The following is a 144,179-nucleotide window of genomic DNA, read 5'->3' on the forward strand; positions in this document are numbered from 1 at the left end:
TGTGATGGAATCTTCCTTGGGAAGGAGGAGGCTAAGTCTGCCTTCCTTGCCCTTCCGTGCCTGTGTGTTCCACGTAAGTGCACATGGCACTGTGTACGCATACATCGGTAGCCACATTCTGAGAGGTTTGTGCACCACAGACTCAGTCTCAAATGCATACAGTCACGTGAGTCTGTGTGTACATGGACCTGTGCATCTGGGCATGCCTTGTTGTATACAAAACATGAGTGGGATTGCACGTGCCCTTTGCCCCGAAAGGCAAAAATGCAAGTCTCTGTCTTTGCTCTTGGCCCAGTAGACATGGATCTGTGCGGCCAGGTGGATCCATCTGTGTAAGTGTCTGGCTTCACAGATACAGATGAGTCTGTACATGCACTTGCCATGTGTCTCAGTAGTCCCTAGGAATCTGAGACGGGGCAGACGGTGGGGCTGCCCATAAGATGTCTGTGGAGCTGGCTCTGAGAGACACTGGGTGAATGCCCCAAAGCTAGGAAGAGGCAATTTTAGAAGAGAGAAGCTGAGGTCACAGCTGGAGGGGTCAAGGAAGTGGGGATACCAAGTGGGAGGAGATGCAGAACCTGGACTGTGGGGAGGAGAGAACGGGAAAGAACACAGTGCAGAAATAGGGAAGCAGAGCATCTGGCTAAGAGATCCACAGCCGCTGGCAGGCACAGACAGGAGAGCTGGTTTTCGTTTTTTCAAACAGAGTTGTTTCCTTAAAGGTGTCACGCCAGCTGTACCATGTGTATGCAGAGAAGGCATGTTTTGAGTGCTGTCTTACACACACGGAGTCTGTATTTGCACAGGGCTTTTCCAGAGTTTGACATATAGAATTGCATCTTAAGCACACTGGCTTTTACTCAGACTGCATTTAGAAAGCACCTAATGTGTACATGAGGTGTTTGGGAGGGACTACAATGAAGTGGGATCATGGCCCCCTGTGCTTGAGGTTCTTATATTCTAAATGGAAGAATGAAACACGCAATGCAGAGAGAAATATAAGCAACAGAAAGAAAGCATAGGAATTCTACTTTCTAGATTTCTGTTCAAGTCTGAACTCTGCCTTTTTCTAGCTGTGTGGTCTTGGGAAAGTTATTTAACCTCTCTTGAGTTTTATTTCTCATTTATAAGATGAGGTAATAACACCACCATCACTAAATTATTGTGGGAATTACAGGAAGTAATGTATATAAAGTCACCTAACAAACTATATAGTATGAAGCAAATGTGGTAGATGTGGGCTTGGTCAGGCAGGCTCCCCGGAAGAGGAAGGAGCTGAACAGTGGGATGAGCAAGGCTCACCGTTGTCCAGGAGAGGACACGTTACCTGGATACAGAGCCCCATGGTGGACAATTGAGACCACAAAGACTTCTGGCTGAGCCTGGCTCTGCTAGTTAGCAGTTGGATGGTTCTGGCAGTTCTTGACTTTGCTGAGCCTCAGTTTCTTTATCTGTAAAAAAGGGTGATAATGCCCAGCTCTCCAAGTGGGGTGATAAATGCCCAACTCTCCAAGTGGGGAAGATTGGAAATGAAACACATGAAGCCCTTAATAAGTTGGCTGGAGTACAGTAGTAGGAACTCAAATACATCAGACCCTCCAACCTGGCCCCTCGCATACCTCACTACAGACCTGACTCCCACATGCAGTGGTGCCCAAAGGCAGAAGCCTTCCTACCTATGTTGAAAAAATTAGTTATTTATGCTCTGCCTTCTGCTCTACCTGCCTTCTGTCTTCACAATCCCCAGTTTCTCATCTTCTGATTATTATTTTTTTTTATTTTTTTAATGTTAATTTTTGAGACAGAGACAGACAGAGCATGAAGGGGGAGGGTCAGAGAGAGAGGGAGACAGAATCCGAAGCAGGCTCCAGGCTCCGAGCTGTTGGCACAGAGCCCAACGTGAGGCTCGAATTCACAGACCATGAGATCATGACCTGAGCCGAAGTTGGAGGCTCAACTGACTGAGCCACCGAGGCGCCCCAATCATCTTCTGATTATTAAAGTCATAATATACACATATTGCTCTCCTGCTACTGTCATAGCCACTGGGGATTCAGAAACAAATTGTTGAGAGTTGTCTTTCTTAGAGCTCATGGTCCAGTAAGGGTCTGGGAGAAGGAGAGAGTAAAAACAAGGACCAAAGTAAGTAATTGCTACTCAGGGCAGGAATAGCCACAATAGACTAAGGCCCAGCTGCTGGCATGTGACAACACAGATCCAAGATTTTCCACTGAACCCAATTCCAAATCAATTTAATATTTTTTTTCAAAAGAGGCAATTTGTTGGGTATGATTTTATATGTATTTTTAATGGAATACTTCAGGCATATAAAAAGCATAAGTACAATGCACAACCATGTACCAACTATCCAGCTTAAAATAAAAACCTGACTGCATTCTCCTTCCTTTCCATCCCCAGTGGTAACCTCTCTTCTGAATTTGGTGCTTATCATTCCCTGGTATGTTTTTATACTTTTATTACATATGTATGCATGTACAAATGATGCATCCCCCCCCCCCTTTTTTGCCCTCCAGGTATTCATTTCCACACGTTTGCCTTTTTTCAAATGAGGTTGCCCTTAGGGGCCATTTATTTTATACATTTGAAAACTTTATATAAACAGTACATACTCTATGTATCACTCTGCACCTTTTTTGCTTTTGCTCAACATTATATTTTGAGATGTCTCCATGTTGATACCTGTATCTCTAATTCATCCATTTGTCACTGCTTTATCATATTCTATTCCATGACAATATCACCATATTGATCTGCTTTCTTGGCAGTAGACACTGGGTTTGGAAAATAGAATCACTAAGTCCGTCCCTCAGAGTTCTCCAAGAAGCAGACACCAAGATAGGATTAGATGTGCAAGAGAGTTATTGGAGAAGCTCGTGAATGATAAGGGGTGTGGCGGGCAGGAATAGGCAGGGAGAGTCTGCAGACCATGATACAGGTCTCACACATGTGCAAGGGGAGTGGGGAGAAAGAGGATTGAATCAGAAGAATTTCTTTTTTTAATTTAAATTTTAGTTAACATACAGTGCAGTATTGGTTTCAGGAGTAGAATTCAGGGGTTCATCACATACGTACAAAGTCCAGGGCTCATCACAAGTGCCCTCCTTAATAGCCATCACCCATCTAGCCCATCTCTCACCCTCCTCCCTCTGTCAACCCATACTTTGTTCTCTATCATTAAGAGTCTTTTGTGGTTTATTTCTCTCTTCTTTTACTACCCTTTCCCATATGTTCATGTGTTTTGCTTCTTAAATTCCAGATATGAGCGAAATCATATGGTGTTTTTATTTCTCTGATTGACTTGTTTTGCTTAGCATAATACATTCTAGCTCCATCCACATCATTGCAAATGGCAAGATTTCATTCTTTTTGATCACCGAGTAATATTCCATTGTGTGCGTGTTTGTGTGTGTGTGTGTGTGTGTGTGTGTGTGTGTACCACATGTTTTTTATCCATTCATCAGTCAGTGGACATTTGGGTTCTCTCCATAGTTTCACTATTGTTGATAATGCTGCTATAAACATTAGAGTGCATGTACCCCTTCAAATCTGTATTTTTGTATCCTTTGGGTAAATACCTAACACTGCAACTGCTGGATTGTAGGGTAGTTCTATTATTAGTTTCCTGAGGAACCTCCATACTGTTCACCAGTTTTCATTCCCACCACCAATGCAAGAGTGTTCCCCTTTCTCTGCATCCTTGCCAATAACTGTTGTTGCTTGTATTGTTAATTTTAGCCATTCTGACAGGTGTGAGGTGGTATCTCATTGTGGTTTTGATTTGTATTTCCCTGACGATGAGTCATGTTGAGCATCTTTTCATGTGCCTGTTAGCCATCTGGATGTCTTCTTTGGAAAAGTGTCTATTCATGTCTTTTGCCCATTTCTTGATTGGGTTATTTGTTTTTTGGGTGTTGAGTTTGAGAAGTTATTTATAGATTTTGGATACAAACCCTTTATCAGATATGTTGTTTGAAATATCTTTTCTCATTCTTTAGGCTACATTTTAGTTTTGTTGACTGTTTCCTTTGTTGTGCAGAAGATTTTTATCTTGATGAAGTATCAATAGTTCATGTTTGCTTTTGTTTCCCTTGCCTTCAGTGACATGTCTAATAAGAAGTTGCTGTGGCCAAGGTCAAAGAAGTTGCTGCCTGTATTCTCCTCTAGGATTTTGATGTTTCCTGTCTTACATTTAGGTGTTTCATCCATTTTGAATTTATTTTTGTGTATGGTGTAAGAAAGTGGTCCAGTTTCATTCTTCTGCATGTCACTGTCTAGTTTTCCCAACACCATTAGTTTAAGAGACTGTCTTTTTTCCATTGGATATTCTTTTCTGTTTTGTCGAAGATTAAAGGCCATATAGTTGTGGGTCCATTTCTGGGTTTTCTATTCTGTTCCACTGATCTATGTGTCTGTCTTTGTGCCAGTATCACACTGTCGTGATGACTACAGCTTTGTAATATAGTTTGAAATCTGGAATCATGATGCCTCCAGTTTTTTTCTTCCTCAGGATTGCTTTGGCTATGTGGGATCCCTTCTGGTCCCATAAAATTTTTAGAATTATTTGCTCCAGCTCTGTGAAAAATGCTAGTGGTATTTTGATAGGGATTGCACTAAATATGTACATTGCTTTGAGTAGTAAAGACATTTCAACAATGTTTGTTCTTCCAATCCATGAGCATGGAATACTTTTCCATTTCTTTGTGTCATCTTCAATTTATTTCATAAGTGTTCTATAGTTTTCAGAGTATACATCTTTTACCTCTTTAGTTAGGCTTATTCCTAGGTTTCTTACTGGTTTTGGTGCAATTGCAAATGGAATCAATTCCATGATTTCTTTTTCTGTTGCTTCATTATTGGTGTATAGAAATGCAATAGACTTCTGCATGTTGATTTTATATCCTGTGACTTTACTAAAATTCATGTATTAGTTTTAGCCATTTTTTGGTGGAGTCTTTTGGGTTTTCTACTTAGAATATCATGTCATCTGCAAATAGTGAAAGTAGAGTCAGAAGAGCTTCTGACTGTAGTACAGTTCTAAGAGTCTCAGTAAGGCCAACAGGAAGTCCCTAAGCAAAAATTATCCATTATAAGTCCCTCATGTGAGGCATGAATGGCCCAACCCAATCCTGGTACTCCTGCTGTGCTCAGTCACAGGCTGGGGGCAGTCTGAGTTACGCATCACAGTGGATATGGAGATGTGGAGGATTGGTCACCCATGTTCCCCACAGCAGGTTCTCTTCAAGAAGGTGGTCTGAGTGGTGCCAAACCCTCCGTGACCATCATACTGTGATCAAAGTATGTAGTCATGGGCAAAGAGGAGGTGGATTATTACCCTGCCTGGCAGACTTTCATTCATTCATTCGTCCTCTACCTTTGAAAACAAAGTGAGATGTTTGAGAAGGTCATCATAGAAAGTGTCATTAAAGATGGGTCCTAAAGTATTCTTTCAAGCATTGCTGTTGGAGCCAGCAGTCTTGGTATGTCACTTCCACTCATTTCTTGGTGACTCTATGGAGCTCAGCTGTGAGGGATCTACAGTCAAGTCTCCAAGAGGCTCTGTGTTATGGTTCGAGAGTCAACCAGAACTGCATTTTCTTCTCCTCTCTACCACCTGGTCATTTATACAAGTCATTTCACAGTGATAGGTCTCACTTTTCTCATCCTTAGAGTGAGGATAACCAGACCCATCTCACAGAATTGTTATGGAGACTAAAAGAGATGATATGGGCACAATGTTTGATACACATAGTCAGTGTTTTGAAAACCATGAGTTTGTTCCTCTGTTCCACTAGGTTATTGTTAGGGGTATAGAAATCTGTTTTTGGATGCAGTTATTTTTTTCCCAAACTGAGAAACATTTAAAAACTTAGAGCCCTAGTTTGCAAACTCCAGCTATCTATGGCAATCAAGGTGAATCAAAATGATGTCCACTGGACCTTCTTATTCATACCCATCACTCTTTCTAAAGCAGCATTTGTGATTAATCTCACTCTAGGGCTAAATCGGTCCCAAGCGTTTCCCAGGCACTTGATAAAGAAGCTCTCTGATTTATAGCAAACACCATTATTGAGCGGTGGCAGAGAGAGGCCATTGGGGGATTTGTCTCGCTGGAAACTCTGTCTGTTGGAGCCATTTCTTCTATTTTCCTGGATGAGAGCTCAATTTATTTCAAAACAGATGAATGAGGTCCTTTTTTGCTCCCTTGCTGGGGTAGGAAGGAGACAGAAGTTGTATAATTTTTAAAAATAAAGAATACTACTTAATATTTTAAATTTGGAAAGTTCTTCACAGCTTACACAGACATCAGGATTCAACAGAAGGCTAGGCACAAAGTAGGTCCTCAGAAAATGTTTGTGGAAGTGTACAATAATCTCCTTTAATCCTCACAGTGGCCCTGTGAGGTACACCAAGTCCATTTTTCCCATTGGACAAAGGAGGAAGATGAGGTTCACAGCTAAGAAATGTCAGAGTTAGGACTCTGATATAGACCCAGACCTGAGCTTTATCAGTCACCACACCGTGGGCCTCAGTACTCCAGGAGCCGAATCACCATGCTCATTCCTTGAGCATTCCTTGAGAAAATGCCTGAGACACTTTCCGAGATTGAAAAGCTAATCAGCCAAGGCTGCAACTTCTTTTTCACCTGGTCTTTGGGTCCCTTTGGTTCTGTTCCAGAATACATTTATGGAGCAACTGCCTCTTATTTGGCGTTCATCTTCCTCACTTTGTCTGCTCAGAACCTGACCCTCTTCCCCAACAACCCTTACAGTCATCTTTGCTTGAACATTTCTAGTGACAGAGAGATCCCTACCCAGTGGAGAGTTCTTCTTATTTGACGGGGCCAATGTATTGCCCTGGAGTGTAATTACCTGGACCTCAGACTTGGCTCCAGGCAGAATAGTAGCAGTGAAAAGCTTAGGCTCAGGCAGACCTGGCTTAAAGCACAGCTGTTTCACTTACTAGCTCTGTGACACTGTTATTTAACCCATAAAATGTATTCTTTAGCTCATAAAATGGAAAATAGAATATTTTATCAGCAGGGATTCTTTTGGGTGCAAGGAAGACAATACTCAATTAATAGAAGCATAAACAATAAAGACATTTAATAATCTCACTTCACAAAGAAGTTTCAAGGGAAGCAATGCCAGTGTTGGCTCAATGACAAGGTGATATGAGAGTTCTTGGTTCGTATCTTCATGATTCTCAGGTTCATTAGAAGGCCACAGCAGAAGCAAGCGTCATGTCTTAACACAGTACTTGCAAAGCAGAAATAGAAGACACCTAACACCTCCAGGTGGCACGAATCTGGGGCCCAAAAGCTTGGAAGGCCTACATAGTCCAAATCGTGATGTCTGCATCAGGTCACTGAGGCTCCCTGGGCTCTGATTTCTTCATTCATATGGACAGTGGGACAGTTACATCCCCCTCAAAGAATAGTTGCAGGAATCAAATACATCAAGGGCTTGTGGGTCCTGATTTGTCAGAGGTCTCAGTAGTGAATGGTACTCTTATTATTGCTGTAGTTACTGATCTTACTGTCAGAACCTTCATCTTGCTGAGCCCTGATGACCACGTCTCCTGAACAGTCCGACCTGAATGTCCTCTGCAGATTAAGTTCGAGTGCTGGTGAGCAGGCCTCCCCAAGACGGGCTTGTCCTCCCAGGCTGTGTTTCCTTCCCATTTGGACTCCTGACAGATTTCCGTGTTCTGGACCAGGCCATTGAGCGGTAACTCTGCAATCTGTTCCGGCTGTTAAATAAACTTCTCCTGCTCCCAGACGAGCTGTCACTTGTGTGTAAATACCCCTTTATGCCTGGACTATGATTTCCAAGTCAAAATTCCCATTGCATGGGTGGCTATTAGGGTCACTCCAGATTCGAAGCCCATGAATCACAGATAATAGGTTCAAACGGAGAGGTTGCTGGGGGAATTGACTGTGTGGCCTGAAGGAGGGATGATTAGCTATTGTAACTTGGGCATGTTTTTATGGCTATTCTGGGCATCTGAGGATCACTCTCCATGTCACCATCATTAGAAGAGGTAGCACTCTGAAGGGACAATAAGCAACTCACACCCAGTGCTACCGTTTACGAGGCCCATTTATGTCTGAGAGTTGACCTACGACTTCCTCCAAACAATCCTCAGATAAGGATTCTTAGAACTGTTTGCAGTGTAATCCTGGGCCAGTTACTTCACCCCTCGGAATGTGAGTGTCTTCATCTGTTACTGGGGGGTTGTTATGGAGATTCAATAATGACAAGTTTGACAGTGGACTTCACAGTTTTGTTTCCTCTCACAGCAGGCCCCGAGGCAGGTACTACGGTAGGGTAGGTGGGCACCGGGTCATTTATTTGGCAGTGATCTCAGGGAAGCACATGTGAAGAAGTGGATGAAGAGAGACGGAAGGGAGGGAAGCCTATAGAGTACGCATTAATGAGGGGGTTAAAGTTCTGGGCAGTGGGGACCCAGTCCCACAGGGGACCTGCTGACAAACTGTGGAACAAGCCCTATGTTAATTTACTCACGGATATTGATCCCCTGGATATGGGACACCAGGGGTGCCCTTCTGAGGTGCCCCTGCTTGTGGATGAGTGAAATCATGTGGTTCATGTGGTGCCAGAAAAACCGTTAGGCAGAAAAGGAGGCAGCAGGGTGAGAACAGGACTGGAAACTCTCCACCCTGGCTGCAGGTGAGTTCGGTGGGCCAAGGGGACAAAGGGACAGAGGGGTGGCCTCACAGGCATTCTTTTTTGTTCTGTGTTGTTTTTTGTTTTGGTGGGGGGGTTGAGAGAAAGAGAGAGCAGGGAAGGAGCAGAGGGGGGGGGCGGAGAGAGAATTGCAAGCAGGCTCCACACCGTCAGCACAGAGCCCAATGTGGGGCTCGAACCCACGAACTGCTGTCACACACTCTTGATGCACATACCTCCTCCATGCTGGCATCCTGAGCCCTGGGCATATATTTGGGCCTCATACCCATCACGAAGCCCTAACCGTTCCTATGTCCATTTTCCAGGGGAAGAAAATCGAGCTTTTACAGAGGACACTCACCTATGCAGAACGAGCTGGCATCAAATCCAGCTCGGACTGCAGCGCGTGGGCTCTTAAGGAAAAGCCTAACCAGAACGTTAGCCTGCTGGACAGAACTGGGAGACTCACACTGTGAGGAGCTTGCCCAGACAACGCTGAAAGGCGATGCTAGTCACTATTCTATTTTTTTTTTTCTACTATTCTATTCTCATACTGATTCCAGAGGCACCTCTCGGGGTGCCTGGGTGGCTCAGGTCATGATCTCACAGTTTGTGGGTTCGAGCCCCGCATCGGGCTCTGTGCTGACAGCTCAGAGCCTGGAGTCTGCTTCGGATTCTGTGTCTCCCTCACTCTCTGCCCCTCCCCTGCTTGTACTCTCTCTCTCTCTCAAAAATAAACATTAAAAAATTAAAAAAAAAAAAAAAAAGAACAGATCATCTTCAATTCTGTGTTGTACTTGATCAGGCAATGGCCATCCTTTTGGAAATGACCTCTTTTAACTAATAATCTTACAGCCCAGACTAAGACAATGCTAGAATATAAGAATCAGCAGGGGTATAGCTGTTTGGATGCTGTAAAAAGCATATACATGTTAACTGTATTCAAAACCCATAATAATCCTGGGAAGTAATCAGGGCAGATGTTACAATCCCATGTTGCTCCCCCCAAAATAAGACTAGTCATGTTGTCCTCGATCTCTCAAGGCTACTATAACATCAGAAGAACAGTTGTAGAAAAAAAATCAAATTCAACTTGTCTGTGTAGAAAAACAATAATTGCTTTTAAAAAATATCTTTAAATATAGAACAACACTTAAGCAGACCATCCATCATCCCTAACCTACAAAAATATACTGGTCAAAATTAATAATGTTAATTTTACTTTATATTCTGAAGAGAAGACGGCAAACTGACTTCAGACCCATGTGGCCCAGGATGAGGTCCCAGGCCCCTTATGGTCCACAAAGATGGTACTGGGAATCTTTTAGCTATGCTTAATATTTCAGAGAGCCTAACTAAAAATTTTATATTTTCTCTCACATAATTAGGCCACCCAGACTAATTAAAATCACAAATTTTTCGGGGCGCCTGGGTGGCGCAGTCGGTTAAGTGTCCGACTTCAGCCAGGTCACGATCTCGCGGTCCGTGAGTTCGAGCCCCGCGTCAGGCTCTGGGCTGGTGGCTCAGAGCCTGCAGCCTGTTTCCGATTCTGTGTCTTCCTCTCTCTGCCCCTCCCCCGTTCATGCTCTGTCTCTCTCTGTCCCAAAAATAAATAAACGTTGAAAAAAAAAATTAAAAAAAAAAAAATCACAAATTTTTCTCTTGGCTAGAATTTTGATAGTACCAGAAATCACATGATGATCAGAGGTCCTGATTGGTGTTTGATGATATCACAAAAATTCTGAGACGTGCAAGCAGGATCACACTGTGACTTGTGCCCCACACCCAACTAACTCAACTCCTAAACAGCCAGCATAGCAAGAAACCCTAGTCACGAGTCTATACCCTCCACTCCTTCAAGACAGAACTGTGTGCTGTAAAAGTCCATGCACACAGTTGGGTCATACAAAAGGGGTCCTTGATTAAAAGGCTGGGAGTCACTGGCCTACCTCTAAAGGCTATTGGTTCTTGGATAGAAGTTAGGGGTTGGTGTAAAGGGGTATATACTGACAGGGTTCCTTCCAGTAATGAGGTGAGAGATATTTCTCACCACAGATTAAGGAACTCTCTAGGTCCGAGTAAAAACAACGTAAGGAGCACCTGAGTGGCTCAGTCGGTCAAGCTTCTGACGCTTGATTTGGGCTCAGGTCATGATCTCATGGTTCATGAGTTCGAGCCCCGTGTCAGGCTCTGTGCTGGTGGTTCAGATCTTGCTTGGGTTCTCTCTCTCCCTTTCTGTCCCTCTCCCCTACTCTCTCTCTCGCTCTCTGAAAATAAATAAACAACAAAAAACCACATTATAAGATGATTAATAAGAATTTTAGCCCTCCCATATATGAATGTACTTAAATATTTTTACCACCTGTCATAGAGTATTAAAATGAATGCATTTAAGAGAAAGGAGGGTTCCCAAGGGAGGGGTGAAGGAAATGAACACTCTTCATCACCACTTCCTTTATGAGATTTGCCACCTGGAGTAGCAGTAACTAGCTGGAGAGCACAGACTTTGGAGTCAGCAGATGAGGGTTTGAATCTCAGTTCTGCCACTATGAGCGGAGTAGTGCTGGGCACACAGTTGCCTAGTATCTTTGAGCTTTGGTTTCCAGTTAAAAAATGTAGGTAACACCTCCCTCCACAAAGAGTGTGGTATTGCTCAGAGAGCACCGGATTACAAATCAAGAACCCTTTCCTTCTGATCCCAGTTCAGACGTTCACTTGAAGTGCATCCTCGGGTAACTTGACTCACTCCTCCAAGCTTTAGTCTTCTTCCTTATGAGTAAATAACACCACTTGTCCTTCCAATCACATGGGCTGGTTTTGAGGATAGGAGCAACGGAAAAAAAATATCTTACGGATGATAAAGCAAATACACTAATGCAAATTTACTATCAACAGAAACAAAACTTAGGCAATATTGTTTTTGCTCAGATTAAGTTATCATTTCTGAACCAAATCTGCAAAGAATTATCTTGTTTCTTTGCCTGCTGAAAGAGGAGAAACGTAACAGGTTTTTATTTCAGTTACTGAACAGGCGCTGTGGTTGTATGTGAGCCACTCTGTTTGTAGGGTGCCGACTGTAACCATCCTCAGCTCCAGCCTGTCGGGATCACCCGTCCCCTGTGGTGGTTACTGTTTCTGGGTTGCTCTTCAGAGATTGCAGTTAGTATTCAAGGTTTTGTTTCAATAGTTGCAAGGTAACCTTGGCAGCTGCTCGCAGCCATCTTGACATCAGCAGGGAAGAGTGAAACCAGAGCTGAGAAAAATCACAGAGAAAAAGCCACTGCTCTGACGATATCACAATACTCTGGACTAAATCATGTCCAAAGCTAGTGTGCTTCTGGGCTTTTTTGTTAGGTGAGGCAATAAATTTTGAGGTTTTTTTTTTTTTTCCTGTTCTTGCAAGTAAAATAATCTTAAGAAATACACCATATAACATCGAGCAAGTTTCATTAACCCTCTCAACTTCACTATCCTGATCTACAATGGGGGGTAAAATAATACCTATCACACACAGGGCTGCAGTGAAGTTCATCAGTGCTTGAAGCACGGTGTTTGGTACAAAGTAAGCCCTCAATAAATTGTGGCTATTTGTATTATGTTTGGCGCTCTACACATTATGCTAAATGCTTTCAGTACAACACCTTCCTTAAGCATCATGTCAACCTCACGACAATCTTTTTTCTTATATAATTTTTTTTAAGTGTTCCTTTATTTCTGAGAGAGAGAGAGGCAGAGTGTGAGCAGGCGAGGGGCAGAGAGAGGGAGACACAGAATCCGAAGCAGGCTCCAGGCTCTGAGCTGTCAGCACAAAGCTTGACGAAGGGCTTGACCCCACGAACCGTGGGATCATGACCTGAGCCAAAGTCGGATGCTTAACTGACTGAGCCACCCAGGCACCCCTACAAGGTAGGATTTCTTATCCCCATTTTACAAATGAAAAGAAAAATGAGGGTTAGAGACTTGAAGTGACTTGTCCAGGGTCCTATGGCTACAAAGAGGCAGAGATTTCATAACATATAACTGTTTCTCCTTTTTTATTTTTTTCATCATCCTTTGCCCCGGTGATGTGAAGTGTACATCATCAGTAAAATACCAATTGGATACCTATGTCAAAAATCATTATTTACCAGAGACATAGCAGTAAATACACATATTCTTTTTGAATTTAGTTTTAGAGGACACCCTTACAATGACCCGGGTTACAGGGGAGTTTAGATTGAATTTGTGCCTTGTATTTACTGGCATCATGCTCCTAACAACTGAGAAACTAACCAATGACACCTAAATCCTATAGGCACATGAACAGCCCTGTCAGTATGGTATGCAACTAAATGCAGAGCTTAGAGGTCTTTTCCATATAGAACTTAGAGCATATGTATACATATTACATCCAACTATTTAATTTCTCCTAAAACCCTGAACCGAAATGTACCATTTCTTTTGTATTTTGATCCCATGGGTTAAAAAAATGTCTTTTTCACAGGCACTATAAAGGGATTCTCTTGATACTTTCTCTGTTCCTTCCGACATGTCAACTTATATATGTTTCCTAGGAAATCCAAACAGTACAATTAGATGTGATAACGGGATGGAAGGAAATATCGACTAGGGCCTCCACGACACTATTTTCTCAGGAAATATACAGGGAAATCTGATGGCGTGTCTTACTGTTTACCTCTAGGTGACATTCTCCAAACGTCTTTACACGTTATGGAATGCCTCAGACAGGACTGCAATGACTACAACAGTTAATCTGAACCTCCTCCTTACAAATGTTATCTTGTGTGCAGATCAAGAAAATCCTTCCCACTCATCTGTAGTAAGCCCTGGAAAATATAAGCAGCAGCCCCTGAAATTCTCCTCATAACTAGGTACATATCTTGTCTAAGGAGAGGTGTCAGGACACATCCCAAATGCGAAGTCACGGGCTTTCAGAGGCAGCGGGGAGAGGCTCCACTGTCCTAAATTGCCTCACCCCCTGCCTCTTCGTGTACATTTTTTGATGGAAAGGTGTGAGAGGAGTGCCTAGAAAGTCATCCTGCAGGTAGGTGATCCTGATTTTATAATTAGGAGATTTTTACCTATACTGAAGCCCTATATGAGGATGCTAAGACACAACCGAGGATGGCATTTGTTCCCTCTGATAGCATAGTTTTAGATATCTGAGAGCTGTGGAGACAGACTGATCTGCAGCCAGACAGATGTAGCTCTGTTCTTTCTAGGTGAGAGTCCCTGGGTGTACCACATAACCTCCCCAAGCCTGCTTCTCACTGTAAAATGAGGCCACTACAACCTACCTCATGGGGTTTTGGAATAAATGGGTCCAGCTCATAGCAGACAGTCAATAAAAGATCGTTTATTTCCCCTGCAATTCTCTAAGAAACCATTTAATGTAATGTGTCTTTAGAAAAATGTCCCTACCAGGAAGAGAACCTCAACATCACTAGACTGCATCAGTTTGGGAGTAGAAATAATTTTATACACATAATAATACACTTTAGAACCCTATTTCCAGATTTCCAGAATATACAGTAATTTCCGAGTACCGCTCGGGCTGTGCCTAGTGCTTCTTCTCCCACCTCCTTCCAACCTTTTACTGATGTCTGCTGCCCAGGGAGGTCAATTTGTGGGTGGCACCTTCTCCCACATCCTTGGTGGTACCCTCGATGACAACAGGGTGGTTGCCTTCTCTGAGAACCCCCAAGACTCCCAAATTGTAATGTCGTGAAGGAGCCAAGATGACACAGCTTTGTTAGGACTTCACAACATTAGCAGCACACTGTGTCTGCAAGGAAATGACCCTACCTCCTTGTTGTGTTTCTCACTGTCACTTGGACCACAAAGAGCACTCCTTTTGCCTATGAAAACAGCTTCTTCAGCTTCTGCCTAGACAGTCCTTTTTCCCCTCAGAGTCCATAAGAGAAGACCAGTAAGTTCTCTATCCCAAGGTCCCCTGTTCCACATAATCCTATCCAAGTGCAAATCAACTTCTGTAAACAGTGCTTCAGACTGATGGTCAGTTTCCCAGTTCACCATAACCACCCAGACTTTGAGCTCCAGTTTAGGTTCAGGTGGAACTCTCTCTACAACAAGAATTACTGCACATCCTGACTTCTCATCCACTAGAGGTCTGCCTCCAAATCAAAACCAAGTATGAGACAGAGTAAAACATAATACAAATTTATTCTGTGACATTTTCTTCATTGAAGATATTTTAAAATAGATTAAAACACATCAATATTTCATGAAAATACCTAGGAGAAGAAGTTAGGTAATACCTGTAATATACATGATTTGACCCTGAATATACAATTTTTGTATTTCAAACATCATTTTTTTAAAAGGAACATAAAAATGGTAAGAACTGCTGCATTCTTCATATATCCCATGTCTCATAAATTTTAATTCAACTGCCAGTTCTTTTCTCAACTATATATGTTAAGGGTATTTGCTTCTGATTTTGAATGGTAGGAGTATCCATTTTCTGTTTCTTAGCAGTGATATTTAGGTCTTCTTTTTCCGATTCTTCAAGAAAATGCTTCATGCTGAGTTTGAACAGTAATCGAGGGTCTGGTCCAGAAAGTGGTGGGCAATTACATATCTCTCTAATTTTAAGGGCCTACAAATGAAGAATACAATACTCTGTGTATATATGTGTGTGTGTGTGTGTGTGTGTGTGTGTGTACATATATATATATATATATGTACACACACACACACTATATATATATATATACATATATATACACACATATATAAATTTATATATACATATAAATATATACATAAATTATTCCAGTAATTCCTACTATGCTGTATGCAAAACAGTGAAATATAAGAATACATTCTATATTTTTGGAATAAAAAGTATCTTAATTACAACATGTGAAAGAGGACCATAGAGACATTCCTGGTAAATAGTTACATTTTTATTATTTGTTTATACAATAATATATTTGAAAAAAATATCTGCAGTGACTGTCTGATGTCCTATTAGGGATAAATGAGAGGTATCGCTATGATTTCAGTCACACTAGAGCTGACTGTGAGAACACCATTCAGATTTAAAAAGATCTGAAGACTCTAAGACTTTCTCAAGGAAAGGAAAACAAGAGGATATAGAAATATGAACATACTGAAGAAAGATACATGTAACTAGGACAGTCTGAGGGAGAATTGATGCTAATAACCTACAAGATTAAGCAGATCAAAATCATGACAATTTTTAATTCCCGGAAAAACAAAATACTACAGGAAAAGTAATCACAGAATGATGACATGGTTCAGTTGTGACTGGTGTTTACAGTTTTAAAAATAATGAATCTTGATCTACCCCAAATCACAAACAAACAACTGGAAGAGGGAGAGCTGGATACATGTGGGTGCATGCACAGGTGTATCAGTGATAAAGGAGCCCTTCGTTCTCATCCTCTACAGGGAAAAGTAAATTGGAAATGCTTAAACTGGAAAGTTAGGAAGTAGCAATATGACTATGTGATGGTAGACATAGTGGGAAATACCAAAAGAATTATTTAAGAGCTGGAAATGGTTACCCTTAAAACTGAGGGCAGGTAGGGGGATTGGAGCTTTAAATAACTAGACTTGAAGATCTATGTGATTCTTTACAGTGGTTTCATAAAGGACTTTAAGACATAAAAACTAAAATAGTGAATTAAAAAAAAATTTTTTTTAATGTTTATTTTTTAAGAGAGAGAGAGAGAGAGAGAGAGAGAACACGAGCAGGGGAGGGGCAGAGAGAGAGGGAGACACAGAATCCGAAGCAGGCTCCAGGCTCTGAGCTGTCAGCACAGAGTCCGACACCAGGCTCAAACCCATGAACCGTGAGATAATGACCTGAACAGAAGTTGGGCGCTTAACCGACTAAGCCACCCAGGTGCCCCTAAAATAGTGAATTTTTAAAGCAAAAACATTTTATATCTAATGGGGGTTAAAAGAAAGATATTTAGGGGAGGGAGCTAGTTTAGTTTCTTATTACTTATAACTTTAATTTTTTTTCATGTTTATTTATTTTTGAGAAAAAGAGAGACACAGCGTGAGCAGGGGCTGGAGGTGCAGAGAGAAAGAGAAAGAGACACACACAGAATCCAAAGCAGGTTCCATGCTCTGAGCTGTCAGCACAGAGCCCGATGTGGGGCTCGAACCCAGGAACCAAGAGATCATGACCTGAGTTGAAGTCAGACACTTAACCAACTGAGCCACCCAGGCACCCCACTTTTAACTTTTTTATAGTGATGGATGTTAAGGGATGTAAGTAAAGCTGGGAAGGAAACAATCAATGTTTGTGGGGATAGTAAAATTTTAGAAAGATTAGCCTACCAAGGTCTCACTGTTAAATACTGATGGGGGCAGAGAGGAGGAGGGGTAGCTGGGGAGAAGACCTGAAGGCTGAAGGACAAGAGGGAAGAGGTACGTGGGTACCTGGAAAAAGAGCATTCCAAGTACCAGCAGCAGGGATGCAAGGACCAGAGATGGGAGTGTGCCTGGACTGTTCTAGAACAGTAAGGAAGCTAGCACAGCTGGAGCAGAGCAGGGCATGGGCAAGAGCAGATTATGTAGGCTCTCACAGGTCACAGGGTTTTAGGTTTTACTATGAGTGGGGCTGCCTCTGCTATTTGTGGGGTCCATGGCAAGAATATAAACACTCAGATACCATATGTTTAAATATCTAAAAGCAGTAAGTCAAGCTAATAAACTACTGTAGAAAACATTTTCTATTCTCCCACTTTGAAAAATACACATTCAAAATGACCCTGAAGGCAGGTACAAAACTAGAATTCTTGAATTTTGGAATGTGTAAGGTTGCAGGGAACCTACCCACTTCCTGTCACTGGCCTGCTGTCCACTCCCTTCTCCTATCCCTGGCTTCCTGGGCACTATGAGGAGCTTTGTGTGCATGTGTCCAAGGGAAGAGATCCACACAGGCCCAGAAGCAGGCTCAAAAGTGTTTGGGCAAGGAATTCCATTATCCCAAATACCCACAGTGCCACATGGTAGGGGCATAGGTTCTTAGATGGGAATATTCCTTTAAGTTCCAAAGGAGAGAAGGGCATGCAACCAGAGGAAAACCAGAAAAAGGTCTTCTAAATGGGTAATGCCAGGGCAGGAGCTTAGATCTAGGAACACTTCTGATTCTGAAGAAGGCTATGGTTTACCAAAATAAACAAAGAAGAAAAAGCATTGAAGTGAAATTCTGTGGTGACAGGGGTCTCGTCTGAATTTTCTTTCTATCTCACAATCATCTACTGAGCATTAAAAAAATGTTCATTAAACTTAACTGAAAAATCAAGAAAACGTTTCACAACTATAGCACTGAAATAAACAGAAAGTCAGACCCTCAGCAAAATGGTGACCTACTGCCCAAAGCAGAACACCTTTGAGAGTGTAAGATGCTATTAAAACTCAACTGAGACATCAGGCACAAAATGAGCCTGCCCTGGCAAAATGGGGACACGCAGTCCACTCTTGCTTTAACTCCTTTACAGCCATGCTGATGTCCTTTTCCAAGTGAGAAGCCGCTATGTTATGGTTGCTACATCACACGCCTGAGACCTTCACTGGTGTCAGTAAAGGGGCAAGTATGGAGCCTAGCAAGTAACAGCTGGTAAAGGTGAGTTTAGCAATGAGAGATGCAAAGCAGCAAAGGGAAAAGCAGAATGCCATCTAATCTTTTATATTCGGTAAAAGCTTTTCTCTTTCCCCTAAGTCCTTTTAATTTTTTTTTTTCAACGTTTATTTATTTTTGGGACAGAGAGAGACAGAGCATGAACGGGGGAGGGGCAGAGAGAGAGGGAGACACAGAATCGGAAATAGGCTCCAGGCTCTGAGCCATCAGCCCAGAGCCCGATGAGGGGCTCGAACTCACGGACAGCGAGATTGTGACCTGGCTGAAGTCGGATGCTTAACCGACTGCGCCACCCAGGCGCCCCTCCCCTAAGTCCTTTTATTCAGTATTTTTACATAGTTCTAAATGGCCAATATTTAGAACACCACACTGAATGATCTGCTAGGTATACATCAGTCAGGATACATAGTCATGATCCCTGCCCTCACACAATTTACTTTGCATTTCCCCATCACTGGGCATTTGAATTGTTTCCACAGTTTCATTTTGTTTTACTTGGCTTTAATAAATGACCCTATGAAAATCTTTGCTTAAAAAAAATGTTATAACTTCCATTTGGGTTTACTTGAAGTATACCTGCCAAAAGAATGATGTGAACAGAGTATACTTTTAGTTTATACAGGACCAGACTGCTTTCTATCAGAAAGGCTTTACCAACTTATAATGTCTTCAGCATACAGGCCTATTATCTAAGTTATTCATAATCAGTATAACATAAGATTTCATGATTTTTAACTAGATAATAACCATATAATTCCAAAATTAGAAACCTTAGAAATCATCAGTTGCAGTTTACAGATTGAGGAAATTTAAACCCCAAAGAGGTTAAGTGACTGGCAGGGAACAAAAAATTGCTTGGCAAATGTTTATAGCAGCTTTATTCATAATTGGCAAACCTTGGAGCAGCCAAATGCCCTTCAGTAGGTGAATGGATAAGTAATCTGTGTTACATCCAGACAGTGGAATATTATTAAGCACTAAGAAGAAATGATCTATCAAGCCATGAGAACACATGAAGGAACGTTAAATGCATATTAAGTGAAAAAAAAATCTATCTAAAAAGGCTACATAGCATATGATTCTGACTATATACATAACATTTTGGAAAAGGCAAACAATGAAGACACTAAAAAGATCCACGGTTGTTAGGGCTGAGCAAGGAGAGAAGGACAAATTGGCAGAATATTTGTGGGGCAACGAAACTACTCTATGTCATACTGTACTGGTGAATACAAGTCACTATACATTTGTCAAAACCCACAGAATGTACACTAAGAGTGAACCCTAATATAAACTATGGACTCTGGGTCATAAAGATGGGTCAGTGTATATTCACCTTCTGTAATAAATGTACCACTCTGGCACAGGACTTTGATAGTGGGGGAGACTGAGCAAAGGCAAGGGGTATATGGGGAATCTCTCCTGTACCTTCCATGAAATTTTGCTGTGAACCTAAAACTGCTCTTAAAAATAGTCTAATTTAAAAAAAAAATTTGGGAAGAGGCACAAAAGTAAGAAGACTTAGAAAAAAAAAAAAGGGATGAGAATCTACTTCTGTTGTTTTGTTTTTAATCCTCTTACACTACATGCTTTTGTACTACATTTTTTGCACCACATTGTTTCTTGAGTAAATCTTTTACTGAATAAACGTACTTTTGAGATGTCTGACCTACGTTTAATTGCTAGAAAAACTATATATTCTTCATAAAGGTATTCTATGAATCTTTCTACATGTGTGAATCCTCTCCTCCAACTATCGATCAAGCAAAATCCTATTAGACCATAGACATTTCTATCAAATCTTCATCTATTTTGCACAGCAAGATTTTATCACATATGTTGGTAAAATATTTTTATTTTCTACTGTCCTTTCCACATTTATTTTATTACATTTCAGGGTGTCAACATCTTTTATTTTTATAAATTCAAATCTATCTTATTAAATATAGCTTCATCTCCTTAAAAGTCAGCAATATTTTCCCACAATACAACAAGAATATGCCTTTCTGTTGCCTTTACTTCGTTTTCTGCATTTAACTGTATGTACTCTACATAACACGTACTTAATAAATACATGGTGGATTTTAAACAAACACCTATAAAACACAAGCTATGAATAAATCATTATAATAAATGTCATAGGGAAAACACTCTTTAAGAATCGAGAGTCTAAGAGAAAGCAGGAATGTATTCTAGTAACAAAAATATACACTTCTAAGAATCCCAAGGAAGATTTGGAGTTAAATATGGAATTAGCCAACCTAAGGATTCCCACTAGACATGAAAGAAACTAACATATACTGTTCATTTTCTATGTGCCTTGTCCTGTACCAGGTATTTTACTTATCTAAATTGGCGTTATGATATGAACCACTTTTAATATTTATTTTTGAGAGAGAGACACAGAGTGTGAGCAGGGGAGGAGCAGAGAGAGAGGGAGACACAGAATCTGAAGCAGGCTCCAGGCCCCGAGCTGTCAGCACAGAGCCCGACACAGGGCTCGAACTCACAAACCGTGAGATCATGACCTGAGCCGAAGTCGGACGCTCAACTGACTATGCCACCCAGGCGCCCCTGATATGAACCACTTTTAAAATCTTGGGCCTGATGTAGAGTATTTGTCATTGAAATGTCTTAAAAGAGAGAGAGGCAAGGAGAGAGGGGAAAAGGCAGGACCTTACGACACAAATACTTAAGTATGTACATAAAACAGGAGATATTATCACAATTTTACAGATGAAGAACCTGAAGGTTAGATTAGGTAACTTCTGCAAAGTTAGGTGGGTGGTAGATCCGAATTAAAACCCAAAGCTCCCAAGACCGCTGCTATTTTTATTGTACTTCCCTTAAGCATCCTTTTCCCATTATCAACTATTAGTTTGCTACATGCTAAATTTCCATGAGGGAATGTAACTGCTACTCAACTGTACTGCCCAATTTTTCTATTTTTAACCCAGTATTATTTAGCCTATCTTTCCTATTATGACCTAGCATGCTATCATTTAACAAATATTCATTAAGCATCTCAGGGACTGTCACAGGCTTTATGGATACAATAGCGAACAAGGGCCTTACATTGTAGGGGAGGAGACAAGACAATAAACAAGTGAACAAGATCACTTTCGTTGTGTACATGAAGAAACAAAACCGTGAACTTTCTTAGAGAGCAGCTGCATGGAAGAAGGGCTATTTGAGATGGGGGGAATCGAACAAAGCCTCCCAGGGGAAATGACGTTTGTGTAAAGAGCTGAGGGAAGAATATTTCAGGCAAGAAGATTGAGTAGAGAAGCTGTGAGGAGGAAACAAGCACAGTGTGTAATCACTGGAATCAAGGAAAACCTGGGGGAGAGGGACACATGAAAACACTGGAGAAGGAAGCAGTGGCCCAATCACCTGACTCAAAGACTAAGGAATTTGGATTTTCGTTCTAAATTCAAGAGATGTCATTGAAAGGTTTTATGCAGGGAAATGACATTGAAAAGACTGTTCTGGCTGCTATAATGAAAACAGGCTGTCGGGGTTGAGGTGAAAATGGAGCAGGAGGATTAAACATGAGCTGGCTGCAGTGAATTGGGGGAGCGGGGGATGCTGGTGACTTTACTAGGGCTGTAGCAGCAGGGATGGAAAAGGCGAAGTCACAGGATCTTCTTGTGGGAGGACACAGAAAGAGGAAAGAGAGGGATCAAAAAGGATTCCTGAATTCTCTCCTGTGTTAACAGCATTGCTTTCATATGCTACCCACGTATCTGAGGATAATTTGCTTGCTCTGAGGAAATAATTATTGTTACTTGGCACTGTATTGTTTGTTGGTTCATGCCCAGTCCATAAATTCTTTTAAAGGTATTTTTTTAAATCAATTTGTGAAAACAAAATGTTCATAAAATGAATAATTAACAATGTCCCTTTTTTGAAGCTAGAGTTAATTATTCGTTGAATAACGGTTCTTCAAACTTTCAAAAAATTCTTCAAAGTAAATCCCCACCAGGCCTAGCTAGGTGCTCTTTTCTTTGCTAATTTGTTATGACTATGGATTTCTAATACAGTCGTTTTTATTTATTTGATTTAATTATACCTTACCTCTTTCCCCGAGAATTAATTTGAGGGGGTACATTCTCGTTACAATTTCTACTTCTAGATGTACCCACATAGGCAGTTCTCTCTCTTACACATACACTTATGCATGCACACATTTTAATTACTTCTGATCTTGACCTGAGCCATTAATTAACACCATCTACCTAAAAATAACATGCTCTCAAGTATTTTGGTTTTCCTGCATTTTAATTATTGTAGCTTTTCTACTGATCCTATTTATATTTTACTCTTTGTCTGTCTGATTCAATAATTTCCACTTTGACACAATTTCTAAAACAATTAACTATTAAAATTTTGTTTATTTCTACTTAATTTTATTTTCCCTGTCTGGGGCACACTGTATTTCTCAATTTCCTTTCTCTTTTTCTCTATTACTAATACAGACATTTAAATTGATAATTTTTTGACATATATGTGTGACACTCAATCCATGAAAATATAACTACAACCACTACAAAATTTTTTTATTTTAAGGCATGTTCTCACTGTTTATGGATTTCTTTATTGTCCTATATATACAACAATTTTAATTTTCTTTTTTTTTTTTTAATTTTTTTTTTTTTCAACGTTTTATTTATTTTTGGGACAGAGAGACAGAGCATGAACGGGGGAGGGGCAGAGAGAGAGGGAGACACAGAATCGGAAACAGGCTCCAGGCTCTGAGCCATCAGCCCAGAGCCCGACGCGGGGCTCGAACTCCCGGACCGCGAGATCGTGACCTGGCTGAAGTCAGACGCCTAACTGACTGCGCCACCCAGGCGCCCCAACAATTTTAATTTTCATGTAGTTGCCCATATTTTAATTTTTGTTATATTAATTTTAATGTACTATGTTCTGATAATTTGAACCACAACATTTTTATATTAAGTATACACGTTTCTGCCCAAGTTAACGACTAATATTTTTATGAAAGTTTTGTATTTTATGTATTTGTATTTTATGAAAAAATACATCTTTTTCCTAGCATTTCGTTTTTTATGTCAGTTGAATCTTATTTTTCATATTTTCAACTCAATTCTTTGTTAATTCCTTACTTGATCTGTAGTTTTCTAAGAATAGTAGGGTGGAAGCTATAATCACAGTCATATATAAACAAACTAAACTACATACTCTATCTAATTCTTGATCGTCAGTAGATTCTGGAAAGAGAACTGCTGCTGAATACTTCGTGGCATATTGTTTTATGTGTTCCATGTATTAAAGTTTCTTCTATTTCAAAAGAAAGAAAAGCTGGTTTGGCTAGATAGCACACTCGAGTGTATTACCTCCATTGTTCGTTGTTTTATCTCTTTTCCCCTAAACTCTTATACTTCTCCAAAGTCTAAAAGGAAAAATTTAAAGTCATTCTTACTCATATGTGTCTTTAAATTTTCTCTTTATATATGGCAGCTTGTAAAATCCTGTCTTTGCAATGAAGATTAAACACTTGATAGATTTATATACCTAGGCAACATCATTTCAGGGATTCTCAGCCATAATGCTTTGGGATTCTTCTAAAAGCCCACTCTGAGAAGTGTTCTCTAAATCAAACATGTGATACAGAAATCACAGTCAAAGAAACTAAGGCGTAAGTGAAGGTTCTGGACTTTACCACTGTTATATGCAGACCGACTTGTGTCTTTTCAGTATTCTTCCATTTTTCAGATATTTTTTTTAGATGTGGGTCTTTTAGTTTGGTTGTGCTAGGTTCCTTTATCTCCAGCATCAATAAGTCTTTGCTCTGGGGCATCAATTCTGCTCTTCCCAGCCTCCACTGAAACTTTTAGAGCTTGTCTGCTGTATTCACAAGTTTAGCAATTTTCTGGAACGGATGTATCTTACGTTTGTAAAATCATTCTTTCTTCTTCTGTCACTTTCAATGTAGTTAGATCAGCCTTCTCATGCCAGCTTCAGGGGGCACCTAGCCTGTCTTCTCCAATGCAGTAAAGCTTTTAAATTATACCTGAGACTTGGGGTTTTTGTTTTTTGTTTTTTTTTTCAGATTTCTCTACTCTTTGAAGTTTATCCTACTGGAAGAAAATGGGCATTTCATGGGCATTTCAGAGGCTTTTTGTGATTGTTATTTTAGATTTAGTTTAGATGAGGGTCCTTTTGGTGTTATTAGTTAAGGGCACTCAGACGCTAAAACGCTAAATGTCTTTTAAATACAATTACCTATGATCATCTTTCTTTCCAACTATTATGTACTACTCATCATCATTGTGATGTTTTAAAAACCTCTCTTAACTACCTCTTAAATCTACTCTTCATGGGAGAAAAATGTGGCTGCAACATCTTTTATTCTGTTAGATTTGATTTGGTTGGTCTGAGCTCCTTCTTCACTGTTCTATATAGATTCCTCCTGAAGACGCACATACAGGTAAGCCTTTTAAGACAGAGGACAATGATAGTCCCCTCAATCAAGAAACTTCTCAGGTTGATGAAAACCTGGCTACAGAGTCCTAAAAGCATCACCCCACAATCATGTGCTGGCCATACGAGAGAAAACCATGTTGACAAAGGAAGGGTCAGGCCACCACCATTCAAATCCCTGATCAAATGTGTCAACACTAATGTGGAACAGCCAGATTAAGGGAACCCTAATATGAAAAGCATAGCTTCACTGCCTATAAAATATTCTTGTCAAAACTTAACTTCTGTCTATAGGTATATAGAGTAACAAGTGTTAAAAAAAAGAACGAATAGGCCCAAAATAGAGTCACCTCTGATAAGCCCCACATCATCAAACCAAGACTTTAACTACTAATCTAACTGCAGTTTCAACCTCTTCCAGAAATAGAATTTTAAACCAGTAAATCTGGATTTTCCTGGTCAGCACTTAGTGAGGTAATCTGCCAGACAGTCCCCTTCTGTCCCCCAAAGAAGGATGAGGTAACCCCTCTTTCCCTGTGCCCTTCTGCCTACAGAAGTCGCTATTTCATTCAGCTCTTTGGAGCTCCTTTCCATTGCTAGATGGGATACTGCCCAATTCATTAATCACTGAATAAAGCTAATTTAATCTTTAAATTTACTCAGCTGAATTTTGTTTTTTAACACAAGTTAGGTTAGACAATCTCACCAAAAAAAACAAAACAATCAATAAATATAGACTGTGGGGCTAGATTTGTTGAGCAAGTCAATGGCATGTTTAAAAACAAACAAAAACGGGGTACCTGGGTGGCTCAGTCAGTTAAAGGTCTAAATTCAACTTAGGTCATGATCTCACAGTCCATGAGTTCAAGCCCCATGTCAGGTTCTGTGCTGACAGCTCAGAGTCTGAAGCTTGCTTCAAATTCTGTGTCCCATCTCTCTCTGCCCCTCCCCACTCACACTCTGTCTCTCTCTCTCAAGAATAAGCAGTAAAAAAAAAATTAAAAAAAGAGAGAGAGAGAGAAAATAAATACAACAAGGATGATGGCTATGTGACTACTTAAAAATAACAAATCCTTCCATGTATATAGAAGCCTGACAGGATGATTTGATTTATTATCTTTACTTGAAAGACAAACGGATGACAACAGAAAATAAAAACCGAAAAAAATGTGAAAGACTTGGAAATGGGCAAAAAAGATCATCGGGGTATCCTCTCCAGTGCATCCTTCAGCGTCACCTCTGCCTTTCATGGTCCTAGAGTTGTTTTACAACTCTGTTAAGTAGTAGAAAACTATTAACAATGCAAATACTTATCCACAGAAATGTAAGTGAACCATCTGGTGGAATGCAATTGATTACTACCTCATAACAGATCAATTTTGCATTTATTTGTAAAGTCATTTCAGCATTCCTACTTGTCTATATTCTTATGGTTCTTAAATTCTCCTGTAAGCTCCCTGTAACCTATTACTGGCTCTTTCAGTAATAGTAAGTTAAAGAAAATCTCAGATATTGTTCATCTTATATTTGCGTAAGTCATGATTTTACCTTAAAATTTTTTTTTCCCTCTAATTCATTTTCTTTCATAAACTGCAATGAAAATTGGAGTCGGATTAGTTTTTTAAGGGGTCTAAAAATTAATTATAAACAACTAAAATTTTAATAAATACAAACAATTAAATTTAAGGCCAACTTGGCCCAGGTCAATTTTCTTCTAGAAAGATAAGAAAAAGTTTTCAAATAAATTTATAATCAAACACTCCTGACGTGAGAATGATATATTATGAAATGGCTGTATTTTATTCCCAGTAACAACTGAAGTATTTATGCAACTGCTAGTGCACATCAGGACTCTTCTGGGCTCTATATATCAAGGAAAAGTTATCAATTACTCACTCATAAAAAATAAAACTATAATAATTAGGTTTTAAAGAAAGAAAAAAAACAGGAGAAAAAAAACTATTGGCCACAGAAGCTTTATAATTAGGTTAAAAGCTTCCTTTGAAAGTAGAAACCAAGTCATTTCAAGAGGGAAAAAAAATCACCTCCAATTTTTTAATGTTTTCTAAAGATATCATACTTTTCTTTCCTCTAAAAGCATTTTTTTTTTTCCTAATAGCCCATTCACTTCAGCCTCAAGTAGATACACATCACATGCACCATAATGTTTTTTTAAGGTTTTAGACAATGTTACTGTCAGGCTTCCTGGCTTTATATGATTCAGAGGCCAATTCAATTACAGCAGCTGCTATGATATTTGCCTTTTCCTCCATACTCTCCACGTCAGACAAAATGAAATTCTGTAAGGTGAACAGTGTATGCTTGTGTACACTGGCCAACAACGACATTTCACTTCAGTGTTAAACACTCGTATTTCCTAACTCGTGAGATGTTTAATATTAACGATTTATGCATTTACTTTGTCCAATTATAAATGCATAAGAGAGATTTACAGGAGTTCAACTCCCAGCTTCCTGAAAGTTTAAAGAATTCAAGATAAAATGAGATTAAAATGAATGCATTTATAGCCTGCTAGCAGCTATAAAAACTGAATGTGGTAAATTTGAACATCAAGATTTAAAAAACAGTTTAAAAATAAGGCTGACATTGAAAGCTCTAAGAAACATTAAGAAATAAATCTTATTCAAAATTATTATAATAATATAACCCCAAACAACAATAAGGCCATTGAAATGTTTTTCCTTTATATTCTGTCATTCTCCACCTCTTCCCCCTAACCAAGAAAAGGATGGCAGAGAGTAAGATGGTGAGAGAAACAGAAAATAAAAAATTCAGTCTAAATGCTTTTGGTTATAAAATAAATCTATCAGGTAAATTTCTACCCTGGGTTATCTTACAATTTCCCTTATTCACATCTATTCATCCATATTTTATAACAGTCTTTATAGGAAGAAAGTTAAATAACGTTATCTCTTTCAAGGACAACTTATGTTATACATAAATTTAAAATCTGAACAGTGTAAGTAGAATTTTAAAACTGTCATACCACTAAACATCAACAGGTTGATGTAACATCTGTTCTTCAATTTTTCACCTAAGTTGTTATGGTAACCAAAATACGTGGAGTATTTGTTTCCTAAATTTAACTGATTATTTCAAGTAAATAAAATTATAGCATATCATCTTATTAACTACAAATATTATTAATACTATAACCCTATACTTATCCTTTTTAAATGCTAGTGAATTATATTTAATAGGCATTTCTACATGCTTTGTACACATTAAAAGAATAGCAAGGGTATATGTTTTTTCTAACTTGGGGGCATTTTCTTGATTTAAAAGCAAAACAACAAAACAAATAACTAGTCTATTTTCTAAACAATATACTAAAGTACTTCAAAATTATACGATTTTAGTGCTTTGTAGGAGCTATAGATCACATTCTTTCCAAACATAAGTCAATCCTATTACTCTTCTAGTCCCCTGCTCAAAATTTTCCACTGGTGGCCCATCTGTGAGCAAAATCCAAAGTCCTTACGTTGACTACAAATCCCACGTTCTCCCTTGCTTCCCCATCCAGCCACACTGGTTTCCCTGTAGTCTCTCATATACACCAGGCTCACTCCTGCCCTAGGGCCTTGTACTTACTATTTCTTCTGCCTGGAAAGCTGTTGTCCTAGGAAGCCACATGGCTCATTCTTTCATTTATTTCAATTCTTCATTCAAATACCATCTTCTCAGTGAAACCTTCTCGGACTGGCCCCATTTCAAAGAGCTATTCCAACACCTCTACCACCTGTGCTCACACGTTATCTATCTGCTATGGACTGAATTGTTCCCCCTGTCCCAAATTCTTACGTTGAACCCCTAACCTCTAATGTTATGACAGTATTTAGAGATGGGGTTTTGGGAGGTAATTAAGTTTAGATGAGGTCATGAGGGGGGAGCCCTCATGAAGGGATTAACATGCCCTTACAAGAAAAGAAAGAGACATCAACACGCTATCTCCCCCCACGTAAGGACACAATGTTCTAGAAGGCAGCCATCTGCAAACCAGAAAGACCTTACCAGAAACTGAATCTGCAAGAAAATTATTGGATTTCTGGCCTTCAGAATTATGAAAAAATTAATTGCTGTTGCTTAAGCCAGAACCTTGATCTTGGTCTTCTAGCCTTCAGAACTGTGAAGAAATTAATTTCTGTTGCTTAAGCCACCCAATCTCTGGTTGTGGCAGCCCAAGCTAATACTTTGTTCTTCTTGTATTTTCCTCATCAACAGTCATTACTAATATGCAATGTATCAGTAATTTATTCTATACATTACTAATTAATGCTATTTATTGTCTGTCTCCCTTTACTGCATAATAAGCTTCATTAGGGCAAGGTTTTTTGTCTATTATGTTCATAACATCTATAGTCTGACATAACATGTAATCAATAAATATTTGTTGAATGCACAAAATACAGATTTTAAAATAAATGTTGATATGCTATGGTAGAAAATAATACATTTCTTTGATGATATTCAAGGAATCCAATAAGAAATATATAATCTTTAATAAGCTAAATTTTTTTAGAAAATAAAAATTATCAAGATTTGGGTTCTCACAGAACCAAATCATCTTACTTTCCTGATTTTCCTGATCTTTTCTCCTCTTATAAATCTGATTTACCAGAAGCTCAATCTTTATCCTACTAATTACATAGGGAAACTACCTTATACAGTTAACTCTGTCCAGCATCTTTTTCTCTGCTTACTTCCTAAGTGAACTCATCCATTCTGCTTCAACTATAACATTTTCAAGTAGCTCTGAAATCCTCATCTCTTGCCTAGATTTCTCTGTCCTATGGCGCGGTATTCCCAACTATCTTTGAGATGTGTATCACTTCAGGGTTACTGTCAGCAATGTCAAAGACAGAAGCTTTAGATAGAATACAACACTGCACTCACTTAAGTAAAAAACAAAACAAAACAAAAAAACAACAAAAAACAAAAAACCAACGACAACAAAAAATAGTCTTTATTAGTAGTAGTCTATAGATTCACATAATTCTATATACTGCCTGAGGAACTGCTTTCTTTCATTACAGAAATTAGACTTACAATGTTAGGGAATTCCAATCTCTGAATTATGACTATGTATTCTAATTAACAATATACTCTTGTACTATCAGTTTCACTTCAACCACTGAATTATTCCCAATATTGTAGTAGAGTTTTATTACTTTCAAATTGAATTTAATCACTTGGGGGGAAAATATAAGAAATTATATGAGGTTTTCAAATTAAGTTTCTAAACTAGGATAGTTTATTTTTAGAAGAAAAAAATCTCCCAGTGTTTTTCATCATTGGTTGCCAAATAACATTTGCTTCTCCAATCACTTTTCCTCATACTTACTAATCAATTCATTATTATTTTAAAGACTTCTCTAACGCATATTTCTTACAGACTTTAGGACAGGCTTCAGATGAAAGTTGGCTAGAAGTCATTATTCACTTTACGCAAACCATATACTTTTAGAATTTCACTGAGCAAATATGCAAAGAAAAGAAATTCTGAAAGAAAACCATGTGGTTATCATGACTTTAGAGACAGGCTAAACCTCCCAAGGTGGTACAAGGTCCCGGGTCTCAGGGAGGACCAAGAAGATTCTCAGAGCCAGTGACCTTCAGCACTCATAAATTACTAATGAAACACATACGATACCAGTTCTATGTTGCCCTATTTTAAGATGAAGGATTATTATACATTATATTAAGTAAATTTCACTTATGTTTCTTTCTCAAAATTTTTCCTTCAAATTAGGAGTATAAACGAAGTATATTTAGAAAGGTCTGGCTATCCCCCAGTACTCATGAAAGGTACAAAGTATGCCCAAACTGTCAACAAATTCTCTCATTATTCCTTCCAAGATATATCCAAAATCTCACCACTTCTCTTTCTCTCTTCCACCTCCATAACGTCTTACTAGGATTATTGCAAGAGCCCACTGGTCTCTCTGATTCTGCCCTTGCCCCACTACAGTCCACTCTCCACACAGGAGCCCCAGTGATCACTGTAAAACACAGGAGTCAGGTCAACTCTGCTGAAAACCCTCTACTAGCTTTCCCCCATCACTTGACATAAAAGTCAAGTCCTTACAGTGATTTAGATGACCTTCCATCGTCTGTTCCCCTTAAGTTTCAAGCATTCTCCCACCTTTCCTTACTCCATTCAGCCCCAATGTCTTCCTTGCTATTCCATGAACACACCCAACATGCTCTCACTTTAGGTCCTGTGCACTTGCTGCTTCCTCAGCTTAAAAGACTCCCTCCAAATATACATAAGATTGGCTCCCTGGCTTCTTTCCAGGTTCTATTCAGTGAGGCCCTTCTTAACACATGAACAGAAACTAGCAGACTTCCTCCACTGCCCAGCCCTATTACCTTTGACATGCTTTGTATTTCCCATCGTGCTTATCACCACTTGACATACCACACATATGTTTGTTTATTATTTGCATTACCTAAGTAAAATGCTAGCTCCAAGAAAGCAAAGCCTGTTTTGTTTTGTCCTTGCTCATTCCCAGCAATAGAACACAGAATAGGAGATTAGTAATGAGTATCAACAAATACTGATCACATAAATTAATGAATGAATCTTGTGATTGTTTCTTATCTTAAACTAGATGCAGGCTACTATTCCTTCAAATTGCATACCACTACATTTCAACTTTTCTTATGAGAGGTCATATTCCCTGTTGTATTAAGAATCAATTTGTACTTAGCATGAAAGTATCAAGAACCATATCTTACTTCTATTGTATCCCCTGTACCTACTAGCATCATTTCTTTCTTATAATATGTACTCAATATTTCTTAAGTTGAATTTGAAGTTATACTGAAAGATACTTTTATAATACACCTGAATCTGTTGTTATCCTTTAGCAAATAGCCCAATACCAATTCTTAAATTCTAAAGAATATTCCGCTTTTACAACCAACCAGCAAATTTAATGCAAGTGAAACAGAAAAGAGATGTAGCCTGGCTTAGAGATGTCTGACATGCATTCTGCACTGATGTGATAACTAAAGAACACATTTTGAATGATGTTAAGTCAAAAGATTTTCAGAAGATAGTAAAAACTACTTGAGGGAAAGCTGCTTCAACTTGATCCATTCAGGAGTTCTACCCAAAAACAAACAAACAAAAAAACCAAAACACTACACAGCACATACTTTACCTTTATAAACAAATAACTAAAAAGAAACTAATACAAAGAGATTTTTTTTTCTAAGAAAACAAATTCTAGCATCAATATCAAGATAACTGACCTAAAAATTTTGTACAAGTCATTAATGGGTATTTTTAACAAGCTTTTTAACAAAGGTTAAATCACCAAGAAGATACTAAATTAGGATCAATATGTTGAAAAAAAATATGCCTTGAGTTTTAGACTTTAGCCAAATCAGTTAAGTTTAAAAGGTATGATACTAAAAAGGTTAAACCATCCACCAACAAGAAAAGTCAACTCTACTCCAATTTATTCCCCAAGACTTGTGGACAAACAGGGTTTCACTTTTCAGTCAAGTCTTTTGAAAACTGATAACCCATGATTACAGTAATCAAAATAATTGATAGGCTAGACTAGAACTCTCTTTTTCTAAACATAAGAAGTAACAACGTTAAAAATAAGTGATACAGTAAAAATAAAGTCTTGCCTTATACAGTCTTAGCTCACCTGAGGTATGAGTCTATCCAAGTGCTCAGCTCGATTTCCATGAGAAGGGTGTGTGGATAACCATTCTGGCAACTTGGGATGACCCTGGAGGCTATCTGCAAATTCCATCTGCTGCCAAAACACTGAACTGGCTCTGACGTCCACACAAGCCTAGAACAAGAATTAATGACAGAAAAAAATGAACTTAGTTATGAGAACATTTTTAAAAATTTATCTTTATGTCATTACATTTTAAAGGCATTTTCTACCATTATTTGCACATGATATATCTGATCAAGGACTGGTATCCAAAATATAAAAACTCAACATCCAAAAAACAAATAAACCAATTAAAAAAATGGGCAGAAGACATGAAGAGAGATTTTTCCAAAGAAGACATCCAGATAGCCAACAGAACATGAAAAGATGCCTATCGTCACTTATCATCAGGGAAATACAAGTCAAAACAACAAGATATCACTTCACACCTGTCAGAATGGCTAAAATCAAAAACATAAGAAACAACAGGTGTTGGTGAAGATGTGGAGAACAAGGAACACTGGCACCCCGTTAGTGGGACTGCAAACTGGTGTCACAGTGAGAAACAGTATGGAGACTCCTCAGAAAGTTACAAATAGAACTACTTTATGATCCAGCAATGCACCATTGGGTATTTACCCAAAAGATACAAGAGCATGAATTCGAAAGGATATTTGCACCCCTGTGTTTACAGCAGCATTATTTACAATAGCCAAAATATGGAAGCAGCTCATGTGTCCATCAATTGATGAATGGATAAAGAAGATGTGGCATATATATACAAAGAAACATTATTCTGTCATGAAAAAGAATGAAATCTTGCAATTTGCAATTACATGGATGGAACTTGAAGACATAATGCTAAGTGTAGTAAGTCAGTCAGAGGAAGATGAATACCATATGATTTCACTCATATGTGGAATTTAAGAAACAAAACAGGGGCGCCTGGGTGGCTCAGTCAGTTAACTGTCCAACTCTTGATTTTGACTCAGGTCACGACCTCACAGTTTGTGGGTTCAAGCCCCAGGTCAAGCTCTGTGCTGACAGCGTGGAGCCTGCTTAGGATTCTCTCTCTGCCCGTCTCTCACTTGTGATCCCTCAAAATAAATAAACACTGAAGAAAAAAAAAAGAAACAAAACAAACAAGCAAAGGAAAAAACTTGACACAAAACAAGAAACAGATTCTTAATTATACAAGACACACTCATACTAGAGGGGAGAAAGTGGAGGGATGGGTTAAACAGGTGATGGGGATGAAGGAATGCACTTGTGATGAGCACCAGGTGTTGTATCGAAGTGTTGAATCACTGTATTTATACACTTGAAACCAATATAACACTGTATGTAAACTGGAATTAAAAACTTAAAAAAAGCAAAAAAAAGTAGCAAGAAACAAAGAAAAAGGCATAGGAATGAAAAAAAAATTTCTATCAGTATTTTAATAAAAGAATAGTATACTCATTACTTTTAAAAAAGCTCATAAAATATAGTATTAGAGAAGCCCAGAAGAGAATGCCCACCCTCTCTCTCCATGTATAACATTGACAGTACACTCACTCCCAAAGATAACCCATTTTTGTCAGTATGACATATATTAAGAACACGTATTGAGGGCAAAAATCTTCCACGCAAATTAGTATTTTGTTTTCATAAAAGAAATGTTTTAAAATCTAATCCATCATGCCAAGATGGCAGAACAACATGGAAGATTTTTTGCGTCTCTACTCCATGAAATGTAGCCAGATCAACACTAAACCATCTTACACACCTAGAAAACTGACCTGAGGATTAACACAACAATTTGCACAACTTGAACCACAGAACTAGGTAGGTACACAGCACGGAGAGGTGAACCAGAGGAGAGAAGCCATAGAGGGCAGGGAGCTCGGTGCAGAGAGAGGACAGAGACGGGGGGATGGGGGGGAGAGTATGGGAAAAGCACCCCCCACCAAAAGGAGCTGGAGAGAAAGTGGAAAAGTGGAAACAGCCACAGGGACTGAACAAAAAAGGGAGAAAGGAGAAAGTAGAGGGTTTAAATTCCATTAAGACTCAATAAAGAAGGGGAGCACAGTCTGAAACTCTGCAGCTCAATACCTGGCAGTGTTCTGGTGGGAAGGATGAATCCCCAAGAGTGGAGACCAAGGTCCAAGGGGTCCATGGGACACATGGGGAGTGGCAGTTCCCCTGCTGGGGACATTTGGTAGAGGCTGTGCAACCACCCCACAGGCAAAGGTACCAGCAGACCCCGGACAACAACCACATTCACTGGTGTTGGAACAAGGATGTTAAGAGCGAAGCCTGGAGCCAGATGTGTGTTGTGATTTTCCATAAACCCTGAAACACTGCTGCTAAAAGATCATGCAAACATTTTCTGAGGCGGGCTGGCACCCAGGGGCAGTCTCTGGGCATCAGCAGCAGCACAGTCTTGCAAACATTCCTGGGGGTGGTCCACACCCAGCCATTGCTCAGCGAGTACCTCTGCCAGAGGATCTGAGTGGGTCAAAGCCACAGTCCCTCAGAAGTGAGGTGTTGGGAAACACAGCCACATCTGAGATAAAACTCAGGATGGAGGTGCTACCTGGCAGCCTGACAGCTTAGTCACAGACAGTGCAGAAGTGGGGAGGGGACACAAGCCGGAGACTAAGGAGGGGTGCTTGACTGCCAGTTGTGGAGAGCACAGAGTTCTGATACTAGAGACTGGGTAGCAGGGTGACACCATTTTCACCCCTCCCATGCATGCACATACATGCCTAAACACACCACAGCAATCCACCCCAGTAAGCTAAGCAGCACCATCTAGTGGAGAACTGAGCCATTATACTAAACCCCGCCCAAATGGGCCAACAGTGCTCTTGACAAACACAAGACTCTCAACCTGCTTAGTTTACAGACTATAAACTGCTTCATAGCTTGACTTCTACGGGAAACCAGTTGTATCATTCTTAATTCTGTTTGCTGGTCCTTTTATTCAATTTTTTTCTCTTTTCTCATTTTTGAATACAGAAAGAAAGAATTTATTTTTATTTTCCATTATGATTAAAAAGATTTTTCTTTCATTTTTTTCTACTATATTTTTTACTTTTTCATAAATTTTTAAAATTCTATTTTACTTTCATCATTTATTTTATTGTATTCATTTTTCAAATTTTCAAACGTTTTCCTTTTTCCTTTCTTTTTCTTTTGTCTTTGTTATCTTTTCTTATCTTTCCCTTTTTTCTCTAATCTGTCCAGCTTGTTTCAACAACCAGACCAAAAGACACTGAGGATCTAGCATCCTTTATTTGATTTCTTTGAACGTTTTTAATTTTTTAATTTTAAGGGTTTTTTTTTTCTTTTTTACTTTATTAATTCCTTTTTTTTCCCTTCAAAATGACAAAACAAAGGAATTTACCACAAAACAAAGAAAAGGAAGAAATGATAGCCAGGGACGTAATGAATACAGATATGAACAAGATGTCTGAACCAGAATTTAGAGTCACAATAATAAGAATACTAGCTAGGGTTGAGGTAAGATTAGAATCCCTTTCTGCAGAGATAAAAGAAGTAAAGCTACTCAGGATGAAATAAAAAATGCTATAAATGAGCTTCAATCTCAAATGGATACCACAGGGGCAAGGATGGATCAGGCAGAGCAGCAAATCAGCAATACAGAGGAAACTAGGGAGAAAATGAGGCAGAAAAAAAGAGGGAGACTAAGGCAAAAGAGCATGATATAGAAATTAGAGAACTCAGTGACTCATCAAAAAGGAATAATATCAGAATCATAGAGGTCCCAGAAAATGAGAAGAGGGGGAAAAGGGGTAGAAAACTTATGTCAGCAAATCAAAGTGGAAAACTTATCTAACCAGATATCAAAATCCAGGAAGCAAAGAGGACTCCCATTAGATTCAACAAAAACCAACCATCAACAAGGCATATCATAATCAAATTCACAAAACACTGAGGCAAGGAAAGAATCATGAAAGTAGCAAGGGAAAAAAAGTCCTTAACCTACAAGGGAAGACAGATCAGGTTTGCAGCAGACCTATCCACAGAAACTTGGCAGGCCAGAAAGGAGTGGCAGGATATATTCAATGTGCTGAATTGGAAAAATATTCAGCCAAGAATTCTTTATCCAGCAAGGCTGTCATTCAAAATAGAAGGAGAGATGAAAAGTTTCCTAGACAAACAAAAATTAAAGGAGTTTGTGACCACTAAACCAGCCCTGCAAGAAATTTTAAGGGGGACTCTCTGAGGGGAGAAAAGACAGAAAAAACAAAAATAAAAACAACAAAACAAAACAAAAAAACCACAGTCCAAAAGCAAAACAGATTAGAAAAGACCAGAGAACACCACCAGAAACTCCAACTCTATAGGCAACATAATGGCAATAAATTCATATCTTTCAGTACTCACTCTAAACGTCAATGGACTAAATGCTCCAATCAAAAGACACAGGGTAACAGAATGGATAAGAAAACAAGTTCCATCTATACGCTGTGTACAAGACACCCACTTTAGACCTAAAGGCAACTTCAGATTGAAAGTAAGGGGATGGAGAACCATCTATCATGCTAATGGTCAACAAAAGAAAGCCGTAGACCCACACTTGTATCAGAAACCTAGATTTTAAAATAAAGACTGTAACAAGAGATGAAAAAGGGCATTATATCATAATTAAGGGGTCTATCCGCCAAGAAGACCCAACAATTGTAAACATTTATGCTCCAAATGTGGTGGCACCCAAATATATAAATCAATTAATCACAAACATAAATAAATGCGTTGATAATAATACCGTAATAGTAGGGGACTTCAATACCCCACTTACAGAAATGGACGGACAGATCATCTAAACAAAAAGTCAACAAGAAAACAATGGCTTTGAATGACACACAGGACCGGATGCACTTAACAGATATATTCAGAACATTTCATCCTAAAGCAGCAGAATACACATTCTTCTGCAGTGCACATGGAATATTCTCCAGAAGAGATCACATACTAGGACACAAATCAGCCCTCAACAAGTACAAAAAGATTGAGATCATACCATGCATATTTTCAGACCACAATGCTATGAAACATGAAATCAACCAGAACAAAAAATTTGGAAAGATAACAAATATTTGGAGACTACAGACCATCCTACTAAAGAATGAATAGGCTAACCAAGAAGTTAAAGAGGAAATTAAAAAGTACACGGAAGCCAATGAAAATGATAACACCACAGCCAAAACCTCTGGGACACAGCAAAGGCGGTAATAAGAGGAAAGTATATAGCAATCCAGGCCTTCCTAAGTAAGGAAGAAAGGTCTCAGATACACAACCGAACCTTACACCTCAAAGAGCTGGGAAAAGAACAGCAAATAAAACCCAAAACCAGCAGAAGACAGGAAATAATAAAGATTAGAGCAGAAATCAATACTATTGAAACCAAAAAAAAAAACCACCACAAAACAAAACAACAACAACAAAAAACATAACAGATCAATGAAACCAGGAGCTGGTTCTTTGAAAGAATTAAAAACACTGATAAACCCCTAGCCAGTGTGATCAAAAAAGAAAAAAGGACACAAATAAATAAAATCAAGAATGAAAGAGGAGAGATCACAACAAACACAGCAGAAATACAAACAATAAGAATATATTATGAACAATTAGACATCAATAAAATGGGCAATCTGGAAGAAATCGACAAATTCCTAAAAACATATTAACTACCAAAACTGAAACAGGAGGAAATAGATAATTTGGACAGACCCATAACCAGTAATGAAATCAAATTAGTAATCAAAAATCTCCCAAAAAACAAGAGTCCAGGGCCAGATGGCTTTCCAGGGGAATTCTACCAAACATTTAAAGAACAGTTATCACCTATTCTCTTGAAGCTTTTCCAAAAAATAGAAATGGAAGGAAAACTTCCAAACTCTTTCTGTGAAGCCAGCATTACCTGGATTCCAAAAACAAAGACCCCACTAAAAAGGAGAACTACAAACGAATTTCTCTGATGAACATGGACGCAAAAATCCTCAACAAGACACTAGCCAACCATATCTAACGATACTTTACAAGAATTATTCACCACAACTAAGTGGGATTTATACTTGGGATGCAGGACTGGTTCAATATCTGCAAAACAATCAATGTGATACATCACATAGATTAAAGAAAGGACAAGAACCACATGATCCTCTCAATAGATGCAGAGAAAGCATGTGACAAAATACAGCCTCCTTTCTTGATAAAAACACTCAAGAAAGTAGGGATAGAAGGAGCATACCTCAAGATCATAAAAGCCATATAGGTAAGACCCAATGCTAATACCATCCTCAATGGGGAAAACTGAGAGCTTTCCCCCTAAGGTCAGGAACAAGATAGGGATGTCTACTCTCGATTGTTATCCAACATAGTATTGGAAGTCTTAGCCTCAGCAATCAGACAACACAAAGGAATAAAAGGCATCCAAATCAGCCAGGAGGGAGTCAAACTTTCACTCTTCGCAGATGACATGATACTCTATATGGAAAACCCAAAAGATTCCACCAAAAACTGTTAGAAGTGATCCATGAATTCAGCAAATTCGCAGGACATAAAATCAATGCACAGAAATCGGTTACATTCCTATACACCAATAATAAAGTCATAGAAAGAGAAATCAAGGAGCCAATCCCATTTACAATTGCACCAAAAATAAAATACCTAGGAATAAGCCTAACCAAAGAGGTGAGAAATCTATATACTGAAAAGTATAGAAAGCTTATGAAAGAAATTGAAGAAGACAAAAAAAAAAAAAAATATTCCATGCTCCTAGATAGGAAGAACAAATACTATTAAAATGTCAATATTACCCAAAGCAATCTACATACTCAATGCAATACCTATCAAAATAACACCAGCATTCTTCACAGAGCTAGAACAAAAGACCCTGAATAGCCAAAGCAATCTTGAATAAGAAAAACCAAGCTGGTGGCATCACAATCCCAGACATCAAGATGTATTACAAAGCTGTAATCATCAAGACAGTATGGTACTGGCACAAAAACAGACACTCAGATCAATGGAACAGAATAGAGAACCCAGAAGTGGACCCACAAACGTATGGCCAACTAATCTTTGACAAAGCAGGAAAGAATATCCAATGGAATAAAGACAGTCTCTTCAGCAAGTGGTGCTGGGAAAACTGGATAGCGACATGCAGAAAATTGAACCTGGACCACTTTCTTACACCATACACAAAAATAAACTCAAAATGGATGAAAGACCTAAACACAAGACAAGAAGCCATCAAAATCCTAGAGGGGAAAGCAGGAAAAACCTCTTTGACCTCGGCCGCAGCAACTCTTTATTCAACATGTCTCCAGAGGCAAGGGAAACCAAAGCAAAAATGAACTATTGGGACCTCATCAAAATTAAAAGCTTCTGCACAGTGAAGGAAACAATCAGCAAAACTAAAAGGCAACTGATGGAATGGGAGAAGATATTTGCAAATGACCTATCGATAAAGGGTTAGTATCCAAAATCTATAAAGCACTTATCAACCTCAACACCCAAAAAACTAACCCAGTGAAGAAATGGGCAAAAGACATGAATAGACACTTCTCCAAAGAAGACATCCAGATGGCCGACCAACACATGAAAAAATGCTCAACATCACTCATCATCAGGGAAATACAAATCAAAACAACATTGAGATACCACCCCACACCTGTCAGAATGCTAACATTAACAACTCAGGCAACGACAGATGTTGGTGAGGATGGGAAGAAAGAGGATCTCTTTTGCACTGCTGGTGGGAATGCAAACTGGTGCGGCTACTCTGGAAAAAAGTATGGAGGTTCCTCAAAAAACTAAAAATAGAACTACCCTACAACCCAGATACTGCACTCCTAGATATTTATCCAAGGGATACAGGTGTGTTGTTTCAAAGGGGCACATGCACCCCAATGTTTATAGCAGCGCTATCGACAATAGCCAAAGTATGGAAAAAGTCCACATGTCCAAAGACAGATGAATGGATAAAGAAGATGTGGTATATATATATACATACAATATAGTATTACTCGGCAATCAAAAAGAATGAAATCTTGCCTTTTGCAACAAAGTGGATGTATCTGGAGTGTATTATGCTAAGCGAAATTAGTCAGAGAAAGACAAATATCATATGACTTCACTCCTATAGGACTTTAAGATACAAAACAGATAAAAATAAGGGAAGGGAAGCAAAAATAATATAAAAACAGGGAGGGAGACAAAACATAAGAGACTCTTAAATATAGAGAACAAACAGAATTGCTGGAGGAGTTGAGGGAGGGGCTATGGGCTAAGGCTTAAGGAATGTACTCTTGAAATCATTGTTGCACCATGGGCTAACTAACTTGGATGTAAATTATAAAAAATAAATAAATTATTAGATAAAAAAACAAAAGAAAATAACAAGAATATGTTAATGCATATACAATACAGAAATATGTAAACTGCAAAATCAATAACATAAGGTGTGGTGGGGGGAGGAAAAGTAAAAGCATAGGGTTTTTGTATGTAACTCTTATCAGCTTAAAATAAGCTATTTTAACTATAAAACATTTTATGTAAGTCCCACGTTAACCACGGAGTACCTATATAAGATACACAAAAGAAAAAGACAGGAATCAAAGAATATCAATACAAATATCAGCAAACCACAGTGACAAAAGGACTAAAGAACTATTAAGACAAAGAGAAAACAATTAAAATAGCAACAGTAAGTTCTTTCCCTATCAGTAATAACTTTAAATGTAAATGCATGAAACTCCTCACTCAAAAAATAATGTCTGAGAGAATTAAAAAATAGATCTAACCAAATGCAGTCTACCAGAGACTCATTTAAGATATAAGGACACAATGGGGGCGCCTGGGTGGCGCAGTCGGTTAAGTGTCCGACTTCAGCCAGGTCACGATCTCGCGCTCCGTGAGTTCGAGCCCCGCGTCGGGCTCTGGGCTGATGGCTCAGAGCCTGGAGCCTGTTTCCGATTCTGTGTCTCCCTCTCTCTCTGCCCCTCCCCCGTTCATGCTCTGTCTCTCTCTGTCCCAAAAATAAATAAACGTTGAAAAAAAAAAAAAAAGATATAAGGACACAATGGAGATTCCTCAAAAAACTAAAAATAGAACTACCCTACAACCCAACAATTGCACTACTAGGCATTTATCCATGGGATACAGGTGTGCTGTTTCAAAGGGACACATGCTCCCCCGTGTTTATAGCAGCACTATCAACAATAGCCAAAATATGGAGAGAGCCCAAATGTCCATCAATGGATGAATGGATAAAGAAGATGTGGAATATATATACAATGGAGTATTACTCGGCAATCAAAAAGAATGAAATCTTGCCATTTGCAATTGTGTGGATGGAAGTGGAGGGTATTATGCTAAGTAAAATTAGTCAGAGAAAGACAAAAATGATATGACTTCACTCATATGAGGACATTAAGAGACAAAACAGGTGAACATAAGGGAAGGGAAACGAAAATAATATAAAAACAGGGAAGAGGACAAAACAGAAGAGACTCATAAATATGGAGAACTGAGGGTTACTAGAGGGGTTGTGGGAGGGAAGATGGGCTAATGGGTAAGGAATCTACTCCTGAAATCATCGTTGCACTATATGCTAACTAATTTGGATATAAATTTTAAAAAATAAAAAATAAAATAAAAAGATACAAGGACACATACAGGTTTAAAGTGAAGGACTAGGAAAAAAATATAGTATGCAATTAGTAACGAAAAGAAAGTTGAGGTGGCTATACTTAAATCAGACAAAATAGACTTAAAAACAAAAATTGTCACAAGGGAAAAGGGCCATTATATAATGACAAAAGGATCAATAAACATGGACACTATAATAATTATAAATATATATGCACCCAACATCAGAGCATCTAAATAGATAAACATTGATAGAACTGAAGGGAGAAACAGACAGCAATACAATAGCAGTGGGAGAATGCTAGAAGCTACTTTAAGTAATGCACAGAACATTCAGATAGAAAAATTAAGATGGAAACAGTGGACTTTAACACTATAGACCAAATTTACCTAATACATATATACATTAACATCAGCAGATACTCATCTTCTCAAGCATACATGGAACATTCTTCAGGACAGATCACATGTTAGGTCACAAAGAGTATCTTTTCCAGCCACAATGAAATGAAAGTAGAATTCAACAGCTGAAGGAAAACTGAATATTCACAAATATGTGCAAATTAAATGACACACTCCTGAACAACCAATGGGTAAAATTAAAAATGAAAAGGTAAATTACAAAATATTTTTGCAACAAACAAAAACAAAAATACAACATATTAAAACTTACACAATGCAGTAATAGGGGAGTTTATAGCAATAAACATCTACATTAAAAAAATCCCAAATAAACAACCCAACTTTATACCTCAAGGAACTATACAAAGAAGAAGAAAATAAGTACAAAGTTAGCAGAAGGAAGTAAATAATAAAGATTATAGGAGAAATAAACAAAATAGAGAAAAGTAAAGCCAATAGAAAAAAAATCAATGAACAACAGCTAACCTTTTGAAAAGATAACTAAATTAACAAACTTTTAGCTAGAACTAAAAAAAAAAAAAGACTCAAATAAACAAAGTCAGAAATGAAAGAGGAGACATTACAACTAAAGTCACAGAAATAAACAAGATGCTAAGAGAAAACTACAGTTACTTGCCTCCAAACTGCATAATCTAGAAGAAATGGATAAATCCTGGAAACATAAAAGCTACTCAGACCAAATCATTAAGAAACAGAAAATCTAACCAAACCTAAAACAAGCAAGAAGATTCAATCATCTAACAAAAAAGAAACGTCCAGAACCAGATGGGCTTCACAAATTAATTCTACCACACATCTAAAGAACTGACACCAATCCTTGTCAAAGTCATACATAAATGTTGACAAGGAGGAAGCACTTCCAATCATTTTGCAAGGTCAGCAATATCTTGATACCAAAGCCAGACATTAAGAAATATTAAGAAAACTGCAGACCAAATGTCCTGATAAACACAGATGCAAAACCCCTCAATAAAATACTAGCAAACCGAACCCAAGAGCTTACTGAAAGAACTGTAGAACAGGGGGAGTGAGGAGAAATGGCAGAGTAGGAGGATCCTAAGATTATCTCCTCCCATGGATATATCAAGGCAAGAACTACATGCTGCGCAACTCAGGGTGTAAATGACCTGAAGACTGACAGAACAGATCCTCCACAACTGAAGACATAAAGGGAAGGTCATAACAAGAAGGGTAGGAGGGGCACAGACACAGTAGGGAACCAAACTTATGGCATAGCAATCAGTACAGAGGAGAAATAGTAACAGGCGTGGAAGAGGTAGGGGATCAGGCCCAACATTTGGCACTTCCAACCCTGAGGACCCGAACCGAGAAGGCAAATCCCCATAACATGTGGCTTTGAAAATCAAAGGGGCTAAATTCCAGGGGAGCCAGAAGGCTATAGGGAACCTAGTCTCTGTGCTTATAAAGCCAGGGCCCTGTATTACTCAGTCAGAGACCCAGCACAGAAGCACCAATTTGAAAAGCATCTGTGTTATACATGAAGGTGATTTAGTGTCTGATTTTAGGATATATGCCAGAGTGGTAGGAATCTGCAGATTTCTCTGGGAACAGAAGTGATGACAGGCTCCATTCTTCTTGTCCTCCTTTAGCCTCATTGGCTGGATGTTGTAGGAGCCAGTTCTGACACTCTCCATCACTGTGCTGGCACCATCTGCCCCATTTCAGCATTCCTCTACAAACCTACCCCAGCAGGTACTCCAAAGCAGCAACTGCCCTGCCACACATGGCAAGCAGCCAGGCCAGGAGCAGTGCCCCTTTGAAGTGACTGCTGTCCAGGAGAGGGGAGCAATAAATCCCACCCCCTAGCACGGCTATAGTACCTACAGCCAGGTTTCTCAGCCAGGTGACAAGCCCTGCCCACCAGTGCACTTACAGCAGTCACAGGAGGTCATCACAGACAACGAGGCTGAGGGCTGGCCCCATCTACCAACATACCCAAAGTGACTGCCACCAATCCTCAGCCAGCTGCACGAGGGGCAAGCCATGTCCACCAGCATGCCCACAGTAGTTTCAGCCACTTGTCGTTGATGGGAAGGCTAAAGGCCAGCTCCGGCCACCAACACACCCTCAATACTCACAACCAAGCCACAACAGGAAAATGCATTCAAGCCCACACAGGGAATACCCCTAGAGCACCTGGTTCTGGTGACCAGGAGGGACTATGCTACTGGGCACTACATGACACCTTTGACATAGGCCACTACTTTCAAGACCAAGAGACATATCTGACCTAATTAATACACAGGAACAAACACAGAGAGTTAGACAAAACGAGAAGACAGAGGGCTGTGTTCCAAACAAAAGAACAAGACAAACCCTAGGAAAAGAACTAAATGAAATGGAGGTAAGTAATCTATCTGATGAAGAGTTCAATGTAATGTTCATATTCACCAGACTTGAGAGAAAAGTGGATAAACTTCAGTGAGAACTTCAATAAAGAAATAGAAAATATAAAAAAGAGCCAGTCAGTGCTGACCATACAATAACTGAAATGTAAAATACACTAGAGGGAATCAAAAGCAGATTAGAGAACTCAGAAGAGCAGATCAGCAATCCAGAAGACTGGGTAATGAAGAGCAACGAAACTGAACAACAAAAACAAAGAAATAAACAAAAAAAATAGACAAAAATTTAAAAATGAAAATATGACACAAAAATAGGCATATAGATCAATGAACAGAAATAGGCATATAGATCAATGGTATAGAAAGCCCAGAAATAAACCCATACTTATATGGTAAATTAATCTATGACAAAGGAGGAGAAATTATACAATGGGGAAAAGGCAGTCTCTTCAATAAATGGTGCTGAGAAAACTGGACAGGTACATAGGAAAGAATGAAACTGGACCACTTTCTAAAACCATACACAAAAATAAAATGGATTAAAGACCTAAACGTGAGACCTGAAAACATAAAAATCCTAGAAGAGAACACAGGCAGTAATTTCTTTAACATTGGCCATAGAAATATTTTTCTAGATATGTCTCCTAAGCCAAGAGAAACAAAAGCGAAAAATAAACTCTTAGGACTACAGTAAAATAGAGAGCTTTTGTATAGAGAAGAAAACCATCAACAAAACAAAAAGTCAACCTACTGAATGGGAAAAGATATTTGCAAATGATATATCTGATAAAGGGTTACTATCCAGAATACACAAAGAACTTCTTAAATACCTCCACACCAAAAAAAAAAACAAAACAAATAAACAAACAAACAAACCCCTTAGAAAACCCAATTCAAAAACAGGCAGAAGACCTGAATAGATCTTTATCCAAAGGCATACAAATGGTCAAAAGACACATGAAAAAGTGCTAACATCACTAATTATCAGGAAAATGCAAATCAAAACCAAAATAAGATATCACCTTACACCTATAAGTAAAGCTAAAATCAAAAATCAAGAAATAACAAGCGTTGGTGAGGACATGGAGTAAAAGCAACCCTCACACACTATTGGTGGGAATGCAAACTGTTGCAGCCACTGTGAAAAACAGTATTAAAGTTTCTCAAAAAATTAAAAACAGAAAAACCATATGATCTAATAATTCTATTACTGGCTATTTATGCAAAGAAAACACAACATTAATTTGAAAAGATACATGCACCCCAGTGTTTGCTGCAGCGTTATTTACAATGAACAAGATATAAAAGCAGCCCAAATGTTCATTGATAGATGAATGGACAAAGAAGATGCGATATATGTACACACATACATACAATGCAATTATTACACAGCCATAAGAAAGGATAAGATTTTGCTATTTGTGACAACATGTAGAGAACCAGAGTGAAAAAAATTGCTAAGTGAAAAAAGTCAGATTGAGAAAGAGAAAAAGCATATAATTTCATTTAATGTGGAATCTAAAAACAAATGAATAAACAAAAAGCAGAATCAGATCTATAACTACAGTGAACAAACTGATGGTTGATGGAGAAAAGAGGGTGGGGGAACGAACAAAATGGGTGAAGGAGAATGGGAGATATAAGCTTCCAGTTATGCAATAAATAAGTCACAGGAATAAAAGCCACAGCACAGGAAATATAATCAATGCTACTGAAACGTATTGTATGACAGATGGTAGCTACACTTGTGGTATGGCATAACATATAGACATATCGAATTGCTATGTTGTACACCTAAAACTAATGTAACATTATGCATCAACTGTACTCAACTTAAAATTTTTAAAAATAAAAAATAAACATAGAAAATTTTATAACAAGGATATAGGTTAAGGGACCTCTGGGACAACATTAAGCACATTAACATTTGCATTATAGGGGTCCCAGAAGAAGAATAGAGAGAAAGAGGCAGAACATTTATTTGAAGAAATAATAGCTGAAAACATCTCTAAGCTAGGGAAGGAAACTGACATCCAGTTATAGGAAACTAAGAGAGCTCCAAACAAGAGGAACACAAGGGGGTCCACACCAAGACAAATAATAATTAAAATGGCAAAAATTAAAGAGAAAGAGAGAATCTTAAAAGCAGTAAGAGAAGAGCAAACAGTTATGTACAAGGTAAGCTCTGTAAGGCTATGAGCTGATTATTCAGGGGACATTAACACCGAACTTACATCAATGGATAGATCATCCTGACAGAAAATCAATAAAGAAACAGTGACTCTAATGACACCTTAGACCAGATGGACCTAACAGATATATACAGAACATTCCATCCCAAAACAGCTGAATACACATTCTTTTAGGTGCACAAGGAACATTCTCCAACATAGATCACATGCTATATTACAATATATACCTCAATAAATTTAAGAAGATTGAAATTAAGCATCTTCCCAACCACAACAGTATGAAATTATAAATTACAAGAAAAATACTAAAAAAAAAAACAAAAAACGGAGGCTAAATAACATACTACAATACAACCAATGGGTCAGTGAGGAAACTAAAGAGAAAATTTAAAAATATCTGAAGACAAATGAAAATGAAAATAAAACAGTTCAATATCTTTGGGTGACAGCAAAATCCGTTCTAAGAGAGAAGTTTATAGTGATACGAGCCTACGTCAAGAAACGAGAAAAACAGCAAATAAATAATCTAAATTTACATCTAAAGAGACTACAAAAAGAACAAAGCAAGCCCAAAGTTAGTATAAGAAAGGAAATAATAAAGATCACAGCAGATATAAATGGAATCTAGGAGCTGGTTCTTTGAAAAGATAAAATCGGAAATCCTTTAGCCAGAATCATAAAAAAAAAAAAAAGAAAAGAAAAAAAAGAAGCAGTGTCAAATAAATGAAATCAGAAATGAAAGAAGTTAAAACCAACACCACAGAAATACCAAGGGTTATAAGAGACCACTATGGAAAATTACATGCCAACCAATTAAAAACGTAGGAGATGACAAGAAACTATACACAGAAGACCCTAAAGATTCTACCAAAAAACTACTAGGACTAATAAACAAACTCATAGGGGCGCCTGGGTGGCTCAGTCAGTTAAGTGGCCGACTTCCGCTCAGGTCGTAATCTAGCGGTCCGTGAGTTCGAGCCCCGCGTGGGGCTCTGTGCTGACAGCTCAGAGCCTGGAGCCTGTTTCGGATTCTGTGTCTCCCTCTCTCTGACCCTCCCCCGTTCATGCTCTGTCTCTCTCTGTCTCAAAAATAAATAAACGTTAAAAAAAAAATTAAAAAAAAAAAAAAAAAGACAACACAAATAAATGGAAAGATAGTCCATGCTCATAGACTGGAGTAATTAGTATTGTTAAAATGCCCATAACTACCCAAAGCAATCTACAGATTCAATACAATCCCTGTCAAAATACCATTTCTCACAGAACTACAACAAATAATCCAAAAATTTGTATGGAACCACTTCAGACAAGAAAGTTAGCTGAAGCAATCTTGAGAAAGAACAAAGCTGGAAGTATTACAACCCCAGATTTCAAACTATACTACAAAACTATAGTAATCAAACAGTATGGTAATGACACAAGAGAAGACACAGAAATCAATGACCCAGAACAGTGAGCCCAGAAATAAACCCATACTTACATGGTCAATTAATCTATGACAAAGGAGGCAAGAATACAGAGTGGGGAAAAGAGAGTCTCTTCAACGAATGATGCTGAGAAAACTGGACTGCTACTTGGGAACGAATGAAACTGTACTACTATATTACTACATATCCAAAAAGGAACTCAAAATGGATTAAAACCTAAATATAAGACTTGAATTGATAAAACTCCTACAAGAAAACACAGACAGTAATCTCCTGAACATCAACCTTAGGAATACTTTTCTGGATATGTCTCCTTCAAGGAAAACAAAAGCAAAAATAAACTGAGATGACCTCAAACTGTAAATGGTATAGGAAACCATCAACAAAATAAAAAGGTAACCTACTGAATGAAGAAGATATTTTCAAACGATACAACTGATAAGTGGATAATATCCAAAATAAAAAACTCATATAATGCAATACCAAAAAAAATATCCAATCAACAAATGAGCAGAGAACCTGAATAGGTATTTTTCCAAAGAAGGCATGCAAATGGTCAACAGACACATGAAAAGATGTTCAACATCACTAATCATCAGGGAAATGTAAATCAAAACCACTATGAGATATCACCTCACACCAGTCAGATGGGTAGTATCAAAAAGGTAAGAAATAACAGGTGTTGGGAAAGATGTGAGGAAAAGGAAACCCTTCTGCATTGTTGGTGGGAATGCAAACTGGTGCAGCTACTGTGGAAACCAGTATGGAGTTTCCTCAAAAAATTAAAAACAGAAATACCATATGACACAGTAATTTCACTTCTGGGGATTTACTCAGAAAAGAAAAAATGAAACACTAATTCACAACAGACAAGATATGGAAACAACCTAAATGTCCATTAATAGATGAATAAAGAAGACGTGGTATATATATATATACAGTGGAATATTACTCAACAATTAAAAAAAATGAAATCTTGCCACTCATGGCAACATGGATGGACTCAGAGGTTATTATGCTAAGTGAAATAAGTCAGAGAGAGAATCACAAATACCATGATTTTACTTAATATGGAATCTACAAAACAAAACAGGTCAACAAGCAACAACAAAAAACCAGAAACGGACTCACAGAACTCATTGCCAGTGGGGGGTGGGGGGGTGGTAAAGGAATAGGAGAAATAGGTAAATAGGTATAAAATTCCAGTTATAAAATAAATAAGTCACAGGGATGAAAAGTACAGCATAGGGAATATAGTTAATAAGATTGTAATAACTTTGTAGGGTGACAGACTGTAATTACACATATCACGGTGAGCACTGTGTAATGTATATAATTGTTGAATCACTATGATGTATCCTTGAAATTAATATGTCAAGTATACTTTAATTTTTTTTTAATTTTAAAAATAAATTGTACTAGCCTGAAAAAAAATCATACACTGTGACCAAGTAAGATTTATTTTTGGGATACAAAGATGATTCAACATACAAAAATCAATTAATGTAATATACTACATTAACAAAATGAAGGATAAAAATTACATGATAATGTCAACAGATGCAGAAAAAGTATCTGACAAACTTCAACACCCTTGCATTAAAAAAAAAAAAGTCAACAAACTAGGAATAGAAGGCAATTACTTTAACATAATAAAAGTCATATATGAAGAAACCCCAGCAACCATCATATTCAATGGTGAAAAATCGAAAGCTTTTCCTCCAAGATCAAGAACACTCTTGGGGCACCTGAGTGGCTTCGTCAGTTGGGTGTCCAACCCTTGATTTCAGCTTAGGTCATGATCTCACAGTTTGTGGGTTTGAAACCCACATCGGGCTCTCCACTGACAGTGTGGAACCTGCTTGGGTTCTCTCTCTCTCCCCCTCTCTCTTTGCCCCTTCCCCACTCAAGCTCTCTCTCAAAATAAATAAATAAACATTTAAAAAATTTTTAAAATTCTTGTTACTTTTATTCAACATAGTACCAGAACTCCTGGCAAGAGCAATTATGCAGAAAGAAAAATAAAAAAAGGTATACATATCAGAAAAAAAGAAGTTACCTGTTTGCAGATGGCATGATCTTCTATGTCGAAAACACTAAGGACGCCACAAAAGAAAACTGCTAGAATAAGTGAATTCACCAAATTACAAAAATCAACATATAAAATTCAGTTGTGTTTCTATATACTAACAACAAACTGTCTGAAAAGAAAATTAAGAAATAATCCTGTGGCACCTGCGTGGCTCAGTCGGTTAAGCATCCAACTCTTGATTTCAGCTCAGGTTATGATCTCATGGTTTGTGAGATCGAGTCCCATGTCAGGCTCTACGCTGACAACACGGAACCTGCTTGGGATTCTCTCTCTCTCTGCCCCTGCCCTGCTTGCTCTCTCTCAAAATAAATAAATTAAAAAAAAAAAAGAAAAGAATCCCACTTAGCATCAAAAACAATAAAATACTTAAGAATAAATTTAACTAAGAAGGTCCAAGACTTGTATACTAAAAACCACAAAACAGTAATCAAAGTAATAAAGAAGATACAAATAAATGGAAAGATACCTGTGTTCATGGATTGGAAGACAATGTTAAAATGCCCATGATATCCAAAGCCATCTACAGATTCAATATGATGTCTATCAAAATATCGATGGCTTTTTTTATAGGAATAGAAAAAACAATCCTAGGGGTGCCTGGGTGGCTCAGTCAGTTGAATGTCTGACTCTTGATTTTGGCTGAGGTTATGATCCCACAGTCATGGGACACAATTCCAAGCCCTGTGTCGGGCTCTGCTTAAATATTCTCTCTCTCTCCCTCCCTCCCTCTACCCTGCTTGTGCTCCCTCTCTCTAAAACAGAATAGAATACGGCAATCCCAAAATTCACACAAAATCACAAAAGACCCCAAAAAGGCAAAAAAATCTTAAGAAGAAAGGCGGAGGCATCATACTTCCTAATTTCAAGATGTACTACAAAGCTACAATAATTAAAACAATACTGTCATAAAGACAGACATACACACCAAATGAACACAAAGAAAGTTCAGAAATAAATTGTAGTCAAGTGATCTTTGACAAAAGTGCCAAAAATATACAATGGGAAAAGTATAGTATCTTTATCAGATGGCATTGGGAAAACTGGATATCCACATGTAAAACAATTAAATTGGACCCTCACTTTACACCACAAAAATAAAATTAAATTAATTAAAACCTTAAACATAAAATTTGAAACTTGTGAAACTCCTCAAAGAAAACATAGGAGGAAAAGCTTCATTATATTGATCTTGGCAATGATTTACTGGATAAGACACCCAAAGCACAAGCAACAAAAGCAAAAACTGACACATGGGGCCACATAAAACTAAAAAGCTTCCGCACAGTAAAAGAAATAATTAACAGAATGAAAAGACAACCTACAGAATGAGAAAAAATATTTGCAGACCATACAATTGATAAGGGGTTAATATTTAAATACAAGGAACTCCTACAACTCAATACTAAAAAAACAAATAACAGTATTAAAATTGGGCAAAACACCAGAACAGACATTTCTTCAAAAACAACATACAAATGGCCAATATGTGTACTTAAAAATGCTTAATATCACTAGCCATCAGGGTAATGCAAATCAAAACCATAATGAGAGATCACCACATCTGTCAGGATGATTATGATTAAAAACATAAAAAGTGTAAGTGTTGGTGAGAACACAGAGAAAGTAGAACCCTAGTACACTGTCAGTGAGAATGTAAAATAGTGCAGCCACTACAGAAAACAGTATTTAGGTTCCTAAAAACAAAAATTAAAAGAACTATTATATGATCTAGCAATCCCACTTATGGGTATTTATATGAAAGAAATGACTGTGGAAGGTGGAGCCTGCTTGGGATTCTCTTTCTCTCTCTCTCTCTCTCTCTCCCACCCCCCTCCACTCCTCCCCCACTCGTGTGCTCTCTCTCTTTCTCAAAAAAAAAGTTTTTTTTAATTTAAAAAGAAGGAAATCCTACCATATGCAACAACATGGATGAACCTTAAGTACATACACTAAGTGAAATATGCCTACTCACAAAAGGACAAATACTGCATGATTCCACTTAGGTGAGGTATTTAAATAGTCAACCTCACAGAAGCAGAGGGTAGATTGTGGTCACCACGGGCAAGAGACAGGAAGAAATGGGATGTTGCTATTCAAAAGGTAGAAAGTTTCAGTTATGCAAGATGAATAAATTCTAGAGATATGCTGTACAACATTGAGTCTATAGTTACCAGTACTATGCTATACACTTAAAAATCTGTTAAGAGGGTAGATCTGAGGTTAAATGTTCTTGCCACAAGAGAAAAAGAGAAAAAGTGACAATCATAGATCGAAACAAATATTTTAAAAATATTCAGCCCATCACAAATCTAATTCACTTGCCTCAATAAAAACTATGACAAAGTAAGGAACCTGTGTTTACCAAGTGTCTGGAAGTATATTAAGAAAAGATGGGATAATTTCTAGACATGTAAAACTCTTTTTTTTTTTTTATTTAAATTTTTTTTTTCAACGTTTATTTATTTTTGGGACAGAGAGAGACAGAGCATGAACGGGGCAGGGGCAGAGAGAGGGGGAGACACAGAATCGGAAACAGGCTCCAGGCTCTGAGCCATCAGCCCAGAGCCCGACGCGGGGCTCGAACTCACGGACCGCGAGATCGTGACCTGGCTGAAGTCGGACGCTTAACCGACTGCGCCACCCAGGCGCCCCTAGACATGTAAAACTCTTAAAACCAGTAATGGTCACAGTTGACCAGAGAAATAAGAAAATACTTCAGTGAAATATATAAAATATTTCAGTGAAATATATTAGTCCTGGAATAATTTTTGAGGCATTACACTGGCATAATGAGAAGAGTACAGGTTTTAGAAACAGAAAGACCGGGTTCAAAATATCACTTATTTACGGGGCACCTGGGTGGCTCAGTCCGTTGAACGTCCAACCTTGGCTCAGGTCATGATTTCACGGTCTGTGAGTTCAAGCCTTGCATCAGGCTCTCTGCTGTCAGCGCAGAGCCCACTTCAGATCCTCTGACCCCCTCTCTCTTCCCCTCCCCTGGCTGCACATGCACATGTGCACTCTCTCTCAAAAATAAACACTTTTAAAACAAGCACTTATTTATTTTGACTAATAATAACTCACATGGCACTATATGCCAAGTACTGTTCTAAGCATATAACAAATATTAACTCATTGAATTATCATAACAAATTTATGAGTTAAGTACTATTACACTCATTTTACAGATCAGATGAAGAAACCAAGGCCCACAGAGGTCAAACAATTTGCTGAAAGTAACATAACACAAGTAGACTGGTTAAAAAGTTTGTGACCTTGGACCAATAACTTAGTCTCTGGGAGTCTCAGATACATCTGTAAAAATGAAATTAAAGCAGTGGATCATTAGGATTAAATGTGATAACTTTTGTAAAATATTCAGCCCAGAGCCCAGAACCCAGAACCCAGTGGGTACTATTTCTACTCTTACTTTCCCCTGGTGAGCAACTAATATTGCAGGATGTTAGGTTTGGTCATAAGTGATGGTATTACAAATTTATAACTAAACAAGGATTTAGTTTAATTCAGCCTATAATACCAATATGCACGAATATGCATTAAGGGACATATTAATTGACAACAAATTTGTTACTATTCAATTAGAAACTCAGTGGGACATGATATTCATAAGAGTACAATAGTACTCTATTCTTACATTTGAACATTCCCCAATGTTCAATGCCAGAAAAAATGTATAAATAAACCTAGACCTAGTATATCCTACCTGTAGCCAAAGCTTTCATTAGAAATGTGATGATGAAAGTGTCTCTAAAATTTGCTCTCTATTCACCTAGACTCTGGAATAAAACTCTTGTCAGCCATAATCCTAAGAAGTGAAGTCTGACATTAGCAGTTCTGAGTCATTTTTCAGAATTCCATTAACACCGTACACTTGTCCCAGTCCCTCTGGCATCCTCGTCCGTATTCCACACAGACACGTGGTAGGTAAAACAGTCATGTGAGATAATATTACAAAGGACTGTGACAAAAGGGTGGGTGGATTCCTCAGAGGTAGAAGAATACACTGAAGCTATTTTAACGTTTATTTATTTTTGAGACAGAAAGAGACAGAGCATGAACGGGGGAGGGGCAGAGAGAGAGGGAGACACAGAATCAGAAGCAGGCTCCAGGCTCTGAGCCATCAGCCCAGAGCCCGACACGGGGCTCGAACTCATGGACCACGAGACCGTGAACTGAGCTGAAGTCGGATGCTTAACCGACTGAGCCACCCAGGCGCCCCTACACTGAGGCTATTTTAAAGTAAGACTTAAAGGCACCAAAACAAATATCGAAATGGTCATCTTAGGAGCAGTGCTACAGAAAGCCAAAATTGTTCCTAGTGCATTAAAATATTATAAAAAGTTCCATTTCAGAAACAAACATACCTTTATCCTCGAAGAGAAAAATCTCACTATCTGTGAGACCTTCGGCAAGTTACTTAATTTCTCTATCCCTTGGTTCCATCTGTAAGATGAGGATGATAATAGCACCTATACCTCATGTGTTAAAGAGTTATTAACACATGCAAACACTCAGAACAGTGCCCAGAACAGAGACGTTAATTAACATTACCGCCATTGTTGTCAATATCATCAGCGTTCTCAGTACAACTGTCATCAATGTCAGCATCAACTACCAGGAAACTGGTTCATTTCGGTCTCTTTCATACATTCATTTTCCCATTACTTCTGATGACATCACTCTCTAAAGCTCACTTTAATCTGGAACCCAGTTCTTGTCTCAACATTTTCTAGTCAATAATTAAAAAGTGCTCTTTTCCAATGGTTTCAGCTAAACCATTCTCAATATCTGCCAATTCCTCTCATTAAAAACAAAAACAAACAATAAGAAAAAAACCTTGACTTATTAAAACTATGTTATATGCCCTAAGAGAAACAGAAAGATTCCCAACATTTTTTAATTCAGTTCATTTTAATGTTTTTTGCACCTTTTGACTGCTGACATGTCAGTTCCTCAATCAATACAATAAGGTTTTAATAAACTTTCATGTACATATTTTCCCTATCCTAGATAAAGTTTTATCATAAGACTCAACATTGAAAGCTAAAATCACTGCAACTAAAAAATTAAATGAATACGCAAAAGCCTGTCTTGTTTCTTCAGGTAACACAATGAGGTTCAAAATAAGATGTAAAGCATGATGTATGTATACTTTATGAAAATTGACATTTATAACACACTAGTCAATGAGATGTTCTCATTTACTGGTTTCCATTCTCACACAAATCACTAAGCAAATCATCTTAAAATCTTTGTGTGATTTCTCACACAAATCATCTAAGGTATCAACCCAAATAGAACAAAAATAGTCAGTTTGCTATAACAAAGGCTCAGATTACTAACCTGGAAAATTCTGAGACCTGGATTCTAGCATGGGCTCTTCCTAACTAGGTGTATGTTACAAGACAAACCGCTTTACCTCTTTGGACCTAATTTCCCTATCTGTAACAGGGTAAGGTTAGATAATCTCCAACTTTCCTTCCGGCTACAAAAGTCTATGACTTTAACCTATTATTTTACAGAAAGTTTAGAATTTAAAGTCGATTTTATTTATTACCTATTTCTGTCACTAGATGGTGCTATGTGCATAGTTATCCATATTACTTGAAGAACTCATCTGGCAACATCTCTCAACAGGAGCAGTTAGAAACTTTGGGGGCTAGACAATTCTTCCCTATGGAGGGCTCTCCAGGCCATTATAGAGTATTTAAGATACCTCCCTGCCATCTCTCACTCCTGCATGCCCATTAAACACCAGTAATCTTTACTATTCTAATCACTGTGACCATCAAAAACAACCCTATACGGTGGTCTACTAAAAGGCTGCTCACTCCTGCATTACAACCACTAAAAGAAAATGTTTCCTTTTTCATATTTAAGAAACAGATACTAAAAATAAAAATGATTTAGCTGTTAGTGAAATCAGTCATTTCTGTAAATGAGTGTCAAGTGTCAAATTACCTCTACAGTGACAAATAAATCTACACACACAAAATCAAAGACTTAATTTGACTGTCAGCTAGTAACCAACATCTTGTTATTATTCTGTGATTAAGTCACACCTTAGTCCAACCAATTTTTACCAACCCTGTATTAGCCTTTTTGATAATTTATATAATGATAAATTTAATGTCTTATAAATGAAAAATTAAAACCATAGAAATGTAAATATACAAAATAAGCTCACACCCAATAACAAAGCAATAAAAAAGGGGAGACAAGCGGCCTATTTTCAAAGAGGCCTCCTGAGTAACTTGATTTTAATGAATTTTCCATAGTCTGTTTAGCCCTTGGCCTTGCAATCACATAAATCTAATGGGACAGCACATGACCAATAGATCCATCTCACAGGAACAGTTCCCATTAACCAAGTTCACAAGATTGATAGAAAAGCAGAATATCACCTTATTAATTTGCTGCAATAACTCTAACTGCCAAAACTACCAAGGGCACAGAGCATTTGTGTCCTCAAGCCATCATGTTCTCTCTCTTTTAGGCATGGTACGAAGGAAGCCACGTTATAATCAGAAGGTTACCTAATAAGGACAGAATTAGGAATAAGATAATTATGTTCTGTGATTTGAATATTAAGTGGCAAGAAGTCAAGAAAGTCTGATTCATCAATGTTCAAAGAAAGGATATAAGCCACAAATAAGAATCAAGAATAGGACATGCAAAATAACCCTTTTTGGTAGATACTGTCGTGATTCCCATTTTTCAGACTAAAAACGGGTCTCAAAAAGGTTAAGTGATTTGTCTACAATTACGCAAAGAAAGTAAGAGTTCAAATACAAGTCGGTCTGACTCCAGAGTCCAAGATCCCAACCACTATGCTGGGTAAGATATAAAATCCTGAGAACTGCTAACAAAGAAGGCTCTACCTTTCAGTTTTATCTATTGACATTGGTGCTCTTGAACTCTATCTACATTTTAGCCATACTGAATTTTTAACTCCTGGACTAAGCAATCCTTTCTTTTGCCTTTGAACATGCTGTCCACCATGCCAAAAGCACCCCCATTAGCATCTTCATCAGGATAATTACTACTTAGCTTTCAGATGTCTGCTGTAAATATCTCCTCAGTCTAATCTGTAGGCCAAGTTCTCATCCCTCACTAATGTGACATCTCTACTCTACTCTTGCAGGGGATCCTGTGTATCTCTATCATTATACTTTAAGGCATAAAAATCATTTATTGAATGTCTTTTTTTTAATTCAAATTCTGACCTTCATCAAGGTATTATGTAACCCTACATCCTAGAAGATGATTAGCATGTATTAACAAATATGAAAAAGAATGTGCCAATCAATAGTCGGGGGTTGGCCAACCCAGAATCTGAAAACTCTGGTGGCAAATGCTGGCCAGTGTCCACTTAAGTCTCACCTTGAGAAAGTGAATATCCTAGCTAACTAGACCTAATTCTTATTTATGGCAAAGTGGAAGGGAATACGATTTGAAGTCAGTGAAAGCTGTCATGAGACTGGGACAGTTGTTTGGGTAAAATGCTAATGACGGAGACAGAAACATATTGAGATAAATTTTATAGGCATAACTACTGACATGTGATGAAAGATTCCATGTGAATGATAAAGAAGAAGGAAGTACTAAGGAGGAATTTAAATTTTTTCCAAAAGCAACTGAATAGAAGGTGGTATAGAAGGAAGACTAGAAGTAGATGTGAGGGAAAATTAGGGATACAATGACTATATTAGGTTTGAGATACTTGTGTAATAGAGTAAATAACAGGTAGATTTCTTTTTCATTTTTTTTTTTTTTTTTACTTTTAACATATATTTATTTTTGAGAGAGAGAGACAGAACGTGAGTGGGGGAGGGGCAGAGAGAGAGGGAGACACAGAATTGGAAGCAGGCTCCAGGCTCTGAGCTGTCTGCACAGAATCCTACATGGGACTCGAATCCACGAACCATGTATCATGACCTGAGCTGAAGTCAGATGTTTAACCAACTGAGCCACCCAGGCGCGCCGTATTTTGGTTTTAATTTTTCTGAGTATAGTCAAAACATAGGCATATATTTAAATATAAATGATTAGAAGACTAGTGCTGTTAGGACTTTAATTGTATTACTTCTATAATGTAGGTCCTATTACTGTTCCTATCCTATAGATGAGTAAAACTGAGGTTTAGAAAGGATAAAAAACTCACCCAAGATCACACAGTTAGTACTCTACAGCTAGCAAAGCAGATCTCAAACTTGGGCAGTCAAGTTCCTGAGCTCACTAATTATCACTATATTACATTGCTTCATTGGCAGATGATTGATACCTTCACATCATGGGGATTCCAGAAAGGTTCAGTATTTGGTACTCAAGAAAAAAAGGTAGAGGTATAAGGTTCAAATAGAGAATTAAACAAGAGACTCCACAATGAATAGAATAACCCCACCACCCTCTCCCTTTCTAACCCTTAAACAATGACAGCTAGCTTTACAAGATTCTTCTGCAAAGACTCTTGAAAAGCCAAGAAAAAGAGCCTATATATATTCCACGTGAAAGTTCCCAAAGAAAGAGCTAGCTCACTGTCCTATCATCTTACAGTGAAGTCCACTATCCCAAACTATGTACACAGAGCTTCTGAAAAGTTTCTTAGTGCCATCTTATAAAATATGGATGGACAATCATGAATTACAAATTTGGGGATATACACTTCCACCCATGAGAGTAACTGGTACTGGATTCGTCCTCCCACTATAAATAACCATAAAGCTGGACATTTGCCTTACAGACTACATAAGGCAAACATTTTCAGGTACTGGACAAGAGGCAAGACAGGACTGTGATTCTTTTATTTATTTTTTATTTTTTAATGTTTATTTATTTTTGAGAGAGAGATAGAGTGCGAGTGGGGGAGACATGGAATATGAAGCAGGCTCCAGGCGCTGAGCTGTCAGCACAGAGCCTGACACAGGGCTCAAACTCACAAACCATGAGATCATGACCTGAGCTGAAGTCGGACGCTTAACCGACTGAGCCACCCAAGCGCCGCAAGACTGATTCCTGACATAAAGAGAAATACTATGTACTGTGATCCCCAGACTTGCTCCTGCTCTCTTGGCCTGGGGGCAGTTTCCTGACCACAATGTAAGGGGGTAGAACCCAAGCAGAGAACATGGTAAGTTTGACTCAGCTATGGAGTTAAAAGACAAGAGTTTAGGGCTGTAAGAGTAGTTGGAATTTATGGGTTAAAGCATCAGAAGGAAGCTCATCCCAGAAATTGGCAGAGTTTCCTTGGATTCCTTAAACTAGCTTTCATCACAATTAAAAATGTTTGCTCTGCAAAAAACAAACAATAACAACAACAAAAAAACAAAAACAAAGTTTGTTAAGAAAAGATGAGCCACGAGGTGCCTGGGTGGCTAAGTCGGTTGAGCATCTGACTTCAGCTCAGGTCATGATCTCACAGTCTGTAAGTTCGAGCCCCACATCGGGCTGTTTCAGATTCTTTGTCTCCCCCACTCGCACTCTGTCTCTCTCTCTCAAAAATAAATAAACATTAAAAAATAAAAAATAAATAAAAGAATCACAGTCCTGTCTTGCCTCTTGTCCAGTACCTGAAAATGTTTGCCTTAAGTAACTTAACCTGTCTGAGCTTCAGTTCATTTATCAATAAAACGGAGATAATGATAATAATAACTACTTCATGGAGCTACTATGGGATTAGGTTAGACAACACACAAAATTTAAGCTCAGTTATTAGAATACGTTAAGTATTGGGGCTCCTGGGTGGCTCAATTGGTTAAATGTCCGACTTCGGCTCAGGTCATGATCTCACGGTTCCTGTGTTCAAGCTCCACGTTGGGCTCTGTGCTGACAGCTCAGAGCCTGGGGCTGCTTCAGATTCTGTGTCTCCCTCTCTCTCTGACCCTCCCCAGTCATGCTCTCTCCCTCTCTCAAAAATAAACATTGGAAAAAAAAAAAAGAGTATTATGAAATGGCAGATAATGGTGTTATTATCTAAACAGGTGATGTCACAGAATAAATGTGACATATAAATGTAGTATATATTTATATTTAAATATATTTAATATATTTAATAGTATATATTATTTTAATATATTATATTTAACATATAAAAATATATTTAAATATATACATTTAAAATGTAGTATAAATATAATATTTGAAGTTCTTAAACTATTTAATTTTGAGGTTTCTCCCTTTTGATAGGAAAAAAATACTTATACTCAGAGATGGCGTTTTTATATCCTAAGTGCTCCATAACAAAGATATTACCTGTATCACTATGTATTCATGACTTAACATCTGTAGCAATATCGTTTTCTCCTTTGAACTAAATATAATATCACAACTGGCAAAAGGTCATCTACTCCACAATACAATATTTAGATGTGCTTTAGAAAATGAAATGATAGTTTTCTCTATCCAGATGCACTGGATAAAAAATGTATGGCTTCCATATTATAAATAATCAAAAGAATATCAATATTTACTAATCTCTCTAATTCCATTCTTCTTTTTTAAATAAAACAGAAAATTTAACTTACCAAGTCGCCCAAAAACACAAAACTGGCATTTGATCACTCAAAGTAGTAATTCCCATACCTGCCTAGACAGCAGAATCACTTGGCAGTTTCTAAACACATTTAGATTCAGGGTCTCATCATCTAGCTACTGACTGAGAATTTCCAAGTGGGGCCTAGAATATGGATTCTTAAAATCTACTGAGAAAAACATTTAAAAAAAGGCAATCTTCAAAACAAAAGATAAAATAGCCAATAAAAAGGAAACATCCTCAACTTTACTACTAGGCAAGAAAATGCAAATTTTTAATTAAAAGCTATGAGATTCCATTTTTTGTCCAAATTAACAAAAATTAAAGATACTAGAAACAGTGCTGATATGCACGTAAAAAAAAAAGGCATTCTGATATGTCACTGGTTAAGATTTGCTACAACATTCTGTAATAACTGGGAGTATCTTTTTTTTTTTTTTTCAAGAGAGAGGGAGAGTATGAGTTGGGGATGGGCAGAGGAAGAGGGAGAGAGAAAATTAAGCAGCCTCCATGCCCCATGCAGACAGAGGCCTATCGGCCTGAATCTCACAACCGTGAGATCATGACCTCAGTCAAAATCAGGAGTCAGACACTTAACCAACTGAGCCATCCAGGCACCCCTGGGAGTATCTTTTAAAAATAAAAAGGCAATACCGGAAAAGCACAAGGAACATAAGGATATGTATATAAGGATGCCAAATGCAGTATTATTTGCAATTTAAACAATAACGAAAAACTCTGGAAATAACCCCAAAACTCGTTAATAGATACATGATTAAATGAATTAGTGACATTATAGAATACTGAATCGCTATTAAAAAGACTAAGAGACTTCCTCTTCTAGCAGTGATGGAGTAAATAAATTATAGCAGACCAATGTTCCTATCAAACACAATTAGAAAATCTATCAGGTGAAAGGGACTAAGAGGTAAAAACTTTCAGTTATACAATAAATAAATCATGGGGATATCATGCTCAGCATAGGAAATATAGTAATACTGTAATAACTGGCAACAGATGGTAACTATACTTACCATGGGGATTATTTTGTAACGTATAAAAATATTGAATCAATATTATATACACCTGAAACTAATAGGATACTGCATGCCAATTTTACTTCAACAACAAAAAAAAGAAAATCTGGATAAAATATAAATAATATTTGTTCCAAGGTATTGGAGAGTTACTGAGTTAGCCAATACTAGAAAAGCCAAAATCCTAGGAAGAAGGAAAGCTCAGGGAGAGGAGTCTTATCCGTGTGTTGCTCTTGTTTTCAGCAAAATCTGTTAAATTCTAAGGAGTGAAGGGCCAGAGGCTAAGAAAACTAGCAGAACTCAAAAGAAATCCAAGCAGAAAGAGGTGACTAAGGAGTGCTTATGGCTATCCAGCAGGACTAAAGGTCAAAACTTACAAGTCAGGCTTGATGAGGCAGCCAAATTTGAGAAGTCAAGATCTAAAAGACAGGAAGGCAAAGACAACACCAGATGCCAGTTCACCAAGGCGCCTATGAATTCTAAAGCTGCATAGGGTACTTTTCAAAACAAAAAGTGGATGAAAACTGAGATTTCAACATCCTCATGGTGCTGGCAGAACAAAAAACTGAAGTTCAAAAACCACTACAGAGAAGGAACTTAGTCAATCCTCCATTCCTTTAGTAGACTTCCCGACAGTAATATCCTTATGAATGAAGGTGAAGTAGAAGCAAATTGAAATTTAAGAAGACTCAGCTCAGGCTGTGACTGACTGAAGGAATCCGCTTTATTCTAGTTGTTCTCCAGACTAAAGGCAGAATCCTCGGTGATGGAATAAATTATCATTCAGAGCCAAAAGTACTGTTTATATGAAATGTTCAGAATTTGATAAAAAATGGGCAAGCATACCAAGAAACAAGACCAAAGGCAAAAAACAGACAAAAGAAACAGACCGAAAGTTAATAAAAATAATAGTTAACAAACATGAAGGTTTAAAAAAATTATGATAAACATATTCAAGAAAATATGAAGAAAGTTATGACAAAACAGAATTTCACCAGCGAACTGAAATTTATAAAAGAGAATCAAATGGAAATTCTAGAATGGAAAAATACAGTAACTAAACTGTAAAAGTCAAAGATGAGTTTATGGCATAATGGACACAGCTGAAAGTAAGATTAATGAACTACAAGGCAATGACAGAAAATATACATCCTGAAACGTGTGTTATCTGTGGAAACTATGAAACAGATCTGCTAACAGTCAAATTATTTTAATCTTAGGTATTGGCACATTCCAACAATCTGTACTATTCTAGGGTGTGACAGTTTAAGAGTAAATATGGTTTGAACTTATTCATGTTTAGAGGGTGTCTGAAATTGAGAACTAGGCAGATCTATTTACTCAGATCCTAAGCATGGCCCTAAGGAAAATTGCTTGAAGAAACTGGATCCCAAATATTACAGCTGGAGAATTTTTACAACATGTCCATATTCAAGTGGAGATCAAAGAAGCTCAACTAAAAGAACTATGGACTGAGCAAAACTTCTTTTTAAAAAAAAGGGCTGACTTAAAAATTACTACTTAAACTTTGGAAGAACCAAGGTGGTTGGCAGTGGGAGGAATCACAACATGTGAAACTCCTGAAATAAAAATATATTAACTTTTGGGGCGCCTGGGTGGCTCAGGCAGTTAAGTGTCTGATTTCCACTCAGGTCATGACCTCATGGTTTGTGGGTTCCAGCCTCATGAGTTTGAGCTCCTCGTCGGGCTCTGTGCTGTCAGGTCTCTCTCTCAAAAACAAACAAACATTTTAAAAATATATTTAAAAACTCTATTAACTTAAAAAAAATTTTTAATGTTTATTTATTTTTGAGAGAGAGACAGAGTGTGAGTGGGGGAGGGGCAGAGAGGGAGACAAAGAATCTAAAGCAGGATTCAGGCTCTGAGCTGTCAGCACAGAGTCCAATGTGGGCTCTGAGCAGGAGGCTGGAACTCACAAACTGTGAGGTCATGACCTGAGCTAAAGTTGGAAGCTTAACCAACTGAGCCATCCAGATGCCCCTGTATTAACTTTTAAAAAAATAAATAAAATATATCTGTGGAATGCAGTATCCTTGAGACATTAAAAATATAGTAAGGGAGGGGGGCACCTGGGTGGCTCAGTCGGTTAAGTGTCCGTGACTCTTGGTTTCGGCTCAGGTCAAAATGTTACAGTTCAGTGAGTTCAAGCCCACGTTGGGTTCTATGCTGGCAGCATGGAGCCTGTTTGGGATTCTCTCTCTCAACCTCCCTCTCTGCCCCTCCCCGACTCATGCTGTCTCTCTCTCTCTCAAAATAAATAAACTTCTAAAAAATACATATATGGTAAAGGTAACAAACTGATGGCTGGCAGCAGAGAGGGGTGAGGGGACAGGCAAAAATAGACGAAGGAGCAGGAGAAACAGGCTTCCAGTTATGGAATGAATAAGTCACAGAATGAAAGATATACCAGAGAATATAGTCAATGGTACTGTGACAGCATCGCATGGTGACAGATGGAGCTACACGTACAGTGAGCATAAAATACAGAGTTGTAGAACTTCTGTCTTGTATACATTAAACTAATGTAATATTGTGTCAACTATACTTCAATAAAAAATACAAAACACAAATATATATGTATATTAGACAACTTCATAATAATGTTGAAAATTTAAACAAAACAGAAGTTCCTAGAAAAACAAAACTTATAAAAACTGACACAAAACAGAAAAATGTGAGTAGCTCTATATCTATTAGAGACTGAATCTACAACTAAAGGCCATCCCACAAAGAAACCTGTAAGCCCAGGGCACCTAGGTGGCTCAGTTGGTTAAGAGTCTGACTCTTGATCTTGGCTCAGGTCATGATCTCGCAGTCGTGAGTTAGAGCCCTGTGTCAGGCTACACATAGTCAGTGCAGAGCCTGCTTGGGATTCTCTCTCCCTCTTTCTCTCTTCCCTTCCCCACTCACTTGCTCTCTTTCTCTCTCTCTCAAAATAAATAAACTTAAAAAAAAATAAATCTGTATGGTTTCTACCCACAAAATCTCCAAACATTTAAAAAATAAATATCACTAACGTTACACAAACTCTTCCAGAGAAAAGAAAAAACCACTTCCCAACTCATTATATGAGGCCAACATAATCTTGATACTAAAACCTGACAGGACATTACAAGAAAAGAAAAGGCCAAGCCATTGTCTTTTATGAATACAGATAAAACATTCTAAATTCTAAGCTAAACATTAGCAAGCCAACTTCAGTAATATATTGGAAGAACAATATTATTGATAAAATTGGGTTTACTTCAAAAATAAAAGTTGTCCTAGTGCGTAAAAAAAATCAATATAGTTTGCCACATTAAGAGATTAAAGGAGAAAAATGATATAATCAATATAAAAAATGTATTTGATAAAATTTGTTATTCATAATTTTAAAAAATCTCTTAGCATATTAGAAATAGCAGGGAAACTCTTCTAAAAAGTCAGATTAAAAGAAAAACAACTTAGACATCAGAATGGTGAAAAATGGTGATGAAGAAACAAAGGTGCTCACCATCAACATTGTACTAAAGTTTCCGGCCATTGCAATAAGGTAAAAAAAAACAAAAAAACAAAAACAGAAAGTACACAGACCGGAAAGGAAGAACTAAATCTGTCATTATTCACAGGCAGCATAAATGTGTATATATAAAATCTAAAAGAATCTACACACTATCAGAATTAAGTGGATTTAGCAAGGTTTTTAGATCCAAGGTCATTTATAAAAATAAAGTGCATTTCTATATATGAAGAAGTTTATTTTTTAAATAACACTTTACAATTAAAATGTCAAATATTTAGCAATAAATCTAACAAAAGATGTATAATTCCTATACACATACACACACAAACATTTAGAAACATCACTAAAATTATAAGAATATCCATATAAATGGACAAATATATCATTCATGGATTGGAAGATTTAATATTATTTTTTCAGTGTTTATTTATTTTGAGAGAGAGAGCACGGGGAAGGAGCAGAGAGAGAGGGAGAAAGAGAATCCCACGTAAGCTCCATTCTGTCAGTGTAGAGCCTGATGTGGGACTCAATCGCATGCCCCTGAGATCATGACCTGAGCTGAAATCCAGAGTGGGATGCTCAACCAACTGAGCCACCCACACTTCCCAGGAAGACTCAGTATTTTTGACAGTAGTCAACTATCTCCAAATTCACCCAATTGCCATCAAAATTCCAAGCGTATTTTTATACAGGCATGTAATTTGATAAAGTGATTCTGAAATGTATATGGAAAGGAAAAGGACTAAGAATAGCCAAATCAATCTTGCAGAACCACACTGGAAGACAGAAGTTACCAGGTATCATGTCTTACTACAAAGCTACATGACAATGCAGTATTGGCTCAGAGACAGATTAAGAGGCCAAGAGAATACAATAGGGAGTCCAGAAATAGACTCCTATATAGCCTCCCACATTTATGACAAAGAGACACTCAAGAATAGTGGAAAAAGATAACTCTTCAATAAACAGTCCTGAGGCTATTAGATATCCACATTGGAAAAAAATTATCTTGACTTCTTCCTCATTTTATATTTTAAAAAGCTAATAAAACAATAAGCTTCTTGGAAATAAAACAGGAACAATTTATTGAAATAGGCCAAGATTTCTTAACCAGAACACAAAACACTCTTACCTTTATAGCCAATCTGTGGTCCACTATTTGGGAACCTCTTAATCTATGTAGTCAGAGAATTCACTTAAGTCTTATTACGTAACATTCAAATAACTACTTTTGCTTTTGTGAATAGTAGTATCTTCATTTATGAAATTAAATCCATAAAACTAACTAGAAGTTCATATAATAGTTTATTTTTATACCTAGGACTTTTTAATAACTACTGGAAACTCAACAAAGATCAAATACAATTTGAATTTAATGTACAAAGTGGCATTGTTTTTACTCCGCTTTAAAAATGCAGTTTTGCTTCTAATATTAAATTCTACTACTAATAATATCAGTTATCACAGATGATAAAAATAGGAGCCAGACATGAAGTGCCCTGTAAAGGAGACATGAACAAAGCCAACCTAAATCATAGTAAAGGCCCAGGGCTGCTCTCTGTGCCTAGCAAATGTAAGTCATTGGCTGCAATAAAAATAATCTCAAAGACACAGAGTAATAAGTCTGCTCCTCTACCATTTATTTAAAAGGTAAAAATTCAATCTGCTCATCTGGGATCATAGCTACAATAGCATAAACCTTTCTCTGAGGGGAGGAAAAATAGTCTTACGTTATTTTACTCAAGCCTTCTTAGATCAGTGAAACAAGGGAGAATAGTGAAATAAAGATAGTGTATCAGTTTACAGAGGGCACAAATTTAAAAGGTATTAATGAAAAATTTCATACAGCTCTCATTCTCTCCTCATACCACAGCTCATTAAGACAATGTGTATTTATCTTTTACTGTGTGAAGGACACTGTGTAGTCTCAACTACTAAACATTTTACCTTTGCAGCAAGCTGTAGTCCAATTTTGTCAGCTTCAGCCTCCAAAGTTCTACTGTATGGTCTATCAAACATATACTAAGAAGAAGTAAGAAGAAGTTTCATTAAGGATATTTATCATTTCACAACAAAATAAGTAACAAAGTGAGATTTTTAAAATTAATTTCATGGAGTATCTAGGATAAAGGTTTTATGCTCGCGATGACTGACACTTAAAGAACACCATGGTAGGGGTGCCTAGGTGGCTCAGCTGGTAAGCATCCAACTCTTGATTTCGGCTCAGGTCATGATCTCACAGTTTGTGAGTTTAAGCCCTGCCTCAGGCTTTGTACTGACAGTGCTGGGCCTGCTTGAGATTCTTGCTCTGCCCTTTCCTTGTGCTCGCTTGCCTCTCTCTCTCTTAAATAAATAAACATTTAAAAAAAAAAAAAAAAGAAAGAAAGAAAGAACACCATGGTATAAAACATAAAGTACAGTCTTTATTTCCTCCATCAGATATTAATATTTTAAAAACATAAAAAATTAGGCCTACAGACTTCTAGAGAGTCTATAGTATTTTATAGAGTACAGTAGTCTCCCTTACCCACAGTTTCAATTTCCACGGTTGGAGATACCCGCTCAACTGTGATCTGGAAGCAGATGGTTCTCCAGACATACTGTCAGAGGTCTATAGCAGCCTAACACCACGTCACAGTGCCTACATTGTTCACATCACTTTATCTCACCACATAGGCATTTTATCATCTCACATTATCACAAGATGGTGAATACAGTACAGTAAGATACTTTGAGAAGGCCACACTCATGTAACTTGTTTTTACAGTATATTATAATAGTTCTATTTATAGAACAATTCATCTCTTACTGTGCTTAACTTACAAACTTTTATCATAGGTATGTATGTATAGAAAAAAACCCATACTGTAAATAGGATATGGTACTATCTGAGGCTTTAGGAAACCAGTGGTGGGAATATATCCCACCCTCCCTCAGCCCTATGGATAATATTGGGGGAGGGGTTACTACTATACAGGTATACCCCTCTTTCAAAAGTTTGCCTTATGCTACTTTGCTTTTAAAAAAGACCTACATTAGAACGTGTTCTCACTAACCAAAAGAAATCCAAAGAGTATGTTTGCTTTTATGAAAAAGCCTAAAAGTGAAGTGACATAACATGAATTTTAAGAAAGGAGAGGATTTCCTAAGAAAGCTTCTTAACGCAAGCTTTTATTATGGCCAAGGAACATTCTGACCTTGCAGTTTTAAAAGAAAATTGAAAAAATATGGCTATGTAATAACCACTGACACTACTAGAGAATTTATTTCAGTTAGAAAATTAACCAGAGAGCAGAATTTTCCTTCTTTGATAAATTATCTTCACTCCGTCTTTCTAAGTATTGATTAGTTAGGAAAATGAAATTTTCTTCCAACTTCAATAAAAAAATACAAATAGATATCGTAACTTTAACTTCCCTAATTACTTGTATTTATGTGAATGCTTTCCAGTTAAATTCTAATTTTCAGTAAGTACTAAAATTTGTAGGAGATGGATCAATAAGCAGGACTTTTGAGAACAGTTATTAATAGGGGAAACAATTTCACAGAGGTAGCTACATGTCAGTGATGTCTAGAAATAATATAATCAATCTAGTATATAACCATGAGATAGGACTTTCTTCCTTCTCGATCATGACTTTTTAGGTTGTTGAACTATATTACATAGTGTCTTCACTCTCAATGAGCAGTCTGCAGGGGTCCATCAAGTCTACTGATAGTATAACTGGTTTAAAACATTGGCTTTTTTTTTTTTTAAGGATGGAAACTTACATTAAGTCCAAATGCTGACACTTATTAACTGTTAACCCTCAGCTAATTGTTTAACCCATCTAAGCCCAGTAGCATCATATGTAAAATGGAGTAGCACAGGACCAACCTCCTAGAGTTGCAGACAGGATAAAATGAGCAAATGATAATAACTCCTATTTATTGAGTCCTCATTTTGTACTAGGTAGGTACCGTGCTAAGTGCTTTAAATCACTGGTTCTCAACTGGATGCGATTTTGTCCCCCAGGGACATATAAAAATGTTTGGAGACATTTATGATCATCACAACTGTTGGGCAGGGGGAGTGCTACTGGCATCTAGTGGGTAGAGGTCAGATATTTACAGTAGATGTTTAGAGGCTACTGAACATCCTGCAATGCACAGGACAATTTCTCACAACAAAGAATTATCCAGTCCAAAATGTCAGTGTTTAGATTAAGAGATCCTACTTTAGGGATGCCTGGATGGCTCAGTCAGTTAAGCGTAAATCCGACTCTCGATTCTGGCTCAGGTCATGATCTCAAGGTTCGTGGGTTCAAGCCCTGCATTGGGATTCTCACTGACCCTGTGGAATCTGCTTGGGATTCTCTCTCGCGCTCTGCACCTCCCCGTCCTCTCAAAATGAATAAAAACTTAAACAAAAAATAGGTCCTATTTTAAATGTATCATTAAACCAACAACAGTGCTTTGAGTAGCCAGTATTATGCCCATTTATAGATGAAGAAACTGAGACCTATAATTAGTGAAGTAATCTGCCCAGTATAGAACTTAGGTCTAACAGCCTAAATTCAAACACAAGTCCATCTGTTCACAGCCTGTATTCTTAACCTCTGTACATAATTATAGTGCTTATCCTAATGCCTAACATATAGTAAGTACTCAATAAATATTAGCTATTGTAATTACTACTAATTAATACCTGGTAGCACGCTATGACGGCTGCTACATTATACCTAAATCTTTTAAAATTACAAAAATAGAGGACTCCCCAATGGTTGGTTATGTAAAGGCCCCTCCTTCTTCCTTCATCTCTTCCTTTTTCTGGCAAATAAATGTCAGCAATTCCCCCTCTTTAATGATTCACTATCAGCATCCCCTCCTGCTCTTCAATCACAAGGAACAAGGCTTTCTAGAGAAAGAAACATTTCCCCATCACCAAAATCATGGGGGTGGGGGTGGGGCTTGATTTAAGGAAGAAAAGTTCAAAGAGAAGTAATCACTTTATTTTTAGTTTAATTATTAATTAGTATATGAAGTAGCAGGATTCATCAAGTTTTTTTTTAATTTTTTTCAGAGAGAGCACAAGTGGGGTGGGGCAGAGAGAAGGAAAGATAAAATCCAAGGCAGGCTCCAAGCCATCAGCACAAAACCTGACCTGAAGCTTGAACTTTGAACTGTGAGATCATGACCTGAGCTGAGATCAGGAGTCGATGCTCAACCCACTGAGGCACACAGGCACCCCTTCATCAACTATTTTAAAGAAAAAACAGCCACAGGTTATATTTCCTATAACAAAATCTTCAGATTCCAATACAGAAAAAAGTGATGTATTGATAAATGGGGTAAACACTACATTAACTCCTTTGACTTCCCGACACATAATGGAAATAAAATTCAAAATATGAAATCCTATAACCTAAGCAATAACCATTCTTTTTTTTCCCCTTTAAGAGCCTTTATTTCAATATAAATGCAGCCAAATGATATGGTAACACTGAATAAAAGACTTAGTTATCCAATTTCAAAAGCAATTTGTCTCAAAGAATTTTACACATTAGATTTAAACAGTACCCAGGTGGCACAATGATGGTGCTCCACAAATCATTAAATAAACAAATAACAGATTGTTCCTGAATAACCAAACCTCCCAGGACAAGAGGAAACATGTGAAGAAAGATGTAAAATAAAATAATTAATCATAGTTAACCAAGCAATTATCAAAACTGCAAGACCTACTTTCAGTAGTGAAGTGTTCTGAACAAAATGCGGGCCTCAGTAAATTTTATGACATGAACACCATTATACATAAGTACTAGAAATGAAAGTGAACAAACACCTAGTAAGATTATCCTTTCACTATTGTGCAGGTAATCTTAGTATAACTGGGAGTAAGAGGATGAGGATGGTAAAGCAGCTTTAGCTAATTCTGTGCCCATAAAAATTTACAGGTTTTAAGAGTTCTACATCAAAATGCAAACGTTTGGGAGAAGGGAGAGTCATCCAGAAAGTATACCACAGTCACTATGAGAGACAAAAGTGAAAAGTTTGAAGGTAAAGTGACAAAAGGAAAGAAAGGATGTGTGACCGGGTTTTCTCTAAGACCAATAACTATAGAACACTCTGCCCCTAAATATTATGTTAGCCAAAAATTGCTATGCCCTTGAAACCCATCTATCTCCATCATTTAAAAGATGTAGTATTTTCTAATTTGAATGCTCATTTTTAAGAATGTCCCCTAAAAATGAGAAAACATATGACTAAAAATTAGTAGCTATATTTCATGATACGTGAAAACATCTCTTGTATCTGTTACTTTATAGTAATCTTTAAAATATCCTCACCACATACCTTTAAAAATCCAACTTATTGTCTCACACTTACCTCCTGCAGTTTAGACTGTATCCACTGGCCCAAGAGTGCAAAACTATCTCGAGGACAAACAGCCCAAATCATTGTGAGAAAAATCATACCTAGGAAATCCAGTAAGTGAACCAAGCTAGCCTTTTCTGCCTGAGAATAATCAAAATAATGAAAATTACATTTAATAAATTAAGACAGTGTAACCTTAGATTTTCTAGTTCATGATGTGTAATCACATTAAGTAATTACATGTTTAAACTTACCTTCACCAATTAAGATCACATGTTCTTTTTCTTCTGTGTGTTTTTCTTTCCATCCCTTGCTTACAGGTATAAACATTCATTCAACTAACATGTACTGAACCACTTACTATCACTCAGATACAATGACAGGTTCATAGATATGAATAGAAGTTCACTAACCTATAGTTCTCATATTAACAAGCATAATAATCTTGTGAGATAGGTACAATTATCCCTCTTTTATAAAGAAACTAAGATGGGAGAAACTAAAAGAGGTGCCAAAATTCACACAGCTATTAGTAAAAGGACAAGGAATCAAACCCAGAAGTTTTAGTTTCTAATGTTATTGTTAAAATTTTTTTAAAGGAAATAAATGTGCTCATTATGCTTATACCTTATACCTTTGGATAGACTAAACACTGCTTAACATATGAAATATAGCTAAAACAAGAAAAATTCAGAAAAAGACTGGAAATTTATTTTTAGTAAAAAAACTTCTAGACTTCATGACCTAATATATGAAGTATGATTCATTTATGCAAGTTTGCAATTTTACCACTCTGGTATTTCTCACTAGGAAATTGAGTTCTATAAAGTTTTATATTTATAGCACTAACCAATTTTACTTAAAATAGTTGTTTTAAGTAATAATTTCTAAATACAAGTTTAACGCACCGGATTGTTCACATTCCCCATTAAAGATGATTAATAAATGCTAATACAGGAATCATTACTTGAACGTATGAAACATGGCTGACAACTAAAAACAATCACACGGAACATTTCTCGTAACAATATAATCTGTCCTCACAAAGCATTCTTTGCTTCATTATACAAACTGTGTGTCATGAAAAACAATTATGGAATTATTTTAGCACAAAAGAATAACACTACAAATGAAGTCATTATAAAAGAGAAAATCCTTATTATTAACTATTAAAGAATATAATTATCCATTACATAGTCTTAGAAAACTAAAAAAAATTTTTAAATATGTATTTGTGGAAGGAAGAAAACATGGAGACTGCTAAAAGAGAAAATATAGTGCTGATGATGTCTAAGGCCTCTACAAAGAAATATTAATAACTACTTTCAATTTTTAAGACTGTTATTTTCTTTTTATATCTTATCTAATTAGTGTTCTGCGCTGACAGAGATGACAACAATATGCTGAATGAGACAGTGAACTAGAGGCCAGAAAAATAAAGGTGTATGTAAAATGAGTATCTTTTAAATGCTAAAATTGGCCAAAACTGATTTTGCAGTTATGAAGCCTTTTCTTGAAAGACAAGCTTTTTCGATTGCTTAGATTTATTCTTATATAGATCTATTTAAGGAAAATGTTTTTTTATATTTTTCTATAATTCAGAAGAAATAAATGAGATAATTACTGTTTGTGCTTCAGAAAAGCACAACTGTGACCCACCTCAATTTATTAGTACTTTAAGGAATAGACAGAATTTGAAATGACTTTTAAGGAGATTAATAACACTAGCATTTCCATTTAAAGTTAATATTACTTACATTTCTGACATAACATTTCACAATCCTTTCACTATTTACCTTCATGTTTTCAACAGAAAATACACCTCTCTCTAGTTAATGTGGACAAAAGAAATATACTTATTTTTAATAAAAATAAATATATGAATAAACAAATACATTAGCTTTTTGTACTCATACCAAGTCAAACAGATGTGTATTCACAGAACCGTAAATCAACCTGAATTCTATGATCCATTAAAAAAAAGGCTGCCAATACCCAGGTAACTGTGGTGAAAGAAAGCAGGGCTGGATTGGCAAACAGAAGACCTGGGTTAAAGTCCCAATTGGCCAGTTGACCACATTACTCATGTTACTCCAAGTCTTTTTAAACATTAGTTTCCTCATATATAATGTAGGGATATTAAATACATACTTAATGAGGATGGTATTAAAATTATAATTGAGAAGGTATGTATTTAAAAGCTCAGCAAACTGTAAAATGGCAAGGTATCATTATTATTACTCTGCATTAATTATATATGGCATATCATTCTAGAGATTTTCAGAGATGCTCCAAGCCATCTTCTGAGAATGAATAAAAAAGCAAGAAAACTGATTTACCCACTTAAATAGTAATATCACTTTCATATAGTTAACTTTCAGACTAGATTACAAGTATGTTAATAATTATGGAGAGTTTAAAATCTAATTTGAAATAATTAGAGGTTGAGAATAATTACTTTTTAGCAAAAGAGACAGCTGATAAAAATAGTACTTAACAGAAACACTAATTATTCAGGTATCAAATACTAAAGACCATAAAAATTCTCAAAATTAGCCAGTCATATTTTTTCAGGTAACAGAGTAAGTCAACTGCTAAAAACTAAAATACCATCTTTTAAAGAAAAAGAAAACTGGGGCGCCTGGGTGGCGCAGTCGGTTAAGCGTCCGACTTCAGCCAGGTCATGATCTCGCGGTCCGTGAGTTCGAGCCCCGCGTCGGGCTCTGGGCTGATGGCTCAGAGCCTGGAGCCTGTTTCTGATTCTGTGTCTCCCTCTCTCTCTGCCCCTCCCCCGTTCATGCTCTGTCTCTCTCTGTCCCAAAAATGAATAAACGTTGAAAAAAAAAAAAAAAAAAAAAGAAAAAGAAAACTGAAAAGATTCAGTTTTACAAGACTTAACTTGCACACTTCAAAGCAGTTATTTCAACAAGTGAACATTCATTCTAGGTACTTACAGCATGCCCAAGTACTGCATGTGCTATTTCATGGCCCAGAAGAAAGGAAAGTTGATGAATATCAGTTACACTATTTAAAAGCCCAGTGAAGATAAACACTTGTCCATTCTGCACCATAAAGAAAATAATGTAAGTAATTGGAACACCTTAAAAAAACAAGGATATTAAATTTACGATTTAAAGTTAGATGGGAGAACATTTACTTACTGGAAGCACAAAGGCATTTATATCTGGGGAATCAACCACATGAATAGTCCAATTGATCTCAGAGATCCCTGGAATATCTTTATTGCACTCAATCAAATGATAAACCACTTCTTTAACCATTAGGTATCGGGCATCCTTCTCAGTTAGCATATCATTTTTAAACTCTTCCATCCACTGAAAGATTAAAAAGTCATCTTTATTTTAAGAGAGTTTTAGCTCAGCAAAATGTTTATATTGCTTCATGAAGAGTTAAATGGCTACTTATTGTTGAACATTTTAATTTTTAATTATGGAAAAATCTACATATACAAAACACTTCAATTCTTAAATTTGAATTATTCATGCAAAGGCAATGTGCTTTCTCACAAATGGAATAAATTCTAATAACTAAGATTTTTCATATAAATTGGTTGAAATAAAACTTTCATCTTTTCTATTAGCCTATAAACAAATAAAATGTTTAAATATTATTTCTACTTTCCTAAATATTTTAGAAAACAAAATACTGCCTAGGAAACAAAGATTTCATATAAGGAAGAACAATATAAAAGAAAATTACTTTCATAACCCACTGACTAGAAAAACACCCTATACTTAATTTAAAAAGTTAAACTTCTAAAAAGAAAAGGACATTTTGGGGACACCTGGGTGGCTCAGTTGGTTAGGAATCCAACTTCGGCTCAGGTCATGATCTTGAGGTCAGTGAGTCTGAGCCCCGCGTCGGGCTCTATGCTGACAGTTTGGAGCCTAGAGCCTGGAGCCTGCTTTGGATTCTGTCTCCCTCTCTCTCTGCCCCTCCCCAGCTCAAATCCTGTTCTGTCTCTCAAAAATGAATAAACATTAAAAAAATTTTTAAAAAAAAGGACATTTCATTAATTTTAAGTGTTTTATTCACACAGAATGATAGGAAATTACTCAAATTTTAGAACTAACAGGCATGTCATTTTCTCTACACCATGTAGAGTAGGACTAGCCACTGTATGAACACACTTTCTGAAGCTGTATTCATGAGAAACCCTTTCAAGTATAGGGAAATTAAGGATGTTCTGAAAATATCACATTAATTTCCATAAAATGTGTAGCTTCGTTCACATATAGATCAAGAAGTTTAGAATCTTCTTCCCTTAGATGTATTAAAAACAGATGATTCTGTAGAATTGAATCTGCAATAGTCTTTATATCAATATCATTTTTTAAAAGCACAAGTCACCAATGTAAATAAACTGAAACAACTATTAACCCATATGAAGGAAATAAAACAAGCAAAATTATATATAATTATAGTACTTTACCATATCCCTATAGGAACATGTGCTTGAATTTTAGTATCAAGCAGGTTATTTTATTTGTAGGCTAAAAAAAAAGAATATTATGTACATATATATTATTTTTTAAAGCTTCTGAGTGAGACGAATGGTGGAAGATACACAAATTTAACACTAGGCCTATCTCAATCTTTCCAGAACACTCTCCTCAAACCTGCTTCAGACAAGACTACCCTAGAAACATCTCCAATCTCTGTAAAAACTCTACTAGAAAAGATGCATCTTTTTTGTGAAAAAACATTGTTATTTCTTTTTTAAGGTAACTTTCCACTGACAAACTCAGAAGCTTAACTGAAATAAAAAGACATAAAGACTTCACCAAAGTGGTCAAGTGAAACCATGAGACATCAATTCAATAAATACTCATCGAGTATATACTAGGTGTGTGCTCACAACTGGAGAAAGAGTCTGTCCTCAAGAAACTCACTAGTGGTACAAAATGCTTAACTATCTGAGTTACTGTACTTTCTAAAGAAGTAAGGCTTCTTGGGGCTCCTGGGTGGCTCAGTCAGTTAAGCGTCCAACTTTTGATTTCAGCTCAGGTCATAATCTCATGTTTCCTGAGTTTGAGCCCCACCACAGGCTCTGTGCTAGCAGCACAGAGCCTGCTTGGGATTCTCTTTCTCCCTCTCTCTCTGCCCCTCCCCTGCTTGCACTCTCTTGATAAAAATAAAAAACATTAAAAAAAAAAAAAAGACTTAAGGCTTCTGAATTCCAACTTGATTTTGCATTCAAAAAATATAATTGCCAAAAATGAGGTTTTGGAAAAAATTACCGTATTCTGCATTACTTTCAAGGTACAAAAATTCATATTACATATCTACTTATCCAAAAAATATGTACTAAACACTACCTTCTACATTGTGCTAGTACTTAATATAAAATGATAAAAACAGACAGGGTCTTGGTTCCCAAAGAGCTTAGTCTAACAAAGGAGACAGATCAGTAAAGAAATAATTATGCAAATAACAATTATGTTACCTCCATGATAAGTGATTTAAAGGAAAAGTACAGTATGCAAAGAGAAAATAAAAGCAGGAGACCTGACCCCAATAGAGCCAAGCACTGGACACAATTATAAATGAGCTGATTCATAATTCAGTCTGTATGAAGGATTCCCACTAGAGCATAATGTAGCCAACCTGCCTAACCCAGTCTGGATAATCAAGGAAGACTTTCCTGAGAAAGTGACATTTAAGGTGGCATGTGATGAGCAGGAATTAGCTAGATGAATGAAAGGAAATGCAATGTAGGTAGCAGGAATAGTAAGTATGAAACTTTGGAGGCCTTTTGGGAAAATGCGAATTTTCTATCAAAGACTAACATAAAAAAGTAGTGCATCTTTCATACTTAAGAAACTTTGCCGCTTTGAGTATTATATTAAGCAATCTAATTATTAACAATTCTTACTACTTACTGCTTCATATTCCAGTTCGGATAAAAGTTTGAAATGTTCTTTCCCCAATAATAGTAGCTTATTCCTTCCTGTGATAGGACTCACTTCCAGGTGAGTAAAATAAAACACTACAAAGAGCAATCCAAAACTACTGAAACAAAGGAATAACTTCCATTTATTCTTCCTTAAACTTTCTTTAAATAGTTCCTTCTTGTTAGGAGGAAGTGCCTGCCACCATTTCCTTATGCCCCTAGAGCAGAAAGAAAAATTGAAAGTTCTGACAGTAGTATCAGCACATATCAACAAAACTTAATCTTATACTAGAATTCTATGTCATCAAATACTTGAATTTTTGTGAAATATTTCTCTGTATAGATGGGTTTTCTCCATTTATAAAATTCTTAGCTGAATGATGAAAAAGTAACCAGTTATAAAAATTCTAAAGCTCATTTAAAGTTTCTTATTTTAAAGGTGAACACTAAATGAGTAGCTATTTTACAACTACCACTACTTAACATTTATTGACTGTTTACCTCATGCAAGCTGCTGTTCTAATTGTTATACATATGTCATCTCACTTCATCTTCACAAAAACCCTGTTACCAAAGATAAAACTGAGACAGAGAGAACTGTCCAAGGACTTGTCCAAGGTTGCAGAGGTGATAAGGGAAAACCAGGCAAGGAAGACCATGTGATCCTAGAGTATGGGTACTTAACTACTTGATAGGGATGATCTGTTCAAATAAACATCTGAGGGGTTACAGCACAATCATCTATACCTGTAACCACAATTCACTCCCCCTGCTCATCAGACTTCCAGCACAATCTGCCAGTACTTCAGCAAGGTACAAGGGAAACTACCTCAGCATTGATTTTAGAAATAAACACTGCTCACCAGCAGAAACTTCACTATCCCCTCAAGAACATAATAAAGGAAAGGTAATAAGGGCATAAACATCGTAAACAAGAAAATGAGAGACTGTGTAGTTAACACATGGAGGTCTAATTTCTACCAGGCAACAATACTCCCTGCTGGTTATCAGAGATCACAGACATTTTGACAAGCAATGTTTTCAACAACAAGACAAAATTTTTCCTAGTGAGTTCATCTGTGAAATCACAACAAAAGTTTACAATATATACATCATTCTCTTGACAAAATCCATCTTACAAAATAACTTCAAGTTATTTTAATTTTATTAAGTGACACTCCTAAGATGCCTCAAAGTGTCCCAACCTGAAAAGACTTAGGCCAGACTATGAAGTATATTTATTTCCCATTTAAAACTTCATATGACTTATCATCTGCCTTCAATGTATGATGAAAACACAGCTTAAAAGAAAATGTTAAGTGATTACAATGGAAACAACAACAAAAAGTTAAAAATAATATTAAAAAGGATGAGAAAGAGCCATTGGCCTAAGACCCTGGGCTGAGTTATGACAAAGATCCTCTCTTGCACCAGACTCTACTCAGGCTCCCCTGAACTTTTTTCAACTAGGCCTCACTTCTGGACTTCTGTATTCATCTCTGCATTGTCCAGGTTTAGCAAGAATCCTGCTAAGTCAGGTTAAACAGAATTTCCCCATCCTCCATATCTTATCACCCTCGATACCTGATCGAGTTCCTCATCATTCTCCAGCCTCCAGATGATGTCTGATCACATTCACCTGCCTTCAGCAAGAAGCCTAGTGGGGTCAGGTTAGGGAGAATCCCCACTTATTCCTGATGCTTCGTCTGAGTAATTTTCTATCCACCAAACCCCACCCTGCTTCTCAGCTATAAATTCCCACGTGCCCATGGTATATTCAGATTAACTCTGGTTCTATACTTAGGTCTCTCTTCCCCTACTGCAAAAGTTCTGCATAAATCTGTGTTTACTGCTTTAACTGTTGTCTAGCTCTGGTCTTCTCTGACAGTCGTTACCTACAACTAGAGCTAACACAACTGTATATTTTCTGGGTGCCAGTGTCAAATCACAGAAAACTGGGTTGGTTAGTATGAGAGTAAGAGAGCTAGAAAGGCCTACACAGTCATCAAATGTAAGAATGACGAGACAATGCTTAACTTTACCTTTCTTCATTCTTGATGGAGCAAATAAGAGAAAACAAGATTAATTATGGGGGGAGGTTTAAATTAAATAAAAGGTACTATTTAGCTGTGAAAACATAATTATTATGAAGGACTACCCAAAAGAAAATAACAAAGATGTGATGGAAATAGAACTGAAAAATAAATGCTAATTAAGCATTAACTTGGCTAGGAATGAGCCTATTCTTAAATAAGTGAACTCCCAGTTTCATGACCCGTTGCCTCAGATTTCGTAAAATAAAAAGTTATGTTTTTAAGTATTGTTCTTACAAACTATACCCAACATTTCTCATTCTTGTAATCAAAATAGAAGATCGTTTAAAAAGTGTCCTATATAATTTTTTAAAGATCTCATTTTTATACTATAATATGTAGTAAATTATTTCAAGATTAAAACATTTCTAACAAAACTGGGTAGAACCAACCGTTTGGAAACTTAATTTTGAGCTAAATATGGGAGGGAAATCTAACAAGTTTTCTTTAAAAGTATAGTTTTACAAATACCTTTTAAGTTTTTTTTTGCTTGTTTTTTGTTTTTTTTAAAGCTTTTTACCTGCCTACAATGATTGCAAATAGTTTCTGCACTGGTTTAAGAATAATCAACAAGAGAGGAACCGGAGCGGCTTGAAACCGAGGAGAAGTGTGGAAACTCCTGATGTCTCTCTCTCTCATGCGAAGACACTTTAGGGGACGCAATACTGAGAGAAAAGGAGCTCCTGCAACTTCTTCTATCAGGAGCTGTCTTGAAAAAGAGTCATTCCGTGCACCACATGTTGGGGTAACCATCCAAATTTCTTTATGGCTCACGCTCAAGAGGCATCCTGGTCTTTTGGTATTAAGAGTCCTATAAGAATAAAAATTTTTAGGCAGAAAAATCAACCTATCACACTGCTGTACTCCCAGACCCTGATACTTATTAACTGTATGAGTAATTTGTACTTGATGGCAATCTGGTGAGGTGACAGCTAGTGTGTTACACAGTCTCCAGTTGGTCAGCAAATGAAATCGGAAGAAAACACAGTTTCTAGTAGCAGATTGCAGTCCATAGATAAAGCTCATCTTTCTTCTCCTGGATTATCTGGAACACAAAAAATAAGTTATAAATACCTCTGGAAATACTTATTTATAAAACTGTTGCTGTTCAGTTGTTCTTCCCTTGACACATCTCAGACTGAATTATCTTAGGTTTCTACTCACCAGCCCTATAGCAATGCCTCTCAGCAATACAAACCAAAGAGGTTTAAAAAAAAAAAAAAAAAAAAAAAAAAGGTTTTGCTCACTTCTTTTTACTCTACAACATATACTTTAGAAACTTGGTTGTTATTTTTTTTTTCTTCTTTCATTTTTTAGTTTTGCTTGGGGGAAGTCTGTTTTTATTTTAACAGTTAAATTACTGGGGATTAAGAAATGGATTAAACAAACAAAAACAGTCAACTTTAGTAATTGGCAGTAACTAGGAGGCATTACAGAAAAGCATGTAATGGAATAGTAAGATCTAAGTTTTAAAATATATTTTTTAAAATACAAATTTGATGCAGAAAAGCATTTGACAAAATACAGCATCCTTTCTTGATTAAAAACCCTTAAGAAAGTAGGGATAGAAGGATCATACCTCAAGATCATAAGGGCCAACACAAAAAAAACCCACCACTAATATCACCCTCAGTGGGGAAAAACTGAGAGCTTACCCCCTAAGGTCAGGAACATGATAAGGATGTCCACTCTCATCACTGTTATTCAACATAGTGTTGAAAGTCCTACCTCAGCAATCAGACAACACGAAGAAATAAAAGGCATCAAAATTGGCAAGAAGTCAAACTTTCACTCTTCACAGATGACACGATACTCTATGTGGAAAATCCAAAAGACTCCACTGAAAAACTGCTAAAACTGATACATGAATTCAGCAAAGTTGCAGGATATAAAATCAATGCACAGAAATTGGTTGCATTTCTATACACCAATAATGAAGCGAGAAATCAAGGAAACGATCCCATTTACAACTGCACCAAAAGTCATAAAATATCTAGGAATAAACCTAACCAAAGAGATAAAAGATGTATACAATGAAAACTATACAAAGCTCATGAAAGAAACTGAAGAAGTCACACAAAAGAATGGAAAAACATTCCATGCTCATGGTTTGGAAGAACAAATATTGTTAAAATGTCAACAGTACACAAAGCAATCTACACATTCAAAACAATCCCTATCAAAATAACACCACCATTCTTCACAGAGCTAGTAAAAACAATTCTAAAATTTGTATGCAACCAGAAAAGCCCTCGAATAGCCAAAGCAATCTTGAAAAAGAAAACCAAAGAAGGAGATATCACCATCCCGAACTTCAAGCTGTATTACAACACTGTAATCATCAAGACAGTATGGTAATGGCACAAAAACAGACACTCAGATCAATGGAACAGAATAGATCTCAGAAATGGACCCACAAACGTACGGTCAACTTATCTTTAACAAAGCAGGAAAGAATATCCCATGGAAAAAAGTCTCTTTAGCTAATGGTGCTGGGAGAACGGGACAGCAACATGCAGAAAAATGAACCTGGACCACTTTCTTACACCATACACAAAAATAAACTCAAAATGGAAGAAAGACCTAAACATAAGACAAGAGGCCATCAAAATCCTAGAGGAGAATACAGGCAGCAATCTCTTTGACTTCGGCTGCAACAACTTCTAACTTAACGGGTCTCTGAAGGCCAAGGAAACAAAAACAAAAATGAACTACTGGTACCACATCAAGATAAAAATCTTCTCCACAGCACAGGATACAGAAATAATCAGCAAAACTAAAACACAACTGATGGAATGGGAAAAGATATTTGCAAATGGCATACCAGATAAAGGGTTAGTATACAAAATCTATAAATCGCTTGTCAAACTCAACACCCAAAAACCAAATAATCCAGTGAAGAAATGGGCAAAAGACCTGAACAGACACTTCTCCAAAGAAACATCCAGATGGCCAACCAACCCATGAAAAAATGCTCAACATCACTCATCATCAGGGAAATACAAATCAAAACCACAAAGAGATACCACCTCACACCTGTAAGAATGGTTAAATTAACAAGTCAGGCAACAACAGATATTGGCGAGTGTGTGGAGAAAGAGGAACCGTTTTGCACTGCTGGGGGGAATGCAAACTGGTGTGGAAAACACAGCACTCTGGAAAACAGTATGGAGGTTCCTCAAAAAATTAAAAATAGAACTACCCTACGAGCCAGCAATTGCACTACTAGGTATTTAACCAAAGGATACAGGAGTGGTGACTTGAAGGGGCACATGCACCCCAATGTTTATAGCAGTGCTATTGACAATGGCCAAAGTATGGAAAGAGCCCAAATGTCCATCGACAGATGAATGGATAAAGAAGAGGGGTGCCTGGGCGGCTCAGTCAGTTAAGCATTGGACTCCAGCTCAGGTCATGATCTTGCAGTTCAGGAGTTCAAGCCCTACATCGGGCCATTTGGCTCTGTGCTGACAGCTCAGAGCCTGGAGCCTGCTTCAGATTCTGTGTCCCTCTCTCTGCCCCTCCCCCGGTCACACTCTGTTTCTCTCTCTCTCTCTCTCTCAAAAATAAACATTTAAAAACAAATATGTGGTATATAGATACAATGAAGTATTACTCCTCAATCAAAAAGAATGAAATCTTGCCATTTGCAACAAATTGGATGGAACTAGAGTGTATTATAAGTGAAATTAGTCAGTTAGAGAAAGACAAATATCATATGACTTCACTCATGTGGAATTTAAGATACAAAACAGATGAACATAAGGGAAGGGAAGCAAAAATAATATAAAAACAGGGAGGGGGGACAAAATACAAAAGACTCTTAAATATAGAGAACTGAGGGTTGCTGCAGGGGTTTTGGGTGAGGGGATGGGCTAAATGGACAAGGGGCATTAGGGAGGACACTTGCTGGGATGAGCACTGGGTGTTACACACAGAAGATGAATCACTGGATTCTCCTCCTGAAATCATTATTGCACTATATGTCAACTAATTTGGATGTAAATTTAAAATACATATTTAAAAAATAAATATAAAATAAAATACAAACTTGATCCTTTCACCTATAATCCTGGCACTTTTAATTGGGGTCAAGATGGAATAAGAGGAACTGAAAACAAGTGAAAAAACAGAATAAATACAACAATGGTTTCAAAACACTGGACATTAGGCAATGAAGAACAAGTGACACCTGAGAGATGGGAAATAAATTAACTGAGTCCTACAATTGCCCCAAGTTCCTGCCTGGAGAGTTTCCCGGCCACTATGCAGAGAGGGCAAACCTAGCACAGCCCACAAGTGGCCCTAAATTGGAGAAATGAAGCTGGGAGTTCAAGTAGGCCATAGTAGCTAGACCTCACAGAGCACAGTATGAGAGAAGACAGAACTGTGCAGAAAAAGAACTCCAGAGTATGTCCTGCAGAAAAATCTGCCTCCTATATTCAGCTGAGTTCTGATCAGGGCACTCATGTGAGGAAAGTCCTTAGAGGTGGGAAAGAATCACCTGACAGGATTAGAGGAGCAATATGCAGGGCTCATGGAGCATGGAGTATCCGGCCTATTTCCACTCTTCAAAGCAGAAAACCTTTTAACTCATGGGGCACTGCGTAGAGTACTCAGAGGGTTTTGCCTCATTAGAGAAAAAGTAGTCCTAGAATAAAAGTAACTCTAGCTCTACCTAACAAAGATTAAAGGCAATACTCAACAAGATCAAACTGTTTCTAAGTAACTAAACCACATTCTAGAAAAAAGCTCAAAAACAGTTGTTAAGAATACAAAAATATCCACCACTTAACAAGGTACAATTTATAATTAAAAATTGCCAGGCAGCAAAGATGCAGGATATGTAAACCTTAATTAAGAAAAACACTAATAAAAACTAACTCTTAAGTAGCATGAATGACAGCATTGACAAAGATATTGAAGTGCTTATTATAACTATATTCCATGTGTTTAAGAAGCTAAAGGTAATTTGAGAGTGTTAGACATGGAATATGTTTTTTTAAAAGACTTACATTGAACTTCTACACAAGAAAACTAGTGTCTTCTATGAAAAATACGCTAGATGAGACTAACAGCAGATTAGATATTATAACAATGAAATAAAGACTTGTGAATTTGACGGATCAATAGAAACCAAGAAAACCAAAATAGAAAACCAAGAGAAAAAATGCACAGAGCATCAACAAGGTATAGGATAACTCAAGCGGCCTAACATATGTATAACTGGAGTCCCTGAAAAGTGGGAAGGCATGGTAGGTAGACAATAAAAAGAAAAAAGAATGGCCAACATTTTCCAAATTTGATGAAAACTGTAAACCAACAAATCCAACAAGTTTAAACACACACACACACACACACACACACAGACACACACACACACACACACAGTAAACACAAAGGAAACTTACTCCAAGGCATATCCTAGTTAAATTTCTTAAAACCGATGGAAGAGAAAATCTTAAATTTCACATTTTATTTATTTTTTTTTTCAACGTTTATTTATTTTTTTGGGACAGAGAGAGACAGAGCATGAACGGGGGAGGGGCAGAGAGAGAGGGAGACTCAGAATCGGAAACAGGCTCCAGGCTCTGAGCCATCAGCCCAGAGCCTGACGCGGGGCTGGAACTCATGGACCACGAGATCGTGACTTGGCTGAAATCAGACGCTTAACCGACTGCGCCACCCAGGCGCCCCTTAAATTTCACATTTTAGATGAAATGGATCAACTTCCTGAAAAACACAAACTACCAAAGCTAACTCAGAAAGAAATTGATCTGAACAGCCCTATATCTATTATTTTAATTTAACTTACAGTTAAAAACCTTCCCACAAAGAAAGCTCCAGGCCCAAATAGCTTCACTGGGGAATTCTGTCAAACAGTTAAGGAATAATTAAAAATAATTCTATTCAAACTCTTCCAGGAAATTGAAAAGAAATGAATAATTTGCATTTCATTCCATAAGACCAGCATTACCATGCATGATACTAAAGCCAGAAAAAAACTTACAAGACTATAAAGTACTATCTCTCATCAACACAGACAGAAAAAAAAATTCTTAATATTTTAGAAAATCTAATTCAACAATACATATAAAGACAGTACATCATGACCTGTTGAGGTGTGTCCCAGGAATGCAAGGTTGAAAGAAAAATTCAGCAATCTATGTAATCCACCCTATGCACTGAAAAAGAAACACCACATGATCATCTCAATAGATACAGAAAAAGCATTTGATAAATCCAACACCCAACCCTGACAAAAAAACTCTCATAAACTAGGACATCTACAGAAAACTATAACAGCATATTTATTGGTGAAAGACTATACTTTCCTCCTAAGATCAGGAGAAAAGCACAGATGTTAACTCTCACCACTTAAATTCAATATTATACTGGAGTTCCTAATCAATACAATAGAATTAATACATACATAACTAAATAAATGGCATCCAGACAAGAAATATAGAAGTGGTCTTTATGCCTATACAATAGGATCATCTCTATAAAAAAAATCCAAAGGAATCTACAAAAAAAAGCTCCTACAATGAGTTTAGTTAGGTGTCAGGATACAAAAGCAATATACAAAACAAATCTTATCTCTATATACTAACAAGTGATAGAAGCCAGACCTTACTACCGCCAAAAAAGTGCATACTCTATGATTCCAGCTCTATAATATAAGCTGTACAAAATGCAAAGTAATTATACTTACTTACAGAGAGATCACTGATTGCCTGAGGATGGGAAAGTAAAGAGGATCAGGAGAGGGATTATAAAGTTTTGGAGGCAATGAATATGTTCACTATTTTGCTTGTGATGTAGGTTTCACAGGTGTACACAGAGGTCAAAACTTATACTATATAGCTTACATATGCATAATTTATTTTATGTCAATTATAAATCAATTAAGCTGTTTTTCAAAAGATACTAAAAACAGGTAACAATCAAATGCAATGTGTGAACTCTGATTAGATCTTAGTTTGAAAGAAAAAAATCAGCTTTGGAAGACAACTGGGATTAATGGGGGAATTCACATATAGATTTGCTTTTAGGTTATTTTAGGTAAGTATTGCTTATTAGGTTATAATGATGTGGTTATGCAGGTGAATAATTTATACCTGAGATACTTGCGGAGGTATCTCTTTATGAAGAATAAAACTTACTTTCAAATTGTATCACACACACACACACACACACACACACACACACACTTACATAGGACATAAAGCCAATGCAGTAAAATATTAACAATGGTATCTAACTGTTTCAAAATCTTCATAAAGTTGGAAGAAAATATGTAAATCTAACTCATCCTAAACTACTACAATATTATCTAGAAAAATAACTTCAGAAAATCAGTTTTAATAAGCAGTATTACCTACATGTCAGACTATTTAAAAGTTACTAACATTTTTTATATAACATTCCACCCTTGCATATAACATAAAATGTGAATAAAGGGCATGATAAGTAAACATTAACTCCAAGTTAACCCTTTTGGAATTACTACCAATTTTAAATCAGAGTCCACACTTAATACATAATAATCTGATGTTATTAACAAGATACTTTCTAGTTTTTTTTTCCTTTTTTAAACCAAGCTGAAAGTAGTAAAATAACTGAAGTCTAGAAATCATTTCAAAATTAGTATTTGAGTAACCAGTAAGTTTCTTCATTGGCTAGCTGGCTTATGAGTTACAGATGCAGCATGAAATTCAGTCCCTGCCCTCATGGATGTCATAATCTAGTTGAGGGGGGTAGGGAATGTATCTAAGTAAGACTATTATGGAATAATAAAATACAGTTCCTTATTAAGTTATGCACTGTTATGAATTTTTAAAAAAGAAAGGACTTCCATGAGTAGCACAATAGTTCAAGGCAACTATTGTTTTTTATGCTGTTTGGGTAGATGCAGAAAAAAAAAGTTTTTAAAGAATTGTTTCAAATGGGGAAGTGTACTTAAGGTTTAACAACAGAAAGTCTTTTGCTAGAAGTCATACTACAAAAACAACACAAACCCACATTCTTTACTATAGGAGATAAGCTTCAAACACTTGTCCAAACACATGCCCACTTTCTAAGGGCATCCTATAGCCTCAATTTAAGGGATAGGCCCAGACTGTCAATCTTCCCCAGAGACCCCTTCCACTGGCCACAGAGCCAGGCGTGGACATCTGACACTGACAAGACTTTTGGTGAGGCAGTATCAGGCAAAGAAGTACAAGGGTATGTATAATTTGGGGCTGTACTTGGTGCTACACAAAGTAGCACGCAAGCAAGAACTGGGAACCAAAACCCTTGCAAAAGAAGTGGATCAAGAGAAAGGACGATGGAATCGATCAATGTGCAGAAAGTAAAAGATCTTGAAGCCTCAGGGAGAGAAAGAGAGGGGGCAAGACTCATACCCTCCTGGTTCCCAAGAGTCCACTGTACTTCCTAAATTTAACTGAGCTACATGAGCTTTTACTCTATCCCTAAAACAATTCCCTCTCTTTAAAGGGAAGAGTATCTCATGAATAAATGACCTCTGACTTAAGAGGTTACGAGGTATAAAAGTTACACACTTCATACATAAGCTAATAACATTTTAATATACATGCTGTTTATTACGACTGAGGGTTCCTTCTATACTTTGCAAAGCCAAATTTCCGATTTTCAACACTGAATCAGTTCCAGATTAGTAGTGGATTATCTCTGCAGTGACTTTATCATACAACAGATCTCAATCCACATTAAATCAGTCGTGTCAATTCTGCCTCCTTAATGTCTCAATCTCTAGCCCTTCCTGGGCTCTGTGGCCTTAGGCTGTGGATGGCTATATAACCTCCAATCTCTCTGCCCATGTTACCACCAACTCCTACCCCTCCAGTTCGTCCCCCCCAAACAAGAAGTAAAGCTATCTAAAATACAAAGCAGACAACAGAATCCTACTCCCACAACTCACATAAGCCCTACATTGCTAAATATAAGGCAACCATTTTTTTTAAAAAAATGGAGATTTGTATAATGGCAAAGATATACAAATCTTAAAAATAATACTACTTGCCAAAATTCTGTATATCAGGAATGGCAAACTCAGATGTGTAAACCAGCACTGCACAACAGAAACTTCTGCAATCATAGAAATGTGTCTTCATTGTCCAATGTGCTAACTTCTACCTATGGCTACTGAGCACTTGAAATGTGGCTGGTGTGACTGAGCAAAAGAATGTTTTAGTGTTCATTTATTTATTGTAAGAGAGAGAGCGCGCACTCATGCCTGAGCAGGGAAGGGGCAGAGGGAGTGAGAGAGAGAATCCCCAGTAGGCTCTGCGTTGACAACAAGGAACCCAACGCAGGGCTCAAACCTATGAACCATGAGATCATGACCTAAGCCGAAACCAGATGCTCGACCAAACTGAGGCACCCAGACACCCCTTTAGTTCATTTTAGCTCATCTAAAACAAAATGGCCATAGGTGACTAGTGGCTATTGTATTAGCCACAGTGCTAGTCTGTAGAGTCCAGGCAAAGCCATCCTGACATAAATGCAGATTCACGCCTATCTAAAGAAGATGCAACAAGTGTAATGGAATTTGAACTTAGTGTTACCAAACAGTTCAATGTTTTCAAGAAAAGCAAGCAATTCAAACTTTATGTGGAAGTTAGCAGTTTTAAAATGCTGGCAACCAACTTAAAACAAAAAACAAACAAAGCTTATTAACCACCTTGACCAAACCAACATACACAAGACCCCATTCAGTTTTCCATCTAAATGATGTCATTCATTCATTAAATATTTAATGAGCGCGTCCTACATACCGTATCATACCATTCTGGATGCTGGAGATAACCACAAAAAAAGAGACAAAAATCTCTGCCCAATTTGCAGCAACAGTAATGCTGCAATATGCTAACATACACAAATACAAATAAATCTAAAGCAACACATAGCAAACTATTCATAGTGGTTATTTTGAGTCACTGTAAAGGATTTTCATCTCACGTATTTCTGTGCTGTTCAAATTTTTACCAGGTGTATTATTTTGTAAGCCCCAAAACTAACAACTATTTTTGTAATTCCCAACGGTTTCCGTGGGCTTCAATAAACTCCTGCATATGAAAGACCAGGCCTCTCCTAATGCCACCTCCTACCATTTCTCCAGCCACCTTCCCCGGCTGTCCTTCACCCATTCCTAAGCTCCAGACCCATTGATTTACTTACACCCCTCAGAAAACCTCTCATCTCTAATATCTATGCGCATCAATTGCACGGCTTAGCTCTGCGATTATAGCAAGCAAAGTCTTGCTCATCTCTCATGACTTATGTGAAATTAAAAAAAAAAATTCTGACACAGAAGGTACAAGCAAAAGCCCCAAACATTACATGAACATAAGTAAAAACATTATCACTGACATCACTGACAATAAACTGTCATTTAGAACAGAAATGGAGCCTGATATTTTGCAATCCCTGGCTTATCCTTGAGAAATGGTTAAAAAAAAAAAATTGGGGGAAGAAACCTATTTATACATTTCACAGAGCCAACGCTAGACTACACAGAGCCTAAGAAGGATTCAGGGCTGGCCTATCCTCTTCAAAGAACTAGAGAAGGTCAACAAACAAGGCTGGCAAACTTCAAGGATTACTAAATTAATGATGTGAGAAAATTAAGCAATTTGGATGGTTAGCCTCTAAGACCATTTCAGATCCTTAATTCTTTAAGTACCATCTCAGAATGAGCAAGTACAGCACTCACTGGCACTCACAGCTGAAGCCTGTAAGACAGTTTTAACAACTCTGCTGAAAATGACTATTTCTTCCCTGGTTTCTATGGAAACAGCCGTCAGGTTGGCAAAAATAGGACATGTACTTTAAAATAATCATTCAAGCAAAGTACACACATGATGGAAGACTTAAAAAAAAAATAAATTGGAAGGCAACAGGCTTGGTTCTTAAGCTTCCAAATGTCAGACTGCATGCACCCCGTCACCACGGCTGAGATGATGGATATACACCCGCTGCATTTCAGCGAGGGATACACGGTACTGGTTGGGGTCCCTACGGTGGATCAATCCCTGAATTCCAAATGAGGCCTTACGTCGCCCCGGACTAAAATTGCTCATTGAGGACTGCATGGCACAATAAAACTGTTGCTCAGCTTTACACAGGCAAGTGACATTATTTAAAGAGTATAAAAAGCTCTTTTTGTAAACAAGTTTATGAAGAAAGTATCAAAACGCCTTTGCACTGGTTACACGGGAAATGTTGGGTTCTTCATTGCAGGGTTTAGGTAGGAAAACTTATGTTGTCTACTTTAAGAGTGAGGAGGAAAGAGAGGGACTGCCTCTCAAGTTGCTGTAGGCGGTTGGAAGCGGTTTTGCACGGGTGAAGGTGTCGAAGTGAGGCACACCGTGCCGTCCGTGTTAATAAGAAATACTACTTTAAAAAAGGAGCTGCCAAAGAGAAAGGATGAGGGGAGAGGGAGGTATCTTCTCGGAAACCACATCCACCTGCTAACTAGCAACTTCCCGGCCGGCAGAGTAGCACCCTGGGGTCCCTGCACTCCACGCCGGGAGCGGGGGGGGGGGGGGGGGGGGGGGGTTGAGACACAACTCTCCCGTACCCCTTTTCCACTCACCCCTCTCCCCCGGGTCTCCCCAACCCTCCCCCAGACACACCCGGCGCCCCTCCGTCCCTTCCCCCCAGGCCTCGCCACCCCACTCCCCTCCCCGTGCTCACAGGACTCCGCCCCTCACCCCGGCGCCCCTCGAAGCTCTCGCACTCTGCCCCCACCCCTGGGCCCGGCCCAACTCGTAAAAGGGGGACAAAGACATCCCCACAGGACAGACCCTAGGAGTGGCGAAAGCGAAGACGACTCTTCAGACCGGCCCTTTGCGCAAGCGCGTACCCCATCCAGAAGCCCCGCCTCCTTACTTCCTGCCCTCTGCCCGGTCCTTGGCGCCTTTTGCTCCGCCCACAGCGGGCAGTCTACACACCCGCCCAAAATCTTCCTTCCCGAGGGCCGCCGACCAGGAGCGGACCGTGGCGCTCTCACGCCCCCGTGTGGCTAGAGGAGGGACGTGGCTGCGGGCTGTGCTGTTTGCCTGGCACGTCTTCTTCACTTATGTCCTTGGAACCTGATTTGGCTCCTCTAAAGAATGATCCAGGCAAGGCTGTGACCGCTGAAGATTCTAAGGCAGTGCTAGCCAAAAGAAAAGAGATTCTGGAGGGTTTCTGGAGCCCAAAGACTAAGGTTTCTTGGTTTTAAAGTTGCAGTGCTAGAAGCAGTCTTTGGAGTGTGAGAATTTTGCTTTCACCTGACTTTCTGGAATGGCACAGTTTAAGAAAAATGAAGCATAACCTGAAGCATCTAGAAGTTCACTGAAAAGAGCTGGCTACAAAACAATGGGTATGGTATGTCTCATTTATGCCACCAAAAAATATTTATCCAGCACCAAGTGCATCTTTCACGGAGCTTGTATCACAGTGAGGAGATCTAGGCAATAAGCAAGCAAACAAGCAAATAAACATGGTATCAGATAGTGGTATGATTCTGTATTAGTTTGTGATATTTATATTCTCTGCACAATGAAAAACATCTTAAAACATATAAACACTATGAACAATTTTACGTGTCGCTTTTACGGGATTATAAGCAATGTTTTCTTTCACCTTGCTTATTTGTGTTTTATAATTTGCCTTTTACTTTGAAGGAACTATCCTGGCAGATCCCTGACCACTGGTTCCCTAACAACTCAAGTGACAGGTCTCTGAATCTTCATGGGTTTATGTGAAGTGCGTGTATCTTTCCAAGGTCTCCAATGTACTAGCTATCTCTTGCTCAGCATGCCTGATTAGCATGCTGTTATCAGTATAACAGATAGGGTTATACTATTAGCATGCTGTTATCAATAGAACAGATAGGCTCTCTGGGATGTCCAGGTGGTCCCGATCCTTTTGGACTGTGTTATGACAGATCGCAGAGATGGCACAATGACTATAATCAAGTCTACTACATGATTACATCTTCAGTTGTCTATAAACCATTCTCCTGGTTTCTGAAGTGGCCAGACTGGCAAATTAAATGGAGACATGACAGGGACAACTACTCTGTATCTATTAGGTCTTTAATGGTGGCATTAATCTCTACCATCATCATCCTAGCCCCTTGGATGAAATATTGGTTCTTATTTATTATCTCAACTCGGTAAGGAAGGGACAGTTTTAGTGGCTTTCACCTGGTTTTCCTCACCATGAGAACTCAAGGCCAAAGACCTAATGTGGAGCTTGCTCTCAATATATACTCCCAATTATGCACTCAGGGACTGAGGAAAGACTAGTGGATAGGTCCACGCTCCCGTGGACTCATTGTAAACTGGATATTATACAGACCTGTGCTCATTACCTGACCCCCAGAAGTCCCCACTCTTAAAAAGAGGCCATGATAACACTTTGAGTTTCTGGGCAACAAGATCCTCTGGACTCTGCAAAATTTCTGGGTACTTCTCTTTCCCTAACATATAGTTGGCTGTGAAAATGGCCATAGGCCACAGAGTAATCATTGCAGTAATATCTGTTTCTGTGTTGCAAGGTTCTTCTTCTTAGGGAATGGATTCTTCTCAGTCAATGGATTCTGTGGTCCAGGTCTGAAGATTGACTCAGATCTGAGAACTGTACAGGAAGTGCGACTTTTGTATTAAGGCAACCACCCTCAGACCCCTCTTCTGCCATTCTTGCCTTCTTCTGGTTATAGATATCAAGCAGCACCCTATTGGCTGCCCATCTATTTTTCCCCTATGGACACCTTGTACTATTAAATACCTTCACAGCACCTGAGGGTCAAGTACCCATGCAGCCCCTCTTAACTTGCCAGCTATTATAGTAATTACAGCCTCCAGGCTTCTGGTGGTTAAAGTCACCACCTAGCTTCTATCACTTCGGGATGCTATCATTACCCTAGAGATTACCCTAGCCCCCTCTGAACTTCTTAGTGATGCTGGTATTTCTCTCACTAGTGCATTTCCCATTGCCATTGAGTATGGCCTGTCCTTTGGACCTCCTGTGGAGCATAACCCTCTGTCTGACCTTTTGATTCCACACAATAAATCCTTCGAGCAAGCTCACTTCCCTCAGGACCTCTTTTCTTCCCCTACAGTCTGCTAGGGCAATTCAGCTGCCTTCTTCCCTGGAGACTTCCCTTGACTGAAGTTGATATAACCGGCCTCATCAAAGAATATGCCTTCTCCCCAGGAAACAGCATGCATTCAGTGACTGATGTTTTTTATTTTTATTTTTTTAATTTTTCCTTTCCTATTTGAGTGTGTGTGTGTGTGTGTGTGTGTGTGTGTGAGAGTGAGAGAGAGAGAGAGAGAGAGAGAATCTCAAGCAGGCTCCATACTCAGTGTGGAGCCCAGTGTGATCCCACCCTGGATGGGATCATGACCTGAGCCGAAATCACGAGTTGGATGTTAACCGACTGAGACACCCAAGTGGCCGCAGTGACTGATTAATTTAGGAGATATAAAGGCCTGGCCCCTGTGCCTCAATTGAGGACAACCCCATAAGGCCACCCCAGCTCCAGAGCTCTCCCTAGGATTGGTAAGAAGAACCACTTCTCCCTCTGCCCAGGCCTCTGTCCCTTATTCACTTGTAGGTGTTGTCCCTGAGGACCCCTCCACTGCACCCCAAAAACCCTGAACACAGAGACTCAGAGTCTGTTTCCAGGGAACCCAACCCAAGGTAACTCGGGTTTTCTCCAGAAGTGGAAGCTGCTTGGATACAGAAAGACTTTCATTTATACCTCCCAGAGGAAGTACCAGAAGCTGAATACTCAGTAACTCTGAAGAATTGTGAGGCTTGGCTTGTGTTAGAACCGGGTGTAGACAGAAAGAAGCTCAACAGATAGCACAACTCTGCTGATCTCAGTTCAAGTTGAGAGCCACACAAGATGGCCACAGGACTTGAGAAGGGTCACAAGTTTGGTAGGCTGTAATGGACAGGTGGTTCCTTGACTGAAGTGGCCTTTCATTTTTCTTGAACATGTGCCAGGCATGACTGTTCCAGATGTTGGAAATGACTGGTTCTGGGTCTGAAGTCACCCAACATAGACAACTGCAGCAATATAGACAACTGCCTGTTCTACTCCAACAAAAAGTAGCTCAGCATTTTCTTCATCCATGGGCTTGACTGACTTTACTTTCTTCTCTCAGCCCAGCCTTTCTTCCCACAGAACATGAACAGACATGTCTTTAATTTCTTTTCCTTTTTTTTTTTTTTTTTTTTTTTGGCTTGAAAACAGTGGTCACACCAAGTTCTAGTGTGTTATTGCCACCTGAATTGTTATGCTCTAGCTCATTGAGTGGTCTCCCTGCCTTCACCTCATTCCTCTTGTCTAACCAGCAGCCACCTGGACCCAGGTCCTGAAGCTGAAGCCTAGATGATACAATGTGGGTCAACAACTCCAAGGCCACAGCTTGGACACAACCTTGCTCGCTGCCCTGGGATGAGTTTTCCAGAGATTCCAGTTGAGCACTTTTCTAAGAGTCAGCACAAACTATTACTCCTTTATTGCAAAAGTAAACCATTTTTTAAATATTTTTGAGAGAGAGCCAGAGCACAAGTGGGGTAGGGGCAGAGAGAGGGAGACACAGATTCCGAAGCAAGCTCCAGGCTCTGAGCTGTCAGCACAGAGCCTGACATGGGGCTCGAACCCACAAACCAGGAGATCATGACCTGAGCCGAAGTCGGACACTTCACCGACTGAACCAACCAGGCGCCCCAAAAGAAAACTATTAACACCAAGAAAATTGAAACAAAAAAGAGAAAAGTACCCTTAACCCACTACCCAAAGATAATTAATCACTGTTAACATTCGGATATGCCACTCTCTTGGAAGTCAAGATTAAAATTAAGTATTTAAAACTTGGATAGAATGAAAGGTTTCTCGCTGTCCTTTTAATGTGCAGTCCTTTGATTCTTAACCATGTAAACATTTTTCCATGCTTATATGCTTTTCGGATTTCTTCTTTGGCAAATCTCCTGTCCATGCCCTCAACCCATTTTTCTATAAAATATTCCTTATTATCTTATGGTCTTACAAAAGTACTTTACATAGTTAAGAATTGTCTGCCATTTGCGTAATAAACATTTCCCCTGCTTGGCATCTGTCTTTCAACTTTGTTAATTCGTGTATGCGGATATATGTACTTAAAAAAATTTTTGGTATAAACAAATCTCTCTGTCTTCTCATGGTGGTTTCTGCCTTTGAGATTTATTTACCGTCTGTCTCAAACCGAAGATTATATGTTTACCAATATTTTCTTCTGGTATTTGAGTTTGTTCTCTCTTAAATCTTCATCAGGAATTCATTTCAGTACAAGATCAGACAGAAGAATATAACCTACAATATTTTCTGAATTATCAGGCCAGTGGAGCTTTTACAAAAGACACCTGCAGGTGCTGTGCCCATGGGAGGATCACCAAGGTAACTGCTGTCCCAACAGTTTACTGAATAACCCATCTTGTCCTGACTGACTTGAAGCGTCACTTTTGGTATATACTAAATCCTCTGCTTCTGGGCTTTTCTCTTTTGTTCCTTTGTCTGTTCTGGCAGTAGTGCGTGGTTCTAATTTTACCGTACAGATTTTATTTTCAAATATTTTCTGGCTCCTCCTAATACACTTGACCTTCAGGATGGACTTTTGGAATAACTTTTCAAGTCCTCCCCACCAAAAAAATGCACTGGGACTTTAATTCTGTTATTGCTGTTTTTAAACTTAGATTAATTAAGGGGCACCTGGGTGGCTCAGTGGGTTGAGCATCTGACTTCGCTCAGGTCATGATCTCAAGGTTCGTGAGTTCAAGCCCCGCGTCGGGCTCTGCTGACAGCTCAGAGCCTGGAGCCTCTTCAGATTCTGTGTCTCCCTCTCTCTCTCCCCCTCCCCCACTTATGCTCTGTCTCTCAAAATATGAATAAACGTTAAAAAATTTTCTAATAAATAAACAAACAAACTTAGATTAATTTTGAGGAATTTTATTCTTTTGCAAGGTTGACTCTATCAATCCAGGAAACTTGACATGTGTCTCCATTTACCCAGGTCTTCTTTTATGTCCCTCCATAAAGTTTTATAGTCTTCTTATATGGGTCAAAGCAGTATATTTTTTAAAGGAACTATAAACTTTGACTCCTTAGGATTATAAAATCTCCAAACTGGAAGGGACTTAAAAACCATCTTGTCACCCCACCCAATCTGTTGCTGAGCCCACCTCTTGAACAACCAAAGTTACAGGATGAATTTTCGTGTTGTTGTTTTTTTTTTAATATAATGACATCATATTATATGTATTGTCTGTGCCTTCCAGTTTATCACTTGAACAACAGGTCTTGGAAAAAGTTCTGACCAACGTATATAGATCACCTTAATCCATTTTAATCACTGCATGGTGTTCTATGGAAATGATATTGCATCATTTAATTTATCACCCCGCTGTCCCTCGACATTTAAGCTATCCCTGTCATTTTGCTGTTACAAATATCTCAGCTTACAACCTTGAACCCTTACTAAAATCAAAGTCCTCGAAATTCTAGAGCACAAGACCAGTGCCTGCAAAGTCCCCCCTCCTCAAACTCACCACTAGGTGGCACAACGCCTGTTCAAAGAAAGTCTGACTTCCCGATGTCCTTAGATTCTGTTCAACAAACGTTTATTGAACATGCATTATACAGTAGGCACTGGAATTTTTTAATACACTAATTTCAATAAAATAAACAAGTTCACTAATTCAAAATCACTTACGGAATGCACACTGCGTGCCTGGCACTGTGTTTGTCTGGAGAGTCCAGGGGAAAACTAACAATCCCCTGCTATTCTAAACTCCAACAACTCTCAAAATAAAACAGGAGTCATTGCAACATGGTACCCACTTATTTCTAAGCCCCAGGCGAGTCCACACAGTAGGCCAAAAGACCAGGACAGCAGATTCTCAAATAATTTGGACAATCACTTAAATGTGTCGTGAGATTTCCACACTTGACGTTCCCAGGCTCTTGCACATGCCATGTTTTCTGTGTGGAAGACTAATTTGGTGTTCCTTCAGAAGGACACCCTGAGACAAGGAATCAGATGCAATCATTCATTTGGGAAGTGATCCCAGGCAGCACCAGTTGGGGAGCAGAGAAGTGAGACAGGGAAGGAAAGGAAGCCAATAAATGATGCATTAACAAACGAGTTACAACTGGGGGCAGATGGAGAGAGTCCCTCTGATGAATGTGGGAAGACCGTGTAACACACACCTCAGAGTTTCCAAACAGAGGGATGAAGTTGCTGGTCTATTTATCCACTAACTCCAGCTACTCATTGGTTGAGGGCTGTCCTGGGGATGATTAATTCTCTAGCACTTCCAGCCTCCTTCATGTGCTCCTGGAAGCTCAGAAAAAGCCTCCAGCAAAGGGATTCAGACGCTGACAGCTGCAAGCTGAACCAGCATGTGCAGAAATATGGGCCAGGCACCAACATGCCAGTAGGTATGAGTGGGCACCAGTAGCATCTGCTACAAATGCCTTTTCTGCTGTCACCTGGCTAATTTATTCTTCAAAACACAGGGCAGTAGTCGCCCACTCTGGCAAGTCTTGTATGCATCTGCACCAGGCCTGGTGACTTGTCCCACTTTTCTGTGCACCAGGAGCATTTTGTGCTCATGTCATTCCTACTAAGACTATAAGTGGTAGCTCTGAGACCCAGGTTGGCCCACTCTAAATCCCAGAACAAAATCACTAACATGCTTCCATACAAGTGAGCTCCTTGGCTTGTAGATCCATGACTCCAATCTCTGCCCCTGTCTCCATGTCATGATCTGCTCTGTGTTTCTGTGCGTCCTCTCTTTTTATAAGGACACCCACCGGTCATTAAATTGGGGGCCCACCCTAAGTCCAGAATAATGGCCTCTCAAGATCTTCAGCTTAGGGGCGCCTGGGTAGCTCAGTTGGTTAAGCATCCAACTCTTGATTTTAGCTCAGGTCATGATCTCAGGGGCATGAGATCTCTTCCGGGGTGCCTGGGTGGCTCAGTTGGTTAAGCGACCGACTTCGGCTCAGGTCATGATCTCGCAGTTTGTGAGTTCGAGCCCCGCGTCGGGCTCTGTGCTGACAGCCTGGAGCCTGCTTCGTATTCTGTGTCTCCCTCTCTCTCTGCCCCTCCCCTGCTCATGCTCTGTCTCTCTCTGTCTCTCAATAATAAACATTAAAAAAAAAATTAAAAAAAAAAAAGGTTGTCTCTCTTCCTCTGCCCCACTTCCCCACTCACATGCTCTCTTTATTTATAAATAAATATCCTCAGCTTAATTAACAACTACAACAATTCTATTTCCAAAGGAAAGTTAAAGGAGATAACTTTCCTTTGGGGCCCTTAAATTAGGAGAATATAGGACTGGAACGATTGGTGGCCATCTTGCCCATGATGTGGACAAAGCTGGCCTAAAAAACAAAGCCAACCCAGAAGCAGAATAAAGATATGAAGAGAGAAATAGAAACCTGACATTAGTTGAGCCCTTGGATCCAGCCATACCTGAAGCTAACATCTCCCCTTCTCACTTTCCAGTTACGAGTCAACAAATTTCTTTTGCTTACACTAGTTTGAGTTGTTAACACTTGCAACTGGAACAGTCCTTGCTGATACACTCCAGTGTTGCACATCTGCTGTCTCTCTCGATCCATTTTCCCTCCCTCTTGTTCTCATACCTGACAAATCCCTATTTATCCCCAGGTCTCAGTTCAAGTAGAACTTCCTCAAGCAGATCTTCCCTAAACTGACACCCACCTCCACCCCAGATTCCATCAGTTTTCCCTAATGGATGTTGTCATAGCCCCGTCCTCCTTTCTCATAATAATCATCCCACATTATTGCAATTGCCTTTGTATTGATCCTCCTGTCCCCAAATCACTAATGCAACACAGTCATGAAATATAGTCAGTGGCTAATGTCTAGTCACTCACAACTTAGAATATTCATTTGTTTTCTGAAAAGTATAGTAAAATAAACAATGACCAAGCCTAACTATTTCTGTGTGGCTACTAGACAGTTGTTTAATATGTCCTGATTAATTTTTAGTATATAAGCCAGTAATTGCTTTTACTTAGGATTTCTTAATGAAATAATAATAATACATTTTTAAACTCCCCACGCTGATCAAAGAGAATAATTAGAAGAGGATAATTATACTCATGAAGGATGAAAATTATTGCTTTAATAGTATTTAGTGGTCTGATTAGACTAAATAAAGGAAGAACCCAGTTTGCCAGTTCTTTAAGCATTTTCTGAAGATCTGAGTTAAAGTCTAAATAATACAGCACCACAAACTGCCCTTCGTTTAAATAATTTCTGCATTTTTTCCTTGATTATTAAAACCAGTTATAATCATTGTGGAAAAGTTAGGAAATACATAAAAGCATAGCTGGAGACAACAGAAAGCTCTATTATCCCCATCAATGAATATTTGCATTTTATTTCTGTGTGCATCCATAACCAGACACCAGCTCAGATCCTGGCTCTTACCCCCAAGGAAGCTCCTGCTCTTACCTTAAGCTCCTGCTCTTACCTTACGCTCCTCTGGGGTTCCTGATTTCACTTCTCATGGTCCTTTATCCCGCAGAAACAAAGAAATGCCTTTTCCTTCTTGATTTCCACACAAATGACACTGCCCATACAGCACACTTTCACGGCCAATTTGTACTGAAAATTTGGCAGTAAAGGCAAGGAGGAAATTCACATCACAGGTCCATAAGCATCATTCATTCATTCATTCATTCATTCAGCAGAAATAGCCTTTTAAAAAAATGGAATATTAGAATTCCCTTTTCTCAGTCAAGTCACAACTAGGGGTTCTGTGCTGGGTTAAATAGTATCCCCCCCCCACACCCCTCAAAATCATGTCCACCTAGAACCTGTGAATGTGACCCTATTAGGAAAAAGGGTCTTTGCAGATGTAATCAAGTCAAAATGAAGTTTCACTAGATTAGCGTGGGTCCTAATCCAATGACTGGTGTTTTACAAGAAGAAGGAAATTGGGGAAGGACCCCCTCGGGAAGGAGGCCGAGGTTGCAATTTTGGTGCCACAGGCCAGGGAATACCGAGGACTGCTGGCAACCACAGCAAGCTAGACAATGCTTTCCTAGAGCCTTCAGAGAGAACACCACCCTGCTGACACCTTGACTCTGAACTTCAAGCCTCCAAAGCTATGAGAAATAATTGTTTTCTGTTATTTGAAGCCACCAAATTTGTTGTGCTTAATCCTGGCAGCTCCAGGAAACTAACAGAGGCTCCAACCCCTGGCCAAGGGATCCTTTCTCTGCCCCCACCCCCACCCCCTCCTCCCCCCACTGCCCCCCCCCCCCCCAGCGTCCACCCAATGCCAAAAAATTCCTTCTTGCTTCTGGATGCAAAGCAATTTAGGTTATTTTGCTCTTCCCCCAAGCAAGGGCCCTTCCTTTGCATATCCAAAGGCCCATTCTTGGCTTCCACTAAAGGCCTGGGGCCAGGGAGGACTTCCCTTTCTTCTGCTCAGCAGCTGTTCCAAGAAAACTGAGTGAAAGATTGATCCCGACCCTGATAAAAATTATACCATTCTGAAGATTAAAAAAAAAAAAGAAGGAAAAAAGGAAAAGGAAAGCAGTTATGGTCAGCTTTGATGTAAAACAGCAAATTGTGCATATAAAGTAACAAATCCCATTTTTGTTTTTTAAAATGGAGTGGGGGGCACCTGGGTGGTTCAGTGACTTGAGTGTCTGACTTTGGTTCAGGTCATGATCCCATGGTTCGTGGGTTCCAGCGCCGCGCTGGGCTCTGTGCTGTCAGAGCCTGGAGCCTGCCTCGGATTCTGTGTTTCCCTCTCTTTCTCTCAAAAATAAATACACATTAAAAAAATTTTTTTTTTAATTAAATAAAACAGAGTGGGATCATTATATAATTATGTTATTCTTCCCCGGCCCCATATTAGAAAGTCCTCAAGGGTTATACTATAATTTGTACAGATCCACAATCCCTTATCTTCAAATCCAAATTACTCTGAAAACCAAATGCTGTTTTGAACGTTTGGTGCCAGCTCATGTGGCAGTAAAGCTGACCTGAAGTGGCCTACGGCTATTTACGGTCTATTTATACCAATTAGTGTGACTATAAATAAGTTTCATGGCAGAAACCTGTCTCTGTTGAGGATGCTGCCGCAGACCCTACTGAGGGGGCTAGATAACATGTACCAAGTTCTCCTAAAAACCCAAGATTCTGAATTGGGCAACATTCTCTCGAGGAGTTGTGGACCTGTATGACCATCCCCCTGCTGTTGGATATTTGGGCTCCTTTCAGCGTTTTGTTATTATAAGTTTTCTGCTGCAGGAGAGAGATCTTATCTGTGAAACTTTGTGTGCATCACTATTTACCTCCCCAACATAAATTCCTTGGCATGGAATTAGGAAATCAAAGAAAATAAACACTTTTAAGGTCCTTGGTGGATATTACCAGCTTGTTTTCCAGAAAGGTTATACAATGAACACGTTTCTCACCAGCACTGAATAAGACCCGTTGTATCAATTTCACAGAGAAGAATTTTTATCCCACTTTGCTTTGAAGTGCGGTAATTACTGGTGATGTTAGATATATTTTTAAAAGATGTTTATTATCGGGGCACCTGGCTGGCTTAGTCGGAGGAGCATGTGACTCTTGATCTCAGGGTCTTGAGTTTGAATCCCCACGTTGGGTGTAGAGATTACTTAAATATATAAAACTCAAGAAACAAACAAACAAAAAAAGATGGTTATTATCATTTCTAGTTCTTCTTCCGGAATTGTCTATTCGGGACCGTTGCCCATTTCCTACTGAAGTCAGGACCATCTCATAAGGTTGTTCTGTGTATGAACTGCACCAAGACAAACAGGGTGCATGGCTAAAATCAAGTCTGACTCCAATCATCTACCTACCTGTGCACCCTCAACTGAGGGACACTTTTTCCTTCTTACAAAGGCTCCTGCATACTTGTGTACTTGGCAAGCCTGCACTACAAGACTGGGTCCAACTACATGGGGTGTCTTTTTCTAATTTATCTGCCCAGAGAGAGGAGCCCTTTTTAATTTGCACAAAGGTACCTAGCTAAGGCCTTGATTAGATCATTGTTTTTCTAATCAATTTGTCTCAGTTCTTTATATAGTAAAGCTATTAACTTTTCACATATTATTTTGTGCTGTATTTTCCTTGCTTATTATTTTGTATTTGTTCCACTCATAAATTATTCAAATGCATTCCATATTGCTTTTCATTAACAAAAGCTTCATGGAGTTCTAAGTGGCTTTCTTTCTCTTCCTTTTGCGACTGAGTATTATTTTGAGTGGTGAGATATGGGAAGAAGCATAGGAAATTTACCTCCTTGAATGGTTAATCCCTGATGTCGAAGGCCAGAACTAGCCATTCGGGGGAACATCTATACCCACCTCATCTATCCAGCCATTTAATCAGTATTAATTATTGAGCATTAAATACTGAGCACCTGCTATGTTCCACGAACTGTGCTAGAATTTGAAAATGCAGAGGTGAATAAATAAAAAGAAACAGCTCTTTCTTTCATGAACTTGCATTGGACACTGTGTATTCAAGTTTAAAGTAACTATTAACATTAGCCAACATTTATGAGAGCTCACAGTGTGGCAGGCACTAGCTTAAGTACTCACATGTACTAGCGTATTTACTTATCTCACCAACCCTTTGAGGAGGTAGGTATACTAGTGTCCCCATTTTACAAGTGAGGAAACTGAGGCATGAGGAGTGTAAGTACCCAGATCCAAGATCACACACTGACAAGCAGCTTTGCCAGAAGTTGGACCCAGACGTCTCAGCCACCTGCCTTCCTACAGGACTCTTACAGATTGGTCACTTGAACTGCCTACTCCAACCCTCCCACCCTGTTCTCAGATGGTTGCCCCTAAACAGCAGGCAGTGGATGGACGATAATCACAAATGGCAGACACTCAAGTCTCTCGGTCTGGGGCTCTGCTCCTACCAACACCCTCCCCCTCCACGGGTCAGTGGCCCCCAACCTCTGACATGGCCTTGTCTCCTGGTGCCAATCTGGGCTTGTCCTTCTGTCTCCATTTCTAGTTTTGACCCTTCCTCGTTCCTTCTACAACTCATTCTCCTCTTTCTGCCCCTGAAGAGCTGGGGTCTTTGGAGGCACAGTGCTAGTTCTTTTCCCTTTTCAGTCTTTTACCTTTCCCTAGGCAACGGCATCCGGGTTTGTGGTTTTAAGTACCACTACCAGTGCCTTTCAAAACCTATATGCCGGTGCTTCCAGAATTCCCAGCTCCCGCCCATAAAACACCAGACATCTATACCCAACGCCTGGCTGAACCCAATATGTCTGAAAACGATCCTCACCAATTCACTCCCACCAAAGATGTTCTCACTGTGTCCTCTGCCACAGGGAACAAATGGTACCACCAACCAGTCACAAAGGACAGAAACCTGGGAACCATTCTTGATACCTCTCTCCTCCTTATCACCCCTATATTTGAATCCATTCCCAAGTCCTACTGATTCTGTATCCTAAGTATCCCTCCAAAACACCCACTTCTCTCCATCACCCCCACCATCCTATACACCTGCTCTCAGGCCAAACTATCTTTATCTCTCCGAGATTCTTTTTTTCTCGTCTTCTGTTGTTTCCTTTCCTCTACTCTCTCCTTTTTAGTCTGTTCTCCGTACTCCAGCCAGTGATCTTTTTAGAACACAATATGATTATGTCATCCCCTGAAAAATATTTTTTCAACAATTTCCCTATGCTCTTGTCTGGGGTGAAGTTGTGTCATTAGGGAGGAGGGGGGCCCTTTTCCTCCATGCAAAGGTTCTCACCAGCCCATATGCCAGTCCTTGCATGGCAGGGTTTAGTTCAACTAGAAAGGATGCCATTTTATGTCTGCACAGAGGGCATGCCCTTTGCTAATTTGCACAAAGGTGAAAATATTTAATAAACTTGAAAGGCCTTCCATAGTCTGTCCTTAGCCTACATCTCCGGCCTCATGTAGTACCACCTTCCCCTTGTTATCTATATCCTAGCCATGCTGTACTACTCTCAGGTACTCCCTGTGCTAAACCACACTCTCTGTGCTCCAGGACCTTTGCACATGCTGTTCTTTCCTACCAAAATGCTTCTCCTCACTCATAAATAGCATCTACTGTACCTTGCATCTCAGATTAAATGTCAATTCCTTAAGAATGTGACTCCTGCTAAGACTAGCTCAGAATTCTATACATGCTCGTTTTCTTTACAACACTTACCTCATTTTTAAATTGTGCCCTTACTTATGTGATTGTGGAGTTAATAAGTATCTTTGCCCCTTGCCTTTAAGTTCCACAAAGGCAAGAACTCTACCAGTCAGATTGTTGGTTGTAAGCAACAGAGACATTCTAATAGCAACATGCTCTACCCAACTGAGCTAACCGGCCAGGTGCTAAGAAACTGATTCTAGCTAAATTTAATGAAAAAAAAAATTATTGGGAGGATATGAGTAAGTTCACAGAGTCAACGGGAAGACTGGAGAACCAGATTCAGAAAATGGTAAGCAACTAAGGTTCGCTGGACAGTAGGAACATGGCCAAGGTCAAGCAATGAGACAGTCTGATGGAAACGCCCCACTGATGCTGCTACCAGTGGGTACACGGCAGCCATGGAACAGCTGTACACATTGCTGGGAGTAATTGAGCAGGTGGCCTGATGTACCTTCATGTCCTTTAGATCAGTGTCCAAGGCAGGAAGGTTCAATGGCTGTGCCTGGTCACATGCCGTATCCCACCAGCCAGGGAACAGGGTCATCGGGCCTCCCACTAAGATTCACAAAATGAGGTGCTTCTCCCATTTGAGAAGGTTGTGGGGATGCCAGGTAAATTGGAAAAAAAAACCTGACAAATGAACACCAGAGAAACCAAATCTGTTCAATTCATGATATATTCCCCCAATCAGCACAATATCTGACTTAAAATAAGACAAAAAATACTTGAAGGAATGAACGAGTGATCTACCCTCAGCATCCTTAAAGACACAGGTTGTCCAACTTGGGACTGTTTCAGGATAACCACCTACAGTCACTCAGGGTGTCTACAATGCAGGTATACCCAGAACCAGGCAAACTGGCCATTCAGTCAAGCTTATTTAGGCACGATCAGAAGACAAGAGCTCTGTGAGGTAGAATCAGTAGATATTATCAGACCCATTTGATGATGCCAATGTGAAGTTCAGGGAGGTGAACTACCACATTTAAGATCACCTAGCTGAGAAGAGAAAACCAAGACATAAAGTATAAACTTGCTGACCTAGTTGATACCTTCTATATCACATTGTGGTTCGATGGCATATAATAATGTGCTTCCCATCAAAATAGTTGGGTGGACAGAACATTCCCTCAAAGAGCATCAGCTAACAAGGGATTTGAGAGTGGTGGGTAGTACTAAGGAGACTGAGTCACATGCAGTGTGGGAGCCCTGAGTGCACAAGCCTTCTGAGGGTTAGCATGAACCAGCCAAGGGATTGGTGTCTCTGTCTTTTCCAAGGAGACATGATGCCATGCATTGGTAAGCTGCCTGCTGTTAATGTGTTCAAACCATCACTGCGTATCTTTTCTCTTTCCCTTCTCACCCATCTCGGTCTGGCCTCCTTGCACAGCGTGGATGTGAATTTGCCCCTAAATCGAGGACATACGGCTGTGTGGAACCTGGGGAGGCAGCTCTCCTGCCTTCAGTGTACCCTAGAAGTGAATGGGCTCAGCCCCCTCCCCCTCTCCCCCTCCCGACAATTCCTTCCTGAAGACTGTCATAAAAAAAAGCAATCAAGAAACGTCTAGTGGTATTTAGCAAAGACAGAATGGTTTCAGGAGGGAAATTACAGCTGGAAGATGTCCACCAGGGTTCTCTATTGGTTGTAAAAGAAATCAATTATGTTCCCAAACAGTCCTTGGAGGGATTCTATCTAGGTCCCTGAGACTAAGCGTCTTCACTACTTGGCATGGAGTGTGGGTCTCTACCCTGCAGTGTCATAGGGTAGGGTGTAGTGGTAAAACACAGACTCTAAGGAGGGGAGCCCTGGATTTGAACTCTAGCTGTGCTCCTTACCAGCGATGTCATTGCTGGAAAGTCTTTTTTTTTTTTTTTTTTTTTTTTTTTTTTTTTTTTTTGCTTTAGTTTCCTCATCAGTAAAACAGGAACAGCAAAACATACTTCATGTTCATGGAGTTATTGAGAAATAAATGAGAGCATCAGGATGAAAACACCGTAGGGCAGTGTTTGCCATGTCCTATGTGCTTAATAAATGGCAGCCATAGGTATCAGTTCAATTTGACACACTTTCCTGAGAGCTTATTAGTTGCCAGGCACCCTGGACAACCCAGTGTGGGTTATAGAAATAACTCCCCCAGAATCCCTTTTTCCCCTTGGAAAGGCTTGATTCAAAAAAAGGATAGAGGAGAGGGCCATGGGAGAAACAGCTCTTCTGTAACTAAACACAAAAATGCACCCTGCCTTACAATTCCACAGAGGCAAGATAGTATATTGGTTACGCACATGATTTGGGGGCCATCTTCTATGTGGTAGACAGAATAATGCCCCCCATCACCAAAGATGCCCACTCCTAATCCCCCAAACTTGTGAATATGTTACATTACATGGCAAAAAGGACTTTGCAGATGTGATTAAGGTTAGAGACCTAGAGAATGGGATAATCTAATCTGGCATTATGTGGGTAGACCCAGTCTAATCACAAGTCCTTGTGAATGGGGAACCTTGCCCAGAAGCGGCCAGAAAGAGATGAGACACGGTGGAAGAATGGTCAGAGGGATGTAGTGTGAGAATTCAGCTTGCCATTGCTTGCTGCAAAGAGGAAGGGTGGGACTATGAGCCAGGGAAAGCGGATTGCCACTACAGACTGGGGAAAGCCCTTACTTTACACTGCCAGTAAGAAAGCAGAGACCTGGGATCTACAACAGAAAAGGAAATGAATTCTGCCAACAACCTGAATAAACGGAAGATAAAATTTCCCCTGGCATCCCCAGAAAGGACCACAGCCCTGCAGGCAGCTTAATTTTTAGCCTACTGAGATTTATATAGGACTTCTGACCTGGAGAATTACCAGATAATGAATGTGTGTCAACACAGGAAATTAGCAAAAACTAATATGCTCTGGCTTGCAAATTTACAAATTGGGAGGCAGTACAGCACACTGGATTTGAGGGCCAATCTGCCCAGTTCTAATCCCAGAAGTGCCACTTACTAGATCTGTGACCACAGGCAAGTAATTTCACCTTCAGTGTCTTAATTTTTTCATCAGTTACACGAATAATAATACAGCCACTCAAACTAGCGAAAGAGTATGTTAAAGTAAAATAAAAGACTATTACAGAGACCTGTAATATAATTTCAAAAGCAAGACATTCATTTCCTTCTCATATCATAATAAAGGTGGGCCACTTGGCAAGGGCAGCTTTTTCTTTTTTTGTATATATAATTTATTGTCAAATTGGCACCCAACAGGTGTCCTCCTCAATGCCCATCACCCACTTTCCCCTCCCTCCCACCCCCCATCAACCCTCAGTTTGTTCTCAGTTTTTAAGAGTCTCTTATGGTTTGCCTCCTTCCCTCTCTGTAACTTTTTTTCCCCCTTTCCCCTCCCCCCCGGTCTTCTGTTAAGTTTCTCAGGATCCACATATGAGTGAAAACAAATGGTATCTGTCTTTCTCTGCCTGACTTATTTCAGTTAGCATAACACTCTCCAGTTCCATCCACGTTGCTACAAAAGGCCAGATTTCATTCTTTCTCATTTCCAAGTAGTATTCCATTGTATGTATAAACCACATCTTCTTTATCCATTAGTCAGTTGATGAACATTTAGGCCCTTTCCATAATTTGGCTAATGTTGAACATTGGGGTACAAGTGCCTTATGCCTCAGCACTCCTATATCCCTTGGGTAAATTCCTAGCATGCTATTGCTGGGTCATAGGGTAGATCTATTTTTCATTTTTTGAGCAACTTCCACATCTTTCCAGAGCAGCTGCACCAGTTTGCATTCCCACCAGCAGTGCAAGAGGGTTCCCGTTTCTCCACATCCTCTCCAGCATCTATAGTCTCCTGATTTGTTCATTTTAGCCACTCTGACCAGCGTGAGGTGGTATCTCAGTGTGGTTTTGATCTGTATTTCCCTGGTGAGGAGTGACATTGAGCATCTTTTCATGTGCCTGTTGGCCATCTAGGTATCTTCTTTATAAAAGTGTCTATTCATGTCTTCTGCCCATTTCTTCACTGGATTGTTTTTCGGGTGTGGAGTTTGGTGACTTTATAGATTTTGGATACTAGCCCTTTTATCTGATATACCAACCAGGTGGCCATGGCTCTGCCTTTGTAAATAGGTGACTTCCAAGGTTGCTCTAGCTCCCTAATAGTGGAAGTCCAGGGACAGAGACATCCCCTTAAGAAAGTACAATGGAAGTGCTATTCACATTGTTGGAGAGAGCTTAACCATTTCTAGTTATTTTTTCCCCAGGTTCTTGGGGGCCTTGCTGTCATTCTAACAAGAGTGATCACTTACAAATACATACTCAATTTTTCATGTCTTCTATCTAATCTTTAAATTTATTTAATGTTTATTTATTTTTGAGAGAGAGACAAGAGACAGAGTGCAAGCGGGGGAGGGGCAGAGAGAGAGAGAGAGAGAGAGAGAGAGAGACATAGAATCCGAAGCAGGCTCCAGGCTCTGAGCTGTCAGCACAGAGCCTGATGCAGGGCTTGAACTCACAGACCGCAAGATCATGACCTGAGCCGAAGTCAGTGCTCAACCGAGTTACCCAGGCGTCCTCTAATCTTTTTTTTTTTTTTTTTAAGTAAACCTATCCCCAACGTGGAGCTTCAACTCATGACCCTGAGGTCAAGAGTCGCATGCTCCACCAACTGAGCCAGCCAGGCGCCCCTCTTCTATCTAATCTATAAAATCAAGCATATTAGATAAGACTCTACCTATTTCACAAAGGCACCTGGCTGGCTCAGTCAGTTAAGCATCCAACTTCGGCTCAGATCACGATTTCACGATTTGTGGGTTCAAGAGCAGAGCCTGCTTGGGATTCTCTCTCTCTCCTGCTTGGGATTCTCTCTCTCTCCCCCTCTCTCTGCTCCTTCCATGTGCTCTCTCTCTCTCTCTTTCAAAATAAATAAATAACTTAAAAAAAAAAACACCTAAAATGGGAGTCTAAAAGACCACATAACTTCAAATCCCATACATTTTACACCTAACCAAAGTATCTCTCCCATTTAAGTGGTACCAAAAAGCTAAAGAACAACAGGACAATTTAAGAACAGAAATGATCCAGAAAACAATAAACAGGAGACTAACTAGGGAGACAAGTGGAGCAAACACTAGACAAGATAGAAATCCGAGTATTGGCGCTCTAGGGTAATGCTGCCACTATGTGCCTGACTTGGGAAAATCCATTCTCCTCTCTGGACCTCTATGTCTCCATCAGCAAAATGGAGTCGCGGATTCATTGATCCTTTTTCCAGCTCTGTGTGGTGATTCTATTTGGAAAACAGTGAAGCCAAAAATATGTGAGCAGGGGGAAAGGCTATGATTTTTCAAATCGCTCCAATTAAGGAAATAGCAAGAGTGGAGAAAGTCCCGGGACCCGAAACAAGGAAGCCAGATGAGCCTCCCACGGGGCTCACAAGACAAGCCGTGACCTGTTTGGTGAGCCACACCTGCTCCTCACATTCCTTCCAAGGGCAGTCCCAGGCCTGTGCACACATCAGTGAAGAGGAATTCTGAGGGGAACTCCTGGAGGTAGAGACTAAACCCCGGAATATAGCTAGTTCTAGATACTCCTGCCCTCAGCAGATGCAAGCTGAGTTTCAAAACATACGTGTGAGGGGTTCTTCCTTAACACAAGTGAAGAAGAAAGGTGTCTCAACCCGCTTGGTGCCTAGGAGAACAGCCTGGGCTAGGAAGCCAAAGACAAAAGTTCTCAACCCTGGCTTTAGCACACCGAGGATGTGTGATTCAGAGCTACCCAAGCTCTTTGGACCTCGGTTTTCTGTCACATGAAATGGATAAGGTCTATAGGAGAGGAGCAAATTTAAGATACCCTGAACTCTAAGTGCTCATATTGTTCCAGGCACTTTATCAATTACTGCCCTTAATCTTTGCATTGATGAAAGAGATCTGTAGTTTCATGCAACACAAAGGGAAACTGCAGAGAGGTAAGGGACTTACCTACTTACCTGCCTAGTGGAGAAGGATTCGAACTCAGGTTTGTCATCACTTGGGCTATTTCCAGGAAGCCCATGTCTCAAAGACGATTCATGTACAAAGTGCTTTTGTGAAGTATTAAGTGCAATAAAGTGCAAAGACTCTTAGTCCTGAATTAATGCAGAAATTTAGAAATTATCCAGAAGGGACAGTCTATGAAGAAATTGGCATTTTCAGGGCTTTTTCCTTTGTTTAGCCGCCCACTCAACCCTCAATCTGTTTATTTTGTAGGCAGTCAGGTGAGTTTTTTGAAGTGACTCTTGAAACAATGGCAGTCTGCTGTAGTAAAAAGAATGCCAGCCTGTCTAGTTTCCAGCTGTGCCACGGGAACATTCATCTCCAGAAGTCACTAGCCTGTTCCCTCTGTAAAACGAGGGGCTAGGTTTGAGGGACCATGGTCTCTTGAGCTAAGCTGGCTATTCAGTGACTCAGGGAAGCTGCACGAACGGTCTCACACTATTACAGTTCCCATTCTGGCCCCGGCCCCTTCCACTTTGAGGAAGCCAGCCAACATCCATCTTCTCCCCCTCCCCCTCCCCCTCCAAGCCCCATCTGAACCAGAGAGGACTTTGGGAGGGGGGGGCGGGGGCGGCGCCCTAGCAGGCGCGCTTACAGATTTAGGGATCCGCCAGCCACAGCCCCAAGCCGGAAAGGCAGCAGCTGAAACATACCACCCCCTTTTCTTACCTGTGTTTCAACCTTTGTGGGGCAGGCAGAAACCGCAGGGCAGGAGTGGGAGGAGCCATGATGGATTCCAGGGGAAGAAACTGAAATCCTGATTTAGCTATTTGCTGTCGGGGTAGCAACCACTCCCTCCTTTGTGCACACCCATTGTTGCCCCGGTTTCCCAGTAATTACCCTAACTTGTTTACCTGCAGGCTCCCCAACAGTGCCCTTCTAACACACTCCACATAAATGAATGCGAAGGGGTGAAAATGAGGAAGTAAGCATGAAGGAGCCAGGTTGCCAGTTTTTACAGCTAATAGGAAGCAGAAGTTTTTAAAGTGTATTATTGGTGAAATTTTAGGAAAACAACCTGGGTGCGTGCCACCCCCGCACTTCCGCGGCCAGAGAGTAAGGCCCACTACAGACTAGCTGTAACTACTTGGAAGCTTCCTTTAACCTGTCTGGGAGCCACAATACTTGGCAATTAAGTAAACTGCCAGGGGCTAAATGGACATAATACCACTACTTGAGGCAGGGCAGGCATTCAAAGAACTACCGCATTTCTTTCTCCACCGGAGGTTCTTGAGAGAACCTAAAACTGGTCCCCTTTCCCTACAACAGCAGCTCGTTTTAGCCGCCTCCTTCAGACCCACCCTTATGCAGTCTGAGGGAGGCTTCCAATCTTATTTAGAAAAGCCAGTATTTAAACCAGCCTGTTAATGCATCTCAGGAAAACAGGAGAGGCAAAATGAAAATGCCTGCTCCTGCAAAAAATAAAATAAAAAACGTGTTAGGATTTGAAATGAGAAATCTGAGCCCAGGGAAATGAGAGGACCTGAACGTGATATAAATCTGGAGCGAGTTTTCACAAACTCCCATCTTTTGGTCTGTACCTTTTACATATTTTATTACATTTGTGTTTTAAAAAAATCACATTAGCATTATCAACGACAAAATATGTACAAACATTTTACAAAAGAAACATTACTAATATCAGCTATAATAAGGGCGGGCTGAAGCACAGACGCGGAGTTTCGGGGGCAGAGTCTGCCCTCAAAAGACATCTCAAATGTGTTCAGGCAGTTGAGACAGGCTTCTTTCCCGGTGACAAGCACATGTGGTCGGTAATACAAACGACAGCAAATGAGGACACTACACGGGCTCAGTTGGCGAAATCCTCTTCTCACCAGGAAGGCCACGACACAAGTGGAGCTAATCAAATAACTTAACCCAGGACAGTAAAAGCGCCGTTCCCCCCACCTAAGCGCATTTAAGCCTTCAACATCGATTGCAAACGACGCTGGACTGTAATACAGACACGTGGTTCTTAGAACCCTGCGCCACACTTTAACTCTTCGAGCCAGGTTTCTTGTTGGACCCAAAGGGGAGGAATTTTAGAAATGCTTTCTCTGAAGGCAGAAGTCAGAAAGAGGTGACCCTGAGCCCAGAATCTATTAGACTTGATGGGGTGGGGAGAGGCAGGAATTAGAAAAGAGAAATGTCTCCTTTGGGCCACGAGTCAAGAAGCATGGCTCACTTTGGTCTGGGTACCCCGCCGTACACCCCCCCTGCCCCGCCGGTACCTACAAGCTCGGTTCCTTTCTCAACTCCCCCAGTTCTTTGACCTCCACCTTCTTGTACTTCCCCGACTTCCTCCGGTTGGTGATCACCAGGACGGCCACGCCGGCGACGAGGGCCACCACGACCACCACGATGACGGCGATGAGGCCGGCCGTGAGGCGCTTCATGGAGAACTCTGGGGGCTTCTCGTCCAGGTAGTAGATGAGCGTCCTCTCCACTAGGAGGGGCTCGCCGCGCACGCGCACGTCGAGGCCGCCGCGACCCGGGAACAGCGATTCGCCCTTGACGTCTCTCTCGAAGTAGTAGGCGGCGTCGGCGATGTCCACGTCGCCGGGGGCCTTCTCGGACGCGTTCTGCCGGAGCTCGATCTGGATGGTGGGCCGCTCGTAGTGCACGGCCGCCACGAACCTGGGGTGCAGCCTGTAGCGCTCACGGAAGAGCCGCCGCAGCTCGGCGTCCAGGTCCGAATGGTTGAAGGCGCGGGCGGCCGGGCGGTGGCGCAAGTCGATGAGGATGTGGTGGGTGCGCACCAGCTCGTCGCAGCGCAGACTCAGGTCGCCCTTGTCCGTGCGGCGCACGCCCACCGAGTTCACGCACCAGCACACCGACGTCTGGTTGCACTGGCGGGCCTTGAAGCGGCCCTCGTGGTCGCAGTCGGGGTCGTACAGGCCGTCGTTGTCCACGAGCGCGTGCTCGCTGGGCCGCACGAGCGCGCGGCCGCTCTTGGGGGTGCTCATGCGCGCCTTGAGCAGCAGGCACTTGGAAGTCAGCGTGGAGCAGTCCACCGGGAAGCCCGAGCCCAGCGCGCGGCACTGGCAGCGGCCGCCGGGGCCGTCCGCGCGGCACAGGGTCATCTTATTGGTGGCGCACGTGCAGTTGTCCTGCGCGGCCGCAGGGCCGGTCGCCGCCGCCAGGAGCAGCAACAGCAGCAGCGGCAGCGGGAGCGACGGCAGCGCGAGGCCCGGCTCCCGGGCCATGGTGGGGACGCGGAGCGCAGACGGGACGCGGGCGGATCAGGCGCTGGGGACTCCGCGGGGCTCCGGCTCCGAGCTGGGACAGTCTCCGGGCATCTGCCGCTGGCCGCTCCCTCCCGCTCTTATACTCCGCCCGACCTGCCCGGCTGGTTCGGCCGACTCACCCTCTGGTATTTGGGTGACACATCCCGCCCCCCGTCACCGTCCCACGGAAGGCACAGCCCGCCCTGCGCCGCCCGCGATAGGATCAGGGGAGCGGTGGCTGCTCCCGCCTCCTCCGGACCGAAAGCCCGGGAGAAGAAAACCGATACTCACCTGCGGGCTGCGGGGGCCCCGCCCCCGGCCCGCCCGACCCCACCTGGGGAGGGGCCGCGGTCGGTGCGGCCTCCAGCCAGACCTCCGTGGGCGTCCTGGCTGCCCTCCTGGACGGGAATTCTTAGGGATTTCATTGAAAAGTAGGGTCGTCTCGCGCGAGGTCGTCTCGCTTTTGTCCCCTATCCACTTGCCTTTCTCGCTCCGTTTCCTACCCTCTATCGCTACCCTACCCCCAGGTCTTATAGTAGCAGTCAGTTGCATAGTTCACAGTTCACAAGCATTATCTCATCCTCTCCTAGGTCCTGACAGGTATTATGGACAATGTTTCAGACCCATTTTATAAGCGATGCAGTCGAGGCCGAGGCGTAAAGTCACTCAGCCGTCAATATCCTCAGATCCTTCGGAGGGGTCTTTGGTAATCTGCCTGGCAGTTATGAAAACTTACATCAATGTGTATGGAAACTGAAAGTTAGGGAGTTTTTGTTACTCACTGTATCATGAGTAAAACCCAGGTGCCCTGGTGTCCAATGCGTCAGAAGTTCTGTTAAACACCATTTTCCTTTACACACACACACACACACACACACACACACACACACACAGAAACAAATAATGTTTATACATGAACTGAGTATGGGGAGACAAAAAGGAACTAGTTCTTAAAAAGAACAAGCAAGAGTATAAGGGGTTCTTTGTGCAACTTGATTCTAAAAGAGTAAATCGTTGCTTTTCTTTCTCTGTGTCCCATATAAGTTGCTGCACCACTGCAAATGAGGAAAGAATACAGACTGTGGGAAATTGGCTGGTCTGCCTCTGTGTGGCTGCTTTAATGGGATGGAGGGGTTGCAATCTCTTTTTTGAATCATTGAGAAAGTCCAGGGTTTCAAAGCTGTGGTAAAATTAACAATAATTAGCAAGCTGTAATTATTCCCAGCTCGTCCGTTCAAAGCACATTTTATGTGTTCAGCATTTAATGAACACCAGCAGCAGTACAAGGGTGTTGTTTAACACATGAAAGCCAGCGAGGCCTCTACCCCATTAATTTTCAAGCAATTCCTGAGGCGGGCAGGTGGAAATACAACATTCTGCATTTATAGGTAGAGAAAGCAGAGTCACGTGAGGGGCAATTTCTTACCCATAAGCCCCGGGCATTGTGGGAATGCTCCCCGGCTCTCTACCACCACTGTCTCTGTTTGTATGTTCAGGTTCTTTTTTTTTTTTTAGGTTTATTTTATTTTGAGAGAGAGAGAGAGAGAGCATGTGCATACGAGCAGGGGAGGGACAGAGACAGAGACAGAGGATCCCAAGCAGGCTCTGCACTGTCAGCACAGAGCCCCATGCAGGGCTCCATCTGACCAACCTTGAGATCACGACCTGAACCGAAATCAAGAGTCAGCCAGTCAAGTGACTGAGCCACTCAGGCGCCACCCTCTGTTTAGGTTCTTGAACCAAAAGCCTAGTCAGGTTCCACTGTCTTTTCCCTTCTCCAACACCCAGTCCTCCCTGTGGTCAGAGAAGGCTTTCTAAATCACAAATTTGTGTCTATCTCTGCGGAGAACAGAGTGGGAGGTGCTCTTGGCTCTTGGTATAGAATTCACACTTTTAAAAAAATTTTTTTTTCAATAAAAAAAAAATTTTATTTTTGGGACAGAGAGAGACAGAGCATGAATGGGGGAGGGGCAGAGAGAGAGGGAGACACAGAATCGGAAACAGGCTCCAGGCTCTGAGCCATCAGCCCAGAGCCCAACGCGGGGCTCGAACTCACGGACCGTGAGATCGTGACCTGAGCTGAAGTCGGACGCTTAACCGACTGCGCCACCCAGGCGCCCCCACACTTTTTTTTAAAAGAAGGATATCTATCACACAATTTAAGTGTATTTATTTATTTTTTAGAGAGAGAGAGAACACGCAGGGAAGAGGCAGAAAGGGAGAGAGAGAATCTCAATCAGGCTTCTCACTGTCCACGCAAAGCCCAATGTGGAGCTCAAACCCATGAACCGTGAGATCATGGCCAAGCTGAAATCAAGAGTTGAATGCTTAACTGACTGAGCCACCCAGGCGCCCGTAGAAGAGTATCTGTTCTAACAGTGTCTGCACTTAGTATAAGCATGGATAGGGGTCAGCTGCTGTCGTGGTCACCACCACCATCAGCCCCCTCATCTTGATTCTGCTAGTGTCTCCAGTCTTCTTCACATTTTCAAGCCTTTGTCAAGTCGTGTACTCTCCCCTCAGCTATTTAGTGTATAATTGTGCATTTCTACTGAGCCCTTGGATCGCTTCCAGGAAGCCTCCCCTGAGAGGTCCTGTCTATTGCACTCAGGGGAGTGCTCCCTCTCTGTGCTTTCCTAAATCCTGTAATGCACCAGACTTTTCTGGGCTTCTGTCTGCCCACGTGTAAAATGGAGATAATAGCATCTCTCTATTTCATGAGACATTCCAACAACCAAATCTAAAATAGATGAGACGGTAGATACCAAAGTTTTGTAAAATGTAAGACACGGTCAACATGTCAGGTTGCATTTTTATTTTTTAAATATCCTTTTTGTTCTACCAGCTCCTGACTAGGTAGCCACAATCCTCTATACGGGGCAGAGCTACCTGCTTGTTAGTCCAGTGCTTCCCAGGCTGGCAGCAGGAAAGCTAATGGGGAAGGGTTCTCAGGACTGAGCAATGTCCACAATGGTGCTTTTGGCTGCTTAGCTAGATCAGCCCCAAATGGCTGGACCTTTCTCAGGCGAGAGCTCTGACGTCTCCAAACCTTGGCCTTTTTCATCCATGGTAAGTGTTTGGGGGATGCGGATAAAAGGAGCCCATTCTCAGTATCCTCTGTGGAAGATGGAGGGCCACCCCACCCTCTTTCCTTTCTTAAATTCTACGATCTGCCAGGCTTTCTCCCAACAGGCACACAAACACTATGATAAGTAATGTTTTTGTCTTGTTTTTACTTTTTAAATTTATTTTGATTTTTACTTTATTTTAGAGAGAGAGCACAAGCAGGGGAGAGGGGTAGAGGGGCTGAGGGAGAGGAGGAGAATCTTAAGCAGGCTTCATGCTCAGCTTGACATGGGGCTCGATCCCATGACCCTGGGATCATGACCTGAACCAAAATCAAGAGTCAGTTGATAGTTTTGGTGCTGCTTGTTTTTTATTGTTTTTGTATAGATTCTTTTGGGAGTTAGTTGGGAAATATTTTATTATTTTTTTAAGTAAGCTCTATGCCCAACATAAGGCTTGAACTCACAACCCCAAGACCAAAAGTCACATGCTTTGCTGACTGAGCCAGCCAGGCACCCCTAAGATGAGCTTATTAAGTAAGCACAGCCTCAGCTCTGATTCTCCTTTCTCGTTTCATCCCTTTTCTGAGTAGGTCTGTAAAATTTCACGTGTTAGCTTTAGCTCTTTGTATTTTTTTTTTTCATTTTAATTTTCAAGTATTTAACAAAAGCATTCCATGAACTCAGCCTTGTCAAATGTATACCAGGGACAAGAACCATATCTGAGCACTATAACCCCAGCGCCAGCATATATTTAGGGGCTCGGTAATGTTTATTGGGTTAATTAACATTGAGTTGTTCCCAGAATGTTACAGTATCAATATACATTCCTGGGAGTGTTCATTGTGACCATTTCAATTCTCTGCTGTCCATTTCTCATCGCCTACTCCAGCCATGAATCTCTATCCTTACCCTAACGCAACCTTCAAACACCCAGTTTCAAGGAAGACTGAGTAATGATGAACTGTTACTTTTGCTTTTATGCATGATCCCAAACTTTCATCAGACTGTGCTATAGGGAATAGAGATAGAGTCTGACAGTCTATGAGCAGATGGGGATTCTGGAGGCAAGCAGTCCAGTGAGGTTGAAGGAAAATGGACTTTGGATCTAGTGAGACTCAGGCTCAAATCCTAGTTTCACATAACTTACTGGCTGTGTGACTTTGTACAAGTTACTTCACCCCTGGGAGCCTCAGTTTCCTTAATTATAAAATTTCATGTCTATCTCTTAAAACTTAATGTCTCCATCTCCCCAACATCTGTGAAAAGGATAATTTCCCACCTTGTGATTATGAACATGCTTTTCTTCAGTTGAAGTTCCTACTTCTCATATGTTCTTATACTCTGTTTTCTAAACTGGTGTTGATTATCTGACTTCGCTTGGTATGAGACCAATAAGGGTGTGATTTATTAAGAACAAAACACAAGAACAAAACTCTAGCTGATTAGTAAAAAAAAAAAAAAAATACTTACCATCTATAATTATTTTAATGACTCAAGATAAAGAATATAAAATACCCAACACAGTGTTTGGCATGTACTAAGTAGAATTAACCTTAGCTGTTATTATAAGCCATCTCAGGAGTGTGAGGATGCTTTGAGATCATTAAAGGTTTCTGCACAAAGCTGGTGACTGTGGAGATTGCCAAAGATCAGGCCCAAGGAGCTGTTTGTTAGGGAGGGGAGCTGCCCCAGGGCCCTTGTCATCCTGGCCCCCTATTTTACAGAATGTGGAAACAGAGACCTTGGGAGGAGAAGAGAAGGACTTGATCATGGTCACATGCTTGTGCGTGGTAAGGCCAGGCCTAGAATCTGGGTCTCCTGACAGCACATGTACATACAAATTAACAAAAATGGAAGAGGACTGAAGGAGTCAAGAGGATAGAGTCTCATCTCATGTTCCTTGGATTTTCTTTTCTTTTTCTTTCTTACCCTTAGAAAGTTGTGGTTTTGCAAAAAGCAAAAAAGAGCTACTTGTGTAGGGCATAGCAGAGAGCCCACACCTGAAACCCTAGGACTTAGGCCATTAACCACGACTTCCTCCCACGCTAGAGTGGACGTGTTCCTTGCTGTCTGCGTTGCTGTGATGAAACAGCTTGTGCTTGAATTCTGCACTGCCAGGCCAAGGGCAGGTCTTTCTGCTTGGTTTCCTTTTTTTTGTAGAACAGCGATGATGTTCCCTCTTAGTGATGGGGATTCTATGGTGTGACATTTGTGAAGCTGCCTGGGCCAGGTTGGAAGACGCCTCACTCTTCTTGGCCTGTGACCACGGTCAGCTCTGGCCTCTATCAGGAGCAGTCACTGAGACAATGGGCAATGCAAGCAGGCTGGTCAGGGTTTCCCTTCCTTCTCAGAGACAGCTCGGAGCCCCAGGGGAAGCAGGCGATCCTTCAGCCAGAATGCAGAAAACACAGACAGAGAAGTAAGCTGTGGTGATTATTAGCTCAGGATGGAGGAAGGAGGCCCCAAGAAACCATAGAAAGAATGGGAAGTCAGCCCAGGGGCTGGGGAGCGGGGGTGCAGACAACAAAAAAGATAAGGGGTACATGATTCTAGCTTTAATGTTTCATTTCTTTAAAAATATGTTTAAAACAGTATTACAAAGCATTAGAATTCAAAAGATCTAGGGTAGGGTACAGATAAACTCACTATATTTTCTTGTTTATTATTATTAAAATGTTTATAATGAAAACATTTTTAAAACAAGTCAATCCCTCAAGTTAAGTTTTAGAAGTATTTGGGGTAAAATTTCTGTTTTTGCTTCTACTTGTCTTTTTTTCCCATTTCCATAGTTTCTGTTATTAATATGAACTGCCATGTATTGATCACCAACATTGTACCAGGCACTTTATAAATAGGTCCCCTATTGTCCTTCCAGCAAGTCTATAAAATAATTCCTCTTGTTCCCATTTGCCTGATGAGGAAGCTGAGGCTTACAATCACCCTGCTAGGACTCAGCAGAGGAAGGACTTGAACCCAAGTCTGGTGACAGAGACATCTACACTTTTCTATGACAAAGTTTGGGGTCTTGCTGAAGAGTCTTCAATGAACAGGAGTAGATGGAAGAGGAAAGATTGGCAAAATGGGTGTGGTTTGTAAAGTGGGTGTGGTCTGTAAAGTGGGTGTGGTTTGGGTCTGGGCTGCCTAGCCACTGGAATGTCTGATCTTTTCACTTTTCTGGAAAAGACAATAGTTTCTCTGTTTGCTTGTTTGGGTGAGGCCTCACTCAGTTTATTAGGAGAGGTTGGCTGTGCCATCCGTGGCTCTGCTTGGCTTTTGTAGTCCATCAGGATTTGAAAAGGGACCGCAGTTTCACCTGAAAAGTGTGTGTCACTATTTCATTTCGGTATCTCCTACCTGTGACCTTCTTTTCATGATCTTCGTGTCATGATCTCCTCACCGGGAAGTGCAAACCATAACTGCCCCCCTCCCCTCGCATCTGGTCTCTACCTCTAGTGGTAGTTGGCTTCTTTTCCAAGGGTCTTACACTCAAGGAAAAAGCTGATAAAACACCCAACAACTGAGTAGTCACTCTGTAGTTGATCTCACTGGCTCTTGGGCCCATTGTTTCTGGAGAGATTTGGCAGCAAATGAGGAGAGATTGGGAAATCTCATCACAACATCCCCAGGGCAGCCACATTTCTCCAACCCCATGTTTATGAGTCATGGTGCTTCCTTTCCCAGAGCTAGCCAGATGAGGTGTGATGCTCCCGTGAGGGGTGTGGAGGTGTTGCTGTTTCTGAGCACTTCTGGCCCTTCCAAGGTGAGGACAGTGGCGACAGGTCTCAAATGTGCTGCTGCTGCCTCTCCCAAACTAGCCTGCCTGTTGGGCAGTGCTAGCCCAAGGGATGCTCCTCAGGATTATTGAGAAGGACATCAGAGGTCCTTTATCCCAGCCTCCCACCCAAAGTATGGAGTCCCTTGTCCAAGTCCTGAACAGGTAGGTGCTTATGCGCTGCTTTGGTGATGAATCAACCATCCTCCCCACGAGACAGCCCGGCCCAATCCCAACCAGCTCCATGAGAAAGTTCATCATAATATTCAGGGAAACTCTGTGCCTCTGTGATCTTCACAAACTATCTGAATTTCCGTTCTTGGAGCAATGCAAAACATTGTAGCTCAACACATGATGTTATGGAACGAGGCAGTCTGGGGAGATACCAGCTGAGGATCCTGTGGAAGTTGTGAAGGAGGGTTTGTTTCTGTTGACCTGCCTCACTCTTCTGTCTAGGAGAGTAGGTGTAACCCCAGCTGTCCCCTACCTAACTACTAATTCCCTGTTTTCTTGGAACAGATGACGTCTGGGCAGTATTTGTAAGATCTACAATATACTCAGAGCCTGTTTTTGGCCAGCTGTTCACATGGGTTATCTTTATCCTTACATCATCTAAATGAGGTAGGTTCTGTTTTTCTTGCCTCACAAATAAGAAACTCATGCCAAAGGGCACTTGCCTGAGAATCTGTAGATAGTAAATGGCAGAGCTGGAATTCACATTCATTTTTGCCTGGTTCTGAGATTGTGGTCTTTGTTACACCATGCTACTCCAGACCCTGTGAGTTTCCTGAACACAAATGTTTTAGCCTCCACAACACCTTTGTACAAGTTCATTCCTATACCAGTTCAAACCACATCACCACTTTCTTTTTCTTCTATAGCTACTGAATCAGAGCATCTGAATAGTCTCTCAACTGAATCCAAGTAATGATACGCCTTCGATTTTATAGGACAACTTACAGTTTTGCTATCTGGCATCTTGGTTGAACTCTCCCTTTGAGGGAAACAGACAAGGCATTACGCACTCTGTGCAGATGAAGAAAGTCCAGCCGAGCTCAGGTTAATGGCTTGTCCAAAGCTCAAGAGCAGGACAGAACCTTCCAGCCTTCCCCGCAGCAGATACTTTCCTGAGCTCCTGTGCTCAGGCACAGGCACCCCCGCCCTGTCCTGTGCTGTGGTTTGCCTTCTGCTTGTCCCTGCCTCTGCAGCTGTTTATCTGGAGATGTCTCCAGACCCATCAGCCCAGGAGCCAGCTGTGTGGAGGGGCTTGCACTCCTACCCTCAGCAGCTGTGAGTCTGACTGCGGACGGAAGTAGAGGCAAGGAGGAGTGGGAGAGAGGAAAAGTTCAGAAGTCTGGGCAGAATGAGAAAGCAGGAGAGAGGAGAGCTCATTGTTCTCCAATGCGGGGGATGTCTGAGTCCAAGAAAAAGGACCAGGAAGCCCCCATTGTTCCTCTGGCCTAAGTGGGATGCAAGAAATCGGATTCATTTCTCTGGATTCATGTGGGAAGTCCTGGCTGTGTCAGCTAACCTTCAGCTATAACCTTTCAAACTGTGGCTGTTGGGAAAATGAAGACTGCCTTCCAAAGCTTCTCCAACAACACAGGAGGCTGCTGATTGGAAAGGCAATGGGGAGCCAACAGAACTAACCTGCTCGGCACCACGCACCCCCTTTCCCACCCACACTGCTGGTTTCTCGTACACCCGTTCACCATCTCTTCATCCAGCCAGCCAGGCATTACTTTCTAGTGCTCACGAGTGCCTCCCATGTGCCAGGTCCATACTAGGCCAAGAGGCTGAAGGGCAGATAGCACCTAACCCCTGATTCTGAGGACCTCACAGTCCACACAACAATGACCATCAAGTCAGGGCTCAGTGCATATTTGTTGAACAGATAACACAGAAACATGAAATATTGCAATAAAGGGTTATGCAGTCTTGTGCCTGCCCTCCCCACCAACATGAGTTATTCACCTAGTTACAGAACACGTCGCTAGAAAAACATCCCTTGCTCTTAAGCATGTTGGCTTTTTCTAGTGTTTCTCAGGGATGAGTACGTAGAGCTTTGAGGGTAGGGGGTGGGGGAAGAACGCAATCCAATAGGTAACGTGTACACAAAAAAGATGACTGAAAGAAATAACATTTGGGCAGCCTAGAAAGGTAACACCTGAAGGACAAAAATGACAACCCAAACTGGTAACATCAAAGAACGTTAAACCTGGAAACGACTTTCCAAGAAAGCTAGTCCAGTAGCTCTCATCTGTTTTGAGTCATGGAATCCATTTCTGAGGAGATTGCCAGATTCTCTCCTCAAATAAATGCAACTGTGCACAAACACTAACCTTTACCCTAAACTCATTAACCTTGATTAGGTTTCCATTGGTGGTATCTCGGATTCCCTGGAGTTTATTTGTCTCAAGGACCCTCCCACCCTCAACTTAGAACCTCTAATGGGGTTCAATGGCTTCGCCTCTCTTAGCAGAAACCTTGCGATGACTTCTTCAAGGTCACACAGCCAGTTAGTGAAAAGATTCCTTTGGTTTTAAGAAGGAACACAGAAACCAGCTGCTTGAGTTCAAAGCCTGACCTTACCTTTCGCCAGCTGTTTGATTTTAATTAAAATACTTAACTCTTCTTGGCCTCTTGTTTTCTCTTCTGTAAAATGGGAACAATAGTTACCCACTTCTTAAGGTTATTGTGAGGATTAGGACTTCATCTATGTGAAAAACTTAGAGCAGAGGTCAGCAAACTGTTTTTGTAGAAGGCTAGATAGTAAGTATTTTAAGCTTTGTTGGCTAAGGAGCAAAATTCATGGCTGTTCTGGGCATACGTATAGAATTATTTAAAAATGTCAAATACAGGGGCACCTGGGTGGCTCAGTCGATTAAGGGTCGACTTCAGCTCAGGTCATGATCTCACAGTCCGTGAGTTTGAGCCCCACATCGGGCTCTGTACTGACAGCTCAGAGCCTGGAGCCTGCTTCAGATCCTGTGTCTCCCTCTCTCTCTCTGCCCCTCCCCCGCTCATGCTCGAGCGCGTGCTCTCTCTCTCTTTCAAAAATAAGTAAACATTAAAAAAAAATGAAAAAAAAAAAAGAAAGAAACATGTAAAATACATTCTTAGATCACAGACCGTATAAAAACAGGTGGTCATACAAACACAGGATTTGGCCGGTGGTTTGTAGTTTGCTCACTCTTAGCTTAGCAGAAGTGCTAGTTTCTGCTGTCCCAAACCAGCACTTTTTCAAACGTCAGGATTACCTCCGTGTGGCACGAATCACAACAGGAAACAGGGTGCTGGCCGCCCAGCTCAGCCAACCTGTTTGTCACAAATAAGTCAACGTTGCTAAGGTGTATGGAGCCTCCCTGCTCCTCCCTGTCGCAGAGGGTTTCCCATCCACATCCAGCTTAAATAGGCAAAGCAGCAAAAGCTCTAATTATTTTCAGGAAAGCCTCAAGTCAGATGCCGGCATCACAGGACAGAGACAGGTGGGAGGAGCTGGAATGGGGACCACAGGCCTTGGTTTCTAGGGAGGGGCAGAAGCACAGGAAAGAGAAAGGTACCATATTCTGGCTCTGGGGCACTCTGCCCTCTTCCAGCTATGGGGTATTGGGAAACCCCTGACTCTTGTACCTATAGGTGGCCAGTTCTGCCAGCTCAGCCACCTTCTGCCCATGTCTCCCTTCCTTTAGAGCATCCCTGACTGAGGAAACTCCAAACACAAACACAATCACAGTTTGTGAGTTAGAGGGGACCCCACCATCTATTTGCAACTGTTTCATTTCACTGATAGGAAAACAAAGGCCCAGTTTGGGGAAGTGACTTGCCCGGGATCAGATGGCAAGCAGAGCTGCACTGAGATTAGAAACCCAGCCTCCTGGGGCACCTGGGTGGCTCAGTCGGTAGAGTGTCCGACTTCAGCTCAGGTCATGATCTCACGGTTGGTGGGTTTGAGCCCCGCATCGTGCTCTGTGCTGACAGCTCAGAGCTTGGAGCCTGCTTCGGATTCTGTGTCCCTCTCTCTCTGCCCCTCCCTCACTGTGCTCAGTCTCTCTCATTCTCTCAAAAATAAGTAAACATTAAAAAGAAAAAGAAAAAGAAAAAAAGAAACCTAGCTCCTGCCTTCCAGGCCAGTGCTTCTCCCCTGCCTGCATTAGTACAAGTTTCTGTCTTTGGCACACAAAGGAAAGTGGCAGAGGAGTTGTCCAGTGTGTGTGTGTGTGTGTGTGTGTGTGTGTGTGTGTGTGTGTAGGTGTGTGTGATGTTCATCAAGTGCAGTGGATTCGACCTGGGCACAGTTCTTTGCAGAGAGCATTCACTTGTTTAGCTCGCTCTAAGTGCCTTCTAGGGTGCGAAAGATGAAAGAAGATCGAATTTTTGCTTTTGAGGACCTCAGCTTATAATTTGGTGTGATTACCGTTACTCATTAGTAAACCCAAAGGTCGGGAATGGAGATGGCCAGCCATCAGAGTCTCTGTGCCAGCCCAACAGGGACATCCACTCATGGTGTTTATAGCAGCCCACCTCTCTGTGGAGTCAAAGAATGCGTCCCCTCCAGAATCGTGATGCCCTGGGATGCCTCTTCCTGCCATGTCCCCATGTGCTCCCTCTCTCCATTCAAACCCTGCTCTTAACCAAGGGTCCCCTTGGGAATGAAGGAAGTCACACATACCGAGCATCGTTCGGGTAAGCATTTTTATGTAGCACTGACTCATTCAGCCCACACAGAAAGCCTATCACACAGGAACCGGTGGAGAACTGAGGCCCAGAGAGGGGAAGGGCCTTACCCAGGCTCACATGGCAAGTGCGTTTTAGAGCCTGCATTCCGACGGTTTGTCTCCTCTACAGTCTGCATGCCTTCTGCTGGAAAATGGGGCTAATGTTAGACACGGCAAAAGGGCTGTTGTGTGGTGTGGGGAAGATAGCTCTTGTGGACATGCCAGCCCAGTGCCTGGTACATCGTAAGTGTTCAGTACATGCTCCCCACCCCCCACCCCCGCCCCTTCTCTCCCTCATCCCTGCTCCATCCCAAAGAAATTCATGACTTGCCGAGGACAGGAGAAGTCCTTCAGCAGAAAAATAACCTCCACCTGTTTTTGAGCTCCCTGTGGTGTAGGCTTATGGCGTATCTGATTTAATCCTTACAAATATGCTATGAACTAGGCACTATTGTTAACTCCTCTTTACAGATGATTGAGTCAAGGCAGGGACTTGCTCAAGACCACACAGCTAATCAGCGATGGATTCGGGATCCAAAAATCTGGTCTGTTTGAGTCTGAAGTCCATGCTCTTAAATAGTAAAGGCTGCGTTGGTGCCTGAGTTGGCACTCCTATGCCAAGTGCATGCCTGGCAGGCTGCCTGATGGAGCAGGACTGGGCATGCCGCTTAATGAGGGGACTGACCTGGGGAAGGAATGAGGTCACATTCCAGGAGGCTGAGGCAAGGCAGTCCACACATGGCTTCAAAAGACTCACTCTCTTGGGGGAAAAAAAAAAAAAAAAACTAGCAGGGTTGGATACCTCCACCAAAGAAGAAAACTGGATACACAAAAGGGATATCAGGACCGAGCAAAGGACTCAACCTTCCAGGGCCAGAGCCCTAAAGGGGACCAGTCACTCACTCCTGTGAGGCTGGGCCCAAAAGTGGAAGCCATTGGCATCACCATCCAAGGACTCATTCATGTCCTGTCTCCTTTCCATTTCCACTCCTAAACTCCAAAGAATCAACGGGCCTTTCTTCCAGGCTTTTACCCCTCTGTGTATGTGCCTTAAACACTTAGCACATTATTAATTAATTCACTTGTTTTAGAAATGTTTTAGAGCACCTGCTTTATTCCAGGCACTGTGCTAGGAGCAGTGCATATGGTGCGTTCACTACCCCCATGCACCTTACCATCTATGAGGAAGCCAGACATTAAACTGAAAGTGAGCATTAGGTTAGGTGAAGTACAGGGGGCTACAGGAACTAACTTCCTGCTTTCCTTCCTTTCTTCCACTGCCTTTCTCTTCCTCCTTTTTTATCTTCCTTCCATAAATACTTATGACGTGCCTGCTAGATGCCAGGCCTGGTCTTGGTGCTGGGGATAAAGCAACAGATAAGAGAGGTAAGATCCCTGCCCTCTTTCAGCTTACATTGCACTGATAGACTGGGGGATTTGACCCAGGAGAGGAAAAGCTTATGAGCCATACTGAAGAGTTTGAATTTTCTCTGGTTGTTGAAAGAAACCCAGTATTGACTTTAGGCAAGGGAATGGTCTGAGCATATTTGTGTTTCAGAAACACCACAGTGGAAAACAACACATAGGATGAGTGGGCCTCTCGAGGATAAGACTGGTGGCAGGAGGTTCAGATCGGAGGCTCCTGGGACATCCTAGAGATATGGCGGAGCCCTAGACCAAGAAGGGCTGATGGGAAGGATAGAGAACCTCACAGCTTACCCAAGACAGGGCCAGCCGGTGACACTGGCACCCTGGTATGACAAAGCAGTACCTCTTCAAACCAATATTTTAAAAATAGACACCTCCATTTAGTTGGCATGAAGGGAGACAAAGTATTATTAAAAGTTACATTCCAGGGCACCTGGGTGGCCCAGTTGGTTAAGTGTCTGACTTCAGCTCAGGTCATGATCTCACAGTTTGTGAGTTTGAGCCTCGCGTCTGGCTGTGCTGACGGCTCAGAGCCTAGAGCCTGCTTCAGATTCTGTGTCTCTGACTCTCTCTGCCCCTCCTCCACTTCAGATTCTGTGTCTCTGACTCTCTCTGCCCCTCCTCCACTCTCTGCCCCCCCCCTCAAAAATAAATAAACATTAAAAAAAGCTACATGCCTATTCCTTTATGTTTTTTACATGTACTGAAGATAACATTTCAGATAATTTGGAATCATCTTTTCCTTCACAGTCTGTCTCTTACAGCTGGGTAGCAGACCAGCCCCTCTGCTAGAGAGACCACATGGAAAGGTCCTGAGACTACATAGTAAGGGAGAAGTGTCCAGTGCAGCCAAGCTGTCCCCAAGGAGCCAGTCATTCAAGTGATGACATCCTAGGACCCTCAGACCAGCCTGGCTGCCAGCTGATACCAATGAGTGACCGCCATCAAAATCACATGAAGCTCAAGTATCTCCCAGCTGAGCCCTGCCTGAAATCATGACCCATAAACTGTGAGATATAATAAAATAATTGTATCTGCAAACCACTAAATTTGGGATCATTTGTTGTCCAGCAAAGGATAAATAGAACATCCCGATTTGTTGACACTTGATAAATATAAAAGTAGGTAAGTCTTGGCACCATTTGAAAGCCTCTTCATATGATCCCTACAAAGGTCACGGTGACTGAACTCCGACATCCATGCCACCCCATCTGATGGGTCTGCAGAAACCATGGCAACATCATTCTCCTTTCCAGGTAGGTGTGGGGAGGTCCTCAAGTCATGAGGAAAGGCTCCTGGAAAGGCCAGAAAAGAATATTTCAGGGGCATCTAGCCTTTTTTTTCTCCTTCCCGTGATGGCAAAGAAGACACATGTGTCCTGGATGCCATTGGCAGCCACCGTATGAACACAGGGGAGCCAGGCTTAGGAGGAGGCCGGTGCTACATAAGACAGAGGGGAGGGATGAAAAGAACAAGACCTAGGACCAAAATGGCATCATCACATCTTTGAATCAACCAACTCCTGAAGCCTCCCCTACTGTTGGACATCTGCTATGTGAACTAATGTGCTTGCCTCTAGCTTAACCCAGTTTGTGCAGGATTTGTTGCTTGCTGCCCAAGACAACCCAATTAATGCCATAGTTCCTTTCTCTGAAATCTGAACATTTGCTCAGTAAGTTTGATTTCTTTAGTTCTAGCTCATCCAGAGATCGATCAGCCTATGCTCACTTGCTCTATTCAATGTCCCAGAATGGAGAATGGGAGAGAAACAAATTTGATCTGTCATTTAACCCATACATTTGGCTTACTACATAAAATCCATGAAAGCTATGCCTCTAAACAGTAAAAGAGTGCTACACATGAATATTAAGAACGATAATTATAAGGATAATGAATATCATTGAGGAGTTCCAATATGCCAAGCTTAATTTCAAATGCCATATAGATTACTCCATTCAATTCCGACAACAATTCCACATGGTGAGGATATTTTAATCTCCATTTTACAAAGTAGGAGCTGGGACAGGGAAACATTAGGTTAATTTTCCTAGGTTACACAGCAGCAAGTAGTAGAACTGGAATTTAAACTGACAAAGTCTGACTCCATAGCTTCACCTCTTCATGACTATCCTAAACCAAGAAAGTAGTAACAAAGGTAACAGTAGCACTGAAAGAAAAAATTAAATGTTTCAGAGATTTATAAGTAAGGCAGGAGGATTCGTGGGTGGTGTGGATTGGGGGTGAATGGATCAATACTGATATCAAGTGAGAATGAGGCATAAGTGGGTCCTCAACATCTTACATGACCATGACCACTATCTATCAATGTCTTATAAATAGCTGTACTTCATACTTACATATATATGTATACATATGCATACACACATATTATAAAGTTCTAATTAATACCTCTTTTGTAGGTCACCTTGATCTTGCAAACTTTAGTTTTGTTGTCCATAGTTGTATGTATCTTGGGGGAAGTGTGACCCTAGACAACAGGTATCAAAACTAAGACCCAAAGCGGTGGTTCTCCCTGGACCAGCCCTAGTTTCTCCCCTGGACTTTGCTGCCTTTGGGCTGTTACTAAACTCACTCTGCTAACAATTTCCATTGTAATCAGTTTTTTGGAACAAGAGGCAGAGGGGCTGGGAACCCCAAAAGTGGCTCTGCATTCATCTGGCACAAGACCTTGGTCCATCCAATGCAACTGGTTCCTCTATTTAGAGGAAAAGAGCTTCGGATAGACTGGATTTTGAGCCAGAGCCTAAGCATTACTGTGTCAAACAGGTAGTACCATTCAGGCTCTTTCTTCAGAGAAGTAAACATTTCAGTATTATGGCTAGGCTTCCACAAAGATCCAGGCCCCACAGGTGAACAAGGTGTCAGGTCAAATCCTGGAGAAGTGAATCTGTATTCAAAACATTCCTGTCCCAGAGCTATATGGAAATTGTTCCTTCTCTGAGATTCAGTCTGTTCTGAAGACTAGGCTATGGGCAACCTCTGAACAAAGACTATACCTGCATCTTTTAGGCTTCTGAGCATCTCATTAATCTCTAGGCTCCTCAAAGTCAAATACTCTGGGAACTAATGTTTCTTATTGGAGATAGAGACCAGTGAAAGGGAAATGCCATTCTCTTAGAAGCATCTGGTTCTGTTCAATGCTGCTTATGAACAATACTGAGAGTGTGATGGATTCTTCCAGATGATATCCACGCTGCCATACTTTATACTTATCAGTGTATCTACTTCTGCAAAGCAAATCACAGAGATGGAACCCCCTCCTGTTCAGAAGAATTTTCCTCCAAATGATGTCTGTATTTGCCTCATGACCCACTGTTCCATAGCTCTTACCCCCACGCTCTCCTTTGTCAATCCACTCATTAATTCATGCAATACATTCACTCATTTCATACAAGAGGTTGTAGTGTAGCATGTGCTGGGCAAACTCCTGAAGACACAGGGGTGAGCAAGACAGATAGTCTCTGCTATTGTGGAGCTTCTCAGAGAAGACAGACAAGCTCTTAGAGTGGGAGGATGGTGAATGTATAATCTGTAATGGAAAAGTACAGAATGGCATGGGTATTTTCAGCAAGGAAGTGACATGGGGCATCTAACCTGGAGGACGATCAATACTGGGCCAGGGGGAGAAGAACAACTTTGTCCCAGGCTGAGGCAGATGTCATTCATGGCATACAATTTCTACTCCACCCTCCTTCTAGCATGTATTGGCTGGAAAACTAAAGACCGCGTTTCCCAGGTTCCTTTGTGGTACAAATTCTGGATATGAATGAGTTCTATCAGTCAGATGTGCTCAAGCAGGGTTTGAAAGATGGAATGACAAGGCGGCCTCGCCTGCCTGCTTCTGTGGCTCTGCTGGCAAGTGCACAGGAGGTCTGGCTCTCCTGAGACACTTCTTGATTGTGGTGGCTTCCTGGTCATTTTAGCTTCTAGACTGTGGCTTTTTCTGATTTGGGTGATTTCCTGATCCTGGCAGAGAGCAGCTGCAAAGGCAGCTTCCTCCTTTGGCTGCCAGTTCCCTGAGGCAGAGGAAGTAGAAGTTCTTCTGGTGGCCAGAGCCACCTATGGTTCTTGAGGTTGTGCTTAGAGTCTCGTTATCCAGGTTTGCCATTGCTTCTAAAACTGCTGACCATCGTAGTGGTTAGGACTTATATTAAATGCAAATAAAAAAATCTCAGGCAAGTTTTACAGGTAGGAATTATATACACACACACGCACGCACACACACACACACACACACACACACACCACAGAAGTCTAGAGTTGCTAATTCAGTGGCTCAAAAATGTCAGGACAAGGACTACACAATTGTGCAAGGTTGCAAGATGTCTAGTATTGTTCCAGTAACTCCATCTACATTCCAGATGAGAAAAAGAAGAAAGAAATCAAAGAGGAAGTGGCAATACCCATTTCAGGCATATGAACCAACCCCAGAAGTCTCCACTAGTCTTTTGCCTACATCTCACTGGCTACACCTGTTACTTGGCCACCTGGATCTGAATGAACAAGAGGCTAGGAAATGTATATAAGTTTGAGTTGTGTGCCTGGCTGCCCTAAACAAAACTACAGTTCTGGGAGGGGACATTGACTTCGAGTTAGGGACCAACAGAGCTTGCCCTGTCCTCCTGTTTCCTCAGCCTGGGATGCCCTTCCCTCCTGTCCGCCTCCTGAAATCTTCCATCTTTTAAGATTCCAATGAAATGTCACCTCATCCAACTTTTCTCAGATACCTCAGAAGAAACTTTCTTATAACTCTTTGGTCTGGTAAGTGATATCGTTGATGCCTAGTATATGCCAGGTCCTGCTAGAAGCTACAGATTGAGACGAGTCAGATAGAATCACTGTCCTGATGGAACTCAGCTTAGTTTTGGTGTCTAAAAATCAGACTCAGGTTATAGTTTAACAGGCACAGAGTTTCTGTTTGGAGTGATGAAAAAGTTTTGAAATCAGAGCATGGTGATGGTCGCACAACAGTGTGAACATAATTAAAGCCACTGAATTGCACACATCAAAATGGCTAAAATGGCAAATTTTATTTTATATATATTTTGATGCATGGGTGCACTCATGCATGTGTGTGTGTGTGTGTGTGCGCGCGTGCGCACGTGTATACACACACACACACACACACACACACACACACACCAGACTCGGAAACCAAAAACATCAATGCAGTGTGGCAAATGCAAAGACAGAAAGAAGGACAGGATAATGGGGGTACACAAAGAGTCATCAACATTGCCCAGGCAATGGGTCTGTTGGGTGTACCAGGAAGTAGACGCTGAGATGCAGTTTGGACTCTATGGAGGAATAACCTTGGGAGGGGGATGAGCAGGACCAGGCAGAGGAAGCTTCCAGAACTATGAAGCCATTTGATAAAGTCTCTGCTTGCCACAAGGCATGCACTGGAGGAGGGAGCCCCTTAGAGGAATCCCACTGTGGATGGGGATGCTCCTTGTGCCATGACCTCTCCCAGATGTCCGGCTGGAGCTACACTGAGAGGAGCTGAGGGCACCAGGAAGAATGGGCAATTGGGGCTTATCATGTCCTTTCAAGGGACAGAAATACAGCCCATCTCTTTGTTCACCACAGGCACTATCTGCTGTGCGATCTTGTGGCATTTATAACTTCTGCACATCAGTTTTCGCATTGGCAAAATCAGTTTTATAATAATAATAGCAGCCTCACCTGCTTGTTGGGACAGTTATATGAGCTAATTAATGAATAGTGCTCAGAACAGGGTCCAGTTCATCATAGGTCTCATTACGTGTTGGCTATTCTTATCAACACTGCCACACTAATGTAGAATGTATATTATGAAATGAATACAAGAAAATAAGTTACAAAGGACATGCTACAATAAATATAAGTAGAAGTTCCGGTATTTTCTGGAGCTGAATTGTCTTCTGCATTGCTTTTTTGGACTCACGACTTGAGCCACAGATGACAGTGACTATGGCTAAGCAAGTGTGAACAGACTCAAAATGCATTTTGAAATGTTAGGACTTGCAGCGGAGTGCTCATGGGGAGGGAGTGAAGAGTCAAGGCCAACCCCTAGGTGCCTGACTGGCTTGATCAGCTGTGTGGATGGCATTGTCACTAACGTGAGAAAGACTGGATGGGAGGGGCACATGGGAGCCAATCGAGGCTTTTGTTGGAACACACAGATTTCTGTGAGGCAACAGAGAAGCCAAGGAGGGAGCTGGGGATGAGAGCTCAGAGGTGAGATTTGGGCTGGGGATATAATTGAGGAAGTTACTATCCTGAGGATGGTGTTTCGGTCTGTGGGAATGGACAAGACGGCTCAGAGGGAGAAGAAAACCAGTCTCCCCCTTCTCCCTCACCTCCCAAATCCAGTCACACTTTGTTCTACTTCACTTAGTGCCCTGTTTCCTGGCACCTGCCTGGTCGCCAGCTCTCCCCTGGATGATTACACCAGTCTTCTTTTTTTTTAATGCTTATTTTATTTTTGAGAGACAGATCCTGAACGGGACAGAGAGAAAAGGAGACAAAGGATCTGAAGCAGGCTGCACACAGTCAGCACAGAGCCAGATGTGGAGCTGGGTCTCACCAACTGCGAGATCATGACCTGAGCCAAAGTTCGACACTTGACCAACTAAGCCACCCAGGCGCCCCTACACCAGCCTTATTGTTCTGTTTTGTTTTTTTGTTTTTGTTTTTCCCCTTCCTTTGCCCTCTCTTTCCCACACCACTCTCCCGTTCTACTAATCCATCCTCCAAAATGCCTACGACTCATTTTTCCAACATCCGATTCTGGTCACATCAATTCAACACTTCCATTGTGCTTCAGATAAATCCCAGCAGCTCTCCTGGCTGTTGGCGTCTGGCTGACCTCTCTGGTTCATTCCTTCATGATCTCTCATGTGAACCTGCCAGTCCAGTCATGTTGGACTTTTTGTAAGTTCCCTCGTGCTCACTACTATCTCATGCCTTGAAACCTCAATGGCTTTTCCTCACCCTTGGAACAGAATCCAGACTCCTAACCATGACCTGCACGGCTCTGTCTCAACCGGTGCTGGATACCTTTCTGGCTTAACTCCCTGCCTCTCTTCCTTTCCTTTTCTGCTCCAGCCTCTTTGATTTCCTGGCTGTTCCTGAAGTTGTCCAGGAAACTCCGGCCTCGGGGATTTTTGCACTCGCCGTTCCCTCTGCCTCACCTGCTGTGTCTCCAGAGGGTCACACGTTTAAGGCTCTCATTTCAAATACATCTCCTCTTGAATCTTACCTCATCAGAGTCCTCCCCTCTCACTCAACTCAAAATAACCTCTGGCCCCTCTCTCACCTTCCCCACTGCCTCCCTCTGACTCCTTACTGGACAAACTATTTGTTCTTCATTGCCATTTATCACTACCTGATATTCTATTACATATTTATTCTGTTGTGTTTATAATCGCATTCTTCCCACCAGAATATAAATTCCACCTGGGCAGGGATCTCAACGTATCATTTACTGCTGTATTCCCACTGCTTATATCAATTTTTGAATTTGGTAGGCACCCAGCAAATATTACTGGAAGGAAGGAAGGAAGGTAGGAAGGAAAGAAAAAGGGAAGGAATAAACACAGGAATGAATGCCACCATTTCTGTCTGTCCTTCTCTGCCTGGTCAGTTCCTACTGACCCCTAAAGATGCAGGTTAGGCACCACCTCCTCCAGCAAGTCTTTCCTGACTGCCCAGGCTGGGGTGAGCACCCTTTGCTTTTCTTCTGTGCTGGCCTCTATTGCAGAATGTCTTAACCTCGTACTGGGATTGTGAGTAGTGCCCCCCATCCCAATCTCTACACTTCTCGAGGGCAGAAAAATCTTGCCCATCTTTCTCTTTAGTTCCTGATAGAATGTAAGCACTCAGTAAATGTTTGTGGGACGAATAAGTGAAAGGATTATAGCAGGGAATTAAAAAGTCACACACAACTCTGATGTGCAAAACAACATGATTTTCTTCGGCGGTGATTCAATTTATTTTGCTCTCACATCCCCATTCCCACTGAGGGTGGAAAATCGTCCTTAAAGTTGCCAACTGGAAGTAACTCAGTTTATGTGGGATTCAGGCAGTCTCTTCCTGCCAAAGCCAGTCGTGTTGGGTTGCTAGTTCATTTAAACTCAAGCCCCTTATCAATACTGCTTCTTTTCTCATTCAAAAAGCTTTCCTTCTCTCCCAAGATACGGTGTCTGGGTGCAGGTGTGAGTTTATGCATGCCCGTGGTGATGGAGTGGCAAGAAAGAGAGGACAGATGAGAAGGGGTCCTGGTCCAAGAGCTCCTATAGGTCTCAGGGTACCTATTCCAGAGGGCTGGCAGGTTTAGCTTGGTCCTTTGGAGCTCTGGGTAGATGTCTATTGAGGAGTTTATAATATCTGAGGTCTTCTGGGTATCATCCATCCATCCACGGCCCCTCATGCTGACAGCTTCATACCTGCTTTACCCTCTAGTTGCAAGGTCCCTGTTCTCTGTGGCTTCTAGCTCTTGACCCCAATTCTGGGGCTTCCAGGAATGCTCTGTTTCTCTATTGCCCCCAAGTTAGTGCGCAGCCTCTGTGATATTGCCCTTAGACACCTTCTTAGCTTGACTGCTTATATAACCATGCTGTGTTGGACATGATGCCATGTTGAACCTGAGACTTGGTTTAGAGCTAGACACTGAGACTCAAGGAGCAAATTATTCTGCACTACTCTCCCCTCACCTCTGTCACAAAAGAGCTATTACTTCAGAGAGCTTAGCGTTCAGGTTGGGCTTTCTTCTCCCTCTGTCCATTGCCCCAAACCCTGATGCCAGAATAGCTTTCTATTACCCATTTCAATCTAGAAAGGTATCCCTATATTATTTCCTCTTCCTCCTCCTCCTCCTCCTCCTCCTCCTCCTCCTCCTCCTCCTTCTTCTTCTTCTTCTTCTTCTTCTTCTTCTTCTTCTTCTTCTTCTTCTTCTTCTTCCTCTATACGCCTCTATTCTCCAGGTGGTTTCCTCTCTTATCTTACCTGGGCAAGAAGCAGCATAGCCTGGCCACCTGGTGTAAGGATGTGGGAGATTTAAGAGAAAGGAAATGACACTAGAGATCATCTATTCAGATGATGGCTGGATGCATGGATGGAAAGATTCATGGATGGATATTAGATGACTTATCTCATATCATAAGGTCCTTATGGAGAGAGTCCAGGACTCCAAGCCTGATCATCTGACCATTCTTTCCCTTGTCTTTTGGATTGAAAATCCAGTTCTCCAACTTCCCAACTTTCCCAAATGCCATTCACCCTAGAAAGCTTTCTCAGAGGGTAATTATGAGCTTTGGGAACTCTGTGCTGTTCAGATGGCCTTGGGAACTCTGAGCTGTTCAGATGTGAGGCTACACTTCCCAAGCTGCACACACAGAGCAGTGATCTGTGCCACAGGTTTCCCAGTGCCCAGTGGTCTACAGAGCTAGTTAATGTTAATTCCCATTTTACAATTATGGGAAATGACAAGGCAGTAGCTTGATCAGATATTCTCTGTGGAATTCTATTTTGTTCCCTACGTTTTTGCCCCAAAGGTCTGTTTTTATGCTTAAGGCAATTCTCTGTCCCCTGAAATTCCGATGCCTGGATCCAAATGCCCACCCATCACTTGGATATCTACCAGGCATTTCAAAGTTGTCATGTCCCAAATGAACTCCTGACCTCCAACCCCATCCATGCTCTTTTCCTAATCTTCTCCAACTGGCAGCACATTATTTCAAATCTTGGAATCACCTGTGACTATTTTTCTTATGCCTCACATTCACCCCACCAACAAATCTCATCACCTGTATGTCTGCAATACCTCCCAAACCCATCTGAGCCTCTCATCACCTTCGAAGCTACTACCTTTTTCCAAATCGCCATCATCTCTGCCTGGACTATTTCAAACGTTTCTAGCTGATCTCTCTGTTCCCACTCTTGTACTCTGCATTGATGAGTATGTGTGTTTATACATATATGTATAAATTTGGTGTATGTGTACCTATGTATATGTATATCTATGTTTGGTACTCCAACTGAGACCCAAACCAACAGTGGCTTGAACAAGACAAGAGTTTGTTGTTGCTCATGTATCAAGCTGGGTGAAAGCAGTCCAGGACCGTGCGGCAGTCCCACAGTGTCAGGCTCCTTGTGTTTGTAGCCCTACCCTCTGTAAGCTATTTCCTTTGCTTACGTAACCCAACATTGCTCACCACCGTGTCTGCATTCTGCCCAGCTGGGAAGAAGAAAGGGAGAAGGGGAAGGCACACCTTTTTTTTTTTCTAACTGCGTGGCCCACAGATTGCGCCCACTTCCATTTGTACACGTTGTTCAGAATATAGTCAAACAGCCACACCTAGCTACCTGGGTGACTGTGAACAGAGACTATTCTGCATAGCCAGGTGTCCAGCTAGAAATCAGGCTCTGTTGCTATAGAAAGAAGGTTGAGTATGAGTGGATCTTGGGGTATCTGTCATACACATACCCTTGTGGTCTGCTTTCCCTACAGCAGCCGAAGTGAACATTGTAAAGCAGCCAGCAGGGAATGTCACTCGGTAAATGACATGATGGCAGTCGGTAAATATTTGTTTAATGCCCCCACTTAATAAATCCCAATCAGGCCTGGAATCATAGTCTGGACTAGCTAAAAGGGATCTCAGATAATATTCAGCACAATGGTTTTCAAAATTATTCTAGAGCAAAATACATACACAAATACACACACACACACACACACACACACACACACACATATGTGTGTGTGTGTATATATATATATGTCTCCCAAGAAAGCTGGTGTGTAAAATGGATAAATGTCAGCAGCCCTGGTTGAAATCAGGGGCAGCCAGGGATCCCCTTCCTTTCTTTCTCTTATCTCTCAGTCCAGACCAGATACAGATCCAGACTGACATCCCCAAAGCGCTGTGCACCATAGTTTGAAAACTGATTCTAGCGGAACATCTTTATTCTCCAGATGGGGAAACTGAGGCCCAGGGAACAACAGGAACTGGCTCTTACTGAGTGTCTCCTTCTCATGTGGCGCCGTGATAAGTGCCTCACTCACAAGAGCCCAGCTGCCTTTCCCAAAGTCGCACCGCAAGCGAATGACAGCTGAGGCTGGAGGCCAGGGCTGCGGCCTTCCGGCCGGAATGATGAGATCCCGCCGCCAGCAGAGACTGGTCACTGTCCCTGCAGCACAGGGCAGTCGTGTAGGCCAGAGGGCATTCCCGAAGATTGATTCTTGCAGTCACCGAGCGCGGTCATTTCAAACAATACGTACCATGCCTGTGTTTCAGTACCTCCAGACTCGTAGTGAGGTTTTCTCACCCCAAGTGAGCCCTTCAATTTGAACTAATGTAGCTCTGAAAACTTGGGCAAGTCTCTTAGTTTGATAATAGTATCTACTTTGGCTGGTGTAAAGATCAGAATGAGGTGAGGTCGGGACGCCTGGGTGGCTCAGTCGGTTCAGCGTCCAACTTCAGCTCAGGTCATGACCTCATGGTCTGTGAGTTCGAGCCCCGCGTCGGGCCCTGTGCTGACAGCTCAGAGCCTGGAGTCTGCTTCAGATTCTGTGTCTCCCTCTCTCTGACCCTCCCCTGTTCATGCTCTGTCTCTCCCTGTCTCAAAAATAAATAAACGTTAAAAAAAAATTAAAAAAAAAAAAAGAATGAGGTGAGGTCTGCAGACGGCAGTGTTGATGTAAGGGGCTGCTTTGGCTGTGTGGGCAGTCCTGCTATGCTGCCTCCTGTCTCCCGAGGGGCTCATCGGCTGCAGCAGAGACAGATGAGAAAGAGAGCCAAGAATCCCAGCTGCTGGCAGAGAGCAGTGCATACTGTGGGTGACAGGGATGTGCCTGCCAGCGATGGGACAGTGAGAACCCCGGGATGAGAAGGAACCTCGGACAAACCTGGGGTGGTGCAGGACAGGACTTCTCAAAAGTATGAATGGACATTGGAGTCACCTGGGGAAACTTGCTGAGAGGCAGATTCTGGCCAGGAGGCTTGGGACCCAGCCTGAGATTCCTTCTTTTTTTAAACAAAGTTCTAGGTGAGACTGAAGCTGCTGGTTGTGGCAACACTTTAACAAAGGTATGGTTAAAAGAGACCCCATTAGTGCAGGACTTGGACCAGCCTGAGCTCCAGGCTCTCCTCCACCATCTACCATCTGTGGATCTCAGGTAGGGCCTCAGGCTTTTTACCTCCTAAATGGGCACAGTATTACCAACTTTGCATCCCGACTTCCAATGTCCAGAATTCACCTCTCCTCCCCAAGTGGGACAGGAGACTGGATGCGCTTGGCGTGGAATGGGCCACCAAAGAGTGGGGAAGTGATCACCTCCCCCCTTCTCTGCTTCTTCTCCCCCAGCCCCAGATGCCACCTAGTTCCTCCTACTGCCTGTTTTGTTCTGTTTCGTCTCCCTCAGTTCCCTTTTCTGAGAAATGGAGATTAATACTTGTCTCTCCGGTTTGTTGACAATCGGGATTGTTGGATTTAGTGAGTTATCCAGTCTTCTCGGAAGCAATTAGACCCCGCCTCCTGCCACCCTGTTGCTCTGCCCCTCCCCCAGTCTAGGGTTTGTCCATTGCTCTCTATCACCAGACCCCAGTGTCATCCCCTAAGACAGGGACCCTCATTCCTTCCTGTCTTAGACATGGGCAAGTACTGGAGAGCAGCCTCACTGGGTCAAAACAAACACGGGGAGAGGAGCCAACCCTCTGGAGGAGCAAGATAAACCAGCAGTCTGCTTCCTGCCTGAGAAGTGAGTGCTCACGTGACTCAGCTCTTCATCCCTGTGCCGGGTTGGGAAGCACACTTGCCTCTCTCTCTTCCTACCCCCCACTCCCTCTCTCTCTCTCAGGTCTGTTCATCTCTCTCAGGTCACCTCTCTCTTTCTTCCTCTCCCCCCCACCTCAGGTCTGTCCATCTCTGTCCATCTCTGCAACTTCCAGTTGGCAGGACAGGAAGAGGCTGACAAGTGGCGAGATTTGAACCCAGACCCTGGAGATTTTATCTCTGATTTAGAAATGAACCTTTTGTCTTAGAGGATGCACGATGCTCTGTGATTTGGGGCGACTTGCTGATTTGCTTACATGTTTTACCTGAGGCAGGGATAATACATGAGTCTGGACACAAACCAAGACTTTGGAGGACAGATCATGCTTTGAATCTCAGTCCTGAACTGGTGACCTTGGTCTAAATTATGTCCTCTACAAAATAGAACAAATGCAATACCTACTTCACAGGATTGTTTTGAGGATTAAATGTGTTCATATACAGATTCTACAGCCTAGCACATCATTAAGCACCTAAACAAATCTCAACCGTTATTAATAATACAAGGGAATGCAGGTTCACTCTACCACTTCCTTGGTTTATAATCTCAGATGAGTGACTTAGCTATTATGTACCTTGGCTTCCTCTTCTATAAAATGGGACTGATACCTACCTCGGTCTGCTTTTGTGAGGACTGAACGATCTGACCTCGGCAACAGGATCCAGCGTGGTGTTTGACACAATATAGTTGATCATGGGCAAATTTTCTTGCTGGTGTCTGGTGCTTCCTTCCTGTAAAGAAGCCAAATGAGTACAGTCTCTACATTCTGGGTCTCTCTCCCTTTTTTCACTCTGTTTCTGGGAGGTGGGTGATTTCTCTCCGAGTATATTTGGGAGAATAGCTGGGCATGCTCAGTTCAGCTCTGCCGGTCTTCTTCTTGGGAGCAAGTCTGCCCACAGAGAGCACACACTCTGTCTTGATTCTTCTTCTCCACTCCTTACTGCCCCAGTGCCCTTGAACCTGAGTGGGCAACTGCCTAAAGCCATGGTTCCCTGGCTGACTCATTTGGCACCCAAGCTAGGTTACATCTTCCAATGGAGCATCTGTCAGTAGTAAAGGTGATATTTAGTCTGTGTCTTTACTTTTGACATATTTCTCAAATTATTCAGAAGTGTTATTTATTGAGCCTCTCTTTAGAAGGGCCCGATTAAATGTTTGTTCTATTGGTCTTTTACTTAGCATTTATTGGGATCTACTATCCCCCAGGAATCGAGCTAGAGATTAGGAAGTAAATGAGACAACACCTGCCCTTCAAAAGCCCACCATTTACTGTAAGGGGGACAGGTGTGTCCACAGAGACAATGCAGTATGTGCTGTGCTATGGGAAAGAACCGGAGATAACTGGGGTGGGGGGTGTGATGTCCTCACCCTGTTCCGTGTCTCTGAGAGGAGTGGAAGATGAGCTCAGGGATAATATTGGCAGGGAGGGACTATGGTATTTTTGGGGCCAGGAAAGAGTGGAGGATTAAGAAAGTCAGAATTCATGGCATCATGAGCATGGGGAGGGAGCAGATGACATGGTCAAATCTCCAAAGACCTTCACAAGGCAGCTTAGGAATGAACGCAGTGACAGCAGGGCACCATGGGTCCCCCATCCAGCCTCCAGAGGAGGAGAGCATTGACCCTGATAGAAGACTGACGTTTAAAATGAATAGGACCTCTTTGGTTTTGTGTATGTTTGAAAATTTCCATTTAAATTTTTAAAAACAAAAGGTATGCTTTTTGGAAAAAAAATTGTATTAAAAAAAAACAGAATCGAGTTTTTAAAAGCAGAATTAGACTAGGCTAGTAGTCAAAAGTTGTTGAAAATTAAGTAATCTGGCCAAGATAGTATTAAGGGAGCCACTACCAGGTGGGAGAGGGAAGACAACATAGCGTGGCTTGGAACCAACACTTGGAAAAAAATGAAATCCTTTCACATTTATACTCAACAATTTGAGACTCCCTATAAACCGGTTACAAATTGAATTTCTACCATAAGAGAAATAAATAAGGGAAGACAAAAAGCCTGGTAAATCGGAATACAAAACAAGATGTAAGAAAGGTGTCCAAATAGCTCAGGATTCAAAGAACAGTAGATTGATTTAAGGCCTCTATTAAAAGAAGCAGTTGACGCAGTGGCCATATTTGCTATCGTTTTTTATGTTTATTTATTTATTTAGGGAGAGAGCACATGTGCATGAGCAGAGGAGGGGCAGAGAGAGAAGGAGAGAGAATCCCAAGCAGACTCTGTGGTTAGTGCAGAGCCCAACATGGGGCTCAATCCCAGGAACCGTGAGATCATGACCTGAGCTGAGATCAGGAGTTGTACCCTTAACCTACTGAGCCACCTAGATGCCCCTTATATTGGCTTTCCTAAAATTCTTTCTTTTCTTGGCTCCCCTACTCTACCTTCTCCTGGTGTTCCTCCCACATCACTGACTGCTCCTTCTCAACCCCCTTTTCTGGATGCTTCTTCTCCTTCGGTTCTTGAATTATTGTAGTCCCCCGGTGGCCAATCCTCCCATCTCTTCTGTCTCACCTACACCCTCTCCAGCCCCTTGGCCTTAAATAACATCACATCACTCCAGCCCACACCTCTCCCTTGAGTCAGACTTATTTACCCAACAGCATACTTGATATGAGCACTTGGTTATCGAATATGCCCACTGAAACCGGGGGAAACAGTACCCTGGAAGTTACCCATGCCTATTCTTCCCAAGACTTCCCCACTTGGCCCCCCCATTTTCTCGATAGCTCAGCCCAAAAGCCATGCAGTCATCCTTCTTCTCTCTCTTTTTTCTCACGAGATCCTGGCCTGTGGATACCCCTAAAACCCATTTTCTATGATCTCTCCCCTTACCCCATTATAGTAACACTGGTTTTCTTTTGTAAGTCCTAGGACACCCCAAGCTTGTTTATACCTGAGGACCTTTGCATGCATTTCCCCCTTCTTCTTAGAACAGTATTTCAACAGCCTGATCTTCACCTAACGTACTCTCTCACTTTTTCAGGTTCCTACAAATACACTCACTCCTCAGAGGTTTCTTGTCTGACTTCCCCCTAAATAAAATATGGCTCTCCCCCCATACTCTATTTCTTCACCCAATTTTATTTCTCTTAATAACAGTTTCCTCTATGTCAAATGATATTTCATATGCATTTGTTAAGTAGTCTTTCACCCATTTGTCCTGACTCAGTGTAAACTTCATGAAGGCTGAGACTTTTTCTTGTTCACCACCATGTCCTGGTCACTGGAACAATACCTGGCACATAGAAGATACTAAAGTCAATGTTTTTAGACCAGTGGATGCATGGATGGATGGATGGATGGATGGGTGGGTGGATGGATGGAAGGATGGATGGATAGATTAATGAATGCAAAGAGATAGATTAGGAGCTGGAGAAATGGTCTAGATGAGAATTAATGAGGGGCTCAATCAGGTCAGTGAAGTGAGGATGAGGAGAGGAGGGGAGGTAGGGGAAATTAAGGCAGCCTAGGAAGAGTCAGCAAATCAAGCTATTTGGCGTGGGTGACTGGGGTTTGTTGGTGCTTCATCCCAAGACAAAATACAGATATTCCCCAGCAGGTGTTTTGTAGGCAGCTGGATTCATTCATTCACTCATTTATGCATTCATCTGGTCCAACCACCTGTTTTACATATGAGGTACCTGAGAGCCAAGGAGATAA

At 40.5% G+C, this 144,179-nt stretch overlaps 2 protein-coding genes across 6 annotated transcripts; both read right to left on the reverse strand.

Annotated features, from left to right (window-relative positions):
- Positions 1 to 11,749: 11,749 nt before the first annotated feature.
- On the reverse strand, positions 11,750 to 92,074 carry OMA1 (OMA1 zinc metallopeptidase). Of its 5 annotated transcripts, none has more exons than XM_086717118.1 (9): positions 91,978 to 92,074; positions 80,664 to 81,188; positions 78,040 to 78,268; positions 75,298 to 75,471; positions 75,091 to 75,198; positions 72,149 to 72,277; positions 67,727 to 67,801; positions 32,484 to 32,633; positions 11,750 to 11,961 (listed from the first exon to the last, which is right to left on the reverse strand). In XM_086717118.1, exons 2-9 carry the CDS (start codon positions 81,167 to 81,169, stop codon positions 11,869 to 11,871), a joined length of 1,464 nt encoding a protein of 487 aa, XP_086573244.1. In that variant the 5' UTR covers positions 81,170 to 81,188; positions 91,978 to 92,074; the 3' UTR covers positions 11,750 to 11,868. The 5 variants fall into 5 exon arrangements, with proteins under 5 accessions (XP_086573244.1, XP_025768268.2, XP_086573243.1 ...); XM_025912483.2 differs by lacking the exon at positions 11,750 to 11,961 and adding an exon at positions 14,873 to 15,327 and having other exon boundaries at positions 91,978 to 92,073; XM_086717117.1 differs by lacking the exons at positions 11,750 to 11,961; positions 91,978 to 92,074 and adding exons at positions 14,873 to 15,327; positions 91,885 to 91,905.
- A 20,924-nt stretch (positions 92,075 to 112,998) lies between these two features.
- On the reverse strand, positions 112,999 to 114,925 carry TACSTD2 (tumor associated calcium signal transducer 2). The gene has a single exon (XM_025912651.2). The coding sequence runs from the start codon at positions 114,662 to 114,664 to the stop codon at positions 113,690 to 113,692; it is 975 nt and encodes a 324-aa protein (XP_025768436.1). The 5' UTR covers positions 114,665 to 114,925; the 3' UTR covers positions 112,999 to 113,689.
- Between the last annotated feature and the right edge of the window lie 29,254 nt (positions 114,926 to 144,179).

The sequence above is a fragment of the Puma concolor genome, chromosome C1 (genome assembly GCF_028749965.1).
Source record: "Puma concolor isolate L17-30 chromosome C1, mPumCon1.1.hap2, whole genome shotgun sequence".
Lineage (NCBI taxonomy): Eukaryota > Metazoa > Chordata > Mammalia > Carnivora > Felidae > Puma > Puma concolor.

What these genes read in the sequence shown, in the direction of transcription:
- OMA1 (XM_025912483.2), bottom strand. Translation starts at nt 81,169, where the DNA reads ATGAGCTTTATCTATGGACTGCAATCTGCTACTAGAAACTGTGTTTTC. An exon ending in TTTGCAATCATTGTAGGCAG is followed by an intron (nt 78,269 to 80,663) that starts GTAAAAAGCTTT and finishes TTTCTGCTCTAG; the next exon opens with GGGCATAAGGAAATGGTGGC. An exon ending in TACAGTCTAAACTGCAGGAG is followed by an intron (nt 67,802 to 72,148) that starts GTAAGTGTGAGA and finishes ACTTCTTCTTAG; the next exon opens with TATATGTTTGATAGACCATA.
- TACSTD2 (XM_025912651.2), bottom strand. Translation starts at nt 114,664, where the DNA reads ATGGCCCGGGAGCCGGGCCTCGCGCTGCCGTCGCTCCCGCTGCCGCTG.